The sequence below is a fragment of the Trachypithecus francoisi genome, unplaced genomic scaffold (genome assembly GCF_009764315.1).
Source record: "Trachypithecus francoisi isolate TF-2019V2 unplaced genomic scaffold, Tfra_2.0 Lachesis_group2, whole genome shotgun sequence".
NCBI classification, from domain to species: domain Eukaryota; kingdom Metazoa; phylum Chordata; class Mammalia; order Primates; family Cercopithecidae; genus Trachypithecus; species Trachypithecus francoisi.
Window position 1 is genome coordinate 157,059,061 of NW_022681465.1, and position 144,179 is coordinate 157,203,239.

A 144,179-nucleotide genomic window follows, 5' to 3' on the forward strand; every position below is an offset into this window, starting at 1 on the left:
CTTCTTCCTGACTTCCGGCGGAAGCCCCTGTGCTGCTCTTCCATCCCCACCCTGGGAAGTAGAGCCTGCTCCCAAGCTGAACAAGCGGGTTTATACCCCGCTTGCCCCACTGTACACCGCCAAGCAGGGCACACCAGCAGGACTGTCCAGAGGAAGCCATGGCGCAGCCCGGCTCCCGCTAAGGCTCTCCCACCGCACTGTCGCAGGAGGGCCCGGGACGGCCTGGCTCCTGCTCTCAGATACCCTCCGTGGGTCGGCCAGCCCAGGCCGTGGAGCGCATAAGTCATGAATTCCAGGCAAGCCACTGAAGCGCAGCTTCTCCCGGTAGTGTCAGCACCGCCAGCGGCCAACAGGTGGCAGGAGAGCTTTGGGGAGCGCGCACCTGAGGCCCGCGGCTGGGTCTCAGGCTGCAGCGGCAGAGGCCGAAGTCTCCCTCTCGCTGCGACCCACGGGGGAAGACAGAGCCGCCGGGGCCAGGAAGAGAAGGCGCAGAACGGCGTGCGGGAGCGAGCTAGCGGGGCCTCTGCTTTGCGCTGCGAGCCGCGAAGCCGTTCCTGGCCGCCGGCCCCGCAGCTGCCCCCTCGGGCCTCCCAGGCTGCGTGCGGACCCGCCGTGGGACCTGGCCGGGAGCGGACCTCGGCTCCACCCCCGGGACTGGCACCCCCAACCCCCGCAGACCCCAGGCCAGGGCCAGGCCATCTGGGTCGTCCTGGGTCCCGAGGCGGGGTTTTGAATTACTTCTAAAGAGCAAGCAGGCAGTGGCCAATGGAGGTGAGAGAGACAGCCCAGAGATACCGGGTCATGGCTGTCATCGGCACCCCTCCTTGGCTTCTTGCTACAAGCAGTGATAAAATTACGGTTTTTGTGAAAACCAGAATGGTAACAGAGGAATTTTTCCTTTTTATAAATAACTAACATTTCCTACCACCAAATTCCAAAGCTGCCAGAGGGAACCCCTTCCGCATCGCCACAGCACTTTGTTATGCATTGCTTCACACTACACAGACAGCGAAAGGAATCCATCAGGTTTAATTTGTTCTGCTCTGGTCAGAACTGAGGTCTCTAGAAGCCTCCCATATACTTTACCATTTTAAGTTTGAGAACCCTAAACTAATGATGTGAAACTAATGTAGTGTAACACCAAGTGCCCTCTCTGCCAGTAGGAAATAATTTCTGCAGCGCTTCTAAAAACCAAACCAAACCAAACAAATAAATCAAATGATTTTACAATGTGGAAAAGCCATGAGCAAGCCGGCTGGGCCGTGGCTCCGCTTGGGGGAAGCAGGCGGTTTGAGCGGCTCAGCGACTCAGCCGCGAGCAGCTTTCCTGGGCTGGGGTGTCTGCAGCTGGGAGCGGCATTCGAGCTCTGGCCCAGCAGGCCTCGGGAAAACAATCTGGCCCACAAATTCAACATGACAGTTTTAACAAATACGATTTCAACTTTTATATTTGGATTTAGGAAGGAGATGATGGCCTTACCCGGGAATCACTATTAAATAATAAGCTTATAACATATTTGCTGACGGCAATATAGACCCTGCTTCAAATTAACTTTAAAATGTGCTGCCGATACATACGGCTTATACTTAGAAAGAAAACAAAGCTGGTGACCGGGCAGATTTAGTCAAGAGGCAAACGTACAGAAATGTACACAGAGTTGATTAGAGTTTTTGCTACCTGAACAGCCAAAGGAGGCTTTAAAATTCAAGTTAGTTCTTTAAAGACTTATAATAATTTTCCCCCAACTGATTAGAATATGAGTCTTTAAACATTTAAGCAAGCTCAAGTTCTGACCATTTCAGCTTCTCAGAAGTGTAGACATTTTTTAATGCATTTACTTTATTGTGAAATTGCAATATTTGTTAATGAAAGAGAATTGGTTGCATCTGTCTATTTTACAGGTTTTTAATATGCACTAGTCATTTGACCAATGTAGAAAGCAAATAAATATTTTCCCCTCATGTCATTTTTTTAATTTCCCAGAAACAAGTGTTCCTTTATTATCTGTGACCTACTCAAATGAGAATTATTGTTAAAGAGTTGCAGGTTTCTATACCTGCTGGAGTGTTTAGAGCCCAAAGCACTGTATTTCTCTAGAACATTTTTGTTGAGCTTTAACACAGTCTTACCTGCATATCTTATATTACTTGGAGGTGGGTAACATATATCACTTTGGAAAAGATAAACAGGCTACTATAAAAGACAGGAAATAAATAACTCATAAGGTCGCCTTTGGTTGAAGCAAGCTTATTCTAGTACTAGAAAATATTCCTTTATTTTAAAAAAAATACAGACGAAGGAGTAAACCTGTAAGAATTAACTAAAGATTCAAATAACACAACTGTCTGTTGCCTTGTGTCCATATGGGGTTTCACACAAAATTGAGTTTGAGTTTATTGGAGAAATTAAGGTTATTTGAATCAACACTGAGTCGTAGGTCTACAAATCATGTATCACTCACTCGTTCGCTAGCAGAAAAGCGTCTATGAGACCCTTTTGTATGGGAAGGCTTGCGTTTCTGAGAGCAGAAGCACAAAAGAGAAGCCTTCGTTGTTGGTTTAAAATAATTACAACTAATACCTGACCGTGGCCGATTTTCCTGTCGTTCACCACTTTAACATCGGAAACATGTGATCGGCCCTCCAGATGCCCATTATTAATTGCATGCCCTTTGATGTCTGAACATCGATGGAATCTACAAAAGCTTTAACGTAAGAAAATATGCCTCCTGAAAAATTCCCAAGTCACTGACTGGTGATCAGCACATGTTCCTATTCGTTTGCTCACCTTCAGTGGCACTGTGAAAATAGCCCCAAACCCCAGACATTTTGCCACGAGTTTGGGCAAAAGAAATTTCAAGACTTGTTTACAGTTTCTACTTCAAGTGGAGGAAAAAAATGGCACATTTGCACATTCAAGAGGTATCTGTGTAATATAAGACAACATATTTCTAAAATGCTTAAGGTTCAGGAATTTGCATGAACATAATTATAAAGAAAGAAAGAGGGGAGAGATAAAACAAAGGTTAAACAGTTCTACTGGACAAGTGAATAAAGGCACCTCATTATAAATATCTCCCCTTCGCTATGTTTATTTTCTCCCAAGAGACAGCTTTATTTTTTAAAGGCTTATTATGAAGGAAATCGCTGACTATAGGTAAATTTCTTTTCTCAGGCGGAACTCAAAGATATTGTTATAACATGGTTTCTTGTGTGCAATTTCAAAACAAATAGACTTTTGTTTTTACAAACCATTTATTTGGGGGGATTTATTTGAAGAAAAATTTTCCTCTGCAAAGAAAAATTTATAAAAAGCTACATGTGCAGATTACTTGACCCACTGCCTATCATAACATCTTTACACATCTCAAGGATTTAATATAGTGAAAGGAAAAGAGTAAAGAGGGTTTGAAGGGTAGCCCAGCGCGGCTTGCATGGATGGCTGCTTTCCTATGCAGAGCTCAGAAATACATCCATCCCAGAAATATTTGTTTATCATGAAAAAATATTTGAGCCACTCATATTGAATTCTTTCACATTTTTGGGCAAAGTCTTTTTGCCATCTGGAATTAGGTATGTTAGTGAAGCTTATATTTTCAAATATTAGATTTTCTATCATTGTCTGAAATTCTCTCAAAGTATAGAATTGAACAGTCTTACCTTACCAAAAACAGAGGTAGAGTGCAGCAACTAAAAATAAGAATGTTTAAAGAAAAAAAAAAATCTCTTCCAAAGAGTGAAGCTGAAAACAGTATCACAGCGTACATCTTTCTAAGAGTTAAATAACCTCCGACAGAGCTACAATAAAACTGATCAACATTCACTATCTGAAATGATATGCAATTAAAAGTTAAGTAAATATTTAAAACAATCTTCCTTGCTCAAAAGAATTGGAAAATTAAACATTTACAGCCAGAAATCTTGGAATCTCGATTCTATTTTGCAAGGGTACAAAATAAATGTGGAGATGCAGTTTCCAATTGTTTAAAGATTCCCTTTGCAAACAGTATCATGGCTTCTATGTGTGTACAAGCCCCGCAAACATAATGATGCATTAGCTAAACATAAACCCTCTCTGAATTCCTAGTAAATCTAAATATGTACGAAATTAAAATTGAAACAAGGAACAAGTCTAGTGTTAGTCCTTTCAAAATACTAATTTAATAACTCTCCAAGAAATAGAGTGTTTTAGGAAAGGCAACCCAGATGTCAGCATATAAAATCAAGCTATAAAGTGCCCTTCAAGTATATTTCAATCATTTTTAAATATTTACATTTAATAAGGACAAGTTTTTATGGCAAGAAGAGGTCATTACACTTATCATTCATGGAAAAATGTGCTTTTAATGGCTTGTATATTGATTTGCAAAGGTGAAATAGTAACCTAAAATATGTAATTGTCTTTTTTTCCCTTCTGTTCAGCAATTTGTTGCTCTGGCAAAGCAAAATATGAAATGCTAGATGTGCCGCTCTTAGCGGCGGTGAGGCCGGTGTTGAAAATATTCACTTACACACATTGTTCCCTCTTTTCTCCATGTCTCCTATTATGCTAAACTGAAACCCCAACTATTTGTGCTTTGGGGGATAATTAGAAGAATCTTATCGGACTTTTATAGCCCTTCCAAATGAGACTATTTATTTGGCAAACATTAGCCAGCCGAAGGATTAGTATCACCTCGATATGGACCTTATTGAAGCTGCTACCCTCTTGTCTGCTCTGCACAAAAGCCTATCTTATCAGCAGAATAGGCTCGGTGCAGGCAAGTCATGGCTTCTGAAAATTCACCAGGGGTCAGCCTTCATTAGTCAGAAGTTCTGACCAGGAGCTGAGACAAATTCAGGTTTGGCCACTTTGAGGCCAGTAAACCCAATCAATTCAGGGTGGTGGGTTGCTGGGAAGATGGGGAGGGGCAGGAGCCCAGCAATCATCTGGGTGAGCCTTGGGAGAAATACCACCAACATCCAGCATGCAGAGTTCACCCCCCGGAGGGATCCAGGCCTCCAATTCCCAGGGACCTTCTTCCTTACAAGGAAATAGATACACTTCAGGGATCTCAGAGAGCAAAACGACATAGGCTTTCTCTACCTGTCCATGTCAGCCAGGAAAGCAAGTCAAAGGGAGCTGGTTACCTGTCCTAAAATGCCTTGCTCCAAGCCAATGCCCTCTTATTCTGATGCTTTGACAGAATCCCAGAGAGAGCGTCTTAATTTGATTAAAAGTGATTTTGAAAGTAATTTAAGATGAATTCATAAAATACTCTCACCTCTGGCAGGGAGGGCAAAGGACTTTGCATGTCTGGACTGGGAAGTCCTGACACATTCTGGAACTCTAAGAAGAACAGACTAGAGAAATAAACTGTTCAGGCAAGCTTTTCAAAATCAGCCAAGGTGGAATTCTTAGTCCAAGGCTTCTGACTTCATTTTGGGCAACTAGGCTGGAGGGGACAACCTTGGGGTGGGATGACAGGGGTTAGGTTTGCAAATGACCTAAGGTGAATAAATATTTGTAAAACACTTTGAGAGTTAACAAGCTACACAAGCACCCTGGCTACAGAAAAGGCCTCCATTCCGTCACTTAGGAAATGTTTCAGGGGATCTGATATTTGAAGCCTAAGTCAAAATGTGGCCTGAAGGACCAGACTCCTAAGGGCCAGAGACCAGACTCTGGGTGGCAGAAGGCTCCCTAAAGAACACTGTATTGTGAGTTTGCCTCGAGAAAGAAATTTTCAACTCCAAAATCTGCCATCACTGACTAGCCCTTCCTCTGTTGGTAAGCCTACCTGTGGGTTCTCTCTTGGAATGCCTGGTGACCACTCCCTTCTGGGCAAGCCACTGGACCCCTAGAATAAATGCTAGGGCAAGATGGCCATTCTGAAAGGCTGTCACCCCTCCTCCTGAGCCAGGGTTTGACAACGTCCAATCCTTAGAAGGGAGCGAGGACTGAAGCTGTTGGGTTGGCCTCCCTGCCTTTGTCTAAGACAGGCACTCTAACCACAAAAACAACTCTTGCAATTGGCACCGCTTCCATCACCATAGCAACTGGTGCTTCTAGAAAGGCTAAAGCATTGGTTTAAGATTCACAACCAAATTTAAATTTCCGCAGCTCACTTTGCTTCTCCCTCATCCCCTACCCATCCTCTGGGACTTTCAAGAGCCCAGGGCCTTAGGCAGCTGGCAGGCTGCATAGCAACACCAGCCCACAGCTGCTGGGCTCTGCCTGGGAGGAGTGGCTGTGCACCAATGACCAAATGCCGACTGACCACCCTGCTGAGACAGGTGAGCCCACAAAGCCTTCTGCTGGGTTTCTATAGCAACGGAATATTTGTTGGACCACTCATGGGGGAAGGGGAAGCAGGAAAGGTAGATTTTCATTCCTGTTATGGAAGCAGCTTGGGTCACTGAGCATTTAGGCCTCACTAGGCCAGAGAAGGCCAAGCTGGGCTCTGCCCACAGGGCAGCAGCCTTGAGATGCGAGTCACTGACACCAGCAGGCTGGTGAGGAGAAAGGCATTTGGGGTCCTTCTCCCCTACAACCACCACCCTCACTAGATGGTACTTAAACTAATATACTCTAAAGCCATGGATTCTGCCCCTCACACAACATGATATCCCATAGCCCCTCAAATACCTACTTTGCTTGAATGAAAAGGCACACTAGCCTCCAAACTGCCCCCCAAAAGGAATAAGGATGTATCCGGGACACTCAGGCCTAGCCTCTGGACTGTAGATGTAGGGGCTGGCAAGGACATAAAGCAGAGTTTAGTCTAAACCTTGGCCTCTTGCACACGTCTTTGGCTGTGTCAGTCTTCCCGGCTGGGTGAGATATCTGTTCCTGACTGTCTGGGTCAGTAACAATTTGCAATGAGGGCCTATTCCACAAACTAAGAGAGACTGGAGATGGGCTATTAGCTTCAGCTCCTTTCATGTGGAATTACTTCTACTGGCACTAATATGCCATCATTTGAAAGCCTTAACCCAAATGGACGGCCATCTGCCCCAAGCCAGGGCTGCCTGGACCAAGGCAGCGGGCTCCATGTGCTAGCTATTACAGGGTTGTTTGGTCCCGTCCCCAGTCGGCATTTGTTGCTGCACACTGAGAAACTGCTGTCAGGAAATGTTCTTTTCTAAATTACATAATTAGGGTATTGGGGAGTGTAGTGAAGGCAGATTAGGGGCATCACTTGTTCTTACTGCAAGCAATGATTCAAAGCACATAAGTAAACACTTAAACTATGTGAATGGTTTAATATTGATTAAACAATGATCTCCAAGACTAAACTCTAAGCATGGTAGGTAGAAGGCTCTGGAAGGAGAAAAAACAAAGAGTGGGCTTAATGGTGTGCATTGATTTACAGAGAAGTATGGACTTTGACCTGCCAGATCAAAATCAGGATTTGCAATGATTACCTAAAATACAGTCCTAGGGTCCCACCTCTGCAAGCTGATGGTGAGGCTGGGGGCTAAATGGTCAGGGTCAAGGATCAAGTTCTTCCCCCAGAAAGGCCAGCTTCTCACCCACACCCACTTCCAGAAAAGGAAACTCAGGCAAAGTGTGGGCTCAAATTGCATTTCATTTATTGTTTCTAACTACGGGCCACGGACTTCAACTTGATTAGAAAATTGTGCTGACGCTTCCTGTGAAGCATATCCTGAGACTTCCAGAGGAACTTCAGAAGGGAATTTTTTGCACGTACCCACTTCTTCCAAATGGCATTCCCCCTGCTTGGCAGAGCCTGTGGCCACACGTCTGCCCAGATGCCTGGGCAGGAGACTCTGCCAAGGAAGCACTGTTGACCAGCTTCTCAGGCTCCTGTTGGGGGAGGGAAGGTAGGCTCCCTCTAGGATGTGGCTGGAGGAAATAGAACTGGTCCCTACTCATTCCTAGGACCACCACCTGGCTAGGGATACGGTCCTTGCCAGGGGGAAGCCCAAAAGCCACCTCTGGCCTCCTGTGAATGCAAACTCGGCAGTCTCCGCTCACCTCCCTAACTCCTGGCTCGTGCTTTGCATTTTCTCTCTCCCCTCATCTGAACTCAAGGCAAGACACTGCCAGTTGAGCCGGGAGACAGCTGCCAATTAGTAATATCAATGATACAAATCATTGACAGTTTTGTAAAGCTTACCTTGTGCTAAGCATCGTAAGCTCATTCTTCATCATACTGAGTCATAGCCACTCTTTGTAGTAGGTATCAATATCCATCCCATTTTTTAGATGACTAAACTGAGGCTAAGGGCAATTACCCCAGATCACATGGCAACTTCATATGTTTTGTTTACTTTACAAGCACTCATATAGCTCTTATTTTGTGCCAGGACTATTCTAAATGGTTTTAAAGTATTAACTGGTTAAATCCTCAATGCAACCCTGAGTAATAAGTATTCTTTTTTTTTTTGAGACAGAGTCTTGCTCTGTCATCCAGACTGGAGTGCAATGGCACGATCTTGGCTCACTGCAACCTCCGCCTACTCGGTTCAAGCAATTTTCCCGCCTCAGCCTCCAGAGTAGCTGGGATTACAGCCACCCACCATCATGCCCAGCTAATTTTTGTATTTTTGTGGAGACGGGGTTTCACTATGTTGGCCAGTCTGGTCTCGAACTCCTGACCTCAGGTGATCCACCCGCCTCAGCCTCCCAAAGTGCTGGGATTACAGTTGTGAGCCACCGCACCCCGCCCCGCCTTATTTTAAAATGAGCAAACAGACTCAGAGAAGTTACTTGTCCTGGGTCGAACATCCAGTGAGTAACTAAGCCAAGATTCCGACATGCGCAGTCTGACTCCAAAGCCCAAGTTCCTAACCTCTCCATGACGCCAACAGCAATCTCTAACAAAAGAAGGAAGTGCCGCTGTGAGAGGGAACAGCCATGGCATGGTGCTGATGTGAAAAGCGCACAGGTCCACAGCCCAGAGGCCTGGGCCCCAGCGCCAGCTCTGCTGTATGGTGACTGGGAGGCCTCACCACCTGGAAGCTGAGGTGACTGGTGGGGACCAGGGACCCTCCAAGGTCTCAAAGTCAGCCTCTAGAAGATTCATGGCGGGGGTGGGGGGGGCAGGTAAGTCTGCTAAGAGCCCTAGAAGACTGGGGGTGTCCTGTCCTGCTCTGCCCCAGCCCTACTCCCACCCTTCCTCACCTTCCCCCTTGAGCTAGGCCTGGGGGGATTCTCTGCTGGGGAATTCATGTTCCTCCCCTTCCCCTGCATGAATGCTCAGGCTCCTAACTGGACACACAACCCATTCAAATGACGTTCCCATTTCTGCCAGCGCCCTGCAAAACCAGTGGGGGAAGAATACAGAAGGGCACACAAAATGAAAATCCTGCAACCATCTATTCCTTCTCATGTATATGTTTAAAATATGTCCAAAAAATAAAAATGTCCCCCAACTCACCCACATAAACACACTACCATAAACAGCTGAAGTGCTCTGTGTGGAAAATCCATCAGGGTAACTATGGACAAAGCCTTTCAGGCTCAGCCCCAGTCTAGCCTAGGGCCTCAGAGTCCCCAGCCTCCCTCTGCTCAGGGCTGGGCCAGCAGCTGGCTGTGAGGCCACGTGGAGGCTTCTTTGCTCTCCATGTTTCCTATGGCTCAGTGGCTCTGTCCACTGTCCCCTAGCCTTGAACAACTTCCAAACATCTGGGCTAGGCCATGCTCACTAAATTCTATTTGTAAACCTCCAAAATTGACACTTACAATTGCTTTCATGGTCATCTGCAGACATGCATAGAGTAGTGACACATGTGAGTCACCTGATGTGCAAGTGTCCAGCTGAGGTTAAACCTCTGCCTTCTTGTCTCAGCTCATACTGTAAACAAGTGTCCTTTTTTTTTTTTTTTTTTTTTTAAGATAGAGTTTGCTCTTGTTATCCAGGCTGGAGTGCAGTGGCATGATCTCAGCTCACTATAACTCCCCACCTCCCAGGTTCAAGGGATTCTCTTGCCTCAGCCTCCTGAGAAGCTGAGATTACAGGTGTTCACCACCAGAGCCAGCTAATTTTTACTATTTTTAGTAGAGATGGCATTTCACCATGTTTGGTCAGGCTGATCTCGAACTCCTGATCTCAAATGATCCTCCTGCCTCGGCCTCCCAAAGTGCTGGGATTACAGGCATGAGCTACCACCCCCAGCCAACAAGTATCCTCTCTGCTGTGTGTAGGGTTATGTGTTTTTGTTTTTGTTTTCCTTATATTATGGTGCTTTTTGTTGGTGGTTTTGCTGTTTAAAATAGCCCCCAAGAATACTTCTGTGAAGTGTTGCCAAGAGCAAGAAGGCCATGATGTACTTTAGAGAGAAAATACTTGTGTTAGATCAGGGGCATCCAATCTTTTGGCTTCCCTGGGCCACACTAGAAGAAGAATTGTCTCGAGCCACACATAAAGTGCACTAACACTAACGATAGCTAATGAGCTAAAAAAAATCATCAACAAATCTCATAATGTTTTTAAAAAGTTTATGAATTTGTGTTGGGCCACATTCAAACCCATCCTGGGCCTCATGCAGCCTGCGGGCCAAAGGTTGAACAAGCTGTGTTAGATGATAAGCTCCATTGCAGACATGAGTTACAATGCTACTGGCCATGAAGTCAATGTTTCAGAATCATCAACATAGATTAAATAAGGTGCTTTAAACAGCAACACACATAAAACAAGGTTATGTATTGATCAGTTGACAAGAATGTGACCAGAAGCTCACAGGAACCTAACTTTGTATTGTTCCTAGGAGCAGTGGTTTAGTATTTGCTAATTCGGTGTTGGCGGGGACTTTATAGAACATAACTAGTGTGAGTAATAAGAATCAACTGGAGTTTCGGTCCTTGGGAAGGTGGGGCTTAGACCCATCAGGAGATGCAGGAGACAAAGTGCCAATAGCTAATGATAGCTACTACTCGTGGAGCACTCTTTTCCTGGGCCAGGCCCCTGTTACCTCACAGAACACTGTCTTTTTCTTTAGTCCATTTATGTCTAGTGTTCCATTATTGGAACGTTGAGCATGTGGGAGTTATTTATATGCTACTGCTGAAGGTCACCACCAAGGTCTGATTGCAAAAACTCAAAAAATTGCAACCTCAGGCATAAATAGGTTAATAATCATGTCTAATGTAATAATAATGGCTGCTAACAACAAGCGAACACTCACTCTGAGCCAGGCACATACCAAACGCTTCATATTGATCACACAGTATCTCATCAAATCCTCCTGTACCTGTGAAACCTGGGGGGTTTTAGGCCTCATGCCTGCTGTTCACAGCAAGTGTTCAGCACACTCACTTGTCCCGGGTTTTGGGTTTCTCAGGGGGCAGGCTGTGCCTGGTTGGAAAAAGCCATTGCTTCAAGGATTTTTAGAACATTTTCCAGCTCTGGAGTGCACAGTAGAGGATGGAGGAACCAGAGACTCAGCCTGCTTGACAGTGGCTAAGAGAGTGGGCAGCCAGCTCATTCCCAGGATGTGCCCCAAGCCTAGTGCCACTGAGTCCCAGCCAACCGCAGGGCTGAGCTGCCCCTCTGCTGACCGCAGCAGGTGCCATACTGACATCCCTCCTTGTGACTTAGCCACCAGCAACTTGGTCTCACTCACCTTGGTGTGGAGGAAGGAGCCCAGTTCCCAGCCTCAGCTTCACCCCAGCTAAGCTGCGAAAGCCTGAGCATGGTAGCACTTGGCACATCAGTGGCCCTAGGCCATGGTCACCTTCCCCAGGTGACCCTGAGCAAGCATCTCACTTCTCCTACCTGTGTTTTTTCCTGCCTACAAAGTGGGAATAATTACACTCCTGCATCCAAGTTTTCACATCTGCTATCTCACAATTTTAGAAGAGAAACAGGCAGGGCCAGTTAAATAAAAAAAGAAAACACAGACAGTGATTATTATTATTGCTGATAACATTAGATGAATAAAGTAATATTCCCTGGACACTAAAGAGAAACAAAGTGGCAGCATTAATTATCTCATTTCTGACATTTTTCATTATAGCAGGATAGGTGGGGCTCCTCAAAAGCCAGCTGCTCAGAATATTCCTGCCACTGAACGTCCACGGGAAGAGGTGTATAAGGTATCTACTGACCACCAGGGGAACTAATCCCCTCTAGGATGCTGCCAGTCCTATCCACAGCCAGAAGGAGTGAGAAAGGCTCAGAAACAGCCCCCAACAGGTGAGGAGAGGGAGCAACAGCCCCTCTCAAAAGCAGGGCCCCAGAGAAGATATAAACAGGGCCGAGCGGCAGGATGGGTTGGGACAATTCCCTCCTCCTGCTGCGAGGTGGAAGCTGTGACCCTGCAGTCCCAACAGCCCCACCTGCTTCTTGGCTGCCCCTGCCGGAAACATGCAGGGCCCAAGCCTGGACAGCAGAAGCCCAGGTAAGCGGCCCCAGGTGCAGCAGTGGCCTTGGCCACAGGAAGTCCTGTCTCCTGCCTGCAGCTAATTGCCACCACTGCAGAGGAGCCGAGCTAATTATACAAAAGTATGTGGCTCCCACATTCCTGGGCCACCACACACTTGCACACATCTCACAGGAGACCAGCCCGACTCCGGCATCCACCTCAGTCCCCTGCTGGCTCCTCTGAGGCCCCAGAGATGTCCCTTCTCCTGCAGCCCCCTCTGTAAGCTCTTTAGGTAAGCCCAGCAGCAGTTCCCTCCACTCTCCCTTTGCCTGCCTCTGAGGCACTTAACCCTCAACTTTACCTAATGTAAATATTTAATCCTGTACATTTAGGATCTGCCTGTCACCTGCCTCCAGTCTGTTCTCTCATCATCCAAATCGTCTTCCTGCCAGACCCAGGGACAGACTCGGGTCTCCAAAGGGCTCTCTCTCCCCAAAGAGCTCCCCAACACAGCCCAGCACCTAGCTGACAGTAACCATGCATGGGAGGTGACAAATGTTCAAACCAGTTGTGCAACCTCAGTCAACGTGTGTGCTCTGAGCTTTAATTTTCGTATTTGTAAAATGAAGCTACCACCACCTGCCTCACAGAGTTTCTTGGGAATTGAAACCTCGCATGGTGCCTGACGTATAGTGGGTAGCCCATAAACGCTTACTGAATTCCCAGCAAGCATTCATGATGGTCTGGGGCCTTGCACATCTAAGACTGAACTCATCCACCCGTGTGCAAGTATCCTTCCCTCCCCGCACCCACTCTAATGAGAACTTGATGCTGGCCCATCGCTGCCTCTGTGATGCACTCAAGAGCCTGGTAGGCAGGACAGGGGAGGATGGAGCTGGAGAAGGGCTGAGTTGAGAGGCAGGGTCCACCCATATAATCAAGTGCTGGGCAGGTGGCATGAGAAGAGAAAAGGAAAAGCTGGATGTGGGGAGAGACCCTAAGGCCGTGGGTGGCCAACACCTGCACTGGCCAAGGCTCAAAAGTGCTGCTGGGGCACAGGACAGGGATGCCCAACCTTCAACCTTCTTTTAGAAGACAATAAAGTCTTCTAATTACTTCTGGCTGCCTGAGTGTGCAGAGACTGGGGCATGTGGGGCCCTGGGGCTAGGAGGATGACACACCCTTGTCTTTGTCCATGCTCTCAACACTCCTGTAAGGCAGATTTTTGTCTCCATTTAAACAGATGAGAAAACCGAGGTTCAGAAAGGCTAAATGACTTGCCTGAGGTTACACAGCCAGTCAGAGCCAGAGCCAGGCCTCCCTCCAGATCTGCTGTCTTCTGAGCCTGTGCTGCTAACCATGTCATGCTCGGAAAATGGCATCACTGTGTGGCATCATTGCTTTACTCTAGAACATGGGGATGAAGAGGTGCCCACTGAGTGACTCCTGCCACTTCTTGAGGAAATGCGGCCTCACCTCAGCAAATGGGGTCCTGAACCCCTACAGAGTGCCAGGGTGCCAGCCTCATGGGGACATACACAGGAAGGATGGGCCAGCTGGAGAAGCCCCTCATCCAGCAGTCCTATGCCAACAGAACCAGCACCAACACAAGGGAGGGTATGGGGTAGTGACAACCACCAGGACCAAGGGTGGTGCCCTGAGCCACTAGAGTTGCAGTCGGCCTAAGAGAGCTAGGAAAGCTAGGGAGGCTTCTCAGAGGTGGTGCTCTATGGCCACCTGGGAGGATGAGCAGGACTTAAATAAAAGAGACAGGGACCTGGGTAGAGGAAATAAGATAAGCACAGGTGTGGAGGCGTGGGAGCACCAGTGTCTCCTGGGGAGGAGAGCAGATGGTGGGACACGTGGATGTAGTGGGTGTGCAGGCTGAGATATGGGCCATGAGGCTGACTCCACACAGCCTGCATGCCTGGGTGAGAAGTTGGGACGTCCTTCCAGAGGTACAGGGGAGGAAGCTGGTGACAGTGAGAGAAGCAGGCTGGTCGCGGTGACAGAAGCAGCACCAGGCAGGGACCTACCTTCCTTCCCCAAGATGAAGTCTCCCCAGATAGCAAGGATGCCTTGGGTTCTCTCTCATCTGAGGCTCTCAGGCCCTACTGGAGGATGGAGGTGCAGAACATGGAGCTTCTGAACCAAGAGAAGTGGTCTTCCCAGCCTTCTGAGGGATGTATTTCAGAGGGAATCGAGATTGTGTGTTTCAGAGTAAAGAGAAGGGCGGTGAGGCTCCCCCAACCACCACCTCACCACCTCCCATGGACCCTGCCCTACCTGCCATGCCTGGCCTGTGGAGAGAAGCTCCATGATGCCACCAGCAGCACCCATGGGTGGGCCAACACTGCAACTTCCTCAGTGCTGCCCTGCCTGGTGCCCTGGGGGGCTCCCTCCTGGGCAGTCCACCTCCTGTGCACCCTCACAGGCCGGCCTTCCCTGGGAAGTGAACCAGGCCTGCTAGAGGCCACTCGTCAGCCTGCCATTGACATCCAGGCCTTTCCCTATGCTCTCCTCTCTGCCATGACCACATGCCTTTCCCCTGACACTCCCCATTCCCTGCTTCTTCAGGTCTCAAGCCGGATGTACCTTCCTCCTGGAAGCCTTCCCCAAGCTGCCCTCCTCCGCATGCCCACAGCCTCAGTGCAGTCATCAGTCACCACCCAGTCAGTCATCCCCAAGAGACTGTGACCACCTAAGGGCAGAGACTGGTGTGCCCTCTTCACCTAGGCTGTATCCCCAGCTCCTGCGCCAGGCTTTGGCCCATGGTTAGTGCTTGATAAGGACCACCCAAAAGAAGGATTCCCACAGCCCACACTTTCTCAGACACCATTCCCTAACCTCTGGACTGAAGGGCTCCATCCCATTGCCCAATTAGACTGTTCTCCCTCTGGGCACCAGCCCCACCATCCCCTGGGCTTGGCACTCGCTCGAGCCTCTAAGGAGAACCCAATTATGCCAGCCCATCCCTGCCTCCATGATGCACTCCAGAGCCTGGTAGGCAGGACAGAGGAAGCATGGAGCTGGAGAAGGGCTGGGTTGAGAGGCCGGAACTCACTCGAACCCCTAAATGGACTTCCCTGCCCTGGCATGCACCCTACCCAGACAGCGCTGGCTCCCTGTCCCTAAGGAAGAAGCCCAGCAGGGACTGAAGGTCCAGAGCTCTCCCACCTGCTGCCTGGCTCTTCTCACCACCAGCCCAAGGCCTTTCCTTTGCCTCCCAGGTCACTGGGCCCAGGGCAGGCAGCTGGCTCCATCACACCCTGTGATGCCTTCGGCTCAGCCAGGCCATGGCTCCCAGGCCCTCCTCAGGCAGATACACTTGGTCCTGTACCTCTCTGGGCCTCAGTCCCTCATGTGTAATATGGATTCAGCACCGCAGAGATCTTGCAGGGACCTGAGGGGCTTTTTGACACATTGGTCCTCTCCCCTGTTCCTTTAGAAACTTAAGGCAGGCCCAGGGAACATATGCAGAAGGGGAAAGGAATTGTTTTCCTTTGACTTAGCTCAGTACTAACTTTCTGGAAGGCAATTTAGCTAAAAGTATCAGAAGCTTTAAAAACACAGACACCCAGGCCGGTCATGGTGGCTCACGCCTGTAATCCTAGCACTTTGGGAGGCCAAGGTGGGGTGATCACAAGGTCAGGAGTTTAGAGACCAGCCTGGACAGTATGGTGAAACCCCGTCTCTACTAAAAATACCAAAAAATTAGCTGGGCATGGTAGTGCATGCCTGTAATCCCAGCTACTCGAGAGGCTGAGGCAGGAGAATCATTTGAACCCAGGAGGCAGAGATTGCAGTTAGCCAAGATTGCACCACTGCACTCCAGCCTGGGTGATAGAGTAAGACCCCAACTCAAAAAAAAAAAAAAGACACATAACCCCAAAATTCAACTTTCAAACTTTTCTCTTAGAGAAAAGTACACCAAAATGCTGGAACAAGGATGTTAGTCACAATGTAGTTGTGAAGGCTAACACCCAGAAATAACCTGTATATCCAAATATAGGAGTGTGGTTTTGAAAACTATAGTTTCATACCATGGACCATCATTCCTACCATGCAACCATCACAAATGATGGTGTCAGGGTAAAAGGCCACCATGATATATTATTAAGCAAAGAGAACAAGTTTAAAAAACTGGATTATACTATTTTGTAAGAAAAAACTAACACACGTATTCACAGGGGAAAAACCTTCAAAATGTTGACAGTGTTTATCTCTACTTTTTCCAGTTTTTCTAATATTAATATATAGTACTTGTGCAGAATAACACTTTTAAAACAATTGTCCATTGATAAAGCCACTGGTTAGATGTCAAGATGGGAAAACCCTAATGATAATCCCAGCCCCAACCTGCCCCACCTCGCAACATAGATACACAGGAGTTGGCACTGAGACATATACCTAGGTGTATGCGTACACTTCCACTCACCCACCCAGCCAAGCCAAGTCACCAGCCATCAGCCCAAGGCTTGTTTTAATCCTCAACTGAACCTATTACAACTAAGCAATATAATCCATTGCACTCCAGAACAGATTCCTAGTACCACCAGCCTATGTCCTCTACAGGCAGTACCCAGCAATTCCCTGAGGGAGGTAGTAGTAAGACAGCTGCCCTCTGGAGAGCAGCCACCGACCTCAAGCTCCCAGTGAGCACCAGAGCCACGCGATGGTAGGAACTAGCCATGGCTATAAACCAGCCAGCCAGCAACGTCATCGACCTATCAATTGTAGTGCTAATTCTCTTAGGAGCTGATGACTTCATCCATCACACTGAGGCCCCATAAGCACCCCTTTGGGTCCTCCTCATTCTCAGTGTATGGGGATGGAGCACAGGGTGGGTGTTGGCCCAGGCTGCTGGTCCAGCCAAGCTCATAAACAAGGCAGGAAAAGGACGGTGTGACATAATGCCAACTCCATGCCAGGCACAATGTTTGGCACCAGACACACTAACAGGCCTCAGAGCAGTTTGGCAAGGAAGATATGGGACTCCAGGGTCCTCATCTGTAAATTGGGCATGATTTTCCCAAGGTCACACAACTAAAAGGAGGCAGAGCTAAGATTTGAACTCTGATCCTCCTGCCTCTTCCATGAGCCCATACTTCCAACACACTTCCCTGGCCTCATGACGCACACCCCCAGGACCTTCAGGAAGTCCATGGCACTGGAATCAAAGCTGGGTGAAGCACATAAACACAGGGCCAGTTCCTCACCCCAACCCCTCCCTTGCTCATAACACAGAAGAGGCTGGAGCTGCCTCTCTGCCGTTGTATGCTGAAGAATATAGCATGAACCAGGAAGAAAATACCAAGAAAGCACTCACCTGGCCCGGAGGCTGCGGGTCACCTGGTTCCATCACAGCACAGAGGCCTTGTCCAAACTATCCAGAGGCAGCTTGGGGGCTGCTGTAGAGGCCTTGGCTGATGTTATTAGGGTGGACCCGAGTAGGTGGTGCTGGGGGAGACAGGAGAGAGAAAAGAGGGGCCCACTGTGCAGGTCTCCACTGCTGAAAGAACAAAGCAAAATATTTCATTCATGAGTTCATCCAGCCTAAACACGCACCTAATCCCTAGGAAATGACAGTGTGAAACCGCTCCCAGGAAGAAGAGACACAACGCTCAGCTCAAAGGAGGAAGGGCTGGGCAATCACTTATCACCTGGTGACCATCAGGGGCGGCAAGGAGCTGCCTGTGCTTAACAAATCCAGGCCAGTCAGAGAGGCCAGCTGCTTAAAGGACAAGGGCCCAGACTGTCAGCTCTTGGTCTGACCACCGTCCTCCCCCTGTGACTGGGCCCCAGGGCAGAGGGAAGGGGCCCTTTCTGCTTGGTTGCTGGGTGCAGCTTCACTGGAAAGCACAAAACGAACTGCGAATTTTCTCTGGGTACAAATGATATGCTCAGTTTGGGTGCTTTAGTTTCATAAAATTTGGCACCACTAGGAAGAGAAGTACACTAGAAAGAGAAGGGCAGAGCTGCAAAAATCCAAAGGATTCAGACATGGTTCCTGCTGAGATCAAGGGGAGAGGCCCCCTCCCCCAACCAGGAAAATGCCTGCCTGGTACCACCTTGATGCACAATTAGTTTCTCAAGGGGCTGCCTTGCTAGACCAGCCATTTTCCTTGAAAGTATCCATCCAAATAGGAGCCATGGAGATTTCTTTTCGCTTTTTTCTTTTTTTTTCTTTTGGTCTACTAGAAGTCCCTAAGGGCAATCATGTCTCCCAGAAGAGATTACAAATTTTGGATTGTGTAAACACTCTCTGCCCAGAAAGCAACTATGGAGATCTTCGTTGTTCCAGCCAACCTGCCTTCAAGGTAGAGAACCTGGTCAGCTCTGCCAGAAAAGGCTCCAGAACGAGCCCTTGAGGCTTGGAGTGCCCCAAGCCTGTTTCCTTGACCCCTCAGGCAGCCTTGCATGGGGAGGCAGGGATGCTGATCATTGTCTCTGCCGGGCTGGTGCTGAACACAGCTTTGCAGAGCCTCTGCCTCCCTCTTTTCCCCCTTCTCCATCGTCACCGGGCATCCAAAGACCCTTCCTGGAAGAGCCCAGGAGTATGCTTGAGCAGAAGCTGCATCCTCTCGCCCATTTGTATGCCCCCTCACAGCTGCTGCAGCTGCTGCTCTGCCCTTTCTCCTGGGCCAACAGCTTCCAATGGAAAGACAAGGATCCCAAAGAACTCTCAGGTGTCTACATGCAACTGAGCCCTAGTGTTCACTGCACCACCAGCTGCCAGGCTGGATGTCATGCATTTCACATGCTCTGTGCTAATAATCCTCACTCAGCAAGGTAAAGTCCCATTTTACAGATGTGTAAACTGAAATTCAGAAAGGTAAAACAACTGCTCTTCATAGGTAGTAAGTGGGAGTGCCAGGACACAGCCCAGGGCTCCAAAAGACACTTGAACAGAGAGACAAGACCCAGGCAAGCCCAGAAACTGCCTTCTCCAAGGACGTCCTACTTGGCAGCCATCTGTTCTGAGACTTCAGGAGAAGATCAGCGGCCCTTAGGAAAAAGATTTTCAGTGTCAGTGATGGTAGAGTGAAAGCTAAACATGGATCTGAACCACAAAAGATCCTGAATAACCAAAGCAATCCTGAGGTGGGGTCAGTGGGCAGAGAGCTGCAGGCATCACACTACCTGACTTTAAAATGTACAACAAAGCTATAGCCACCAAAACAGCATAATATTGGCATAAAAACACACAGACCAATGGAACACAATCAAGAGCCCAGAAATCCATGCATCTATAGCCCACTGATTTTTGGCAAAAGTGTGAAGAACACACAACGGGGAAAGGACAGTCTCTTCAATTAATGGTGCTGGGACAACTGGTCATCCACGTGCAGAATGAAATTAGGTCCTTATCTCATATACAAAAATCATCCCAAAATGGATTAAAGACTAAATATAAGACCCAAAACTATGAAACTACTGGAAGAAAACATTAGGAGAAATGCTTCATGATGTTGGACTGGGCAAGGATTTTTTTTTTCAATAAAACCTCAAGAGCACATACAACAAAAGCAAAAATAAACAAATGAGATTACATCAAACTAAAAAACTTCTACATAGCAAAAACAGACAACAGAGCAAAGAGACAGTCTACACAATGGAAGAAAATATTTGCAAACTATACATCTAACAAGGGTTAATAACCAGACTATATAAGGAACTCAACTCAATAAAGCAAAACAAATAACCCAATTTAAAAATGGGCAAAAGAGGCTGGGCGCGGTGGCTCAAGCCTGTAATCCCAGCACTTTGGGAGGCCGAGACGGGCGGATCACGAGGTCAGGAGATCGAGACCATCCTGGCTAACACGGTGAAACCCCGTCTCTACTAAAAAAAATACAAAAAGCTAGCCGGGCGAGGTGGCGGGCATCTGTAGTCCCAGCTACTCGGGAGGCTGAGGCAGGAGAATGGCGTAAACCCGAAAGGCGGAGCGTGCAGTGAGCTGAGATCCGGCCACTGCACTCCAGCCCGGGCCACAGAGTGAGACTCCGTCTCAAAAAAAAAAAAAAAAAAAAAAGGCAAAAGAAATGTGTTAATAGACATTTCTCAAAAGACATACAAAATAGCTAACAGGTATGTGACAAAACACTCAACATCATTAATCATCAGAGAATCAATAATTTGTCAAATCAAAGCAATGATGAGATATCACCTCACTCAAATTAGAATGGTTACTATCAAAAAGACAAAAGACAACAAGTGTCAGCAAAGAGATGGAGGAAAGGGAACCCTAACACACTGTTGGTCAAAATATAAATTAGTACAGTCACTATGGACAACAGTATGAAAGTTCCTCAAAAATAAAAAACAGAACTACCATATGACCCAGCAATCCCACTGCTGGGTACGTATCTGAAGGAAAAGAAATCAGTATGTCAAAGAGGTATCTGCACTCACCCATTGATTGCAGCACTATCCTCAGTAACCAATGTACAGAATCAACCTAAGTATCCAACAATAAATAAATGGGTATAGAAAATGTGGTATATACACACAGTGGAATATGAGCCAGATATTCAAAAGACTGAAATCCTATCATCTGTGACAACATAGATGAATCTGGAAGACTCAATGTTAAGTGAAATAAACCAGACACAGAAAGGCAAATACTACATGATCTCTCTCATATGCAGAATCTGAAAGAGTTGATCTCACAGAGAAGAGAGTAGAACAATGTTTACCACAATCTGGGGAGGGAAGCCGGAGAAAGGATGCAGAAAGGATGGTCAACGGGTACAAAGTTACAATTAGAAAGGAAGAAGTTCTGGCATCCTATTGCACAGTACAGTGACTATAGTCAACAACAAGGCATTATAGATCTCAAATAGATAGAAGAGAGGATTGTGTACATTTCCAACACAAAGAAATGATAAATGATTGAGGTGATAGATGTGCTAATTATCCTGATTTGATCATTATATAATGTATACATGTATCAAAACATCCCAATGTACCCCATAAATATGTAGAAAACATGTGTCATTGAAAGTAATTTTTTTTAAACCATGGATCTGAAAGTGGCCCACTCTACCACTGTATCCTTTCCCATCTGAGCAGCCCTGCCTCACCCACCTGTCACCCAGCCAGGGGCCCACCTGACTACGTTGCCACTTCCCTTCACCCCGTCAGAAGTCCTCAGAAACCCTCTCACTCAAATTCCAACTTACCCAGAAGAAAGTATGTCCTCATGGAAGCATTTCTGGCACCATGAAAGTGACATTCTGGGACTCTCCTCCAAAGCACACAAGCCCTATTATACCTTTCATCTGACCTCTGGAGCCCGGTTTAATTGGTAGGAAGAACTCTGAATTTGGAACCAGACCCTAGGTTCTAGTTCCAGTTCTGGTTGTAAGTTCAAGGACCTCGCTTTGTCTGAGGCTCAGCTTGCTCATCTATGAAGTGGAGATGACAATTCTGTTGGCACTACCAGTTCACGATGGTGAAAACACTTTGCCACAAAATGGAACAAGGCCACAGCTGGAAACAAACACTGTGCCCCCAGACACCCTCTCACCCGTCAAAGCAGGGTGGTGATGCTCCCCAGTTATCCCCAGGGCTCACCTCCTCTCAAAGTGACCCCCTCCAAGGAGAACTGCAGGTGCATGCACAGCAAACCCAACGGCACGGTCTCCCACGGATGCTCGTGGGTCCTCATGGTCACTTGTTAACCACATCCCTGCTCTGGGATTTGGAAGTCCCAAGATGGGCATTTAACTCATGGGGTTACAGTGAGGCAATGTGGTATCATGGTTGGGAGGAAGGCTTTAACCTAGACCTGTCTAATTCTAGGTTCCCAGCTCTGTTATTAGCTGTGTGACCTTGAGCAAGTTACTTCACCTCTCTGAGGTTCAGCAACCTTATATTTAAAATGGGGGTCATAGTACCCAGCTCATAGGGCTCTTGGGAGGATTAAAAACTTGTTAAGGTCTTAGCACAAAGTCTGGCCCGTGTATGTGTCCAATAAATAGCAAGCTCAACCACATAAAATTATGTAACAGCCTCAAACCTGAACAAGAGTCAGAGAGGGCTCTAGATGTGCACTGTCCAATAGAAATATAACGCAAGTCACATATGTGATTTTAAGTTTTATAGAAGCCACGTTTTAAAAAGCAAACAGAAACAGGTTAACTTTAATATGTAATCCAGTATCTCCAAATATTATTTCAATATGTAATAAACATTTTTAAATTATTTAGATACTTTACATTTTCCCATACCATGTCTTCCAACTCTGGTGTGTACTTTATCCTTACAGTATGTCTCAATGCAGATGCTAGATTTTCCTCAAATATTTGATGAGTATCTAGAACTCATAAAATTTCCGTTGTAAAAGTAAATTGACATACCCAAGTTGTTCCAAACATACTTAAAAGTTTCCCGATACCTTGAATCCTTGGGTCTGTCTTTTTATAGTTTTTCACTCCTTCCTGTTGACAGGCTGTAACTGTTTTTCAAATTAAATTTAAATTTTAAAAATTTCTCAGCACCATTAGTCATATTTTAAGTACTCAAAAGCCTCATGTGACTAGCAGTGACTGTCCTAGACAGGGCAGGGTGTAGACCGAGATGCTGAGGGGTTGCTTTGCAGCAGAAACATGCCCTTTCTATGGGACTGGGACAATCGCTCCTCCCATTCAACTCCACAGCATCTCCTGTTCCCCCAGCTCCATTCCAGAAGCGTCCCCTGGAAGAGCCACCTGTTGCACCATTTCCACAGCTGCTGTGACCAGGGGAAGGTCCCTCGGCACTGCACATGGATGTGCCTCTGTCCACAGTCTAAGACTGCTCACAAACAAGGCGTGGAACACGAAGGCAAAAATGATGAAGATGTTTTTCAATTTGCTAACTTTCTCTTTGAAGACACCAGCCAATGTTTGACTTGTTTCCCTGTGCATGCTGGAAGTATCTGGACATGAAGAAAGGATGAGAGAGTTCGAGTTGGGAGGGACAGCCTGCCAACAGGGAGGACAGAGGAAACTGTAAAAAGCAGACCCAAGGACTACAGAAGTATAGCCCCTGGGACCATTTAGTACAGGACAAACCGTACGCCTCACCCTCAGAGGGTAGCCCTGGATCACAGCCCGGAACAGGCATAGGGACCTGGACGTGCCACAAAAGCACATCACAATCTTTCTTGCCTTCTGAAATGGGGAATATGGAACACAATAAAACATTATGTAAAGGTTTCCATGCAGAACAGCAGAAGGAAGCTGGTGAGCTCTCCAGAGCCAGGACTGCCCAGTCCCCAGAAAGCCAACATATGACCGTTGTGACCCACAGACATGTGTCTACATGTGCATTTAAACCAAACAAACAAAAAAATTTAACCCCAAAAAATATAGAAATCACTTAGATTTGGTAGACAAAACTACTCTTACGTGCAGCCTCATCTCTGGGCACATTATTTATTTGTCTGTTTTTGTTTGTTTCGGGGTTTTGAGACAGGGTCTCACTCTGCCTCCCGAGCTGGAGTGCAGTGGCACAATCACAGCTCACTGCAGCCTCAAACCCCTGGGTTCAAGCGATCCTCCCACATTATCTGTTACTTGACTCCTGCCCCCTGCCCCCTCACCCCTAGGATATAAGCTCCATGAAGGAAGGGATTTTTCTTTCACTCCCTGCTGTATCCCCAGTGCCTAGCAACAGCGCCTGGAACTCAGCAGTTTGGATGGCTGGATGTACTCTAAGCTGCCCCCTAAATTCAACACCCTTTTATCATTCAACAGATATATGTTTTCCCATAGATCACCTGCCCCAAATTTTGTACAGATTGAATTTTTCATACAGAGAAAGTTCTAGATGCCCAGCTATTGCCCACTTACCTGCATCAGGTTCCAAACTGCCCCCAGACAATGTGGCAACTTTCTCCAAGCTGCAAGAAGAAAGGGCCAACACACCCTGAGCCCTGGGTGTAGAGTTCAGTGGCAGGATCCTTCCTCCCCCATACCTGGACCGTCAGCCTGCTCCCACTGGAAGAGCCAAGCAGCCCCAGCTTTCCCCTGGGTGCCCCCTGTCACAACGAGCTGTGAAGACCTCAAAGGCACAGAACAGCCTCTTCTATCTTAGGGTAGCCACACCAAGGTTTGCCAGTTCCACCTGATCTGCATGTGGTGGGTGCAGAAAATAGAGCTGCATTTTTCAGCAGCATTTATACCTGTGTTTAATTTCTGCTTACTAAGACAGGGAAAATGTTCTACCTAAAGGCCAGCTGACTGCTGGACACACATTTCCGGATTAACAGCTCTGTTAGAGATGCTTCCAACAAGCAAATGACCCCTCTGTGATGTCTATAATTATATCCATATAACATATAAATCTCAATACACTTTTAATAAGCAGTTAATACTCTGATATAAAATATTTACATCTCAACCAAATTCATCCTGCATGGAGTAGCCCTGGTTTACTGAGTTATTAAAACCACTGCCATCAATCAGTCATCCTAGCTAAACAGAGAACTGAGAAGCTAAAGAAAGCTTCCTTTTCACTTTCAGCCTAGGCTGAAGCCTGGAGTTTCAATATCACCAAATGTCTCTGCCCATTGTTCTTCACTAAGTAGCAGGACCTCTGTCACTGCAAAGCCGTCCATCCTAGCATCCAAGCTAGAAACCCAAGAACCCCATGGAGCCTCCACCCTCTCCAGCATCAGACTGAGACATTATGAGGACCTATGGTGGGTCATAGGCAAGCTGCCAGGGTGGGAAGATGAGGCACATACCCTGCAGAACTCACAACACAGACAGCCAGTCATCACCTAAGTCCAGCTCAAATGTCAAATCCTCTGGGAAACCTTCTTGAGCAGGGCTCCATCTTTCGGGGCAGCCAGACCACTGCAGCCAGTCATTCTCAATGCCCCTCACACCCCACATGCAACTGAGCAACAATTCCTATGGCTCTCTTTCCAAAATTCATCCAGCACTCACATCCTCCTCACACCCTCCACTGCTGCCGCCCTAGGCTGAGCCACCCCCATCTCTGACCTGGCTCATCGTAACAGCCTCCTCCCCAGTCCCCACCTGTCTTGGTGCAATAGAACAGCCAGAGCCATACTTTAAAAACCTAAGTCAGAGGCCAGGTGCAGTGGCTCATGCCTGTAATCCTAGCACTCTGGAGGCCAAGGTGGGTGGATAACGAGGTCAAGAGATCGAGACCATCCTGGCCAACGTGGTAAAACCCCATTTCTACTAAAAATACAAAAAGAATTAGCTGGGCGTGGTGGTACATGCCTGTAGTCCCAGCTACTCAGGAGGCTGAGGCAGGTGAATCACTTGAACCCGGAAGGCGGAGGTTGCAGTGAGCCAAGATCAGGTCACTGCACTCCAGCCTGGTGACAGAGCAAGACTGTCTAAAAAAATTTTTAAGGCCAGGCGTGGTGGCTCAAGCCTGTAATCCCAGCACTTTGGGAGGCCGAGGTGGGTGGATCACGAGGTCAGGAGATCGAGACCATCCTGGCCAACGTGGTAAAACCCCATTTCTACTAAAAATACAAAAAGAATTAGCTGGGCGTGGTGGTACATGCCTGTAGTCCCAGCTACTCAGGAGGCTGAGGCAGGTGAATCACTTGAACCCGGAAGGCGGAGGTTGCAGTGAGCCAAGATCAGGTCACTGCACTCCAGCCTGGTGACAGAGCAAGACTGTCTAAAAAAATTTTTAAGGCCAGGCGTGGTGGCTCAAGCCTGTAATCCCAGCACTTTGGGAGGCCGAGGTGGGTGGATCACGAGGTCAGGAGATCGAGACCATCCTGGCTAACATGGTGAAACCCCGTCTCTACTAAAAATAGAAAAAACTAGCCGGGTGTGGTAGCGGGCGCCTGTAGTCCCAGCTACTCAGAGGCTGAGGCGGGAGAATGGCGTGAACCCGGGAGGCGGAGCTTGCAGTGAGCCAAGATCGCGCCACTGCACTCCAGCCTGGACGACACAGCGAGACTCTGTCTCAAAAAAAAAAAAAAAAAAAAAAATTTTAAAGCCTAAGTCAGACCTCAAAATCCTGCAACAGCTCCTCATTTCCCTCAAAGTCCAAGTTCCTAAGGTGGGTTAGCAGACTCTGCATCAAAGGTTCTTCACTATCTTTGAGCCATGGACACCCCAGCAGTCTGGGGAAGCCTATGGACCTTGTCTCAGATAAATGTTTTAGATGCATAAAGATTACATAGCATTAAAATGAAACCAGTTACACTGAAATAGTGGTTTTTTGTGATATTGCTATGCACATGCATTAAATAGTAAGATTTCACGGGTACTGTAATTTCAAAGTAGTGATAAGCAAAAATATTTCAAGATATCTGAAATAGTTAGCAAATCATATATTGCATAGGTTTTCTTCTAGAAAAATTTTGCAGTGTATCCACCTGACAAAGGGCTAATATCCAGAATCTACAAGGAACTTAAATTTACATTAAAAAAACAAATAATCCCATTAAAAAGTGGGCGAAGGATATGAACCAACACTTCTCAAAAGAAGACATTTATGCAGCCAACAAACATATGAAAAAAAACTCATCACTGGTCATTAGAGAAATGTAAATCAAAACCACAATGGGATACCATCTCACACCAGTTAAAATGGGGATTATTAAAAAGTCAGGAAACAACAGATGCTGAAGAGGATGTGGAGAAATAGGAATGCTTTTACACTGTTGGTGGGAGTATAAATTAGTTCAACCATTGTGGAAGACAGTGTGGCAATTCCTCAAGGATCTAGAGCCAGAAATACCATTTGATCCAGCACAATCCCATTACTTGGGTATATACCCAAAGGATTATAAATCATGCTACTATAAAGACACATGCAGAGTATGTTTACTGCAGCACTATTTACAATAGCAAAGACTTGGAACCAACCCAAATGCCCATCAATGATAGACTGGATAAAGAAAATGTGGCACATATACACCATGGAATACTATGCAGCCATAAAAAAGGGATGAGTTCATGTCCTTTGCAGAGACATGGATGAAGCTGGAAACCATAATTCTCAGCAAACTAACACAGGAACAGAAAACCAAACACCACATGTTCTCACTCATAAGTGGGAGCTGAACGATGAGAACACATGGACACAGGGAGGGGAACATCACACACCGGGGCCTGTCGGGGGGTGGTGGGCTAGGGGAAGGATAGCATTAGGAGATATACCTAATGTAGATGATGGGTTGATGGGTGCAGCAAAACCCCATGGCATGTGTATACCTATGTAAGAAACCTGCATACTCTGCACATGTATCCCAGAACTTAAAGTATAATTTTTTAAAAAAAGAAGAAAAAAACAAAAGAACAGAACAGAACAGAACACAACAGAAAAGAAAAGAAAAGAAAAGAAAAAAGGTTTTCCATTTGGGGTGGTGACAAGTTCATGGAACTAGATAATGGTGATGGTGGTGTAACATTGTGAACGTACTTAGAGCCACTGAATTGTGCACTTTAAAATAGTTACAATGGTAATCTTATGTTATGTGTATTCTACCATAATAAACAAAACCAAAATTTAAAAAAAAACAAAACTATACTTTCTGTTGTTGACAAAGTCACAAGTGTCTCTATACTTCCGTGGGAGTTTTTTGTGTTTTGCTTTCTGTTAGGGTTTTTTTTTTTTCTTTTTGCCTACATTCACAATCAAAAGGTGTACTAAATGTCACTTAAAGTCCAATGAAAATTAAAAATAAAGATGTGATTTTTTTCCATCCAAGTGGGAATTTGAATCCCATTCAGAGATCCCCTGAACACTGTCCACAAACCCCCTGGGAGTTCTGTGATCTGCACCCCTCACCTCTCTGCCCTGTCTGTGCCTGTCCTCCGTGAGGCGTCACTCTGAGCATACCGGCCTCCCCTGCTGTTCCTGAAACACACTGGACACATTCTTGCTTTATGGTTTCTCTTGCCCTTCTCATGATCCAGAAAGACCTTGCTCCTGCCCCTGTCTACACAAATAACATCTACCTCTAAGTCTTTGCTCAAATCTCACCTTCTCATGTGACAGGACATACCCTGTATACCCCCAGCATTTCCTAAACCTCTAGGCCTACTGTTTTCTGTAGCCTTTCTTACATTCTAGCATACTACATCATCCACTTATTTATTATAGTTGTGTATGCTCATTCTCTCTTCTCCTTTTCCTCCTTCTCCTCCTCTCTTCCCTCCCCAACTCCAGTCTCTCCATCTCTCCCTTCAACCCTTCTTTCTCCTAGAATATAAGTTCCCTGAGGATAGGGATGGTTGTCTATATGTTTGGTGATATAGCATTAGCTCCTAGAATAGGGCCTGGCAGATAACAGAAACTCAAATATTGGCTGAATAAGAAATTAACAAACGAATGAACAGCCCGCCTCCTCAGTGGTCTCACCCTGACACTAGTCTGCACCCTCACTTGACATCTGATCACATGCTCCTTTCCTCAGATGTGCCAGGGACTCCATCACCTCTGGAATGGCCTTAGTGGGACCCTTGGGGCCTCCACACTTGCTGGTCCTTGTCCACCTCTCCAGCCCCATCTCAGCCTCTCATCCTGAGTGTCCCATCTCTCTGTATCTACCCCTCTTTTACCATTTTTCAGTCTTCCACTTGTCTCTGTCTCTCTTTCTAAACTGAAGTCCACAAGACTCTATCTGGTGTAGTTCACTTTTGGGTCTCAGGCATCCAGCTGCAGGCCTGGTGCCCAGCTAGCACCAGGAACTGTTTGATGGATGAATGAATGACTGGAGCAACTAGTGGCTGAAGCAGGAGCAGAACCCTGTCTGGGTGCCACTCAGGCGGCAGGCTCACTGACACTGAGCACATGCCCTGGGTGGGGCGTGTCACTCTGGCTCCCGACTGAGTGTCTCACCTGGGACCCACAGGAGCTGGTTCTCAGTGTGAAGAGATAATCCAGCTAATAACAGGATTAGTTCAGGCACATCCCCTAAACCATAGGCTTGAAACCTCTACCTGGGCAAATGTTTGGCTGGCCTCTGCCAGGATCCCTATGCTCACCAACCACAGGTCCTTCCCCATCATGCATGGCTCCTCAGCTCTGACAAGCCACCCATGGGGCACAGGCAGGGGCTCAGAAATGAGCAGCCTGGAGGCTCTGATGTCCCTAGTGCCACAAGTCCCCACTGCACTGCACTGCCAGCTCCACCCCTATGACACCACCTACTCTTCCCTGTGCCAAGAAAGGTGATTATGTGGGCACCGTGGAAAAGAAGACCCCAAGAGGGCAAACACCAATGACTCTGAACTGACAAGTGACATGTGGTAGCACCTGGGAAAGCAGGCTCTAGGACTGGGCCACAGCTCATGTAGAGCAAAGGTGTTGCCATGTGTCTCAGTACTAGCATCCAGAGCCTGTGTCTAGCCTGGGCGCTTCTGCCACCCTTCACATCCTCATCTCCTGCCAGCTCCCTAACTGGAACAGACCACAGCTCCAGGGGGACGGCTGCGGGAGGGTTACACAGAAGGCTTACAGGGGTCGTGTTAGCCAGTGGTCGAACAGCAGAGGGAGTGGAAATGTTCAAGGCTGAGGCTGAGCTCAGGGAGAAGTGGCCACATGGCCAGGACTGCCCAACTCCAAACCCCTCTCTCATTATGGCCCTAATTCTGTCACATGCTAAGTTAAGACCCTGGACAATGTAACCTATAAGAGCTGTGCTGTCTCACATGGTAGCATCTAGTCACCTTAGCCATTTAAATTTAAATGCACACTAACTGAAATTAAGTAAGATCGATCATTTAGTTCCTCAGTCACACCACTCCCACTGCAAGGGCTCAACAGCCACATATGTGCTGGTGGCTACCATATTATACAGCACAGAATAGAACAGTTCACTCATCACAGATGAAGTTAAATAATTTAACTGTTGTGAAAAAAGCTCAGCATGGTGCCCAACACATAGTAGATGTTCAATATCCTCCACCCTTACCATAAGCTCCAGACACTCCAGGGACTCCTCACTGCCCTTGCCATGCTACCACCTTGAGGCACTCTTGGCTAGCAGCTGCTCAGTCCCCACAGCATGCCTGCCTTGGGTTTGGGAAATAAATTAGTATCCTCTGTGCTCTCCACTGCTACTTAATGACTATGCCATCATCACCCCATTTTACAGATAGAGAAATGGCAGCCCACAGAGGGTAAGAAATGTACCCACGGTCAGGAGACTGGATGCTTACAAAATTATTGAAAGGGCTAGAAAATGGGCTCTAGGTGGGCCCCTAGGAATGACTTCCAGAATCCCACTGAGCTGACTTGCCAATCTGGAAGTCAGGTGTTGTAGACAGAATAACAGCTCCCCAAAGATGTCCATGTCCTAACTCCCAGAACATGTGAACATTCATTTTTGTGACAAAGGGAATTTAGGATAGCAGATGATATTACAGTGGTAAAGTGGCTACCTTCGAGTTAAGGAAATTATCCTGGATTATGTGGGTGTATCCAGTGACTACAGTATCCCAGTGTAGACACGAGGGTTCTGAAATGTGGAAGATGAAGATGAGTCAGTGTCAGAGTGATGTAATGAAAGAAAGATACAACCAGTGGCTTTGAAGACAGAAGGGTCTTCTCTAGACCCTCCAGAAAGACATGCAGCCCTACCAACATCTTTATTTTAGCTCAGTGGAACCCATTTTGGGCTCCTGACCTTCAAAACTATAGGATAATACATTTTTGTTGTGGTAATTTATTATAGCAGCCACAGGAAATAAATAGTTTTTGGCACCAGAAGTGGGGCTACTCTAACAAATACCTAAAAGTGTGAAAGTGACTTCGAAACAGAAGTTGCGCAGTCTAGAAGAATTTTAAGGAGCGTGATAGAAAAGCCTAGGTTTCCTTGAAGAGACTATTAGAAAGACGGATGTTAACAACTTTACTAAGACTCAGAAGGAATGAGAAACATGGTAAAGAAAACCAAAATCACTTTAGAAAATACTTCAGTTGTTGTGAATGAACTATTTGTAGAAATATGGATGTTAAAGGTGCCGCTGGTAAGGGCTTAGAAGAAAATGAGAAAATGTTATTCAAAACTAGAAGAAAGAAGATCCTTGCTATACAGTGGCAGAAAGTCAGTGGAATTGTGCCCTGCAGTTATGTAAAAAGCAGAACTTGCAAGTGATGAACTTGTGTATTTAGTTGAGTAGCAGTTCAAGAAAAGTGTTAAAGGTGTGGCCAGGTTTATTTTTACTCCTTATAGTAAAATGCAAAAGAGAAGAGATAAACTGGGCAAGTGTGGTGGCTCATGCCTATAATCACAGCACTTTGGAAGGCCAAGGCAGGTGGATCACGAGGTCAGGAGTTCGAGACCAGCCTGGCCAACATAGTGAAATCCTGTCTCTTCTAAAAATACAAAAATTAGCCAGGCATAGTGGCACACGCCTGTAGTTCCAGCTACTCAGACGGCTGAGGCAGGAGAATAGCTTGAACCCAGGAGGTGGGGGTTGCAAATGAGCCGAGGAGCCAAGATTGTGCCACTGCACTCCAGCCTAGACGACAGAGCAGACTCCGTCTCAAAAAAAGAGAGAGAGAGAAAAAAGGTAAACTGAAGAAAGAATTGTTTCTGGTTGCTGTTTTTTGGTGTGTGTGTCTGTGTGTGTGTGTGTGTGTGTGTGTGTGTGTGTGTGTGTTTAAGGAACCATGACTTGATTTAGGGAAAGTCTCAGCCTACCTAGACTGTAAAAACACTAAAATTAAGAGTTACCTTCAAGAAAGTGTGACAAGAGGCAAAAATAAGAGTGTGGCTTGACAACCCATTGCTAGGAAATCAGAAAGATCAAAAGATTAGTCACACGAAAGGCTCTTAGAAAACAGCATGACTTATCTATCCTCTTGAACATCTCAGCAGAAGCCAAAATAGAGATGAGATTTTCTAGAAAAGACTGGTGGAGGAGGAGGAGACCTACAAGATTCTTTTTTTTTTTTTTTGAAATGGAGTCTGCTCATCGCCCAGGCTGGAGTGCAGTGGTGCGATCTCTGCTCACTGCAAGCTCCGCCTCCCAGGTTCACGCCATTCTCCTGTCTCAGCCTCCTGAGTAGCTGGGACTACAGGTGCCTGCCACCGCGCCCGGCTAATTTTTTTTTTCGTATTTTTAGCAGAGACGGGGTTTCACCGTGTTAGCCAAGATGGTCTCTATCTCCTCACCCTGTGATCCGCCCGCCTCGGCCTCCCAAAGTGCTGGGATTACAGGCGTGAGCCACCGCGCCCAGCCCAAGATTCTTAAGAATGTTATGCCAGCAGAAACACTGCAGTTTTTACTGAAGAGGGCTGAGAGGAGATGAAAAAGATTGTAGGACCTCTGAAAATCTCCAGGCAATAAACAGGCTGATAAAACTCCTCAGCTGCAAACACAGGCTACCTTTAATGAAAAAGGAAGGCTGACTCAGAAGGTGGAGTCTTGAACCCAGATGGTGAGCCATGATTTAGAACCCTCATTCTAAAATGAGGGGGACAAAAGTCAAAGCCTCAATTCCACCCATGTAAAATGAGCCCATAAAGGGGTTCACTCTCAGAGTGAGGGTGAACTACAAATAAACTAGCCCTCTTGTGAACCTGTAGCTCCTGTTCAAATAACCGGAGAGTTAAATGAATCTCATGTTTAAAATAACAGACAGCATTCCACAGCCCAGAGGAAGCAAATAAAATCCTCTCTGAAAGAATTATTTCTAAAATAATTTAGCATTAATGACCAGCACATAGTCAAAAACAACCAGGCACACAAGGAAATAAGACATCAAGAATCAGAAAACTGAAACAGATTTACAACACTTCAGATAACAGAATTTTCTCAGAGTCTATTAAAAAAATTATGTTTATGATGTATTAAAAAAAACAAAAAACAAGGTGGAAAATAGCTACAGGGACAACTGCTCTAAGAACCAAGAGATGAACAGGAGTTAACTAGATGGAAGGAAAAAGAGAGGGATGCGGGAAGAAAGGCATTCCCAGCGAAGAAGCCAACAGGCTCCATGTTCTATCCCCCCATGAGGCCTCTGTATGTCAGATATTAAGAAAGAGGCCAGCATGGAAGGAATGTGGAAAACAAGGGGACAGGGAAATAGTGTGACATTGAAGAACTGAGATGAGCAGAGGCTGGATTCTGATAAGCATTTTGGCCTCTGTCTTGAAAATAATCACTGAATGTTACCATTGAAGGAGCCTTGAAAGATTTCAAATAGGAGTTGGGCTAGACAAACTTGGAGTTTTGGAGAATTCTGGTCTTCTGTTCAGCTCTGAAAGGACCTTCTCCCCTTTTTCTCTGGAAACTCACACAATCCCAAGATCCATACTGAGCCAACACTATTGCCCCATCAAGCAGGTAGTAACACTGAGACCCTGAGAGAGGCAATGACCTGTTTTAAGGGCCCTGTTGAGTAACCTAAGTCTGTTGGGCTCGTTTCATCTGGGGATATAGCACAGAAAAAAAAGTAGGTAGAGAAGTCACTGTTGGCAGAGTCAACTAGAGGGTCGCATCACCTGAGGCCTGCTTAGACTAAATATCCACGAGTCTCCCAGCACCATGGTCTTGAGTAGTCTGAGTTCCCCAGTAACATGAATCACACAACCTCAGCAGACAAGGTAGTGCATGTGTGTGTGTGTGCACACATGCATGTATACATGGAGAAGGAGGGGCAGGGTCTGAGAAGAAGGGCCAAGGTTTTCATCTCCAATGCTGAACTGAGCCCAGATGTTCAGTATGGGTAAGGTTTCTAGGGAACATTTGCAACCCCTATAAATTGGGCCCCATTTTGTGGGAGGACAAACACACTTGCCTCCTCAGCAGCTCATGAAGCTCCTCCCTCCTCATGCCAGTTAGGAGGCACCGTAGACACATCACCCACCCAGGGCCCAGCCACTCCCACTCACACACCACTCATTCCTCCCAGGCCTTTGTTTCTGCACGTCCAGGAGCTGCCAGCCTTCTCCTTACTCCACAGCAGGCTCCCAGAGGATCCTGGACAAGTCTTGACCCCATCAGGAGCCAATACCCACTCCCATTCCCTGCTCTGAGCCTGCCAGGGGATCCTTACAGGGGAAGCAGGCAGACCACCATTGGCCCAGGCTCCCCAGGCAGTGGTGGGGCCTTTGAGGGGAAAGTTCATTTCATCAATCAGCTCATTGTTGGCCTGCCAAGTGCAGGCTCGTCCTCCCCCAGTGTCTCACTGGGCGCTGTTGACACAGATGTCAACTGTCAAGGGTGCCCTCCACCCTCCGCCTTCCTCCTGGGGCATTCTGCAGGTCCAGCACAAGGGCCTCTGTCGCAATGCTCCCCACTGGCCCCTTGCAACCAAGATTGCCACACCTTTGGAATTGCCAAAACTTGACTGGATACTTCATCATGTGGATTGGCCATGAAGGCTGCAGCTGACTCGGCCAGGTATGGCAGATACTTGACTGTTTGCCAGATGACAAATCCCAACTGAGTGAAACCTGCAAACTTCACAGTATCTGTGGTGCAAGCTTCCTCCCGCCCGCCCAATAGAAGTGGCAGGTGGTAGCTTTCTGGGGCCCATTTCCAGCATGGGAAGGAGGAGTTCACATCCCCACAATCTGTGCATATATGGGCCCAGCCAGCAGGCTAAATCCACGGCAATGGCTGAGCTATCCTTGTTCCCTCCAGACCCATCCCACGCCTGCCTCCAGGAAGGGCTGGGGAGCAGTGAGCACATGGGAATCTGTGCAGTGGGCCCCAAGGGGCCCTGTCCCCATTCCTGTCCTTCACTAGTCCCAGGGAACTCAGGATAGAGGGCAGCTACATTGTGGCAGCCCTCAGGTGGAAAAGACCACACAATTGCAGGCATCATGAGGAACCACCAAAATCACTTCATGCTGGGCCCCAAGGAAAGCTGTTAGAACCCAAGGAAAAAGACATGATGCGCAGGACACCTCACTCCCTAGGTCACCATGATTCTGAGTTATTTGTCATGTTTGTGGATTCCAAGTATGTCCACATGCCATGGCAGAGAGGTACTTGGGCTCCCATCTTCATGGAGAAAACGTACTTACAAAGAGAGAGAGAGGAGAAAGACACAGAGAGAGATTACAGCACAAGGTAGGAAGTATGCCCAGTGAATGGGTCAATGGAAATCACAAGGAAGGAAAATCACTGTGTGCTGGAGTAGACAAGGAAAGCAGGCTTCCCAGTGGGGCTGGATTTGTTCCAACATAGCCAGGTGCAATCTAGGAAGTGTGATGGCTTAAACTAGAAAATGGGGCGAGCATACCACTGTGTGAGGACACTGAGCCTGGAACCACAGACTGGCTGAGGCTTTCTGGTTCAACCCACCACCGCCACTGTTGTTCAGCTAGGAAGACCAAGGCTTGCAGGTAAAGGGACTTCCCCAAGACCACTCAGTCAAGTGGGAACTGGTGCCCCAGCCACCACCAGAGATTGCTATACATGGCAGAAGATGATGCCCTGGGCCCTTTCTCAGGACATGCTGTTATCCACATGGCTTATGATCCCTTCCCAATCATCAGGCAAGATTTAGTACCTGGAGCCCAATCCTACAGAGCTGTAGCAAGAGATTGAGGAGAAAAGACAGGGGTTAGGAGCCAGACAGCACCCTGGTCTAGCTCACGCCAGGACAGGCTGACAGGATAGGGCTTTAGGTCTTCCCATTTTGAAACCTCTATGAAATAACTATTTTGAAATCTTGCTCAATTTTGAAATTTCTTCAAGATAAAACCAAATCTGGTTGTGATGAGTTGATACCTTGATCACTGGCCTGGTATGTGGTAAACTGTCTCCCCTGTCCTCATGACCTTGGGGGCTGGCTCTATGAGCCCTACACTGTAGCCTGTCAGCAGGAAAAGATCTGGCACAGTGTGGGTCTCTGCCCTGGGAAAATGCTACCAGTGGGAGGCAGCTGCCTGGCATAGCAGAGGAGACACACCTGGACTCCCTCCTCAATACTTGAGCTCCAGGTCCTGTATCTATCATGGGGCTGTGGCACATAATAGTATCCAATGGTCACGTGTTGCCCTTGTGGTCCCGATACCAGTTCTAAAAATCATCCAGTCACCTACAGTTTACCTGCCAAATGCAGTCAGTCCATGGTTTCCTCCTTCCAAAAAGCTCCACCAGTTGAACCAAGGCATTGCTTGGGAAGAACTCTGAGCTGCACAGACCACAGCCTTGGCCCATGACCCAGTACAATCTTAAAAGAGGCCCAGGGCCCAAAGAAGCTAATTGGCTTGCTTTTCCACTGAAGTGAACAGGTACCCTGGACGCTCCCACAGCCAACCACATAGAGACCATGTGGGAAGCTCTTGGTTTGATGGAAGCCACGGAGTTTTCTATCTAGAAGGTCCTTCAGAAGGCACATCTCCTCACCCCCGCCTCATCATACCTTGAACATGGGGCCGCTACAGTGAAGAATATCCCAGAAGGGCAGCCTATTTTCTAAGTCAATATTTCCTCCCTGGGACAGAACAACCAAAGAGGCCAAGATGAGGATCTACACGGGTGAGGTGGGCAAGAGCATCCAGGACTGGTACAGATGACTTGGACATAGCAGTAGTAGGTCCACCATAAGATGCCTCAGTTGGCAGGACTTTATCTTTCTTTTCCACCATGATAGAAATTCAGTCCTTTTCCACTGCAGCAGAACATACAATTCTGCTGGTTATGCAACTCAGGTCATGATTCAAGTTCTATGTGCATTGGGCAGTTTAGTCATGTTTGAGAAATACCTCCAAACACTGTTCACTCACTGAATAGACTTCTTCTGAGCACTAAGCCACAGGCTAGGAACCAGAGCAGCGCCCAGTCCAGCAGGAGCAGATGAGGGCCTTTCCGCTGGGAAGCGAGCAAATGGAACACACTCACTCTTGAGCTGTGCCCACCTTTCACGACTCCCTCCGAGGCCAATCAGGCATATCTGCCAATCACCAAGACCGCAGAGCACAGTCAAGAGATCACGAGTTCTGACCTGGAATCAGCCACACAAACAGCTTCAACCCTCTAGGCCTCGACTATCCCATCTGTATCATGGGGATAAAAGAAGCAGCCCTGGGTAGCACCAAGAGCTAATAGGAGGCGGCTTAAACAACAAAGGTGATGCCCCTCATCATCACTGTTGGATCACTCCTGCAGAGGAAGGGAGAGGGAGCCAGGGACCAGGGTACCCTCCTTAGGAAGGGCTCTCAAATCTGTCCTCACATCCTGTCAGTGCACACCTACTCTAAACAAGTCTCCTGGCTAGGCCACCTCCCCCTTTTCTCACCAGAGCTGTGCCACAACCTAGACTAGAGCTAGTCACCCTTCCCGCCCCAGGCAGAGGCAGGAGAATGACACAACTCAACACCCTGTTTAATCCTGCTCAACTTCAATGCTAGGACGGTGTTGGGGAAGGAGACAGGTCCTCACTGTGACTCACCTGCAAACAAGGTCACTACCCACAAGACCAGGACTGGTCTGCCTGGAGGTAACCCCAAGAGTGTGAAGGAAGGTCCTCTCTCCACCTGAAAATCTCTCTCCCAATATCTGCATGGCTTCAGTTCATACCAATAGATTGAATTTCTTTGGATGCTAGAGAGTTTTGGAGGCTTGAGAGTTCCCTGTTAATAATTGCTAACATTTTTGGCAAGTGAGCAAGTCATTGTACCAAACACGAATTTAAACCACATAACAAACATACAAACAAGGCAGGTATTCTTATTATGCCCATTTCACAGATAAGCGAAAGGAAACAGGTTCAGAAACATGCCCAAGATCACACAGCTAGTGAGTGGCAGACCCAGGAATTGAACACAAGCTGTCCGAATGTAAAGCCCATGATCTTAATCTTCACACCTTAACCCACCGGGGACTTGGGTTTAGGAAGGTCATTTACAAGCCATTTTCCAAAAAGCCCTAGAGTTGCATGGTGGCACCACAGGAGCCACCAAAGGCAGCAGAAGGAGCAGAGGGCGAGGCTCCAGTCCCCTCCCCCATTTTAACCAAAGCAGCTTTCTTAAGCAGAATCTTAATTTTTAAAAAGAAACAATTCCTAATTAGTTTCTAATTTCAATCTAATTGTAAAAATAGATCTCACCAATTGCTTGAACCCAGGAGGCGGAATTTGCAGTGAGCCAAGATGATGCCACTACTACACTCCAGCCTGGCGACCGAGCGAGACCCCACCTCAAAAAAATAAAATAAAATAAAATAAAAAGATCTCACCAGCAAAAACAGTTCTGAAATTTTCTTCTTTAGGAAAACCCCAGCTCATACTTTACAGAATTTCATTCCCAAGGGATCTTCTGATTTGGGGGATGAGACACAAGGGAGGTTTTCAGGAAAAACTTAGAAGTCTTCAGAATGTAGCTGAGAGTCATCAAGCTCAGGGCCTTGGAAACCAAGGGTCTCCTCCTTTCTTCCCTAATCATCTTGGGTCCAGAAAAGAAAATGTGATCACAAGGTTCAGAAATGTGGCTGGCACCAGTAAACAGAGTAGGGAACCCAACTCCTTCCAGCAACACACATACACACACACTCTCTTTCAGCCTGTCCTTAGCATGCACTCAGATGGAGTGATCTCTGAGCCCTGATCAGCCACAGCCACTTAGGGGGCATCCCAGGACATCCGTGTGGGAGCCATGAGCCCAGGATCCTCAACTGAAAGTGAGTCTACGATGGACAGAGGGATCATGGCTGTGATGGGGCCCTAATATCGTCCCCCTTTGCATGGAGACAGGGATGACCTTAGAGGATAGGCCAGGACTGAGAACAGTTTTTGGGGAAAGGAGTCAAGACACCCTCTGGCTTCCCAGCCCACTGCCAGGGCACAGAAAATCCTGGGGCATCATGGACAAAATCCTGGGAAACTCCACACGGCTCGTAACTGGGCTTCATCTCCTCATTCCCTCTCCTGGCCCTCCTTCTCCCCTGAAAGCTGCCACAAACCTTTCAGCCTGGACCTCTGAGGAACAGCCATGTTCCTTCCTGCTTTCCCACTTTAAACCCCCCACCCCGGGAAAGAGGCATCAAAACCTGGGGAAAGCAGGGGACAGTGTGGCTAAATGAGAACCACACAGGAGAAAGACACAGGAGTGGATGCTTGATGGCCACAATACCCCCCAGTCACAGCAGGCTGCTCCAAAATACCTTCACTTCCACGTGGCTCAATCATTTCTCAGAAAGCCGAGGGCTCCCTCCCCAACCAAGGACCCCCATTGATAGGCATGGCTCTGGCCCCAAGGGGCATTTGCACAGCCATGGCAAGGCTGCTGTATTGCACAAGATCCAAGTGAAGTTCGATTTGGAATCAAAAAATGCTAAGTTGGAAGAGCCACACCCCCTGGAACATGAGCCCTCCCACCCCAACCTACAATTCCAATTTCCCCAAGAGATAACCTGGATCTCATCTGATGGTGACATTGCAGGGGTCAGCTCAGAGAGACTGAGGGTCTTCTGTAAGATACAACAGGTCCCTGCATTGCTCCTGTCCCAGAATGAAGAGGCAGCAGCCAGGAAGAGGCACAGGCCTTCCTGTACACAGAGAGACAGCCTTGCTCCCATCTCCCCCACACACATGCAGCACCCCCAAAGCAGCCCTATGTTCCCCTCGAAGGACATCCAGGTAAGATGCTCAGGTCCGAGAGGGGTGAGCACATCAGTCTGTCCATTCAACCCATTTGCTCAGCTTAATCTGCCCTCCCCATTTAACAAGGGTTCAAAAGAGGTTTCACCAGCTCCCACTGCCCAATCGGGCGGGCGCCTTTCTCAAACCCCACACTGGCAATTACTTCCAATTACACGATGTGACAAGGCTTTGGGGCCTGGGCTCTTAACTCAGGCCCTGCATTATGCAATGTTTTTAATCCTCTTACTTAAGGTGGAAAACCGATATGGTGCTCTGAGTTCACGTGAATGACTAGAAAAAAAATTCTAAGAAATAAAAACATCGCCATTAATATCACCTTACAGGCTCCCTGAAAGGATTAAAAGGATGCATACTTTGAATTTTCAAATACCCCTGCTGAACTCTTTTGGAGACTTTTTGATGCAAACGTTCCTCAGAGGGAGACGGACCAAGTGGGGATTCCCTGGTGAAGAGAGTAGTCCCTCCATGGCTGTGGGGTGAGGTCCATTAGCAGGAACCCTGGATCCCACCAGCCTGTGCCCACGGCCAGAGCCAGGGCTGCGTGGGCCTCGCGCTACCCCAGAGCAGCCGGGGTACACAGACTGGAGCTCCCCTATCCACGCAAAGCTGCCCAGAGCCAAAGCCTACACGTCCCTTGTCCCTAAGGCAGGTCCCACCTCACTTGGCTGGGAAAGATCCCTGCCACCCTGCCCCCAGAATGCCCAACCCTCTGGACATTCCCACAGACCCCACAGGCCACTGAGATAACCCACTCAACAAGGATGGAGGAGATTTCTTGAGTAGCTCAGGCCCTGACAAGGTGGGAAGGCCCCTCCATTCCCATTAGCAGGTCCTTAGCACACAATGGGCTCCCTGATTTCTTCACCATGAGCTCTGCTATCAGTCCTTGCCAGGCTGCCATGCCACAATGAAGTCATGCATTGGCCAACCAGCAATAGGTGGGCAGGGCAGGTGGACAAGCACCCAGGACCTGCCCTTCAATGCCCAAACCCAGCCCAGGGCCTGGCCTTTGAATGGAAGGGAACAGCCCAAGACCAGCAGGTACAATTACAGTGGCTGGGCCCATTAAACCCTGGGAAGAAAGAGCTGCCTGGTAATTACCCCTAATCCCCTTCGAGTCTTTGTCTGCTAGCAGCACTGCTGTAAGCCTAATGGTGTGAGATAAGTGGCCAGACTCCCCAGCCTTCCCCAGAGCTGCCTCAGGCAGGGCTAAGGTGGGGGCACCCATCAGCACAAGCCCACCAGGATGCCATTCCTAAAAGGCTCCTGTGACAGGACCCTCCACGAAGAGGCAGTTCCCACAGGACAACGAGGTCCCCGGGGCTATAAGATGGCGCCAGAGTAGGAGGAGGGTCCCAGACCCTGGAGGGGCCAAGTGTTTGAGCAAACAAGACTCATGTCACCTGGACCCCACAGCCATTTCCAAAACCATATTCTGATCATGCTGGGACCTAAATCCTGTACTCCAGGAGCCATACACAGGATGAGGCTTGTGGTACAGGGCAATTCACCAGAATAGTGTGCGGCCCTCAGAGCTTTGAAGAGTGAATGACCTGCCTGCCGCAAGTCATTCAGAGGCTTCCACAGGTGGGAGCTGGCCCTTCTGCTCTTCATAACAACCCAGAATAGAGGGGGTACTTATGGACACATAACATGCCCTTTATCCTCTGGCCCCCATGGCCCCATTCAACACTTGCATTCTGAGGTGCAGGGGTCCCAAACTCAGAAGCTCCTGGGCTCAGCTGTGACACAAAGAAGTGAAGTCAACCCAGGGTGCATCTCAACACTGGCACAGGAAAACATGGCTCTACATGTACTGGCTCGTTTCCCTGAAACACAGTTCTCCCAGCCTCTCCCTTCTTCTCTAATAGAGATTTTGGTCCATGCCCATTTAAAGAAGGTTGCTCTTGGTGACTACCAAATCTTATTTCTCTAGAGAAGTCAGAAATCTAAATTTCTAGCCAATTATCTCCTAGTTTTTTTTTTTAAACAGATTCCAATAATTTTAAACACTGGATGAACCAATCAAATGTGTCTGCAGGACCCTAGTTTACAAGCTCTGCTGTCCTGGATTTGCCCGTTTTGGGGTCCCTCTACCCCTACCTCAAACCAAGCTCCTTGAGAAGAAAAACCACATCATGTTCATCCTTATAATCCCACCACCTAGTCTAGGGCCTGGCACACATTGGATACTCATTAAATGTTAGGTAACTGGTTGAATAGTGAGGAAACTAAGGGCAGAACAGTTAACTCATCTGTGCAAGGTGACCCAGCTGGTGAGCACAAAGCAGACATGGGCAGCCAAGCCCAGGCCCCTGGCCCAGTGCACCTGCCACAGCACCTTGTTGCTTCCCTCAGCCCTAGTCATTCACATTCCTGCAAATAGCCCTTCTTTCAGTCCACAGTTCTTATCCACAGTAGTTTAAATTTTGATGTTCCAAATGATGTTTTACACAGCACCCCTCAACCCACCCCACCCACTGACAGCTTGGCTGCAGACCCCTTGCAAGCATGACAACTGGGGGTACATGCATAGTCTATGCGTTGGGCAAAAAGGTTTTCAGACCTCAGCAACCCTATGATGCAGGAAGAATGACCCCTCATGAGGGAGAGTACCTCCCTGAACCTAGGAGGCCCCTCTTGTCCAGTATTCTGAATTCTGTAAGAAGAAATGTAAATGAGGCCTTGGGACAACAGAATCCTGAGAAGTTCACTGGGGCTGGACATTCCACTACACATGGTTACCAGGCCCAAGAAGCCAAAGCACTAGGGCTAAACTTCCAGTTCAACACAGCAGTTCATCTCCTGCCTATATTCGTTATCTATTGGTGCATAATAATATCCTCACAAACATGGCAGCTTAAAACAATACACATTCATTGTCTCAGTTTCTAAGGGTCAGGAGTCTGCTCTTTCTGGGTCCTCTGCTTCCGAATCTCATCTGAAAGCTACAAAAAATATGTCAATGAGGCTGCAATCTCATCTCAAGGCAGAATATGGGGAAGGATTGAGATTGGCACCCCCAATCTCATGTGGGGTTGCCATAATTCAGTTCCCAATAGCCCATGGAACTGAAAGTTTCCTGCTGGTTTTCAGCTAAAGGCCACCCTCAGCTCCTCGCTGGGTGGTAGGTGGAGACTGCCCTCAGGTCCTTGCCATGTGGGCCTCCCACATTGCTGTTTGCTTCATCAAAGCCAGCAAGGGAGGGAGTCTCTGAGCAAGGCTGATGTTATGATCTGATGTAACATATCATGGAAGTGACAGGATGTTCTACTGGTTAGAAAGAAGTCACAGGTTGTGACCACACTCAAGGCTGGGGGAATTACACAAGGGCATAAGTACCAGCAGGAGGAGATACTGGGACCATCTCAGAGTGTCCACCACACTGCTGATATGGTTTGGCTGTGTCCCCACCCAAATCTCACCTTCAATTATAACTCCCATAATCCCCACGTGTTGTGCGAGGGACCCAGTGGGAGGCAATCAAATCATGGTGGCAGGTCTTTCCCATACTGTTCTCGTGATAGTGAATAAGTCTCATGAGATCTGATGGCTTTATAAAGGGCAGTTCCCCTGTACATGCTCTTGCCTGCCGCCATGTAAGACGTGCCGTTGCTCCTCCTTCGTGTTCCACCATGATTGTGAGGCCTCCCCAGCCATGTGGAACTGTGAGTCCATTAAACCTCTTTCCTTTATAATCTACCCAGTATCACATATGTCTTTATTAGCAGCACGAGAGTAGACTAATACAACTGCTAACACAAAGTAAAGGGATTTTTTTGTTGCATAAGTCCTAGAGGATCAAGAGAAAGGAAAAGAAAACAAGAGCAGATAAGCGATATCAACACTATTGTGGAAGCCAGCAGGTAAATGAATGAGTGATACTGACTTAGATTCCAGCCTGCTATACCTCCAGTGGGTCAGCCTTCAACAAGCAAGCGGCTGTGTGTGAAGAATCTCACAAAAACAAGAGAACTGGAGACAATAGGTGCTTGGAAGGCAGAGGTGCGGCTGGAACAGAAAACAGACTGGCTTACAGTCTTTAGAGTAATCGTTAGATCCCCCAGGTGCCTTCCCTTAGGCCTGACAACCAAGTAACAATTTATTCTTCAAACTTGCAGGAGAGATCCCTCTGGATCCAGGGGGAAAAAAAAAAAACACTGAAGACTATGGTGAGATGCTATAACCGGGGATTCTATGAAAATGAACATACTCAACAACAAAATCCCCCAAGTTCCTTTTCTCTTTGGTTCTAAAAGTTATATGCGTCAGGCAGAAGACTGGATGATCCCTCTTCAGAAACTAACCAGTCCCTGAAAAACTCCTAAAGATGCCATTATTATATATATATATATATATATATTTTTTTTTTTTTTTTTTTTTTTTTTGAGATGGAGTCTTGCTCTGTTGCCCAGGCTGGAGTGCAGGGGCACGATCTCGGCTCACTGCAACCTCCGCCTCCTGGGTTCACGCCATTCTCCTGCCTCAGCCTCCCCAGTAGCTGGGACTACAGGCGCCCACCACCACGCCCGGCTAATTTTTTGTATTTTTAGTGGAGATGGGGTTTCACCGTGTTAGCCAGGATGGTCTTGATCTCCTGACCTTGTGATCTGCCCGCCTCGGCCTCCCAAAGTGCTGGGATTACAGGCGTGAGCCACCGCGCCCGGCCAAGATGCCATTATTTGAGTGTTCCTCATCAAAAGAGGTGGCTTCCTATCCAACACCGTTATGTAGAAGCCCGTTAGCCAGCAGGTCCTACCCATGCCCAGAGAGCTTCCAACTAGCATTTTGGTGCCTTGTCTCAAACACAAACCAAGAATCGTTAGACATTGAGAAGAGTCTCCAACACAAAAGATAAGACTAAAATCAAGAGGAAATAAAAAGAACCCAGAGGAAAGATACAATATAGGGAGCAAAGGAAAACTTCAGAAAAAACTACAATATCTTCAGAGAAATAAGAAAACATAAAGCATATATGAGAATTGAAAGTCATGCAGAACAAACAAAAAGCTCTAAGAATTTAAAATTATCAAAGCAGGAGAAAAAAAAAAAAAAACCAAGAGAAGATTGTAAGATAAAGTCAAAGACTTAGTCTAGAACAACAGTTCTCAAAATGTGGTCCTCAGACCCCAAAGGGCCCTGAAGCCCTTTCAGGAGGTCTGCAAAGTCAAAATTATGTTCATAATAATACTAAGCCATTATTTGCCTTTTTCACTGCATTGATATTTGCACTGATGGCACAAGAGAAATTATGGGTAGAGTTGCTGTAGCCTTAACAGAAATCAAGGCAGTGGCAGCAACTGCACTCATAGTCACTACATTCTTCACTACCACACACTCACAGTAAAAACAAATCAGTCCCACTAAATTATGTACTTGTTGAAGCAGCAAAAGTTATTAATTCTATTAGATCTCAAACTTTACACATATTTTTTACTATTTTATGTAACAAAATAGAGGACATAGAAAGCACTCCCATAGCACACCATGTAGGATCAATAGCTATCTCAAAGCAAAGCACTTTAGCGACAGATCAAGTTGCGAGATAAACTAGCCACTTTTATCACAGAGTACTATTTTGACCGAGAAAACAACTGACAGTCAAGTGACAGTTATTCAGACTTGGGTATTTGGCATATATTTTTCTAGAAAATGAACAGCATACACCTGTCAATTTCAAGGAATGTAATATTTGTTACTTAATGTAACTGTAATATTTGTTACTAATGATAAAATTTGAGCTTTCATGCAAAATTAAAGCTCTGAAAAACTTATCTGCCACAATGAGCTTGAGAACTTTCAAATATGTGCTTTTCAGCTGAGATCAGGGGCAATATTTACAAGTCTGATTGTTTGATATTGTATCAAGAAATGTGTCAACATTTGAAAGATCTGTATAACTCAGTGAGCCAGTATTTTCCAAATGACCAATGAATGTTACAAACACAGCCAGTTAAAATTCTATACGACAACTAACCTTTAAGAATGTACTATTGTTGAGTTCTGGTGTGGTATCAAAGGATATCTACAATTAACTTAAAAGCTTATTAAAATACTCTTTCCCTCTTACAACTACACATCTGAACAAAACCAGACTTTCTTCAGATACTTCAGATCAAAACAACATATCACAATAGATTGAAAACAGAAACAGCTGAAAAGACAGCTGTCCTCTATTAAGCTACACATTAGGAAGAATTGCAAAAATATAAAACTATTTTTTCACTAAATGTTTCTTTGGGGATGTATATCTACCTTTTTTTTTTTTTTTTTTTTTTTTTAAGAGTCTTGTGCTATTGCAAAGTCTGGAGCACAGTGGCACAATCTTGGCTCACTGCCACCTTCGCCTCCCAGGTTCGAGTGATTCTCATGCCTCAACTTCTCAAGTAGCTGGGATTACAGGCATGTGCCACCAGGCCCAGCTAGTTTTTTGCGTATTTTTAGTAGAGATGGGGTTTCACCATGTTGGCCAGGCTGGTCTTGAACTCCTGGCCTCAAGTGATCCTACTGCTTCAGCCTCCCAAAGTGCTGGGATTACAGGCATGAACCACTGCACCCAGCTTATATCTAAATTATCATAAAATTATATATTTATCTTAACATATAATTGGTTTATTATTTTACATTAATATTCTAAGATGTTCTCAGTATTAATCTCTACTATAGTAAATATCAATGGATAGAATCCACAGAAGTTCTTCGGGATTCTCAATGATTTTTAAGAGTGTAAAAATGTCCTGAGACAAAAGAAGACCTGAACCAAAAGATATAAGAACTGCTGGTATCAAAATGACAAAAAGATGGAAAAGAGAAAAGGTTAGTGAAACAATCAATTCAGGAGGTTTAACATTAAAAAAGAACAACTCCAGAAAAAGAGAAAACAGAGTGCATGAAGAGGGCAAATTTTATCAAATAAATAAGACAAACCCCTGGAACCGAAGTCTGGAGATTTAAAAGGAGCTGCACCAAGTGCCCAAAACAATGAATTTAAAAATTCATCTTGAATGATGAAAATGCTATATTTCAATACCCTGGTTATAAAGGAACTCTCAGAGTTTCTGGGTGGGGGTGGTGTAGAAATTATCATGTTCCAAACATATGAAAAAAAGCTCATTATCACTGGTCATTAGAGAAATGCAAATCAAAACCACAATGAGATGCCATCTCATGTCAGTTAGAATGGTGATTGTTAAAACGTTAGAAAACAACAGATGCTGGTGAGGCTGTGGAAAAAAATAGGAACGCTTTACACTGTCGGTGGGAGTGTAAATTAGTTCAAGTTTCATGGAAGACAGTGTGGTGATACCTCAAGGATCTAGAACCAGAAATGCCGTGTGACCCAGCAATCCCATTACTGTGCATATACCCAAAGGAGTATAAATAATTCTCCTATAAAGACACATGCACACGTATGTTTATTACAGCAGTATTCACAATAGCAAAAACTTGGAACCAACCCAAATGCCCATCAGTGATAGAATGGATAAAGAAAATGTGGCACATATACACCATGTGTATATTGAATACTATGCAGCCATAAAAAAAGATGAGTTCACGTTCTTTACTGGGATGAAGCTGGAAGCCATCATTATCAGCAAGCTAACAGAACAGAAAACCAAATACCACACGTTCTCACTCATAAGTGGGAGTTGAACAACGAGAACACACAGACACAATGAGAACACACACAGGGGCCTGTCGGTGGGGTGGGGGGCAAGGGGTGGGAGAGCATTAGGACAAATACCTAATGCATGTGGGGCTTAAAACCTAGACAACAGGTTGATAGGTGCAGCAAATCACCATGGCACATGTATGCCGAGCCTGCTACATAACAAACCTGCACATTCTGCACATGTATCCCAGAACCTAAAGTAAAAATTAAAAAAAGAAATTATTACATTCCAAAGACTGGGACACAGAGCAGCACGCAAATTCTCAACAGTCATGCAGGAGGCTGGAAGACCAGTTTCTAAGGGAAAGTAATTTCAACACAGAACTTTACATTCAGCCAAACTATTAATCAAGTATAAAAGTAAAACAGGCTGGGCATGGTGCCTCGTGTTGGAATCCCAGCGCTTTGGGAGGCCAAAGCAGGAGGATAACTTAAGGCCAGGAGTTTGAGATCAGCCTGGGCAACCTAGCCAGACCCCATCTCAATGGAAAAAACTTTAATTATCTGGGTGTGGTGTCGTACGCCTATAGTCCCAGCTACTTAGGAAGCTGAGGCAGGAGGATGGCTTGAGCTCAGGAGGTCAAGGCTGCCGAGAGCTAAGATCACACTAATACACTCCAGCCTGGATGACAGAGCAAGGTCCCATCTCATTAAAAAAGAAAAAAAAAAAAGTAAAATAGATTTTTTTTTTTTGTTGTTATTGAGACGGAGTCTCGCTCTGTCACCCAGGCTGGAGTGCAGTGGTGCTATCTCGGCTCACTGCAAGCTCCGCCTCCCAGGTTCCCGCCATTCTCCTGCCTCCGCCTCCCAAGTAGCTGGGACTACAGGCGCCTGCCACCACGCCCGGCTTTTTTTTTTTTTTTTTTGTATTTTTAGTAGAGACGGGGTTTCACTGTGTTAACCAGGATGGTCTCTATCTCCTGACCTCGTGATCGGCCCATCTGGGCCTCCCAAAGTGCTGGGATTACAGGCGTGAACCACCGTGCCCAGCCATAAAACAGATTTTCAAACATGCAAGATCTCAAAGATTTTGCCTTCCATGGACCCTTTCTTTGGAAGACACTGGAGGACGCACGTCTTAAAAGTGAGGGAGTAAATGGAGAGAGAGAAAGGCGCAGATTTCAGGAAATGGGCAATTCAGCAGGTTTCCCCGGATGATGGCGAAAGGAGGACTCAGATGAGTAGCTGGGCCCAGAGAACAACTCCCACCCAGGGAAAAAGGAGCCACCTGATGTGTTTGAACATATTCAGAAAACATCTCCAGTTCAGCCAGAATGGGAGGATAAATACGTAACAGAAAACTAAGCAAATGACAAAATCAGGTACTATGTACCTAATTCCAAGGAAAACAAAACATCTTTGAGGAAAAAGAAAATGTGATTCCAGTACACTACACAGCTCCACCGTGGGTACTTGCACAGTGAGGGCTGGAGGCAGCTGTGCTTTGGGGAAGGGGGAGTGTGTGGGTATCTATTTGGTCAGAAGAGAACTGGTATGAAAAACTTACTCCCTGTCCTCCATAATGGAAAGTCCCTCGAAAATAACTAAAATGTAAAAATCAAGAAAAAGGTGAGATAAGCAATCTTTTTTAGAAATATGGTAAACATCAAAAACACTAAAAGGATTAAAAAAAACTTAATTTAAAAAAAGGATTAAACAGTTACCTATAGAAAGCAGAAACCAGGCAGGGAGGGGCAGGGGCCCAGCGGGGCGGCTGCTTTTCATGAGAAGCTTGTTGCTGCTGGGCTATGAATATGTACTCCTTTGACAAAAATCAAAAACTACTAAGGCAGCAGAGGAGCCTAACTTTCCTCCTCACAGTCTTAGCCTAATAAACATTCAGTGGGTTTTTACTTACTTCTACCCACTAACCACAGGGCCAGCCAGGACTGAGTAGAAAGTATGGCATGATTGGGAGTGCAGGAGTTCAAGTCTCTCATCTAAAGACACCGCCTCCTGCGGCTGATACCTGCAGCCACCCAACAAGCCCTGTCGTCATCCTCACCCTTAACTGAACTCCAAATACAGGGCTGGCTCATAGCAAGTACCCGGTAAACATGACATCACCCCAAGACCTAGGCACTATTGTTTATCTTTTTCCAGGCGAGGCTGATACTCAGAGAGGTCAAGAAATGTGGCCTGCCGTCTAGGCTTACTGAGTTTGCAGGTTTCAACCTAGGTACTCAGTGTATCTCTCAGAACCACGTTAAACTTCAGAGCTGGTCCCTGCCCCTCCCTGAGGCTTCCACACCCTCACCTCCAAACCTCAGGGCCACCTGCTCGCCTGACACCCTCAGCATCCCAGGCGCCCTCAGCAATTCACGCTCGTGTGGGAGAAATTGAGGGCATGTCCCACTGGAGCTTCCCCATCGTGAGAGGAAAGGGGCAGGACAGACATCATCACACCTCATGTGACAGAGGAGGAAACTGGGGCCAGAGAGAAGGAGCCTGCCTGAATCATGTAACAGGAACCCAGGCGGCCTGACTCACCTTCTGGCACCCCTTCAGTGATCCTCCAAGTAGGCTCCTCCTTGTCCCCATCTAAGCTCTGGGCTTGGCCTATTTTCAAGGAAGAACCACCCACAAGTCCCCAAAGTCCAGCTCTGTGTTTACTCTTCAGTGAAAATGGTGGCAAATGTATGCAAAACAGATACTGTGACGTATGGTGTGTTGTCAAGAGCAGAGGTCAGAGGGCAGTAGGACTTGTTTGCAGGGGGCAGGACTGAGGTCCAGTAGCCGAGACATTCAGGGTGGGGAGTCTGCTGGTACCCACAAGTTTTAAGGGAAACATCTTACTTCCCAGAGGGGTACAGAGCTGTTCCTGGAGACCAAGGTGGAGCCAGGGATCGGCAGGTGGGGAGGGCACAGATGACAGCCAGCATCCCCATGCCAAGTACTGTGTCATGTCTCCGTCCCATACCCCCACAGCAGCCAGCCCAGCTGAGCACAAGGAAGTACCCCACCCCCACCCTTGTTAGAGTCACTGGTGCTGGAACCATTCCGCCTGAGCGTCTTTCCCGATGCTGAAGACACGTCATACCCAGGGCTGGGCCCAGAGTGGATGCTGGCGGATGCCTGCTGAATGAATCTGCAAATCCACAAAGCCAGGCACTGCTTCGTGTGGCAGCAAGCCGGCTCTGCCCATATTATAGGAGGCTCCAGCTTCCTTCTCAAAACAAGGAAGTGGTTCCGGGGATATCGCGAATCCACTTTCATCCTCTCAAAGGCATGAATTACAAGTTCTCAGACCCAGCAAAGTTGTGTAAAGGATTCCCACCAAAGCCCATGCACTTCCCTCTGTCGATCAGTTGTCCTCAAAGTGCGGTCCCTGGACCACAGAGTCAAAATGCAAATTTTCAGGACCCACCGCAGACCTAATGAAGCAGAAACTCCAAGGGTGGGTGGGGACCAGTGATCTGCTTTAACAGGCCCTGCAGATGGTTCTACGACATGCTAGTTTGAAAACCACTGCTCTGAATAAAATCCCCCAAAATAATACCCCTTGTGCGAAACAGGGTTCTTGCTTCAAACAAGTGAAAAACAGCCGATATCCCAGATCACTCATCATTAGCATCAAATCAAATTCCTCCAAAATCAGTTGTTCAGCATCTGTTCTGCATGTATCTGTGTAAACCTACACAGAAATGTGAGTGCATATAAGATACAACAAAGGGAGGGAAAATAAATGAGTTCACAACTTGTTACAATTAGGCATGTATGTTTATGTTTGTGTGTTTTCCTATCTATTCACTGAGATCTCAAACTTCCTGAGCATAGGACTCAGCTTTCCTTGGAACATCAGCCCAGTCCTAGGGACTTTGCAGAGAGGGTAGCTCAGTCCACTGTAGGGGACCCAGCAGAGTTCCAATCCAGACCTTGCCCCGAGGGGCTTACACCAACTCTTGTCTGAAACTCCTCCAGAGGATGTACGACTCTTCCCTCCTCAACATTTCTTGCTACACTCCTTTACCCTTTTCCCACTCAATGAGTCACATCACATACCCTGTTATTGTGAAATCCCAGAGCGTATTTCTCCTGTTCCACTTTCCATCCACAGCCTCTGATTGGGCCTCTGCACCTGGCTCCTCCCACCTCTCTTCCCTGACCAGCCTCTCCCCGTAAGCTTCAAGAAGCTCGTGGTTCAGGGTGCTTCACTGTCCTAGGGTCCAGCATTGTATATCCTTGTTCCCATTTCACACTCTAATCCATTACAAGCCCATGGGAATTGGAGGAGGAGTCGGCCCCCCGCCTGTGTTTTCCAAGTGGGTCCCCTCAGGAGCATGCCACAGGCAATCCCGGCTGGAGACCTGCGCCTGCACCATGGACCCCTCTGAAAGCCTCATGAAAGCATTCCAGGATGTAATAAACCCGTCAGGCCCTGGCTAATTTATATCGAAGCAGATGATTTCCCATTTTTTAGAATGTAAATGTTTAGATTGCAGCATTCCCCTGCCTCGGCATCCGGGGTCCTGGCACGTAAGTGATGAAATCGGCCACTTTTCCAGAGGGATCCTTAGATGGAAGAGCCACCCATGGGAAAGATCCAGCTCTCAACAGGCACATGTACAAACCCCACACCAAAATCAGTACACCAGCATTTGCTTAATGTCAAGAAGTCTCATCTGGCTTTCGCAGAGGATGGGAGGAGAAATGGAGCTTTCAAAGGCAGGGCTTCAGAGCAGAGACAGCAACTCAGATTAGCTAGGTATTCCAAGATCTCTTTCCTTTTATGCTTCTTTCCAAAAAGTTCCTCATTTACTCTGGCCTCAGATACATGTTATTAGATCTCTGTGTTGTATAAACAGGCAAGAGGAGTAGATTAGTGGAAATAAATATAACACAACCCAAGAAAACAGTCCAGCTTGGCCAGTCGAGCCCTGCGCATCCCGCTGTTCACTCTGTCCTGGGCTGTGTGCACTGACCCATGAGACCCTGCCACCCAACACCCTGGGTGGTCCATCCATGAGGCAGCCTCCACCAAGGGAGCTGCTAGCCCAGGGAACCACAAGTGTCTTCTTGGGTTCCAGGCACAGGAAAACCAGTTTCCCAAGACCAAGGGAACTCAGAAATGGCCCCTGTAATGAACCACTAGCATCCAAGGACTCCAACTACTTCAACCAAAATACATCCATTGTCCTGGCACCATTTTCTATAGACAAGTGCCAATTTGCGTACAATGTGAGTCCTACAAGCCACTCAGCCTTTTAGCTTCTTCACTGGCCAAGTGAAGCTATCCTCTCCATCTCCTGACAATGATGTAAGAAGTCCAGATATGCTGCAAGGAAGGCTTGAGGGTCCTAGAAGGAACTCTAGGCTCGGATGGCTGCTTCACCCATCAAGAAGGCAACAGAATGCAGTACTTGGACTTGGAAGTGAGTCACACTGCTGAGTTCCAGTCCACTGCCCCTAGGCTATATGTCTTTGGGCAAGTCACCTCACCTCTCTGAGCCTGACTTTCTTTATCAATAAGATAGAGATAATATAGTATCAGTCTCTTAGGTTGTTATCAATAATTAACATGTATTGAGTATTTACTATCCTAATCCAGGTTAGATCACCTGACAGCAGACTTCCTGCCTGGCCAAATGATCCACTTTCTCGAGCTCTGGATGGTGCCAGATGGTGCCAGGCAGCATTTGAGCAATATTTTCCAACATGAGACCTGCAGTATACAGCTGGGCTGGGAGGAGGGCAGACACGAACCAGACCTGCTCCTTCATTTAAGCAACAAGCTGTGATTCACCGAGAGGGCCAGGACTCAGCCCGTGGCTCTCAGCTCCAGGCCTCTGCCGCCCTTATCAGGACTAGTAGTGGCAGAAGGTTGGTAAAACAATCACTATGATCTACACAACCAAGGTGCCCCACCTGTCCTCAGGACCTATGACAAAAACAGGAGTCAAGGCAAGTTTGGGCTGCCCATTTACAGACATAGCACCTGAGCTTCTCTGAATCACCTGAGGGCAAGGTTTTCAGGCAAATGCTCAAAAGCCCCTCAAGTTCCACCTCAGCTTTGCCCCAGGTCTGAGCTCACTGGCAGCCTCAAGGAGCTGAAAGGCTCACATCCACCTCTGCAGGATGCCAAATCCAATGCCCCTCCAGCCCTGAGGCTGACGAGGAAAACAGGGCAGCCTGGGGGTCCTACAGATTCACCCTGAGCGGAGGCAGGAGGACTTGGTGGCAAGTCTCCTAGCTTGAGTCTCTGCAAACCAAGCCTTGTCCAGCTTCCCGCTCAGGCTCATTCCCTCCTACTTCTGAGTCAAGGGGGAAATGCTGTGAGAATTAGCAAGGATCCGTTCTGGAGCCCCAGCCCATCATTTGCAAACAGGCAGGGGCTTTCTCCCTTCCTTCCAGTATGACTGCCCCAAACAGCTCCCGGCCAACCCTGGCCAGGCAGGAAAAGCCCTGCCTACTCCATCATTGGGCAGCCTGGCTAGAGATTTTATTCCATTAATTTTCATCCTGATAATTGGAAGCAGCTCTCCTCCCTGCTTCTGTAGGGTTTAATGAGCTACATAACGTCACATTTCCCACTGAGGCTGCTTAAACCTGCATTTCACTCCAGGGACACTGCCACCCCATCCTGCCCTATCCCAAGCTACCCCAGGCCCTGACGGTAGCCGGCTCTTCTTCCTCCCTGGGGTCAAGCCTCCTCAGAGCAGGGCCAGGAGCTCCAGCCTCCACAGGGGCCTCCGACAAACCCCTTGGTAGAAAGCAGAATCGAATCCTCTTTGGACCCACGTCTACATTATGGGTAATAAAGGCCTTTATGTGCCTATAAAGCAAAATTCCTGCAAAGCCTTTCCATCTCAACATGCCACGTGCAATAAAATGACTGCTGCTCGCACACGGCCCTTACACGTGCCAGGGTCTACCCACATGCACTGCGACCAGGTGATGCCTGCACCCACCTATGTATGCATGGGGTGCCAATCCCAGACCCTGGGGCCTACCAGCTAACTAACATGAGCCCATCACTTCATCTCACTGAGCCCTATTTTCCTGCTCTGGAACATGGGATAACGGAAGCACTTAATCCACCAGACTGTTGCAAAAGTCCAAATTGCATTTTATTAATTCATTCCATTATTGAACAAACACCTGGTGAGTTCCTACCCTGTGCCATGCATGTCCTGGGCACAGGAAATACCACACTGATTGTCAAGATCCATGCCACCACAGTGCTTCCATCCTAGAGGGAGGAAACACACACGAAACATGGAATGAATGAATGAACTTATATCTGAGATAATGAAGAGTGCTATGAAGACAATGAAACCAGGGCCAAAGTAATGTGGGGGGGGGAGAGGGGGGAAGGGGGATGGGGGGCTACTTCAGACTGAGGATTAGGGTCACATGAGTTTATGCATGGCTAGAACAGATATCTACTATAACAGTATACTATTATGGTGTAGATGAGGTGCTATCCTGCATCACAGCACAACTAGGCTTACTGAATTGGGAGGTGCCTGCAAGACCCAAAAACTCGGGACGCCTCGTGGGAGCTGATGGCATGCCTAGGGCTTCGCTGCTGCCACTTCATTATCTGGAATGATTTCTGGGGGATTTATCCCAGAGATATATTATACTCCTCCCACCCCTACCACTGCCACCAAGTCCTCCTGCCTCCGCTCAGGGCGAGTCTGTAGGACCCCCAGGCACTCCCCTGGTGATCCGTAAGGGCCAGGCCCATGTCTGTCCTGCTCAATGACCAAAACACAACAGGTGCTCTGCACAGGTGAAGGAGCTAAGCTTGACTCAGGTGGTGCTGCAAGTGTGACACAGCTCAGTCCCCAAAACAGACCCACCCCAGATGCAGGGACAGAGAAAGGAAGCCACATTTTGTCCAGAACAACTGTAATACCCAGATAGGGCAAGAGTCATGTCACATCATATGCTGGTTGCAGTGCCAAGTCCTTCTGGCTCCCCTTTCAATAATCCAGGTTACTTCTGGCCCATCTTTCTTGTTGAGTCAAGCGCCACCCCCCTCCCACCCATTTCCCACTCTGCCAAGACCGTGTCATCCACCTCAATAGCCAGCTCTGACGGCCCTCCAGCTCACCACACCCCAGCAATAGGCAGTGGGCCAGACCCACTAACCCCATGCAGCAGCTGACGCAACAGAGGTAGAGCAAGGTCACCAAGGAGCCACACCAGCATGCAGCATGTCCCAAGGGAGATGCCTTGGCCCATCTGAATCTCATCTCCTGCAGCATCAGGTAGGTCCATCTGGCCCAGAGTGGACAGACTGGCCCTCCACTGCATGTTTGGCCATGGGCTGAGCAGCACGACAGGCATGGGGCAAAGCAGCTCTGCTCCTGCTGTCAGTGGGGGGAAGATGGCGATTGTGCCTTCATTTGGCAGACATCCTAGATCAACATCACAGGGTCCCTCTGCCAGGGGAAGTAATGCACAGCAAGAGTTACCTGTGAGCAGACCAGGTAACTCTGGTTAGAGAGAGTGTAAAAGGTACACAAGTGGAAAGAAAGGGGCATATTTAGGAGGTAGGGGTGTCTAGGCTGGTGAGAGGAGGTTAAAGGTGGGATTGGCACCCCATGCGTACAGGTCAGGTGGGTGCAGGTATCACCTGGTCGCAGTGTGTGTGGGTAGACCCTGGCACATGTAAAGGCTGTGTGTGAGCAGCAGTCATTCTATTGCACATGGCATGTTGAGATGGAAAGGCTTTGCAGGAATTTGTGGGCCACCAACAATGCTGGCCCCAGCCTGACAATGCTGACAAGGGCTGAGCTGGATGTGGCATGTCAGGATGCAGCCACCCAACAGTTAACGCAGAGTGAGCCAGACAGGGGACAACAGCACAACAGCACAGGAGGACAGGAGAAGCCTGTCCTGAAGCCACACACAGAACTGAATCCCAAGAGTCAAGAGCAGCAGTCTTCACAGAGCCTGGGGCGTGGGATGTGTGGTGGCACTGAGCCACAGGGATGCTATCCTGTGCCAGCCGCTGCTGTGTTGGGACGTTCTTCCTCTCCTGCCCTAGTGACCACTCAGAAACCCAGAACCAGGGGCGGGACTACAGCTGGTCATCCATTTGCCAGGGGGACCCCCCAGCTCAGTGGGGAGAATAGGGTGGCCACTTCCCTCAGGAAACCCCACCAGGGCACAGGAGAGTGGATCTACTAAAGGGCACAGGGCCAGGGCATGGCATGGCACGGCCCTGCCCAGGTTGCCCAACCTGCTGCAGAGGACACAGAACAAGCACTGTCACAGCCTCTGTGGGTTGGGCACCCTTCCTTTCCAATCTCCAGTGCTCTGGGCAGTTTGACAAAACTGCCTCACCCCAATTTTCAATGAGGTGAGGCCTCATGTGTCAGGGCACAGGCACCCATCAGGGTTGGACCCTCAGACCACACCCCTGTCATCTGGCAAACACCTGAAGCCCCTTGACAGCCACCTCAGGTCACAGCTGCTCTAGACCCCAGTCTGCAGGGTCCAGAGAAAACTCTAACAACTAACTGGAAAAACCTACACCTCCCCTTTGTTTCTGGAATAGAAGGGCTGGGGTCAGGCCACCCCTACTAACACACTCCCAGAGATAGGAGGTGGCCCCAAGATGGTCATGCCCATGGATGGACACTCTGATGGGCAGAGGTTCCTCCTCCCCATGAACTGGCATCGGTCTGCATAGAGCTTCAGCGAGGCAGCCTGCCTCCTGCCCCTGAGGCCACAAAATCTGCAGCTTCCTCTTCCAGCCGAGAGCCCTTCAGCTCCCTGAAGATTCTGTGTCCCTTATCGCTCCATAATCATTGACAGGGTAGGGGCCACGTGCCGGGCAGTGAGTGAGGAGACACAGGGAAGACAGATAAGGGCCCTGCCCCAACCGTCCGGCAGGGAGGACATGAGCCAGGAGGTAACGCAGGTTGGCGAGATAAGCACGCCCACATACAGTGACCAACACCTGTGGGAGCAGAGAAGGGAGCCACCGACTCCCAGGGGTCAAAGGTGGCTTCACAGAGGCAGCCACACTGGGGGTGGACCTGAGTAAAAGGAACAAGTCACCACGTGGCAAAAGGAAGAGCAAGTATGCAGCCAGGCCCAGGGCTGGTGGGGGAGACTGAGAACCAAGATCAGAGGGAAGGCAGGAACAGGCCTGGGAGCCCCTGTCCCTCCTCTCACTCACCACACCTCTGCACCACTGAGTCACTGCTCCAGGCCCCTAACCCTTCTCCAAGGCTCCTGATCAGCCAGAGATCCTCCAGGGGTGGAGTTTACTAGCTGTGGTGGTGCCCGGCATTCATTCATTCACTTGCTCCCTCATTCATTCACTCACACACACACATATTCAATCTCTCTCACCCGCCAGAACTGTCACAGGGCACTGCTTCACAGCCTGGGAGGCTTGTCCAGCCTGTCATGCCTCCTCTGTCAGCTCTCTGGTCCCTTGTGACAGCTAAATTGAGATGGGGTGGAGGGAATAGTCCAAGTCACCACCCTAGTCACAGCAGCTTTTCTGGTCCTTGCACTTACAGAGCTAGCTGGTGGCAGAGAAGAAAGCAGGGGCACTGCAGCTCCTGCCTGTGAGCAGCACGTGGTCTTCTCCCATGTTCTGAATTGGCACCACCCCCTCCCTGCCAGAGCTCATTCACTCAACAAGTATTTATTAAGTTCCTACTCCATTGTCAGCACTGAACAAGTATGTTTTAAAGTTTCCACCCTTAGGTCACTGCAGTAAAATCTCTCTGCATCCTCACACCTTCCAATCTAAGTAATCATCAAATGCCTACGGGCCTCCCGTCACTGGGCAGCGCTGCTGGACACACCACCTGTGCAGCTTTGAACCTGGTGACTGGGGTCCTGGCTGTCACAGAACTGAGTGTCTAAAGGGGAGACAGACAGTAAACAAGTGCACACACCAGTGCTACGAAGGCAAAATAGGGGAACTTGACCGTGTGACATGGGAGTGGGAGCGCTTTATACTGGGTGGTCAGGACCAGGCTCTCTAAGAGGTGATGTTGAGCTGAGACCTGAATGGAAGTGACACATGTCTGTTCCTGCTCTGTTGGCCCACACCAATCACATGGCCACACTCAACATCAAGGTGACAGGGAAATAGAATCCTACCATGTGGCCAGGAGGAAACCGAGACATTTGGTAGGCAGAACATTTGTTGGTTGAATGGACTCTTGGGGTCAATGAGGAAGCAGGCCTATGATCTGAAAGAACACCCTCGTCATGACAGGTGCTGACGCCTCTGATGGAAGCCAAGACTCGGTTTGGAAATGGGAGTGTAAGTGGAACCGCACACCAAGCGTAGCTCCCCATTCTTTCCCACTGTGAGCATGGCCTTTGACCAGGTCTTTTGCTGTGATTCATACCCAGTCACGAATGCCCTACCTTGGAAGTTCTACACATATCAGATTCGTGTCCTCCAGCCTCTCCCCCCTGCCTGGATTGGCCTCCAAACACACCATCTCAATTCTTTCATGAGGCACAAGGTGCCACAAAGCAGCAGCCTGAGATTAGAAAGGTGTCCCATTTCCCCATCCTTCCTCAAAGGCGCTGGACTAGATCTCTTTGCTCTTCTCTCCCTCTGGGGCCATGAGGAAAGGACCTCAAATTCTGATGCAACCATGGCTCCTCTGGGCGAGGCCAAGAAACTTCCAAAACCATAAAGATGTCCAAACATTGGCCCAGCTTCCTCCAAACAGACATAAAATGCCTCGCTCACATCCGGGCCCACCACACCCCTCCTCCGGGCTCCAGGCACCATCTGGCACCTCTATCCTCATAGCTGCATGGGCGGCAGAAAGTGGGGCCCAGAGAAGAGGGGCTCAGCCACTCCCAACCCCAGCTCCCCCATGACTCCAGGGGTGGGAGGCCTTTGATGCCTATCTTCACCCTTTGGCTGAGCAGTGACAGCCTGCACGCTAGATTTGGTGCCAAGCCACCCCAAATCCAGTTATTTTTAGTCTGTTTGTTTATCCCATTTCAAGCTAACTCTGTGTCACCACTTGTTATCATAACAGAGAGCACCTGGACGTGTCTCGGAAAAGCAACAAATAAGCTTTGGAGAGTGCCGGGGATTGCCGGGAACACCAACTGTGCTTCTAGCCTGGTGCCCAGTTGTGACAAGGCAGATTCCTTTCTTCCCTCCACATGAAGGGCCTAATCCAGATAAGCCAGGCAACAATGGCTGCCTGGCTTCCCAAGCCCTTCCTTCCCGCTCATCACCCCGTGCCTAGTGGCAGGATTCACGCTTGGTGACATCAGCCCCATGGGCCTGAGTGCAAGTCCTGGCCAAACACCAGGTCCCAAGAATATCTTAACACTCAAGGCACTAGCTTAGGCCAAGAACAATCTTCCCTTCCACATGCCAGCCTCAGGCCGGCCTGTCCACCAATAGCCAGAGCAGCTGGGGACTGGGTCAACGTCTGGAGGGGCAAGTAAGTCGGTGACATGGTTGCCCATTTGGATAAGCCAGGAGGGCACAAGAATCATCATCTGACCATGTCCTGCCAACCCTGTCCACGGAGAGGTCACAGAAAGTTACAGCACAGCAGGCCTTCTGCTAATGTGGCTGGGTGCTGGAGGTCACACAGCAACCCCAGAGGGGCTGGGCAGAGCGGATGGCTCTGGGGGCTGATCCAGAGTCTTATCCTCACTCTGATTTGTCCTTTCTCAGCATGACTTCTACCATCACCATCACAAAGCTTCTATTAGCTAAGCACTCCCCACACCCAGACTGCAGGCTAGGCTCTGTACACATAGTACCTTCAGCGATGCTCATGGTAATCAGCAGCATCATCATATTAGACAGACTAAACAACTTTCCATGGCCACCATGTGGAAGCAGCATCCAAACCACTCTGCCTGCAAAGCCACCATCTCTGTCCTTCTCTACCTGGTTCTCACCTGTGATTGAAGAGAGGGAAGGATGACAGAGTGCCCACTGGGAATGGCTTTCCACCCAGTTCTCACCAGGATTCATGGCCCAGGTCAGCTCTAGGCCAGCATCCCCTGAGCACCTGCTGTCTACTGGCCTGTGTGAGCTGCTTTACAGAAGGACACACCAATGGGAAGCAGCAGCCCTTCCTTCAGGAGGGCCCAGCCTGGGACAAAACTGTGCCTGGCACTCGGACAGAGAGGCCTGGGAGGCATCAGGTGGAGTGGGCCCCTCCTTCCTACCCCCACTGTCCTCCCCGACCCAGGCCCTCCTCCCCTCAGACTCTCTCACTGCCTTTGAAATGGATTCCTCGTTTCTAGTTCCTCCTTACCCAGCACCAGTGATTCTCTCTGATCTGTCACTCTCCTGCTCAGAACCTTCAACGCTCTCATCATCCCCTTGTCCATTCACTCACCATTGACCGAGTGCACACACGTGCTGGGCATATGCCAAGAGCTGTGGCCACAACAGCAGGCAGGACCTACAAAGCTGATGTGTGAGGTAGGGAGGCAACCCTTGCTCCAGAGTGAAGTTGGATCTCCAGCATCCAAAAGCACCAGTGCTCAGGCAGACCCGCAACTTTGAGTCTCACTGCTGCCACCCAGCACACACGCTGACCATCACCGCTGCAACCACCACCACCTGTACTAGTTCCAGGAACCGCGGACACTGACCCCAGAGCAATCCCTGGGGAGAGAGCACATCCGTGACTGGGGAATGGCTCCATCACAGTCTGTGACCTCAGTCTCCAGCAGTGGAGAGGAAACTGAGAGAGGAGAAAGATCCCAGTCTAGGTGAGTGGCTTGAACAAAGGTCACAGAGGCCAGAAGGCACAGAGTCTGTCTGGGGGAGGGTGAGTGGGTAGATATGGAGGGAGACTGGATTTGGAGACCAGAGCAGGAGGCAGGGGCCCCTCACAGAAGTGACCGTGACTGGGCTTTGTTCTCCTGCTAGGCAGGAGGAGCAACACCCAGAACTGCTATGAAGGGGCAAGGAACTAGCCAAGGCAGCTGTAGTGGTTAAGAAGGATGAGCTAGGGAGAGACTGCAGCCAGGGAGGTCAGAGAGGAGCCTCAGGTGATGTGCTAATGGGCTGCCCTTGCATTGGGGCACGGGGAACAGAGGCACGGAGGCAGAGCATAGAGAACAGACGGCTCTTAATGAGATTGCTCACTAGGCCAGGGACAGGGAGAGCAGGTCCACACATCGGGCTGACACCAAAGAGGCATACCACCCCATAGGCACCGCAGCACAGAACGCTGCGGGCTGCGAGGATGCCCAGGCCTGGAGCCCAGCAGCTCAGAAAAGAGCTGTGCTCCACAAGCAGCTGCCCTAGCCGAAGTCCTGAGGGTGAGAACGCTCTGAGAGACAATGCAGCATTTATTCCCCTGGCCGCAGGTGGGACTCTCCTCCAGGCACGGCAGGGAGATGGCTGCCTCACTTTCTTTCCTTGGTCTGGGGGCTACTCTGTTTCTCTGTCACCATGGACAAGTGGAATCACAGCCATGTCCTCCCCAGCACTCCAGGCAGCAGCTTCTCACCTGGCCCTTGGCCTCCTTGGCCCCTTCTTGCTGCTCAGCACATGTCGCTGAGTGCACATGTACTGGTGAGAGCCCTCTGGAGAGTGCCGACCCACCTTGCAGGCCAGTCACACAGCACTCCCTCTGAACCCGCCTCGGGAACGGCACATGTGTTCACCACACAAGCTGTACCCAGCCACACACAACCAAATCAATGCAAAACAAAACCACAACGAGATACCATTTATCGTCTATCAGATTGGCAAAGATCCACAAGTCTGATAGCACTTTGTGTAGGTGAAGATATGGGGAAACAAGCCACTCATACCTCGTTGGTGAGGAAAGAAATTGCCTCCATCTCCTGGCAAGGCAATAGGATAGAATCAAACCAATTTAAATGTGCATATACACTTTGACCAGCATTTCCACCTCTAGGAGTCTCTCCCGGGTGCATGTGGTGCGGAGACATTTGCTGCAGCAGCATTATTTATTATAGCAAAAGACGGAAAGCAGCCAAAAAGCCCATCAATAGGGCACTGATCAAAAACTCATATGGAGGCCAAGGAGGGAGGACCATGAGGTCAGGAGATTGAGACCGTCCTAGCTAATACGATAAAACCCCATCTCTACTAAAAATACAAAAAAATTAGCCAGGTGTGGTGGCAGGCACCTGTAGTCCCAGCTACTTGGGAAGCTGAGGCAGGAGAATCACTTGAACCTGGGAGGTGGAGGTTACAGTGAGCCGAGACTGGGCCACTACACTCCAGCCTGGGGCACAGAGACTCCATCTCAAAAAAAAAAAAAAAACTTGTACGGTCCATCTACAATGGAATAATATACAGCTGTTAACAGGAACATGGTGGCTCTGTATAAGATTATACAAAATGAGGGCCAAGATATACCAAATGCTGAAAGGAAACAGCAGGACAGCTCAGCATGTGGAGGGCACGGATATTCACATAAAAGCAAAACTTTGGGTACATGGAATATACGCTTAAGCACTGACCCCTACGTGCTTGAATGAGCACACCTCTGGGAGGGCACAGCCGATGCACTGGTGACACAGTGGTTGCCTCTGGGGAGGGACACTGGTGGCTGGAAACAGGTGGAGGGGTACACACATCACCACATACCCTTTTGTAATATATACTCTGTGACAGTTTCACCATGTGTCTGTTTTACTTTAAGGAAATCAACACACAGGTCTGCTTATGGGACAGTGCTTCTCCTGCCTACATCAATTTAGGTTAGATTATTCCCACCCCTACCCCAAGATCCCTGACAACTTACCCATTGTGCTATTTTCCCTGAATCCTCAGTTCCCAACACTGTGCTTAGCAATGAGGTACTTGGAAAGGGGATGAGTGGGGAGGGGCCAGCACTTCCTGTCCAAGGGTCTCCACTTCTCCCTGGCGTGCTGGAAGAGGCCAGAGCTCAACTGTCCCACCCAGGATCTATGGGACTAGGTGTGGGGCAGTGGGCCAGGCCATCAGCCCCCAACTATGTGGCTCTGCAATGAGCACAAATCCCAGCCCTGGAAGCGCACGCCTGAATCGAATCCCGAACTCCGTGTCCGAAAAGACACTCCCGGCAGGCACGGCGCCTGCGCAATGCCTGCAGTCAGCTGCCTGTGGTCCCGGGAATGGCCTCTGTTGACTAATTTCTGTACATAATTCCACCCAGGATGAGTCAACAGTCAGGGCAGGCAGGACTCCTCACAGGCTGGCCCCAAAAGCCTTTGAGAACGATGAAAAGCAGAGCACAAGGTGCCTGAGCCACTGAGATAGAGGATGGGCACCCCCTCGTTGGATCAGGCAAGCTCCCTCTGCAGGGGCTTTTGAGAGACTCCCCAGGCCCCACCAAGGCGTCAACCATGCAGGATGGGGACAGGGGTACCACAGCCTCTCATTCTATCCAGGGCCTCTGCTCCATCTACTGGGTTGGGTCAGCACCACCCCACCTGATTCTTATTAACCACCCTCTAGAGGCAGCCATCAATTACACAATGCTGCCATTTATCAAGCCCCTTGTCCCCACACAAGTCACCGTGACCTGGCCAGGGGCCCAGGGGCTGACCCTTCCCATCCCTGCTAGGCACCTGCCTGAACAGGCAGGCTTTTCCAGTCTCTCAGATCCCACCCCATCACTGACTGGGTCACCTGGGGCCACTCATGTCATTTCTTGTGCCCTTGCCTATAAAATGGGCCCATGACACATCTCCCTCGGGGTTGCTGTAAGGATCAAATGGGATGACCCCAGCACACTCCATACAAGATAAGGGCTCAGGAACTGGCAGCCGCCATCAGAATTGTCATCGTAAGAGGCCACAGGAAACCCATTCCATTCCATCCCCCAGGCCCTTCCCTGCAGGCAGCACTCGGTTCTGGGCAGGGAAGGGTGAGAGAAGGTTCAAGGTAAGGAGAACCACTCCCGCGTGGGCTTGGCACCCTGCAAAGACCAGTAGCAGCACCACCTCCCCCACCTTTGTTTGCTCTCTCATCTCCTCTCTCCTGTGCAGGCCTTCCCATCCCCAGTCCCTGCTCCTGCAGCCACTGCAAATCTTTGTCAGCAAACAGCACATTAATTGCTTCTTGGCCACATTTCAAATGATATCACAGAAGCAGGCTGCTCATTTTGAGCGAATGGAAAGGAAGAAAGAGGGACACCCGGCAACTCACACAAGAGCCAGGGATGATGGGTAGCTCTAGTTACTAATTAATTGACTGCTCAGATAGAATCAATCTGAAACCCCAACAGGTCGGGCTGGTGAGCCCTGGGCTCCCCGCCAGCCCCCTTCATCAGAGGGAAGCCGAGCTCTGGTCCTGACCACCTTCAGGAGGGGAGCCTTGGAGTCCCGCCGCCCACTGCCCAGAAAGGCTAACAGAGGCTCCACCTCAGTGACCACGTCCTGACCACTCACAGAACCACTCACTCACTCACTCACTCAGCCAGCACACCTGAGCTCCCAGGCTACCACTAGACTAAACTCCAGAAGGGTGGGGATGCGAATGCAGGGCTCACTGCTGCACCCCATTCCTAACACAGCACCCAGCATGAAACAAACACAAGGAGTACCAAGTATGGTGTTAGATTCTAAGGGTATAGTACTGAACGCAAGCCCTGGCCTCATGGCACTCACATTCTAGCGTGGGAACTGCTGCTAACCAAATAGCCAGACAATGACAGCAATTTTGCAACCATAATAGATACCATGAAAGGGAGGCTGCCAAAATAAAGAGAGTGGTGACAGTGGAACTTGTCCCCATGTGGTGGCCAGGAGGAGCCACGAAGCGGGAGAGAAGCTTACCACCACCCCAGTGTGCTCATCACATCCCAGCTCCCTGAATTCCAACACCCCTGTACCCCATCACCACAGAAGACCACCAGCATCTCACCCACCTAAGGTGGGGCAGGGGGCAGCCCAGGGAATATGGGAATGAGATTGGCTGGAAAAGGTCTCCTAGAGCAATTGTGCCTCCTCCCGAGTACTGCCTGCTGCAGTGGGGGCCACAGGCACTAACAGACACATACAGCCCTGCAATGCCCAGGCCTTGTGGGACCCCAAACTGCCATGCACTTTTCTTCATCTTCTAAGAACGCCCAAGTCACCATGCCCAACTGAGATCTCTCAGCCTCTCAATGCCTGAATGTTAAGATGTGGACACCCAGCCCCATCCACCTGGCACTCCTGGACATGGTGTGCTTCTGAAAGAGTGTATCTGGAGAGGGTGGGACACAGACCTGAATTTGAGCCTCAGCTCTGTTCCTTCCTAGCTGTAAAACCTGGAATAAACTATTTAGCCATCTCTTTTCTGTAAAACAGGGGTAGAACTGTGAGCTGAGGGGCAGCAACCGTGTCATGAATACAAAAATGGCAAAGGCTCATACAAACCCAAGGCTGGCCCTCAGTGATTTTCCTCCCCTTGGCTGCCTTTTCTAATTATTTTTGAGGTAGGGTATGGGAAACCATTCTGGGCCCCAATTTCTGCTTTTCTCTATGGTCTTTCAGCCTATGCCATCTTTTACTACTCAGGTATATGTAACCAGCTGCCAATCTGCCTTCTTCTCCTGAACCAAGAAGCATGCACCATAGATCCAGGGTCCTTTTCCACCCAGACCTGCCAGACAGTTAAAAAGTGGCAAATTATTTTGAAATGTTATTGTCTACACCAATATTAATCCCTAATGGCTCCACAATTTCTATAAACAAAGGCTCGAAGGTGGCCATCTGCTTAGAAGTAGGGCTAGGAACTTGTCTGGAGGCTGCATTTGCATAGAGAACACACTGTTTTGCATGGATTGTGTTTCTTTGGGATCTCTTTGGTATAATATCAGTAACCACCACTTCCACTAATTGTATCAAGCACTGTGCCAAGAGCTTTACATACATAGTCTCATTTAATCTTCTTCACAACCAAAGAGGTATTATTGTCTCCATTTTACAGATAAGTAAACAGATTTGGAGAGGCTAAGTCACTTGCCTAAGATCTTGCAGTTGGCTCAGGCCAGAGCCAAGACTTGAACCTAGGTCTGTCAAATGCCAACTCCACTGTTGCTATGAAATAAACTGCTACTCTGCTGGTCACACTCCCTAGCTGTCCCACGCGACACTCTCCTTCCACTCGAGGACACCCACCCCACCCCGCCCGACCACCCAAGCTGCCTGTCTGCAGCTGGAGGGCTTCAAACTTCAAACTCCCCACAAATGGATTTCTGAGCATGATTTTTTTTTTCCTGGCAGGAGTCTGAAAAGGCCTGTTCCTCTCAGTTACTGCTGTCTAGGGCTTTTGAAAACATTAGGGAGGCTTAGACCAACTCAGGAAGCCAGTATATGCCCGCAAAGGTCTGAGCCCCTTGCTCAGGTACCTCCCCCAGATGGAAGTAGTACAGGGGGCTGCTCCAAATTCCACCCGAAGGAGTGTGCTCCCTTCCTCGACACACCTGACAGATTCTCTTCCACAGATGCCGGCCCAGCCCGAGGCTGCACCTCACAATAAGCCCCCACCTGCAAAGAATGTCTGTAAATCCTGGGGCTCTGCGCAGGGCAGCCAGATCGCAGGGAACGGCAGCAAATCCCAGGATAAAAGCAGAAGCCATCCTGTTGACAATTCATTCGTGTTTCTCCCCCAAATCCATCCACAACAGAACTGTTAAGCTCATGTTTCCTCTCCTGTTGCAAACAATTGTAAAAATGATTGGTATCTGCCCTCAGTGTAGAGCCTGTCTGCTTCTTCCCCAGGCTAAATCTTTCTCGAAGGGCTGCATGTGTGAAAAACACGCATTCCCAAGATGTGCAGATAATGGTTGCTCTTAGAGACCCTAATCACTCAGCTCAGAGAAGAGAAATGCAAAGGCTGGTCAAAATAACCGATGACTTTCTAGAAACCAGAGGTCTGCTGCAGATGCTGAGCTGGGCACCTGAGGGCGGGAAGGCTCAGGGTCACCCTGGAGATGGAGTGGTCCCATAGGGTTTCATTCTGCTACTGGAGCTCCCATGATGAGTCCTCTATCCTCCTGTATTTATCTCCTGTCTTTGTCTATGGCCCTAAAACCTCTTCTCAAAGTAGAAATGGTATCAGGGAGTGGGGGAAGGTATAAGGAAGAGAGCTCAGGCAGTGGCAAGGACACCTGGTTCTGATCCTGGCTTTAACACCAACTGGCTATGCCTTCACCTCTCTGGGCCTTGGTTTTCTCATCTGGACATCTGGAACAAATGACCTCAAAATTGACAACCCATGAATGTCACATGCAGATTCAGAGCTGTTGAAGTCAGACAGCACTGCAGAGCCCAGTGCCAATAGCCAGTCCCAGTCAAGCCAGGAAGCTGGCATCTGTGGGGCAATATGGCTGCAGCTAGATACATACTACGAGACGACACATATGGGTCTGTGGGAGCTCAGGCAGACAAGCCAAGAGGAAAACATCCTTTCAGCCTGAAGGAACCTAGAATTGATGCACTGATGCACAGATTTTCTAAAATATATATTGTTATCTATGATGAATATACTTATAGTCCTCCCCATATCCATCTTCCCTTCTTCTAGCAAAAGCTCTAATTTTGTTGGAGAATCCATCGCTCCACATCTCAATCCACTTGGAGCACAAGTCCCACATCTAGGCCAATCAGTACATGGCATTCCCCTGGCCAAGTAATTAGTTCAGAGGCAGGCACATGACCATGCCAATCCAATCAGAGTGAGCCACAGTCCTCTGCTAGGAATGCTAGGATAGAGATTCTCAACCGATCCCACTGGATCAAGTAAGATAGGATGTAGGGATAGAGCTGTGGCAGCCATCTTTTAACCACATGGGGACTGAGAACAGAACCTACTTAAGGGAACCAAGGAATGGGGAGAATTAAACACTGCCATGGAGAGAGTTTGGGTGCTGGATCAAGCCACACCTGATCTATCTATGGACTATTCAGATAGAGCTACTAAGGAAACATCACAATCAATTCCTCAACATTCCCAATCCTCTATTTGAAAGAATCTTTTGCTGATTGAAAGATAGGATAAGACCTAACAAGCACATCCAGCCAATTCTCTGGGTTGGAAATGGATTCATCCAATCATCTACTGATTTGACAAATATTTACTGAGTAATTATCAGCTTTATGCCGTTAATGGTGATCAAGGCACAGACTCTGCCCCAAGAGCTCTCTGATTGTGGGGCCACCACAAATCACATGTTGGTGGTTTTACTTCAGTGTGATGATGACTGTAATAGAGCGAGTATAAGCGAGCTGTGGAGACACTGCCTCTAAGCCACGAGGAGGGGGATCAGGGAAGCCTTCTCAGGAGGCTTCCTAAAGGCAACCACGATGCCCTTTTAGATTCAGCACTGGCAAACCTCAGCAGTCATCAAAGCAACACTGTGTCACAGACTTGGCAGGAATTTCCATCCCTACGCAATAAAGAAAGCAACAGAGACCTAAGGTTCAGGCTCGCATAGCAAAATGAGGCTAAGCAGAGAGGAAGGGGAACACAAATCTCCTTGCCACCCTGTGACAGCACAACCCCTTTCTGACTTGATGGCTGCATGGGACCCCAAAGTTGGCATCAAAAGGACCGACACACAGGATGTCTGGGGTGCAGGGGAGACACTGCAGGGAGTCAGAGACAGGCACACACCTGCTGGGCCAGGGACAGGGCTCTGTGTGCCCACAGCCACAGCAGCAGCCCTTCTGGACAGACCAGGCCAAGCTCCTGGGTAGAGTATCATCACTTGGGTCATACTGGGAAAGGGAAAGTTTTCCAGAGTCACAAATGCTTCTCACACAAACCTCAGCAGAGCCCTGAGCAGTTGGACACACCTCGCATTGTCTATAAGAACGGCAAAGGGCCCGTGGCCGCTGACCGGGGTGGAGGAGTCAGTGCCTCGTCTCAATGCACCATCCTCACTCTACAGGCCACGAGGTCAAGGAGAGGCATGCCATGAAATCCTCTCTTACCTTTTTGTACCCAGATATGATGAAAAGCAAGAGAAAATAAATCTCTTAGAAGAGATTAAGAGCATGGACTTCAGAGGCCAGAAGTCTTGAGTTTAACTCCATTTACTAAGTTGTGTAACATGTTTCTTTAAATAATCACAACAAGTAGTAATAACAGTCACTCAGGGTTTCTGAAACTCAATTTCCTTATATGTAAAATGGAGATAACACCTACCTCCTGGGACTTATAGGCAATACATGCAAAGCACAGAGGCATGCACAGTAAGCGGCATGAATATCTTTTATTTTTTGAGACAGAGTTTTGCTCTTGTTGCCCAGGCTGGAGTGCAATGGTGTGATCTCGGCTCACTGCAACCTCTGTCTCCCAGGTTCAAGCAATTCTTCTGCCTCAGCCTCCCAAGTAGCTGGGATTACAGGCATGCGCCCACCATACCCAGCTAATTTTGTACTTTTAGTAGAGACAGGGTTTCACCGTGTTGATCAGGCTGGTCTCGAACTCCCGACCTCAGGTGATCCGCCCACCTCGGCCTCACAAAGTGTTGGGATTACAGGTGTGAGCCACTGTGCCCGGCCACAAGAATATCTTTTGATTATTATTATTCCCATGTAGAAATGGCCACTCTTCGCCTATCCCCACACATAGCTATAGAATAAAACTGAGGACACACCAACTGAAGACAACAGAGAAAGAGCCTGGGGTCTAAAATGAAGAAGCTCTTCCACAAAAGCAAAATACAAGCGCAAAAAATATCTGAAAAGCAGCCATGGCCTCAACAAACCTCCAGAGGCCATGACTAGAAAACCACAGCCTCACTCCCCACTCTAACCCTCTGCACGCAGCCAAATGAAGACCTCTCCCATCAAGAGGCATGAGGCCAGAGCTCAGAACCCTCACTTTCTTCGCCTGCGAGGGGGCTCCAGGCCGCTTAAAAGAGCCCCCCTAATCCCCTCAGGACATTAGAGCCCCATGCCCACTGGTCCTAGGACACGGTAGTGCTGCTGCCCCTGCAAGCATCCCCAACAACCCTGCACCCCCGCCCCCCCAACTCCATCAGGGTAGGGTAAGACCTGGTAGGTTTTCCCGCATGAGGCTTCCAGAAGCCTCACCTTTCTCCTTTCAGTTGTCTTCTTGAAAAGCAAGTCTGGCTAGCCATGGTGCCAGCCTCACAGAGGATTCTGCCTGTGGGTGTCAGCCCAGTTCCCACTGGGAACAAAGAGCTCAGCTGTGGGGCCCAGGGGATGGTGGCAAGGGCACCCTTCAGGCCCTGCAGACATTAATCTCAATTCACAAATCACATCACTAGGCCCTGGGAGGGCACGCTGGAGCCTTTGTGGCCCACTTGGGCTAAGCAGGGTAACTCAGACTCAAATACCCACCTTGCCTCTCTCTTCTCACACGTTCCTCAGAACAGGGGTTGCAGGCTCCAGGCAGCCTGAAGTCCCAACACCATCTTTCTCCTGGCCCCACCTCAGGTGTCGCTCCCTAAAGCAACCTGAGCTCCCTGGGCAGATCCCCCATCTGCCTTGTACCTTCTTGGAAGGCACCGATTCCCTTGCAAGGGTGGGCCCCTCAGCTCCAAACAGGGCCTGTTTAGCACCAAGGATGACTACACATGGTCCCATCCCTCAGGAGCTCATAGGGTGGTTGTAGCAGTACCAACAATGCCAATAACATCACAATAGCTACCACTGAGCGCCTCCTATGTGCCAGTTACTATCCCAGCTGGACCTCAGTTAACCTCGCAACTCCATAAGTTAAGCATTACATTCCCCATTATACAGAAAACTGAGGAGTCAGCTAAGATAACTTCCCCAAGGATACATAGACAGCAAGTGGCAGGGATCATACTGGGGTCATATGCGCACCCAGGATTGTCTATGCAGAAAGAACATTGACTGTGAGCTTGGCCACTTGCACTATGCTTTTTTTCCTTTTTGAGACAGAGTCTCACCCTGTCACCGAGGCTGGAGTGCAGTGGCGCAATCTCAGCTCGCTGCAACTGCCACCTTCTGGATTCACATGATTCTCTTGCCTCAGCCTCCTGAGTAGCTGGGATAACAGGTGTCCACCACCACACCTGACTAATTTTTGTATTTTTAGTAGAGATGGGTTTTCACCATGTTGGCCAGGCTGGTCTTGAACTCCTGGCCTCAAGTGATCCGGCTGCCTCACCCTCCCAAACTGTTGGCATTACAGGCATGAACCACCACACCCAGCCTGCACTATGATTTGTTCAATGTTTTTCTTTAAATACTTTTAATGAGAGTAATAACAACAGCTAACACCAACCAAGTCCTGATTATATGCCAAGCACTTTGTAAATGCCTCACATGCATTAACTCAATTCTCACAAGAGCCCTAGGAGGTAGGAGCTATTATTATCCCCAAGTTAGACAAGAGGAGGAAGTAAGCCCAAGGCCTCACAATCCATAAGTGGCAGAGCCAGGATTTGAAGCAGGCAGTCTGGCCCCTCCCTGCTCTTGCCAGCATCCTCTGCTGCCACTACAGACCTGGGGTCTCATCCTTGGTTCCAATACCTGAGAAAACATGGTCTCACGTGTTGGTTAACATTTTCTAATAGGCATCAAGCATAACCATAACTATTAACTTCAAAACAAGTTCCCCACAGGACCTCCCAGAGTCATCGGGGGTACTATTGGTCGTACACAAACCACACTCCAGAAAACCCTGCCTTGGTGAGGAGAGGGCCAGGTGACAGAGGGTGGTCCTGAAAAGCCTGGAGCCATCACAGGTCCTATCATCACTCTGGTCCTGGGTGGACCAGTCCAGAAGGAGAAAAGAGCCAGGAGGCAGAGACAACAGGCACTTGGCCCAGCAGCTCAGAGAGAAAGCGAGAAATCAAGGTGCTAATGCAACACAGCCCAGTATGCTCTGCCCTTTGCTGGGGCCTTAAAGGGGATTGGCAGTACAGAGGCTGAGTCCAGGAAAGAGACAAACGAGACAGAGGGAACACAGGGCACAGGGCTACCCCTCAGACCTGCCCTAACACCTCCCCGAGAGGAGGTCCCGCCACCACATGCCCTGCCCTCTGGCTGTTTCCATGGCATCAGGAAATGATTCTATGGATAAGCCAAGAATTGTTTTTATTTCTCTTGAAGGACACCTAAAATGAGCTGCCTCTGCCTGCCCTCTGTCCGGGTGATTTTTCAAGCCCTGAAGGCCAGTCGCCACACCACCCAAGCTGACCTTTCCACCTCCACAGTTGAGACACGGGTGTCACATCACACACAAGGGCACCCACTACATCTGTCATCAGCACCAACTGGCAACCAACAGAAACAAATAACGGGAGCTTTGGCCAGGTACTCCTTTTTCCTTCTCCTCCACTGCTTCCCGGCTCAGAAATCACACAGGGGGCCCCTCAAGTCATTCCCTGAGTACCAGAGGGCTACCAGACATGTGACACGTCCCTGTGCCATTCCTAGAGAAGACCAAAACCCTGTTAAAAGGGAGAACATAATTAAGTTGTAAGAAAAAAAGGCAAATGATGTTACCTATAGAGCTCTACATTTATCACATTTCCAGACATACAGATGTCCCTGTGTGTTACTTTATTCTTCAGATTCAACAACTGCCTTCTCCCAGCAAGTCTCATTTCCCAAGCTCTCCAGGCGGCAGTTCTCACCAGGACTCCATCTCCTTGCCCCACTACAACTCTCCCAACAGCCACAGACCCTAAATTGAACGTTCCCCAATGAGGAGGAATCAATCTGCTTTGACCAAATGTCCCCAAACCACACCCTTCCTACAGATCTGGAGGTTTTCTGGGTGATGCCTCAAATTAGAAATGCTCAAAACTGGTGTCTCATTCCATCACCACCACGTCTTCCACCATCACACACCCCTGTAGCCTCTCTCCTCCTTCCTGTCCCAGGCCGGGTCCATCTACTCCTCACTGGGCTAATACACCACACACTGGGGTCACAATCCCGGCATGGCCAACTGCTTCTCAGACACAAGTCAGTCAGATTGTCTGCCAGCATTTAAAATAGGAATAAATAATGGTCACAGCAGAGGTGCAAAATCAGAACCCGACTCATTTGAAAGCTTACTGAAGGAGAGCAGAATTAGCAGAATTGGCTTGGGAGAAGGGTTCAACGGCACCTACTTTCTGGAGAGTGGCCCCTGCAAAAGACAGGAGGAGGGCACAGAGTGGCCTCAGTCACTTAACTCTTGCCCTAGCTCTGCCTCCCACCTTAGGATGAGGCTCTTAGCCTTGGCTGGGAGGAGCGGGTGCTACACTTTCCTTAGACAGCAGGCAGCAGCGGTGCGGCCCACAGCTCTGTATCCCAGACTCTGCCTGAGATGAAAGCCTGCTCAGCCCCGGGTTTGGAGAGTGGCAGGTCACATCCCAACCTGCTCCACTCTCTCGGCCCCAAACACTATCATGCTCATCCCTGGGCACAGAAGGAAAACGTCCAGTTCAGAGTCTTCAGCATAATACCAAGTTCCCAGGGAAAAGGCTGCAAAAGGAATAGGTTTAGTACTGGGGTCTTCTTTACACTAATACAGTGGCTAAAGGCCCATACCTCTCGAGCTGGACTGCCTGGGGTCAGAACCCAGCTCCACTGGCCTGTGACCCTGAACAAGATGTTACCCCCGACATTGGTAAAATGTGTCTAATACTATTGACCTCATAGTTTTTTTGTGAGGGTTAAGTGAGTTAATACCACAAAGCACCTGGAACCCTTTCTGGCATATTTCTAAGCACTGTGTTAGCTTTATAGTTTTTTCGTTTTTCAGCTTAATTATTATTACCACTAGCCCCCAGAGTAGAGGGCCCTACGACAAATGGCCTCTGCATTTTCAAAGTAAAATCCTAACTTCTGTCCTCCTCATGAGACATCTTGGAAACCACAGCTGACCTAACTTCACCTCTTTCTCTGCCGGCCTCTGCCCCTGCCCCCACCCCAGCATATCACACAGCTCTGGGCACACAGCTGGTGCCTAGTCAGTGTTTCCTGAATTGAACCAATCAGATTCCAGGTCCCTCCCGCCCCATGAACTTCCTCTCAGTGAGTGTTGCTTTATCTCTGTCCCCTGGAAAAGGAGACATCAAAGCTTATGTGGTTCCTTTATCTCTGGAAGCCCTTAAAAATACTAAACAGAGCCAATGAGGAAATGAAAGTTTGGGAAACAAGATGGTGATCATGAACAGAGCCATGGGGACAAACCCAAAGTGTCCTCTTTCCACTTGGAGAAGTCACAAGGCCCAACTCCTTACAAGAAAGACACGTTTAGGAACTGAAATTGAAGTCCCAGGAGTCAGCCTGCAGCATCACAGAGACCCCCTCTCCACCTACCATAGGCTCATCACCCAACAAATCATGCCAGGGAAATGGGGCTGTGGGCGGTGCAAGTAACACTCCCAGAACCACTCCCCCAGTGGGAGACACACAGGCTGGAAGATGCCAGAAAGAACTGCGAGTGCCCACATGTCCACACCCTGAAGTAGTAACAGAAACAGAGCCTGCCGGTGTCAAGGCCCCACATTTGTACAGACAGGCACCTGAGTGTTTACATAAGGCCTGCAGGCCCTCCCTGCATAAGGCAAGATGCCACCAGCAGTGGAGGTTTCCATTGCATAGGAATTCCTAGGGCTAGACCACAGGGGCTCACATCTCTCTTTTCCAAGGGGGGATCCCTCAGGGAGTCAGACAGACTTTGGGTTGGGTGAGCCTCTTATAAAGCAGCTGGAAGGCAACTGCCCTGAACGAGGGACCTCTTTCCCCTTCCCATGTGCCTTTATAGGGGCTTCTGCCACTAATGAGCATTTGAGTAGAAGAAAATATGAAAAAAGAGAGAGAAAGGAACCACATTGAACTTCCCAGAGCCACAGACTAGTTTCTAGACCAGCCAGAACCCAGCACATCAGGGACGTGAAATCAAGAACTTGGGCTCAGAGAGGCATCCTTGATAATAAGAACTTAACCTTAACCCTTGCTGAGCCCTCAGACCACGTGATAACTCCTAAGAAGTGCCAGTTAAATACGTTCAACTGAGAAATTGCAACTAGTAGAACCAAGTCTTTGCCATTTTATTCAAAAATGTTTACTTCATGTTTCCCTATTAAATATAAGCAATTTCCCCTTGTTTATATTTGCGCCACATTCACACAATGTGTTCCCCATCAGCATTTGAATTATGGGTACAGGCCCTGAAATGTTAGTTTTGTGCTAAGATAAATATTGGAATAATATTCCCTCTGCTTTTTTGAAGTAGTCAACATTACAGTTTGTGAGTGAAGAGCAGAGGCCCCGTTTGCTTTGTTAAATAACAAAAGGATAACCAAGCAATCCCCTTGGGGAAGACAGATCAAAATGGCCCCCCAGAACACTTTCACTGCCTTTGTCATTGCTTTATCTGCTAACAATAGACTAGTCCCAGATTCTCTGATGGCACTGGGCAAACACCTTGAGCTTCCAAGCCCAGTCCTGTGAGGATGATGGTGTCCACTGTGTGCCCAGCACCTGCCACCACAAGCCCTGACACCATCACCAGCACACCACATGGAAGCCCCAGCACCATCACCAAACCCAGCATGGATTTCCTGGCAATATTGCTTGGAGTTCCAGAAAGAAAAAGGAAGAGAGAAAGAAAAAGGAAAAGAGAGAGGGTGAGCTTACATAAGGCCCTGGGGATGAATTCCTATTTGGGGCACACTGGCTGGAAAAGTGCTGGTCCTCCCTTCACAGTCCCATACCTCTCACAGATGACTCACCTGAAGGTTTGCCTCCATGGGCTGAGGAGAACAAGAACCACTGGGAAACAGCTCAGAAACACAACATTCTCAGCTCTGCCACACAAGATCCATACAATGGCCACATCTGGGGAAAGCCCCAGAGCTCAAATCTAGGCCACCCCCAGTCAGAAGCCCCAGTTCTGGTGATCCTGATCATGCTGGCCATTTTGAGAAGCTCAAAATGTTTTTGGGGTTGAGGCCAGCAGCTTCCCATCACAGGTGAGTGTGCCCTGGGCTGATGATCCTGACACCCTGGCAGCAATCTGTGGGGGCCCTCTCCCCTGCATTAATTATCTCTCTGGTGTCACAAACCAACCCTGGGGGAAAACAGGGGAGGTACCAGAATCCCCATTTTACAGATGTGAAAACTGAGCCTCAGAGAAGCTTACCTAAGATCAGTTGGCTGATGGCAGAGGTCTCCCAGTCCCCTCCAGAGTCTGTCTACGAATAGCAGCCCTGGAGCCTTCCCCTCTGTGTTCTGAGAAGGCCGAAAATCTGGATCCAAGGCCTGTCATAAGCCATCTTACAGCCTCTCAGAAGCTCAACTGTAAATTAAGGGGGCTGCCCTAATGATCACTATGACTGTTACTGCTATCAAAAGTATTAGCACTTGGTGGCCACTTCCAGCTCCAGCTTTCACTCTTGCCCTGAGTGTCCTTTTACAATCCAGACAGCCATGCCCAGCTGAGAGCTATGGATCACAGCTAGGCAGCACCTGCTGTCTGGCCCCCTCCTCACAGCCCCTCAAGGTCCCCAGCCACATGGCTGCAACCCCTAAAACTCAATCAACAGGACATTGCAGTGCATGAGGTTGGTGGCTTCTCTCTGCCCTGCCAAATATACTCACTTCCCCACAGGAAATATGTGACGCAGTTGGATCTGACTTGGAGAGCATTAGGTTATGATAATTTGAGCTGTGTTCAATTATTGCTATTAAATGCATGAGCAGACACTGTAGCTGGTGGGCTGGATTCTCAAGAAAAATAAGTGGGTTTATATTTCAAGCTGGAAGACATCTCTAACCAAAGGATCCAAATGAATGAAGTAACTTTAGACCTTTTCCTCTTCGGCCATGCTTTGCTCTGAAGAGAAATGTGCCTTTCAAACCAGAATTCCAGGCCTATTCTGGTGATCTGCTCGGCTTCAATCCAGCTAATTAAATTAAGCCACAGCCACCACACTCCTAGCCGGGCAAGAGGGGGCCCATAAATTACGCTGCCCTGAGCTCCCCAACAAATTGCCTCTCCCCAAAGAGGGTTTCGCCATTTGAGAAAATGCATCCATAGGCAGTGCGTGGCGGTGAGGCCCTGATAATTGGTCTTCCCACTCCCCCGCCAGTGGAGAAATAATGAGCGGCCCAAGCTTGAGGGAGCCCAGCCAACAGGGCGAGCAAGGTGTTGGGCTCCAGAACTCAGGCCAGCTGGTTGGCCAGACTTATTCCAGCTAGCCCAAAGCACCACAGGGCAGCGGCAAGGGCAGAGGCAGGTGCAGGGCTGGACTGGGATGGAAGGACAGGAACTTCCTCCTGGGGGTGGCCTCCCTGCTCTATTTTAGACACACTTCTTGTAGCCTATGACCCATACCAGCAGGTGGTGACCCAGACAGTTGGCAGACAGCAGATCCTATAGATATCTCCTCCAACCCCAACCAACTCCTCAGACTGCACACATCCAGGGGTGCCACATGCAAAGTGTACCTAGAGTTATGCAATAGGAGGGCCCTGATACTCTGAGTCCCAGAGTGGCAGCTCCAACTCTGCCCATCAACTCTCACAAATTGCTACGGAGTTGGGAGCCGAGGTGGGCGGATCACCAGGTCAGGAAATCAAGACCATCCTGGCTAACACAGTGAAACCCCATCTCTACTAAAAATACAAAAAATTAGCTGGGCGTGGTGGCGGGCACCTGTAGTCCCAGCTACTCAGGAGGCTGAGGCAGGAGAATGGCGTGAACCCGGGAGGTGGAGCTTGCAGTGAGCTGAGATCCGGCCACTGCACTCCAGCCTGGGCAACAGAGCGAGACTCCGTCTCAAAAAAAAAAAAAAAAAAATTGCTACGGAGTAAGTAAAGCAGGCAGCACTTCCTGGAGGATGAGGAGGAACAGAAATGACCCTTGGGAGTCCTGCACAGTAACCTAGAGGGACCTGACCCTCCAAGGCACCCTCACTCAGCTCTTTGCAGTCCTTCCCAAAACACCAAGGGGAACAAAGCAGAGGGAGTTGTTGCAGCTAATGTCTCTGCCTCTCTGTCTTTCCAGCAGAAGTTACTCTTTTCCTGCCAGAGCAAAGGAAAAACTCTCCATCATTTTAGCAATGGGAGTGGCCCCTATTATGTGTGGGGAAATCCCCTGGGTGTTTAGGGAAGAAGATCAGCAAGAACCGTGCAGCAGGGAAAGTAAAAATGCAGGCAGGCCTGGGATGGGAAGTTTGCAGAGCGCTAATCCCCCCGCACCAAGGGACTGATTTTAACAAGGCAGGCTGTTTGCGAGGGGATTCGGGCTGACTCACATGTGCTGTTGTGGCAGGCTCTTCTGCTTTGTTCTGCATTCAGAAATTTCTCATTTTAGGCTTTCTTATCCAAAAATGACTGTGCTGTGAAAACCAGCTCCATATTGGACAACTCCTCAATTTAAGGAACATTTTTTAAACGTCACTTCTCTGTAGCACACTGCCACTCAAACAGGCAGGGTGGAGAGGGTAATTTCAGTCTAACTCCCCAACCACATCTGTCTCTGCTCCCTGATGAGCTGGGGCAAGGACCCTGGGGAGGAGGCTGAGCTCCTCAGCTAAGGAGCACACCAGGTAATTGCACTCTGCAGTTACAAAACCCTGAAGGCCACAGGGGAGCTGAGTAGGTCCCTGCCCACACTGTTTCTCAGACTGCTCTCCCAGGATTTGGACGATAGCTATAATAGCGAACATTACTGAGCACCATGCACCAGGCACTGTGCCAGGCCCTTTACATGCACCGTTTCATTTAATCCTCACAGCAACTCAGTGAGGTGGGCACCATTATCCCCTCTTACAGACAAAGAAACTGAGGCTTAGAGATGCGAAGGGAGTTGGCCAAGGGCCCAGAGCTGACGACAGAGAGAGATGGGTTTCCAATGCAGCGTGGGCTCCCAAGCTCCTCCCCTTCTTGGGCCGAGCAGGCATCTGCTCTGCCCTGTGCTCAGGTTTTGGAAGGCAGAGTGCAGGATGCCGGACTGGGAAGAACTGGTGAACATAGACAAAGAAACCTAAGGCTGCTGGGTCTCCCTGCTTTCCTGGTAAGTCAATCCCAGCACATTGCCAGGAGGGTGGATTCCCACGTGTACCTTAGACAAAACTGCCACAGTGTGTCAGCAGAACCAAGACCCAAGTCAGGGGGCACTGTGAGACCTTGCACACAGCCTGAGGGGTGGCGTCTGATGAAATGCCGGAAGAAACTGGGACATTAGAAAGCCCTCCCCCTGAACCACCCAACAGGTCTACCAGAGTGCTGGAGGCAGCCGGGGCAGGCTGGGCCACTTTCTGAGTCACAGAGGGGTGTGAGTGATGCCAGGAAGCCGAGCTGAAAATTGACCTTCTCCCTGAGGTCACTGCCAACACAGCGCTCGTCACATGGCAAGCATTCACCAATGGCTTAACCCGCTGCAAAGGGGAAGAGGGCAACTCGATGGGCATGTGATATGAGACTAGCATTGGAAAATCCACCAGGCCCTCTCTCCTAGCAAGAAGGACCAGCAGACAACATCCCCAGCAAAGCCAACACCACATGACAGAGGCCAAACCCAAGTGCGGGCACCCATTCCGACTGTTCTCAGTAGCTGGCACGCCAAGATGAGGCAGCCACACCTTCCCCCGCCAGCATCACTTCTCAGCTCCCCTAGATAAACACATGCTGATTGGCACTTGCTTTGAAATCTGAATCTCCGAGATGGAAACCCAGGTTGTAAGCGATCAGACTTTGTTAATTTTGCCAGGCATCACGCACAGGACTGAGTGCGGCTCTCAGGGTGTGGCCACCATCCGCCAAACCAGCCACATCTGCTTGCATTTCATCACCAACATGGTAAAGCTTGACTTTCAGCTGACCTTGAAATTCACAAATTCCAGCAGGGGAGGGGGTGGAAATAGGGGGAATAGGAGCCAAGTGAAAGCCGCTAAAAGGAAGCAGAAATAAAACAAGCTGGTGCTGCCCTGTGTCCCCCCAAATTAAAACCAAATGAACATATCAAAGGACACTTTCCCCAGCTATTTCAGCTCTAACACTCCTCAGCTTTAATCAAGTCGCTGGGAGAGAAAGCCTCAAGTGGCTGTAATTTCCTACCTGCCTTCACCTGCATAGCTCAGGACTGAATCTGGGAGTTATTTGGGGCTGGTTTTCCCTAAATGCACAAGCCCTTCCGAGATGCTGTCTCCCCAAGCCAAGCCTGGTTCCCTAGGCTCTGACAGGGCATCTGCTGGCCCAGGCTTTCTCAGCCCTAAGCAAAGCAGCAGGATGAGGAAGAGGTTTGCAGTTGCCTCTAGGGTGTCTGGAAGGACCTCGATGTAGGCCCTGGCTCAAAGACTAGGTCGTTCAGACAAAGAGGACGCAGTCGCCACTGGCAAGGGCAGGACATCAGACCCCAGGGGTGCTAATAGCTGTGGATATACCTTTGTCTTCTACCTCCTGGTGCTTGCAGAAAGTAGAGGCAGGGAGAGCACGTGGGGAAAAAAGGCTGCCTCACAATCCAACCCCTACGTCTCTCTCGCTCCTTTCTTGTGGGACCACAGGCCAGCCCCATCTCTCTCAGAGTCCCAGATGCCCCCTCAGCAGAATAAGACTGAAAAATATCATAAATGATGCAGCTTTTCCCAATACGGTTGCACATATGTTAGCAAACATACTCACAGCTTTTCACTTCACAAAGACTCATTTCAACTTCACAAGAGCCCCAAGGGGCAGAAACTGTTGAGCCTGCTCAGAGAAGGGAGGTGGGCAGCACCCCAAGGCCACACAGCTGACAGCTGAGATGAGACTTCGGTCTGTCTGGATCCTCAGTCTATGCCCGTTCCATGCTGCTTCTGCGGACCTCTCCAGCACTGGCGTTCTCATGTCTATTTGAAGACGTCCCTGAGGTTTGCTCCTGGGGAATCTCCTCCAGAGAAATTACACTGTCTGTATTCTAGAGCGAGCCACAGAGGCCCAGGTGACAGAGCAGAAGCTAGAACAAGCAACATGCATTGTGAAAGGGGAAGGGGAATGTGCTCCCCAGCTCCATCTACAGAAAGAAGGACCACCTGCACTTACTGAGCTCTCACTGCATACCAGGTGCTTTCCATCCTTCATCTTATTCAATCCCCCCAAGCCTCTGAGATAGGAACTATGGTAACTCTCACTTTACAGATTTGTTCTTTACTCAATAAATGTTGGCAGTTGCTTACCTGTCAGTCACCAGATGAGAAAACTGGGGTTCAGAGAGAAGCAGTGACCTACTTACCCCAGGCCCACTTCAAGTTGTGGTATAACCCCAAACACACTGATGGCATCTGGGTGTGGGGCCCCACCAGTACTCCATCTTTCCTTCCGGGGCTGGCCTTCCCTCACCCTGGAAGCTGCCTTTCTGATGGTGCATTCCAGGGAGTATGCACTGTCCATGGAAGGAACTCTAGGTAGATGCACATGGCCTTGCCAGCCTCAACTGGACTCCAAGGCCGCTGGCCTGCCCATCGACTGCCTCTGGGCTGGCGGTGGGACAGCTACTCTGCCATGGGGTGCAGATGGACCGTGTCAGGTTGGCCTTATGGCTGGCCAGCTGATGCAGAGCCCCTGCCTGGCCTCCTGTAGGCAGCCCCAGCACAGCAGCCCTATGGGGCCAGGCCAGAACAGCCTTAGAGCAGCAAGGCCAGCCTCAGAGGATGAGGGCCCCTTACTCCTCCCTGGCAGGCCTTCCTTCTCCAGCCTATCCTCTCCCTGCCAGGCACCCTGAACTGTGGGTTACATGGGAGCATCTTGGACCTTCTTCACAGAGGACTTGACACCCACAACAGCCAAATGATGAAGACTCTCAAGGTTGGCAAGACCTTCAGGCTGACAGAGTCCTCACCCCTAAGCCCAAACCTGTCACCCCCAACATGTAGCCCTGCCAGAAGGAGAAATACGCCTGTTTGAGGTCAGACTGCCTGAGCTTAAATCCTGCTCTGATCTTAGCCTTTCTGAGGATTGGTGTTCTCATCTGTAAAATGGGGATGTTGACAGGGGAGGTGGGGTTGGGCTGGCTAAGCCATCAGCCTCGGGGAGAGGAGCTGGGGGAGAACAGGCTGCAACAGGTGAGCAAGAAAATCAGGACACCTGTGACAGAAATGGAGGCTAGGCATGTGCAGTGCTGGACCTGCCACCAGTGTTGGTAGGTGGCTAAAAGAGGCCCCAAGCGGGTGAGACCACCATGAGGGAAGAGGAAGGAGTAAGGCAGCCTAGCAACAAGCACTCATTGAGCATCTGCCAAAAACAAGGTGCAGTAAGAGGACTGGAGAGAAATCAAACATTCAAAAGCAACAGCCAGCGCTGTGGTGCTCCTGGCTCAGTGGCGCCTCCCTGGCAAAGACAGATGCTCAGCCTGCCCCACAGAGCCTGGAACCCCACTCTGAGGCTCATTTTAAAGAGTCCGAAGCATTGTCTGACTCCCAGTCAAGGAAGACCCTGAGCTAAGCTAGTCTCCCACATGGCTCTGCCCTCCTTGGCCCAGCCCTGGTCCCCCAGCTGCAGCATGAGCCTCAGCAGGTGTCTCCAAGCTCTGAGGTTACCTCTGCCCAGCTCCAGGACAAACCCCTGCCACACTCATGGAACATTTCTGGGCACTCACTGCCTGCCTGGGGACCTCAGTCTTGAGGCAGCATCAAGAGTGGAGTGGAGGTGAGGACATGGTGGGGGGCAGGGATCCTGTGGGTCATGAGAGCTCTTAGAGACCCAAAAGGCCCCACTGCATACCCAACCAAGACCACCTTCCTACAGTCAGGAGACCCCGCAGATCCCTCAAGGTGGCCAGAAAGGCCTTGATCTTCTGCAGGAAATGAAACAGTCCTGTCCTGGGTTCAAGTTCTGAGCCTGGCACTTAACCGGCTTCCAGTAGGCCCCTGGGTTGCAGCTTCCTTTTCTGAAATTAGTGGGGTCGGGCTGCACAGGGTTTCTGTGAGGAGCAGAGATGAAGTGATCATCTAGGGGGTATGTCAGACCCTTCTCTCCGTGCCTGAGTCCTCTCGCTGCCTAGCCATGCTGGAGGCAGAAGGTCACTGGCCCCAGAGCTAGGGCAGTGCTCTTTTGTAAGGTGAACAAGAATCAAACCAAAATCTGTCAAGTGGGAAGATTCCTGGCAGGAAGGAGGCCCTTGCATCCCCCTATGATGGGGGCCAGGAGGAACATCTTTCCCAGGTGCCACCAGGACAGAATTCCCTCTTTGATTAAACTCTCTCTAGGGGAGGAGGAAAAAACCCGTCTCCCCTCAGCCCCCAGCAAACAAGGTTGTGCCAGCCAGGACATACTTCCACAGACCGTAAACCATGGCCCAACCTGCTGCAGAGCAGGGCACGCTGCAGTGCGGGGCGAGGCGACCTCGGCAGCTGGATGGCTTCTTGACAGTTATTGGCAGGGCCTTGCTACTGAGGACGAGCGGGGGAAGGGAAAAGGAAGAAAGCCAATTTTGTTTCGATTGCTGCTGACAGCTGTCCATAGGAAAGCGGAGACGCGTGCCCACGTAATCTAAACTCAAGCAGCCCAGGTCTCCCCTCAACCCAGAAATGAGCTTGTTAGAAGAGCCTGGATCCCGGCCGTTTCCCTTGACAGCTTCCTTCCCCTAATACAGGCAGCAAATTGGCAACCTGTCCTCGGGCATTTGCATCCCGTGTCCCTGGAGGGAGATATCTCTATTATTCTGTTTTGGATAAAGGAGGCTGTTTGAGATGACAGGTAGCAAAGGCCTCTTTAATAAACCACGCAAGCAGCCAGAGAGCTAGGCTGCGGAGAGGGACTTGACAAATAGGTAGATTTGCAACCCGGGAGCATTAGCAGGGCCAGTCGGAGCCATGAGCAAGGGAATGTTGGGGCTGAGATAAATCACCCCCTTGTTATTCTGGTTTAACCCTCTCACTGCTGGAGCCTCTGTCCACTCCCATCTCCATGAGGCAGCCTCAGGAAATGGACTCACACATTGCTTTCTGGCCCCAGACGTGCAAGCTGCAACTTGATTCTCTGAGCTCATCTCCTAGCCATGGTGTGGCAAGACTTCCATGGCAGTCTGCAGATCTTTAACAAATGGCCCCTGCCTTTTCCTCATCTCTATCCCAGTCTCTACTACTGCTAAATCTGTTTTTTCAATAATCCCAATTTTAAGACAAATAAACATTTACTGAGCACTAATCATGTTCCTCTTGTCTTGCCTTAAGTCACAGAAGCTCATTCCCCTCTCTTGTTTCATTTCCCTTGATGCAACTATTTACTCCATTGTACAAACAGCTTCTCATTCAATTTTCTCTTTCTGGGCCCCATCTTCTCCCCCTTTCCTTAATCCAAAGGAGCTGGGCCTAGGATTTGGGTTCCCTCCAGTGGCGTGCTGGTAAATGTTTAACAGCCAGCTTTCTGAGAAAATAAACACCTGATTTGCAGTGTTTGCCAATTTCTGTGGTGTAAATACTCCCACTGTGGCTGGTTTCAAGCTTCCAATGAGATGTCACTGAACTCAGAGATGGGAAGAAATATGCATAATCTACATGTGAGAGCTGGCTCCAATACCCAACTGATTCTGTTTCTCCTTAGTCCCATCTCCTTAGTCCCATCTCCTTCTCCTCAGCCCACAGAAAAACAGCCAACCCTGGAATTCAGTGAACACACACACACACAGAGAAACCTCTTCTGCCGACCCCAGCCATATCCTCCCAAATGACTCCGCCCAAATGAACAACAAGCCCTTCACCAGTACCACATGGAGAGCTCCTCGCCTCTGACATCCCAGATTCAATTCACTGCTCTATCACTTAAGAACATCGCTGTGACTTTGGGTACATTCCATAACCTCTCTGTGCCTTAGTTTCGACACCTCTAATGGAAATCTTCGCTCATGAGGGAATGTGAGAGTTAAACGAGGCCATGCATGCATGGCACAGTGCCTGGCACACCTGCAGCATGAGCCTCAGCAGGTGTCTCCAAGCTCTGAGGTTACCTCTGCCCAGCTCCAGGACAAACCCCTGCCACACTCATGGAACATTTCTGGGCACTCACTGTAGGTGCTCAAGAATGTTGGCAATCCTCCTCGCCTACCTGAAGATGGTATCTCTGATCTGAACACAGCAGGATGCTCCCATTTCCTTACCCAAGGGGTTTGCCACAACCCTGCCAAGGGTTGCCCAAGCAGGACCACGGGTGTCTTTGCTTCTCAAGGGCAAATAGATGCAGTTGTGCTTGGGCCCAGGGTTGAATCACGAATTCCTGCTCACCTTCACTTCCTACAATACCCACTCTCCCAATGTGGCTCTGTGCAACTGCTCACCATGGCTGTCCATTGCAATCACCTGGGAATCTTGACAAACTACTCGTGCCTGAGCTTCCTATCCCCGCCCCATTCTGATTGAATAGGTCTGGGGTGCTGTCTGAGCATTGGGAGTCTTTTTATCTCTCCAGCTGATTCTCATGTGCAGTCAGTCAATGCTGAGAACCTGGTGAAGATTGATGTGCAGGACTACTCAAAGTAGCAGCTTGACACGGCTGGGAGAGGTTGGCTTTTGCTCCCAGCAGGCTCTGGCCTGAGGCCACCTTTGGATGCCTTCTTCCTAGTGCCATAACTTCAGGCCAGTGGGCCCCTGTGGCATGGACCCACAGATGCTATGTTGCAGACGAGATTCCAACAACCAATGGAGCCCAGGAATGGAGGTCTGTAAAGACTCCCTGATCAGGAATTCTGGGGCTTCATGCAACCATCCGTGTGTGTCTAACTCAAATGCCTTGTCCCTTTCCTGCTCCAAGAACCAAGGCTGGGCTGTAGTGGTGTGAAAGTGCTGTGGGGAATTATGCCTACCCATCCTACCTGACTCTATACTATGGCCTCACTTAAGGGCAGCAAATACAAATACAGGAGACTGGGGCTCATTTTCCAAACTCAACCAAGAACAAGTCTTCCAGAGTCCTCCCGGGCACTGTCTGGGCAGTTGGCCAAAACTCAAAGTGTCCCCTGTGAAAAAGGGAGTAGCATTGTTGGTGTCCTAACATGTTTTCTACAGATTGCTATAGTTCTGTAGATGGTCGTCAGGGATACAGGATTCAAATATATTTGAAGGAAGCTAGATAAGAGAAAGTTAAATCAGTTTCTTTACTGCAGGACTTCTCACAGTCTTTGATATAATAATGTGCATGAGGACTCTCCAAGACAGTAGATAAGATACAGTATTTTCCAAACATATTAGACCATGGAACCCTTTTCCCACATAGTATCTCCCAGGACCAGTGACCCACAAAACATCTGTGAAAGGCTCAAGAATAGCTAAGGTGGGCCGTGCGTGGTGGCTCACACCTGCAATCCCAGCACTTTGGGAGGCCGAGGCGGGCAGATCATGAGGTTGGGAGATTGAGAAGATCCTAGCTAACACAGTGAAACTCCATCTCTACTAAAAATACAAAAAAATTAGCCAGGCGTGGTGGCATGCGCCGGTAGTCCCAGCTACTCGGGAGGCTGAGGCAGGAAAATCGCTTGAACCCAGAAGGTGGAGGTTGCAGTGAGCCGAGATTGCACCACTGCACTCTAGCCTGGGTGACAGTGAGACACGGTCTCCAAAAAACAAAACAAAATAAAATAAAATAGCTAAGGTGGCTAACACAGGCATCGCCATGGCATCAGGCAGAAGATGAGCCTGCCTGTCCTCCTCCCCACCAAAGGACAGTCACCAAGAGGAGAAGCTGCTCTGGAAGCACAAGGGGAAGACTCTAAGCCAAGGGCCCACTCCAGATCCCACAAACAGACTTTCACAGGCTTGCGCAAAGTGTGGATTATGCAAATATGTATTTAGGGACTTTTTAAACACAGATTATTCACCCAATTAACTCTAATGGCCCCTCGGAGCTGAGAGAAACTATTGTGTAAACATGTGGGGCTGAATGTGGCCTCAGCCCCAAGATTTTCTCAAAAGACGGGGTTTATGAGTCCCCCATAAGGGTTCCCTCTGGGCCCCAACTTGGCAGATAAGTTCATTGCCCGGAAGGGAATTCTTGCCTAAAATTTGAAGAGGGTAAGAACAAAAGAAGAATCCAGTCCCCTGTAAGTGAGCAGGGAGCTCTCTGGGTACAGATTTTATATATATTTTCATTTGTCATAAAACATACATTATAAGACACAGAACATCTGGTAGCCTCTGGTAGTCTAGCTCTTTCCCAATAATGGGAGAAATTGTAGACTTCTCTCCTGCGGCCACTTACACTCACATATTCCAAACGTTTCCTGCTGGATACAACACAGCCGGTAGGGAGGCCGACCCATGTCTGCCTCGGTGAGGTGGTGAGAGCCCCACACACAGGCGGCTCTGCCTGAGACCAAGGAGGCCAGCACACCAGCCCCAGCATGGAGCCCTGGAGGAAAGCGGGCCTCCTCCAGATGGGCCAGAGGCCAGCCCCCCAACACGACCCCGAGGTCAAGTCTGACCCACAGTCAAGTCTGCAGACCGACAGGGAACCCAGGGTTAGTCTTCCAACTTCAACCAAGAATACATCTTCCAGACTCCTCCTGGGTACTCAAGGGGAGGATGAGAGTCTGAGGGCCCACCCCTCACAGATCTGCAGGGAAAGAGTGGAGGGCTCATCTTCCCACAGCCCCCAATCCGCTCTCCACCCACCCACCCATCCAGTCACACCAGCTGGAAACCTGGGAGTCATGGTTTTCCTCCCTCTCCCTCACTACCATGTCCCACCCCTCACCACGCCTTGGCCTCCTGAACTCCTGAAGTTCTCTCCACGGCCCCCATCCCAACCTGCCAAGTCCCTCCCTGGGACAAGTGCCCCTCCTCACTGGTCTTCCAGCTTCCTCTCTGGCCCTTGTCCATCCATTGTCTACTTTTTCAAATGCACATGTGATCTTGTCCTGCTTTGGCACCGAATGCCCCCTGGCCCTCTCAGGTCGACTTTGCCATGGCTCATGCTGACTGGGTGCCACTCACCCTGCTGCTGCCTCTGCATGAAGTGCTCTTCCCTCCCACTTTCTCCAAATTACCTCCCACAGATCCTCCAGAGCTCAGCTCAAACGTCACTTCCTCCAGGGAGCCTTCCCTGATTCCTGACAAGCTGAGATCTCTCCACCCACTAGGGCTCTCACAGCACCGTGTGCCTCCACAACTCCTTGCTAGCAGACACCCAAACAAAAATTATTCCCAGTGTCCAGTACCTGGCACACTGTTGTTGTTCAATAAACATTTGTGGGGTGAAAGGGCTCCACCGAGAAAAATAAGCAAAGGAATAAGGCATCTCTGTGCCTAGCACTAAGAATGGTGGTAGAAGCTAAGAAAGGAGAAGAAAGTACAGGCACACCCTGGGCAGGTGACATCCACAGTCTCCCTCGGTTTAGCCCTGCGAGGTTGATGCTGTTAAGTGCATTGTAAACAAGTGGTCAAGTCAGGATTTGAACCGACATCTAGCTGACTCCAAAGCCCATGCTCTTTCTCCTACAGGAGTCTACTCAGGAGTATAACAGGATAACTGGGGCATAGTCCCATGATGACAGGTGAAGAAGACAGGGTGGGTCCAAGCAGAGGACTCAGCATCAGCAAAAGCATAGCAGTGTGAGAAAGGCAATGAGTTTGGAAAATGCAAGAGGTTCAGCAAGGCCAGAAGAAGTTCTACAGAACAGAGAGCCCAGAGCAGCCTGGGGTGCCTGGGGAAGGAGGTCACAGCATGCTAGCCTTAGGAACCTGGGTATTATCCTGGATGGCAGAAACCACAACGTTAGACCTCTCCTCCATGCCAGAGACAGTCACCACCTGCTCCAGCCTTGTAAGAAGGTAAGCCCCATTAGAGCTTTTCAGCAGATCAGATCACATCACCAGCCTCGGCACAGAGTGAACAAGCAAGCAATGAACAGCAAGCACAACATGCTTCTGTCTCAAAAACAGACCCTGGGTCAGCATCAGCAATGAGCATCCCTCTAGGATCCAGGTTAAGTATCCCCTACACCTGGTACAATCTTCTGAGGGCTCACAGGACTGGAAAAGAGGAAGATGTGAGCCCAAAGAGAGTCCTTGAGAATAAAATATATGCCACTGCCTAGCTCAAAACCCTCACTGCTCCTTCTCCAGGTGGGCTTCCAGGTGAAGGGAGCAGCCAAGTTCTCCTAACCTTGCTCTGCCTGGGAGAGCCACTCCCACACCCCTTTCCCTCTTCACTGCCTGTGCACCCTTTTCCCACTGCACGGGAGAATAAGAACCTGCACTGCCAGGTTTTTAACACCAGCTCCGTGTTACCCTGTTAATCCCTAGTCCTCAGTGATCTCCTCTCTCCCATCACCACTGCGACTCTCTCTTCATCCCTTTGAAAGGGGGCCGGCTTGTGCAGGCAGGAACCTAAAGCCCACTTGGGCCTGAAAGCATTTCAGTTCATGTTTATGTGTTGGCTAACTCCAAATCCACCGGGCCACCAACATTTCCTGAGGGCCTACTATGCAACACACACTGCTGAGAACACAGAAATATGGGAAATCTGAGTTCACCGCCTCATTGGATCAACAAATTCCATCTCATGGAACATTATTACAATATAAGGTGTAAGGGAAAGTTCAGGAGAATGGCGTTCAAAGGCAGCCTTTACTTAAGGACCACATGAACAACACATAAGAAAGAGATCAGCATTCAGAAGAGGAAAGGAACCCGACCTTTGGATGAGGCCAGGTAGAGAAGACTTCGAAAAAGAGCCAGAGGAAGATTTGAGCTGAGCCTTCAAGATCAGCCAGAATTTCCATCTGTGGAAAAAAGGGAGATATCAGTGCTGCTGGGCAGAAGGACCAAGGCAAAAGCACCGAAGCATGGCCTACAGTGCAAAGAGGCTAATGATGGAAAGCTGCACCCACAGACCCAGCCAAGTGATTCTACGATTTGGCCCAGAGAGTAGGTTGGGGTCCCAAAGACCAACAGCTCTATGCACATGTATAGAGGTGTGCACGTACACGCATGCACGTGCACATGCGCGTGCACGCGCGTGCGCACACACACACACAGCATCACTGGCCAAGGTGATTATGCAAATAATGGGACACTGGGCTGCTTCTCTCATGGGAACCAGCCTGCGGGCAGTGCAGTACTTGGGGCACTGAAAGTGCAGTCAGGAGGTGCCAATATCGACAGTGATCCTTATCATGCTCTTGGAAAACACCCATGGTGTCAACCACGAAGACCATAGAACAGGAAAGGCCCAGAGAAGGAGCTAGAGTATACCACCCTCCAAACACCTTCCCACAGCAGTTTAGCAAGGCCTATCCTCAGGGCCACCCCAGAGTTCCAGGAGATTAGGCTTTGGCTTTACCTAACACCTCCGTACCACTGCCCCTGGCAGCCAAGAGCTGTCCCGGCTGCAGTGCTTACTCAATAGCCTTCATTCCAAGGTATGGATCTTAGAGTGCGCCCAAGCTCATTATAGCATGTAGGAAATGACATTGCTGTCCACATGGCAGGGGACTTTGGGAAAGTTCTCTCCCATCTTGGGGCATCAGCTTCTTCAACTAAATGTGGCAGCACTGGACTTTGCGATCTTTAAGGACCAGTGTATTCTACAACTCTAAGACCCAAAGGAATCACTTAATTCCCATCTGCTCAGCAGTGGGGCAAGAGCTCACCTGGGCACCTGCCTGACCTGCTTATTTCTATAAGGGAGACCGCCAGTCAGCCGTGTCTGCAGTGGAATCTTGTGTAACAGCTCTGAGACTAAGCACACATAATCCCATCACCATGCCAAGAGGTCAGCTCTGCGCTGACCCTGTTTTGGGGATGTGAGGTCAGTGGGCTAAGAGTCACAGACCTGGCTCTCCTCTAACCATACCTGTGGTTTGGGGCAAGCCTCTGCTCCTCATGGGCTCAGAGTTCAATGATCTGAAGTGAGGGCCAATTACCTTCCAGCTAGTATTCCCTTTTTTTCTTTTTCTTTCTTTCTTTGTTTTTTTTTTTTTTTTTTTTTTTTTTGTAGAGATGAAGTCTCACTATGTTGCCCAGGCTGGTCTTGAACTCCTGGCCTCAGTCTCCCAAAGTGCTGGGAGGGATTACAGGCATGAGCTGCCATGCCTGGCCCCAACTGGTATTTTTTAAGCCCCCTCTCCCACATGCCCTGGAAGGTGGGGAAGAGGGGGAGTGGGAAGGGCCCGGCTCAGGGCCTGGCAACAGACATGAACAAGTAATTCATAAAACAAGAAACATCAATGGTTACCAACCATCAAATAAACGGAAACAGACACTAGATGTCATTTTCTACTACCATACTGGCAAAGAATAGGAAGATTAACAAAACCCAGATTGGTCAGAAACAGGCATTCTCTGTAGTCAGTGCACTGTGTAGGAGCCAAGTTGGTACCATGTAGCAGAATGATAAACATGTAACTCTCAGCCCCTGCAAAGAGATACTGTGACAAAGATATTCACTGAAGTTTGTTTATAATAAAGAAAAATTGGAAACAACAACCTAAACAGACATGAAGGGAAAGCTAGCCGAGTAAATTATGATATTCACGAAACACTGTAACTCTGCAAACGGGCCATTCTACTTCTGAGGCTGAGATGATGGAGATGGTCACTGTTCCCATTCTACACATCTACGATAGCACCTCCTTATCAGCAGTGTTACTTTCTGCGGTTTCCATTATCCACAGTCAGCCATAATCTGGAAACGTTACATAGGAAAATTCCAAAAATAAACGATTCATGATTGTAATCCCAGCACTTTGGGAGTCTGAGGCAGGCAGATCACTTGAGGCCAGGTGTTTGAGACCAGCCTGGGAAACATGGCGAAACCCCATCTCTACTAAAAATACAAAAATTAGCCAGGCATGGTGGCACACGCCTGGAAACCCAGCTACTCAGGAGGCTGAGGCACGAGAATCCCTTGAACCCAGGCGGTGGAGGTGGCAGTGAGCCGAGATCACAGTGCCACTGCGCTCCAGCCTTGGCAACAGAGTGAGACCCGGTCTCAAAAAAAAGAAAACAATAATTCGTAAGTTTTAAATTGCACACTACTCTGAGTAGCATGATAAAACCTCGAGACATCTTGCTCCTTCCCACCCAGGAAATGAACTGTTCCTTGGTCCAGCAAATCCACGCTGCAGATGCTACCTGCCTGCTAGTCACTTAGGAGCCATGTGGGTTATCAGATCAACTGCTGTGGCAGTGCGGTGCTTGTGTTCATGCAACCTCTGTTTTACTTCACAAGGTCTCCAACACACAAGAGTAGCGACGCTGCATATTGTCATAATTGTTCTATTTTATTACGAGTTATTGGTGTTAATCTCTTACTGTGCCTCATTTATAAATTGAACTATCATAGGTATGCATAGATAGGAAAAAACACAATGTATATAGGGTTTGGTCCCATCCACAGTTTCAGGCATCCGCTGGGGGTCTTGGAACAGGTTATCCTTGGAGAAGGGGAAAGATACTGTGTATCTGAACATTTTACAGTGGGTGTGTACTATCTTCCTAATCAGAAAAAGATGTTCAAGGTATAAAATACCCATAAAAATATGATCTTAATGAAGATGGACAATCTACCACATAGGTTGTGTGGGGAAAAAAATTACAAACAGCGTAATACACTATATACAGGTGCATGTTCATGGGATTTTCAGCAAAATGTCAGCATTTCTGGTAGTGGAATTTCCATTTTGTTTAACTTCCTTATATTTTTTTCCTTCCTTTGTACTTTTACGTATAGTCTGAGAAATTTTAAGTAAGCAGATATCATTTTTAAAAAATAATATTAACTCTCACTTTACTTCCCTAACCCAGGAAAAATCCATAGCAAGGAATAGTTTCCCTTTGGTTGTGTCTTTTTAGTTTACCATTATAAATTCAGAGTTAGTAAGTGTCTGGTACAGAGTAGGTCCAAAAAGCAGTGGAGGTTTTTTTATTAGCAAGAACATGGAAAGTCATTTTGTATTATTATTATCTTATTTCCACAGCTTTGGGAGTACACGTGGTGTTTGGTTATCTAGTGAATTATGTAGTGGTGAAGTCTGAGATTTTGGTGCATTTGCCACCCAGGTAGTGTACACTGTGCTCAACATGTAGTTTTCTATCCCTCACTCCCCGAACCTTCCCCACTTCTGAGGCTTCAGTGTCCACTATACCACTCTGTATGCCTTTGTGGACCCATAGATTAGCTCCTACTTATAAGTAAGAACATATGGTATTTGATTTTTCATTCTGAGTTACTTCATTTACAATAATGGCCTCCAGTTCCATCCAAGTTGCTGCAAAAGACATTATTTTGTTCTTTTTCATGGCTGAGTAGTATTCCATGGTGTATATATATCAGATGTTCTTTATCCACTCATTGGTTGATGGGTACTTAGGTTAATTCCATATATTTGCAATTGTGAATTGTGCTGCAATACACATACATACACAGGTGTTTTTTCAATATAATGACTTATTTTCCTTTGGGTAGATACCTAGTAGTAGGATTCCTGGATTGAACGGTAGATCTACTTTTAGTTCTCTGAGAAATCTCCATACTGTTTTCCACAGAGGCTGCACTAATTTACATTGCCACTGGCAGTGCGTAAGCGTTCCCTTTTCACCACGTCCACACTAGCATCCATTGCTTTTTGACTTTTTAATAATAGCCATTCTGGCTGGGGTAAGGTGGTATCTCATTGCGGCTTTAATTTGCATTTCCCTGATGGTTAGTGATGTGGAGCATATTTTCACGTTTTTTGGCCATTTGTATATCTTCTTTTGAGAAAAGTCTATTCATACCATTTGCCCATGTTTTAATGGGAGTATTTGTTTTGTTCTTGCTGATTTAAAAAACAGTGGTTTTTGAATGGCTAAAAAATAAAAGTCAACTCTGGTTCTCACATATCTGGGAAGTTCCCCACCCACATCAGTAGTTCTGCCAGCTGGTACGAGAAACACCTGAGCTGCCCATAGGTGCCTGGACACCTGACTCTAAATCACCCCAGGCTTCTCCTAATAGATTCCTCTGATCCTTCCTGGACCCCATCACCACCTTACACTGATTTTGCATTCTGAACTTGGCTCCCAAAAGGAGCTCCCGCTCACCAGATGCTCTGAACACATAAAAGGCAACCTGGTTGGCAGGCCCCAAAGGGGAGATGGGTGGGGCAAGGGAACCACCATCACCATCATTATCCCAGATGCCTGTCACTGAGCACCCGCTCTGTGTCAAGCACAGTACTCTTCATGCACAATTTGTTAGTCAGTATCCCTGTTTAACGGATGAGGATACTTGGGCTTTAAGAAATCAGGTCACCTGCCCAAGGTCACACAACTGGAAATTGGGATTCATATCCAGACTCCATGACTCCAAACCCTGTGCTCTCAACCACTACTGTCAAAGGATGGGGCAGACAGCTGAGAGGCCCACAGCCCCATCAGCAAACGCCACGAGAGCAGCAGCAAGATGGAATCCTGGGTAGAAGGGGCCCGGGGGAGCAAGTCTAAGCACAACTCTTGGAAAACAATGGAAAGGCTCAACATTGCCCACACTGTGAGAGGTGGCGGACAGAGTGGCCTCCACTGAGCCCTGGGGATCCAATCCAGAAAAGAGGCTGCACATGCCAGAGGGGATGACCTCCACACTCTAGGATGGAGGCAGGGGGGCTTGGGAATCCCACCCTGGTTGCCTGTCCTCTCCAGAGTGAGGAGGCAAGGGTGGGTACTGTGACTGTGCCCCAACATCTCAGTCAGGAAGACCCCCCTACCCCCAGGTGAACAGGTAAGCACTGAGGGCTCAGCAACTGGGTGAAGACACAGTGACTTAGGAGCCAAGCCAACCCCCAGGCAGGCCTCAGTCCACAAGCCACACTCTGGCCAAGACACACACAGGATGCACCTGCTGCACTGGCCATGCCTGACATCTTCAGGTCACCTGAATCCAGGCTTCGGCTTGGGACCCACCACTGACAAAGGACAGGGGTCACCTGGCCTGTGGCACTAAAGGACTACAGTGGAGGTCAGGGAGAAAGCAAGAAGGAACCCAGGACATAGAAGAATCTGGCAAGGGAGTTTAGGAGGTCAGATTCACTAGCCAGGGATTCTCAGGCCTTCTCTAAGCAGGCCTAAGCAACAGAAATCTGTGTTCAAACAAAAGTTACAATGAAAGCCCAGGAGGCGGTCACACAGGGAAGAAGGCTCAGGGGCCAATGACCTGTTGTGTGCCAGCTCTGAGTTTGTTCATCCCTGAGAAGAGAAAGAGGGGAAGAGCCCTGCCCTCTGGAAGTAGTATAAAACAAGGACTCCCGAGAGGGGCAGGGAGGGGCCAGCACTCACTTTGGCTGCAGTCAGAGTGGTTTCCTGGGCCAGGGAGATGGAGACAGTTTCAGGAAGGTCTGAAGGTCCAATCTGGGGAACAAGCACGTTCAATTTAGGCATGTGGGGAAGAAATGACCATAGGACAAGTCTGAGATGTCCCTGCCAAGAAGCAGCTGAGCCTACCCTGGTCAGAGCAGAGGCAGTGACAAGACAGAGCAAGGGAGAGGCAGCAGACCTGGGGAACGGCCAGGGGCTTGAAGGGATCATTGTTTACCAATTCTGCTTTAACTGAGGAGTTCCAGGACTGGACCACAGTGTGTCACTCAGCCCCACACTCCTGTGGCAACCTGTGCACATGCCAGGCCTGTCCCCAGCTAAGCAGCAAACAGTTACCCCAGCACTCCATGGGGCTGGGCTCTCAGCAAACATGAGGGAGGGGATGTCAACAGTCACAGGTCTGGTGTTTGGGGCCATCCCCAGGCAGTGACATGGGGCAAACAGAGGACAACCCCCCACAGCAGGTCTCAACACCTCATCTCCCAGGAGAGCAGGGCCCCTTCCAAACCTGCCAGGGATCCAGAGCACACACCAGCCCCAGGCAGAGGAGGGTGAGGCTACAGGGAAGACACTCACTTAACCCTGGAGGCAGGTGCTGGAAAGCTCCAAAGAGCTTTACAAAGGCTGGCCTGACTTTGGCCAGGTAAAGGCAGGGCATGTGTGAGAGGAAGAGAAGAGGTTTGGCAGGGAGACCACATGGGTGGGTGAGCAGCAGGAGGCCAGACCCAGGCAGGGGCCATGCTTAAACAATCAAGAAATACTTCAGAAGCAGAAGGAGTGGCAGCATCCTCTGCCTGGGCTGGAAACCCAGGCCTTTCTTTTTCTTCCCCATGCCCTTAGCCTAATTGGCCCCAAAAGGGAGCTTTCCATGGGAGGGGCAGCAGACCTGGGGAAGAATGTGTGGACAAAGACTGCAGCGTGAGCCTGGCCCTGGGGAGCATCCACTACTGGGCAGGACACACCTTGTCCTGCTGGGTCACATGTCCTCAGACATCTTGTCCCCTGGACTGTGTCTCCCTCAATGTCCTATCCCTGAGCTGAATGCCATGCCCATGAGAGTGCACAGTAGGCACTCAGCCTGAACTGACTGAGTGAAGAAAGGATGCCCAGCAGGCAGCTGTCAGTCTGTCTCTGGAGCTCAGGAGAGAGCTCTTGTCCAGCAAGAGCGCAGGGAATGATCAGCAAAGAGCAACAGTGGCCTGGGCTGAGTGCTGGCTGCCTGTTGGGCACTGTTCTAGGAGCCTCATGTCGAAACTCAGTCAGTGCTCATAACCACCTTAAAGGTTTACGGGTGAGGAAACTGAGTCACAGAGAGGTTAAACAACTTGCTTAAGGTCACACAGCTAGGGCACGAGAGAGCCAGAAATGGACTCAGGCAGATTGGCCCTTCTTAATTGCTATACAAGAAGTTGCAGCCAACAACAAACATGTGAAAAAATGTTCAGCATCACTAATGATCAGGGAAATGCAAATCAAAACAACAATGCGATACCATCTGACTCCTGCAAGAATAGCCATAATCAAAAAACCAAAATAGAACAGATGTTGGTGGGGATGTGGGGAAAACACTTTTACACTGTTGGTAGGAATGTAAACTAATACAACCACTACGGGCAACAGTGTGGAGATTCCTTAAAGAACGAAAAGTAGATCTATCATTTGATCCAGTAATCCCACTCCTGGGTATCTACCCAGAGGAAAAGTCATTGTACAAAAAAGATACTCACACACACGTTTATAGCAGCAAAATTCGCCACTGCAAAAATATGGAAGCAGCCCAAATGCCCAGCAATCAACAAGTGGATACAGAAAATGTTATATACACACACACACACACACACACACACACACACACCATGGAATACTACTCAGCCTTAAAAAGGAACAAAATAATGGCATTTGCAGCAACCTGGATGGAATTGGAGATCATTATTCTAAGTGAAGTAACTGGGGAATGGGAAACCAAACATCACATGTTCTCATTCTTAAGTGGAAGCTAAGCCATGAGGATGCAAAGGCATAAGAATGATACAATGGACTTTAGGGACTCGGGGGAAAGGGTGGGAGTGGGGTGAAGGAGAAAATACTACACATTGGAGGCCCGGCGCGGTGGCTCACACCTGTAATTCTAGCACGTTGGGAGGCCAAGGCGGATCACCTGAGGTTGGGAGTTTGAGACCAGCCTAACCAACATGGACAAACTCAGTCTCTACTGAAAATACAAAATTAGCCAAGTGTGGTGGCGCATGCCTGTAATCCCAGCTACTCGGGAAGCTGAGGCAGGAAAATCACTTGAACCCGGGAGGCGGAGGTTGCCCTGGGCAACAAGAGCGAAACTCCATCTCAAAAACAAAACAAAACAAAACAAAAAACACTACACACTGGTACAGTGCACACTGCTCGCGTGATGGGTGCACCAAAATATCAGAAATCACCACTGAAGAACTTATTCATGTAAACAAACACCACCTGTTCCACAAAAACCTATTGAAATAAAATAAATAAATAAATTTAAACTAATCAAGATTTTCTAAAAAAGAAAAGAACTGCAGCCAAGAGTAGATGGAAGCATGAGAAGAGAGAGAAAAGAAAAGGACCAAGGACAGAGCCCAGGGCAAGGAGCAGCCTGAGGAGGTGAGGCCCCAGGGAGGAGAAGAGAGGGGCAGAAGGAAGTCACCGGCGTCCCTTTCACAGTGAGCACTCAGTAGGTGCTTGAATAAATCAGTGAGCCAATGAGTACATGAAGGCTAGTGAATGGGAGTGATGTAGACACCACGAAGCAGACCGGGGTGAGGAAGGAGAGGGTGTATGGTCAACTGTGCCCACTGCAGAGAGGCAGGGGGTCCTCAATTTGGAATTGATTAGCAGCTGCCAGCTCTGGCCTATCCCAGCCCACAGGGCCTGCTGCTCAGCCTGGGGCCAGCCAGGTAAGAGAAGGCCTCAATCCACTCGACACAGCTGCAAAACTATCACTCTCTCCATCCACTGGGACCCTTCCTCTAGGCCACGTTCTTTCAAGTGGGGAAAGGATTCGCTACCCAAGTAGTTCACAGCTATTTCTTTTTTTTTTTTTTTTTGAGACGGAGTCTCGCTCTGTCGCCCAGGCTGGAGTGCAGTGGCCAGATCTCAGCTCACTGCAAGCTCCGCCTCCCGGGTTTAAGCCATTCTCCTGCCTCAGCCTCCCGAGTAGCTGGGGCTACAGGCGCCCGCCACCTCGCCCGGCTAGTTTTTTGTATTTTTTAGTAGAGACGGGGTTTCACCGTGTTAGCCAGGAGGGTCTCGATCTCCTGACCTCGTGATCCGCCCGTCTCGGCCTCCCAAAGTGCTGGGATTACAGGCTTGAGCCACCGCGCCCGGCCGTTCACAGCTATTTCTAAAGCTCACACTGCTAGATGTTACCCATTTATAAACAGAAATTCCTCTATAATCAAACTGGACACGCAAACGTGGCAACTCCATATTGCCTTTGATTTTGTTTTAAATAAGAAGAGCTCAGAATTGCGTCCTTGACTGTATCCAAGTTACTCCTTTTCCCCATATATGGCTGGATCCACTGTTTGCCAGGACAAGCCGTGTTTTCCTTATTAAGCAATATACAAAGTTAGCAAACAGAGACTGCTTACTGCCCCACATCCCAATCCCAGCTGTCACCGCAGGAGCAAGGGCCTGAGCAGGCTGCAGAGCATCAGAGGCCCCTGTGACAGTAGGCACAGACCAGAACTCTGGGCTGTGGGTCAGGGAGCCTGTCCCAGTCTGGCCATCACTGACCCAGGTGCAACCTGGACACCCACAACAGTAGTGCCTGCTGGGTGCCAGACTCCAAGAAAAGTCATGTGAAATCCTCATAACAACCCTAAGGTGTGGGCATTATTCTCCCCATCTTACATATGAGCAGAATGAGGCACAGAGAGGCCACATGGTCTGTTTATGGTCATCCAGCTGGGATGGCAGAGGTGGAGAGGGTCCCGTTCTGTCTGACTGCATGGCCCATCTTCACGTTTCCATGGGCCATCTCCTGTTTGCACTCTGGTTTACCTGTTTATTAACTGAGATGGTTGGAAAAAATATTGCTCAAGCCCCCTCCAACTCTCCTGTCAGCACTTATTCTGTTATGGGGTATCAGACGTTCCACTGGGCGCTTTGATCAAGGTCTGGAATGGGTAACACAGATCCTGCGCACTCCAAAGCAGATTCCAAAGGCAGCAGCTTGGGACCTATCTGGAACTCAGAATAGAGGCTTGCTCCTTCCTGCTCACAGGGTTTTCCCAACCCTTCAAGGCCTCCTCCTCCAGGAAGCCTGCACAGGTTTCACCATGACCCTGCACAGCCTGCACCATGACCATGTCCATGGCTGCTGTCTGGGCCTCACAAGACTATCTTTGATGCCCAGGCCTCTGGTATTTGACAGCGGGAACATACAAAGTGGCAGGAAATGTCTATCCTCCCAAGGGCAAGGATCCACTGTGACTGAAGCAGACAGAACCCATTCCCCACTTGGCATCTTTGGAAAATGCACGACTGGGCTGACTTCTCTATGGGTCCCACTACTCCTCAGAACCACCTAGGGTGGGTAGCTGGGTAAACCTGTGGGACTCCAGCCCAGGCTTCTAGGTGTGAATCTTGGGGGTGGGCCCTGAACCTGCAGACTTAACTAGCACAGGATTTTACAATGGCATCAATGAAACCCACTGCCCTAGGACAATACATGCTGGTGTCTTCCCCTGTCCCTCCCACCTCACATCTTTGTTCCCACCTCCTACCTCTTCCTCTATATACATGAATCCAAACATGTAGCCTGTGGGAGCCCCACAAAATGCCACATGCCTATGATTTTCCTTTATAATTGCACTTTTTAGTGCTTTTCACATTAATCTGACAATAATAAACATAATAAACAACCAGCATTTCAAGCTGCTTTTCATACCCCCAGGAACTAGAGGATTTTAAGCCACATGGGGGTGAAAAATGCACTGTTTCTGACTCACATCTTCTTGGGACCTGCCTTCCATCCATTGCCTTTTAATGTATGTTTTGCAGAAGTTAATATCAATAGATATTAGCTAAACGAATACATGAATGAATAAATAACCTTTAAGCAAGCCAGTCTCAAGCAGTTGATTTATTTCACATTGGTAGAATTTTAAAAGATTAGCAAATGTTCCAAGAAATGACTGTTACCCTTGGATGGCAGAAGTGTTTTAATCCGTGATGATAGTTTGTCTTGTATTATAACCTGACATACCTTTTCCAACCAGGCGTTGACTGGGTGCTGCAGTTTTCTGAAGACACCTCACTGCCCACTGCAACCAGATACCCCTGACCCGCTATAATTCAGAGTCGTTTCTTGGAGCTTAACCCCACATAGCCCATCACCACCCAGGTACTTCAGACACCCTGTCTTCTTTTTTGTTTTGAATTAGAGCAAAATGTTTATCATTTTAATTAGTAGTATGTATTTTTGTAAGAATGTCAAACGATACCAAAGTAAATGAAGTAAACTATGACAGCTCCAACCCCAGCCTGAGCACTGTGGGCAGACAGGGAGGCCTCCTCCTTTCTTCTCAGGAGACCCTATGGCCTTCAACACTGCTGGCTCATTTGAAGTCACTGAGTACTTAACAGTTAGCACAGTTCAGTTCCACCTGCAACTACCAAGAACCCAGTCATCACCAGGTGCTTGGTGACCCTCCAAACCACTGTCCTCAACACCAGGACATCTCTGCCTGACTCCCCACAGCCACCTCTCCCCAATCCAAACCATCTCACTTATGGGACCCGATCATCTTTCTTCAACTTTGTTTAACATTGACATCAAATATAGCAACACACCTGTTGGCCATTTGTGTGTCCTCTTTTGAGAGATGTCTGTTCTGGTATTTTGCCAGTTTTTAATTGGATTATTTGGTTCTTTGAGTTCCTTGTATATTCTGGATATTAATCCTTTGTCAAATGAATAGGGTAATAGTCTCTTCTCATGCTGCTAAAAGAGACATACTCAAGACTGGGTAATTTATAAAGGAAAGAAGTTTAATTCACTCACAGTTCAGCATGGCTGGGGGGGCTTCAGGAAACTTACAATCATGGCAGAAGGGGAAGCAAACACATCCTTCTTCACATGGCAGCATCAAGGAGAAGTGCCGAGCAAAAGGGGAAAAGCCGCTTACAAAAACATCAGATCTCGTGAGAACTCACTGACTATCAGGAGAACAGCATGAAGGTAACCATCCCCATGATTCAATTACCTCCCACTGGGTCCCTCTCAATACATGTGGAGATTATGGGAACTACAATTCAAGATGATATTTGGGTGGGGACATAGCCAAACCATATCAAATGGATTGCAAATATTTTCTCCCATTCTTCTGATTGTCCCTTTACTCTGTTGATTGCTTTCTTTGTGGTGCAGAAGCTTTTTAGTTTTATATAATCCTATTTGTGTATTTTCATTTTTATTGACTGTGCTTTTCAGGTCTTCTACATATGGCCAACAGGTATATGAAAAACTACTCAACATCACTAGCCATCAGGGAAATGCAAATCAAAACCACAATGAGATACCAACTCACCCCAGTTAGAATGGCTATTATCAAAAAGACAAAAGATAACAAGTGTTGGTAAGGATGTGGAGAAGGGGGAATTCTTTTACATTGTTGGTGGAAATATAAATTAGTACAGCCATTATGGACAACAGTATGGCAGTTCCTCAAAAAACTAAAAATAGAACTACTGTATGCTCCAACAATCCCTCTTCTGGGAATATATCCAAAGGAAGAAAGATCGGTGTATTAAAGAGATACTTGCATCTCCATGTTTATTGCAGCATATTCACAATAACCAAGATATGGAATCAACCTAAGTGTCCATCAGTGGACACAGAGAAAATGTGATATATATCCACAATGGAATACTTTTCAGTCATAAAAGAGAATGAAATCCTGTCACTCAAAGCGACATGGATAAGCTTGGAGAACATGTTAAGTGAAATAAGCCAGGCATAGGAAAGACAAATACCACATGTTCGCATTCATGTGAGAAGCTAAAAACGTTGATTTCCTAAAAGTGGAGAGTAGAATAGTCATTATTAGAGGCTGGGAGGTGGGGGAGCAGGAGATAGACAGAGGTTGATTAACAGATACAAAATTACAGCTAGATAGGAGCAATAAGTTCCCATGTTCTAAGCACCATAGGGTGGCTATAATTAATAACAATTATTGCAAATTTTCCAATAGCTAGAAGAGCAGACTTTGTTCCCAATGCAAAGAAATGATACATGTTTGAGGTGATGAATATGCTAACTGCCCTGATTTGACTGTTACTTATTGTATGTGTATATCAAAATATCATAATGTACCCCATAAATATGTACAATTGTGTCAATTAAAAATAATAATGAAAGCAAAAAACTTGTTAAACATAGCAACACACCTCACTTCTCAATACTGATAAGAGTTCTCCATCCCCAGAAGGAGTTCTTCCATCCCTCCAACACTCAGCCCCTACCTGCTTTTTCAGACAGTCTCCAATTTCACTTCTGCATATCATCTGAACATCCCCTGGTCCCTTCTACAAGTCCCCACTTTCCTGTCTTCTTAAAATTGCTCAAGACTATCCCCCTGGAAGTCTTTTCCACCCAACTTTGCAGGACCAAATCACTTCCTCATGAAATCACTTTCTCACTTCCTCCATGAAGCCTTGCCTGATGCTACCAGCTGGAAGCAATGATTGATTGCTAAGCAAACCTCACCCTGGAGCAAGGCTCCTGAGACAGCTGTGCTCTCTCACCTGGCCTGCACTATGCTCCTGGCCAATTCAGGTGCTGTGGTTGGTGCCCCAGCATAAGGCTCTGGACCAAGATGACTGATCCCTCTACAACTCCCCTTGCAGGCTGGATCCTCACTGTCAAAGTGGACTCTCCTGGCCAGGCACTGCTGAGGGTTAAGGGAAAAATGCATCTAAAATCTTAGCCCAAAGCCCTATCCAAGGGACTCAACAGAATACGGCTTAACATGGCCAATTTTTGTTCCTCTGAACAGCAAATGGATGCATTGAGCCTCCCTCTCTGCCAAAAGCTAAAGCCAAGTCCACAAGTCCACATTGTCCACAGATTGGCAGGAGCAGGGGCTGAAAAGGGGGAGAGTTAAGCTGCCCCACACCCTGTAAGGTCCTAAAACACCACCCACACCTAAATAGCTTACATTGGGTTTGGCGTGCACTGAATTTCAGCTTGTACCCCAAAGTTCTAGTCCCCCGGGGGATACTGGTCTAATGAGGCAGCCCTCAGGCTAATGGTCAGAACACCATCCCTAAGAGAAGTGAGTCTGTCAAACAATCCAGTCACAGGGCAGAGCCTAGGGGCTGGGACAACCCTCCTCCCCTCGGCCAGTGCCCAGGATCCACCAGCATCCGTGAGGAGCCTAACCCCATGCAGCAAAATTCACCTTTCTGGGGCAAGTCCCTCCTTGCTCCTGCTTGCTCTTCCCTACTCTACGTCCAGCCCCTTCAACCTAACTTCAGCTGGAGCTATGCCAGAGCATCCACTACACACTACACACACGTGCACACACCCCACAGGTAGACACAGGTGAGCCGTGGCAGTCTCCTGGGCAGGACCACCCTTTGGCCAGGTGGGGCTGGTCCAGGTGACTCAAGAGCAACAGCTTAGGGGGAAGAGCCAGAGGTAGGCAAGCAGACATGGGTGGCTCCCATGCTGGTGACTCCCACTGCTCTGCCCAGACCTCCCTACCGAGGCCCATCCAAAGGCCCACTCCTCACCTCCTGCTGGATGAACCTCAAACATGTCTCATCCAAATGGAACTCACTTCTCTCCCTTCCAGACCAGCTCCTCCACCAGCACCCCCAACTCTGGAGTGGCTCTGCCCTCACGCAAGCCCCTCCTCCTCCCTCTCCTTTAGCATCCATCCCATTGGCAAGTCCTGCCCCTCCTACCCTGCTTCTCTTCATGCCTCTGCCACTGCTCTCACCAGGATTCCCACAAGAACGACTGAACCAGTCCCCCCTTTTAGACCCTTCTTTCACACGGTGGCCAGGGTGATCTTCAAATGCAAATCTGACCCAGTGTGCCTAAAGCCAAAGCCCCCTCCAGGTACAGTCTCCTGGGCGGCTCACAGGGGCTGCAGTTCCAGCCCCTCTCGCCTGCCCCCGCCCCCGCCAGCTCTCACACCTCCTCCTTTCACTCTCTTCTCCAGCCATGCTGACCTTACCTGCACCCCCTCATCACGAGGCCCCTGCACATGCTCTTCCCCTGCCACAGTCTTCCCAGCCCCTTGGCCTGGCCCGTAGTCTCCGTGCTTCAGGTCTGCTTTCATGCAGGGTGCCTCCCTGGCCACACTGCTCCATGCCCAGCCCCACATGCCGTCCTGCTTGTCCCTCCATCCCCCTCACTGCACCACCCAGTACCAGAGAGACCATCCCATCCTCAGAGAACTTTCCACTGGACTGTGAGCTGCCTGAGGGCAGGCATTGGACTCTGCCCTGCTCCTCGCTGCTACCCCATGCCTGGCTGACAGCAGGAAACTGTGTGGGGGCTGAACAAGTGAAGGAGCCACTGATAAGGCAGGAAGCGGAAGTGGGCAAGCAGTGTGAGGGCCGAGGCCCATCCACTGTGTGCAGGGGCTGCCCCTCAATGGTCCCGGGCATTCCCTCCTGCGGGCTGGTCACTGGAGGAAGATATCCCCTCTGGGGATGCACCATGGGGCTGGTGCAGCAAAGGGAGGTGAACTATGAGACAGGAGATTCTCTCCGCCGGGCCCCAGCCCAGAGTCAGGAGCACACAGCACAGACAGGTCCAGTCTCCCCTCAGCTGCTCACAGGCCCGTCCAACCCACCAGGAAAATCTTCCGTACAGAGGACACTCCTAGGAGAGGAGGAGGCTGTGCTCACACCACATGGCCTTGCCTCTGGGAGTCAATGCCTTGTGTCTGACCCAAACCCAAACCAACCAATCTGGCCTGCCCCAGAGCTTCCTGCTCTGGATTTCTGGGCTTCTCCTGCTCCTACAGGTTCCACCCAAATTCCTTAGGTCCGAATATTCCTTGAGTCTATCAGGGCACAAGTCAAGAAAGTAGGGCTGAGAGGTAAAGCACAAGTCACAGACTCAATGCCCCTTCCCCACAGACCAGACCCCAGCCCCTACCTAGAGCCCCCACACCTGAGTGGTCCTCCCATGACTCAGGGATGCCCTTCCCCAGCCAGAGACCTGGGGTGGGCTGGAGGGTAACATCAGCCCAACTGTCAAGGGCAAAGTGCCAGCTCCACTTGCCACGGTATTATTAAAAGTCAACTGTCTCCCAGGGTGGTGGTTACATGGTGTTTGCTTTATAATAATTTGTTAAACTGAACATTTTCTGTATGTGTTATATTTCACAATTTTGAAAAAAAAAAAAAAAACAAAATTTTAAAGGCAACTGTCTTCATGGAATGTAAACCCTTGTGAATGCCAAAACTCAGGCCAGTGCCAGAACCACCAACTAGGCACTGATGGAGCCATGTGTGGAGCTGCCTAAGAGGGCCACACTGCCCTCAGGGCCTGTCACTGCAGGCCAGTGCTAACAGGGGAGAAGGCTGTGCTGACTCCCAATTAAGCGACTTTGTCCCAGGAAATCAGAGAAATCTGGGAGGGTGGCACACACTGCTCTCAGACTACCCCACCCCCACTCCATGCCTCTCCCCAGTATCCACGCAGCCTCTGGACCCCAGAGGCCCATGACACCCAGGCAGCAAAGTCAGGGATGAAGCAGGGACTGAGGCCTCCCTTCTGGAAGAGAAAAAGCTGCACAGAAAGCCCACAGTTCACAGGGGTGTCACACTGGCCACAGACACACAGAAAAAGGCTCAGCCCCACTATTCAAAGAAAGGCAAGTCAAAGCACAATCAGATACGCTTTCACCCAACTAACTGGCAACAACTAAAAGAGAAGTAAAGACAGGAGCAGGAAAGGAGGAAAGCCCTCTCATATGCTGAGGAGTGGAGCACATGCTGGCCCGCCTCTCTCGAGGGCAATCTGGCACTACCCTAGCCATGCGTGCCCATCCAGCAATCCCACTTCAAGAAAATGCCAAAGGAGATAAAAGGACGGGTTTGCAAAGATATGGGTACACTCACATGCAGAGTAGCAAAAAGTCAAAAGGATCACAAGTGTTCATTAATAAGAGACTAGGCATGTAACTTATGGTATGATAGAACATTCTGCTGCTTATTCAGAAGAAAGTAGTAACTCCTTAAGTATGATTGAAAGATGTCCAATATTTGGTGTTGGGGGAGAAGACTGGTTACAGAACAGTGTAGTATAATGTGATCTCATGTATATCTGCAAAGTGTATGTGTTTATATATGTGAGTATTCATTTCAGCATACACATGCATATAATTCACAAAGGCAAAACTATCTGGAAGGATAAATACTTAAGAGTAGCTATGGAGAGGGCATATTATGAGGGAAATTCACTTGCTCTGGATGGTTTTGATTTTTATAATGACCATGTACTATCAAAGAAGTGATAAAGACATCCCATTAAAATAAAGCACTATGTACCCCCAAAAGGCCTAAATCCACAAGGATAGGAAGAACATAAGAGAAAACCATAGCAACAAAATGTTGGAAACTGGAAAGCAGATGGATGAGGGGAATTGACTTAACAGACCTAAGTAAACTAAATCCTAAGTCAGCAGTGAAGAAAGCCAAAAAGCCACCTGACATTTGCCATAGAATTATACAAAGCCTTAGGAATTAGAGGCACCAGAGACTTGTGGAAGGAGGGGTTGAGAGCAGGAGGGCCAGCTGAAAGCCCTTATCATCAGCCTTTAGAGGTACAGTTGCCCTCTCCAACTCCCTGCAGCCAGGTGATTGTCCCCCTCCCTGCTGATAGAAGACTAGAGGATTTTCTGGGAAGAGTTAAACAGAAGGACTCTAGTTTGGGGGACACCAAGCACAGATGAGAGGTAAAGTACCATACTGAAAACAGAGAAATTGAGTGAAAGTTTACATTCTGAATGTCAAGGCCCCCTTGACTTTTTCCCCCATCAGATTCCCATAAGGCTGGCAGCCAAGGTGAATGTCCTTAAATCTGCAGAATGGGAGGGGGCTTCTCCGAGTCCTCCAGCCAGCCCTAGAAAAGAGTCAGAAGTTCCCCAAAAAATATTGCTGTTCTGTGAACAACACACACACAGTGTTCCAGTTTCTTAGTGAATGTGAATGAACAGGCAAGAAATACAAGACATTAGAAGAAATTATCTAATATGAAAGACAGAGAACAAAGAAAACAGAATAACAAAGCTATTTGGAGGAAAGATTCAATGCAAGGAGAGAAAACTTTAAAGAATAATAGTGAATGCAATGAGAAGTGATCTTGCTTCCATGAAACCATAAAGGATGCTACAAGGCAACAACATCATGCAGAGAACCAAAAAGAGTTCTTGGAAATTAAAAATATGATAGCAGAAATGAAAAACTCAGTAGGAGGGATAAAAGATAGTGTTGAAAGACTCTCCCAGAAAGAACAGTAAAAGGAAAATTAGAGGACTATGCTAAGAAGTCCAACACCCAATCAGATATATCAATTATTGCCACAAAAATTCTTAATAACAACAATATCACAGTGTCTTAAAACAACAAACATTTATTGCTCATGTATCCAGATATCTGCTAATCTTGGTTGCTCCACCTGTCTCTCATACCTTCCTGGAATCAGTGGGCTAACCTGGGCATGTTCTTCTCATGGCAATGGGGGCAGGCAAGAGCAAGAAAGCTCAGTCACTTTCAGTGGCTTTCAGTCCTCTACTTGTATTGATTACCAACACCCCCTTAGCCCAGAGGAAGACATATGGCTGAGCCCAGAGTCAGAGTAGGAGAGGCCACAAAGTTACATGGCAATGCGCATGTAGACAAGGAACAGGCTGTTTTTGCAATCTACCACATAAGAGTTCAAAAAGGGAGGCAGAAAATAGAAAGGATAGAAAGATAGATAGATAGATACATAATTCTAGTAGATTTCCTAAAACTAAAGGACATGAGTTTCCCAACTGAATAGCCCACTGAGTGCCTAGCAATGAAACAAAATAGAATTATACCAAAATCATACCAAATGTCAGTTTCAGAACATTGGGAACTGATATGATTTGGCTCTGTATCCTCACACAAATCACCTCTCAAATTGTAATCCCCACATATCAAGGGAGGGACCTGATGGGAGGTGATTGGATCATGGGAGTGGTTTCTCCCATGCTGATCTCATAATAGTGAGTTCTGATGGTTTTATAAGTGTTTGGCAGATCCTCCATCATGAGCTCTCCTCTCTTCTACCACCTAGTGAGGAAGGTACTTGCTTCACCTTCGCCTTCTGCCATGATTGTAAGTTTCCTGAGGCCTTCCCAGCCATGTGGAACTGTAAGTCAATTAAACCTCCTTTCTTTATAAATTACTCAGTCTCTGGCAGTTCTTTATAGTAGGGTGAAAATGGACTAATACAGGTCCAAAAAAAAGGTCTTAAAAGCCTCTAGAGAGAAAATAATAACAGGTTTCACACAAAAGATCAGGAATCAAAATAGCATCAGAATTTTCAACAGCCACATCAAAAGCTAGTAGGTAATGGAGAAAACCTTCAAAATTCTTAAGGAAAATTACTTCCAAATTGGAATTCTATACCCAGCCAAACTATCGAATTAAGTGTGATGGGAAAGTAAAGAGTTTATAATATGTAAGTGCCTTTAAAAACATTACCTGCAATGCACCCTTTCTTGGGAATCCACAGGGAGTATGCTCTGACAAATGAGGGAGTAAACCAAGCAGAAAAGCATGGGATTCAAGAGACAGGAAATCCTACTTGGAAGATAAATAAAACTAATTACCAGGATAATGGTGAAGGAAAATCTCAGGAATACATATGCACACCCGGCATAGAGGTCAACCAGCCCAGACCAGAGCAAGTCTGAATGTTCCAGATGAGATTTTTCTCAGAAACATTAACCTAGTATATACCTAATGCATCTAAATACATTGACAGGAGATTTATATAGCTGGAGGACACTGTGCAAACAAAATAATGACAAATACACAGAAAACTAAGCACATAACAATAATTATTAATTATGGAGGAACAAAACATTGTGTAGCCAAAAGAAAATGCTCATAGTCTCATATGACATAGCCCAAATAACTGATTTATCAAAACACAGAACTCTTTTGGGAGTATAGGGGAGTATCATGAGGGCATGGGATGGAGCATGTGGGTGAGAAGTATAAAAGAAAGCTGGAGGCTAATCTCCCACAGTGAGAAGTCAATAGGTAATGCTCAAAACTAAACCTTTTTTTTTTTTTTTTTTTTTTGTATTTTTAGTAGAGATGGGATTTCACCATGTTGGTCAGGCTGGTCTCAAACTCTTGACCTCAGGTGATCCACCCACCTCGGTCTCCCAAAGTGCTGAGATTGCAGGCATGAGCCACCACGCCCAGCCTCAAAACTGAACAATTTAAAAGTAACAATACAAACATGTTTTATAGAGTTATAAAAGTAAATACTCTTAAAAATCAGCTAAAAGGACTGAAATTGCCTTTCTCTGGGAAGTAGAAAATGGAGGTAGATGAGTTGTGTAAAAGTGTATGGCACCTCCCCCATCTCTCTCTTCCTCCTGCTCTGACCATGGAAGATGAGCCTGCTTCCCCTTCCCCTTCTGCCATGATTTTAAGTTTCCTGAGCCCTCCTCAGAAGCTGAGCAAATGGCCAGCACCATGCTTCCTGTCAGCCTGCATAACCATGAGCCAATGTGGCCTCTTTTCTTTATAAGTTACCCAGTCTCAGATATTTCTTTATAACAGTGTGAGAACAGACTAATACATTGTTCTCCAAATATTTATTGAGCACTTAACTATATTAGGCACTATATTATTTGGACTTTATACAGTATCAGCAGAAAAAAAAAAGATTTAGAAATTTAAGAAAATAAACACTGTAATAGCTAATTCCAACATGTTTTCATTTTTAAAAATAAAATGTCATGCAGAGGACATATGAGGAGGTATGGCCCCATCAACCTCAGGCTAGGGAGGGACCATTCCAGAAAGCTGAAAGCCTGTGAGTAGGTCCTCTGCCTGCTTCCTGAGCTGGGAGCCTTGGTCACACTTGCTGGTAGGCACCTCTGGCCCTGTAGGATCTGCCCCATGGGAAATAGGACTCTCCTTGGTAGGATGTGTTTGCACCCCAGAGGCTCATTTTGGGATCCTTGGCTGGGAACTGCAGAGGGACCTAGCTAGCCTGGGCCTAGTGAGGCTGGGGTGATAGAGACCATTGCTGTTAAGTGGGGATGTTCTCTGGTGCCCCAAAGGCGTCCCTGCAGCCTGCACCAGGCGTGAAGCACTCTTTCAATTTTGACTAACAGATCTTCTCTGGGGGTGGGTTTCCAGACTCCTAACAGGTGTGAGCTGAGGGTCCACCTGTCTTCAGCAGCATAAAACGGTAGAAGGAGAACAGGCCCTGAAATCAACTGGCTCTGAGCTCTGCCACCAGCTGGCTCTGTGACTCTGGAAAAGTTCCTCAACCTGTGCAAGCTGGGGTAATGTGGCCCTCATTCCAGGCCTGCTGGGAGGATTCTTGGAGAGATATACTAGCGTAGTGCCTGGAGCGTGGTAAGGACTCCATAAGTCCTCATCCACTTTTCAGAAAGAAGTCGAAGGCTTGCCTTCTGGCAGGGCAGCTCCATCTCCACCCTCCTTCAAACACAGCCAGAGCTAACTACATCTTATGACCTCAGGCACCAGAGGACTGAGAAGTCAGGAGGGTGTGGGGGTGAGAGGAGGAGCCACCAAGTTGAAAGGATGATAACACTGAATAAAAAGACAAAGCCAGGAGGTCCCTTACCAGAAAGTCAGCAGGTTCTTACTGGAATCATGTTCTAGAAGCAAAGGCAAACCACAGGCACGTATCAGAAGTGGGGACACTTCCTTGGGTCACACAAGGCAATCTCCCAGGGGAGACGAGGCTAGTCAGGAGGCCTGGGACCAAGCTTGCTGCAAGGTGTTTGCTAGGAAGCACTAGCTCAGCTGCAGGGAGAAGAAATGCAAATTAATACCCAAAAACCAAATTCCTTCTTTCTTACCTAATAAATAGACATTTTAAAATTTATAATCCATGATGGTAGTGAAAGATGTGGGGAAAGAGACATTCTTAGACTCTGCTGGTAAGGGGGTAGACACAGCCTTTCTGCAAAATAATTTGCTGACACATGAGACTATAAAACGTGCACACTGATTTAGCAACAGCTATAAAAACTGTAAATGGACATAACTCTCCAACTCAACAACTCTGCTCCTAGCATTTCTCCAGTTCTGCTGTGCAACGACACCAAGACATAAGGATGTTCACTGAAGCATTTGAAAAAAAATGCTTTGTGGCTGGGCACGGTGGCGCACGCCTGTAATCCCAGCACTTTGGGAGGCCAAGGTGAGCAGATCACCTGAGGTCAGGAGTTCGAGACCAGCCTGACCAACACGGCGAGACCCCAACACTACTAAAAATACACAAATTAGCCAGGCATGGTGGCATGCACCTGTAGTCCCAGCTACTCGGGAGGCTGAGGCAAGAGAATCCTTTAAACCCCGGGAGGCAGAGGTTGCAGTGAGCCGAGATCGCACCACTGCACAGAGTGAGACTCCATCTCAAAAAAAAAAAATGCTTTGTAATTTTTTTAAAAAACAGTCCATTGATAAAAGACTAGTATAGCTATATCATGAAGCTGCCATGCTAATGTGGGAAGTTGCCCAGGATACCTTATTATATAGAAAAATCACTGTTCATACTGTTATGAAAGTTATGAATCAATTTATCCTTAAAAGGCACACACATATACACATGCGTGCACACACACACAACTTCTGGAAGGATACCTAAGAAATTAGCAGTGGTTATTTTAGAGAGTAGAGGATGGAGGAGTCTTCAAGTTCTCACTATATTCCCTTCTGTACTGTTGAAACTTTTTACCATGAATTTAGTAACTTTAAAAATGCATGATTTAGTCCACCAAATCCACCTGCCGGAATTTATCCCATGGAAAACACGCCTCACACCCAAGCAATATTTGTTAAAGAATAAATGTGAGCAGATTTGGCCATGAGGTTGTTCACTGCCAGTGTTGAGGAAAACAGAAGTTACAAGCAGCCTAGGTTCCAACCAATGAGAAGATGGTCTGCAGCCCTAGAGATGATGCTGTTTAGGACTATTCAGTGACAGTCACCGGCATTCACAATAAAATAAGGAAAAATTGGAGTTATAAAAATGTTACATAATTTGTCGGGCACGGTGCCTCACACCTGTAATCCCAGCACTTTGGGAGGCCTGGGCGGGTGGATCACCTGAGGTCAGGAGTTCAAGACCAGCCTGGCCAACATGGTGAAACTCCGTCTCTGCAAAAAACACAAAAATTAGCTGGGAACGATGGCATGTGCCTGTAATCACAGCTACTCGGGAAGCTGAGGCAGAAGAATTGCTTGAACCTGGGAGGCAGAGGCTACAGTGAGCCAAGATCGCGCCACTGCCTGGGTAACAGAGCGAGACTCCATCTAAAAAAAAACAAGTTACGTAATTAGCATGATCCCACTTTGTTTTACATACAAAGGTGGTGAGATCATTAGAATATTTTTTCTTCATATTTTCTGCCTTTCCACAATAACCAATACTACTTTATAATAAGTAAAAACTTTTTTCTTATAAATAAATGATAAATCTAGAACAAAATCTTGGACAAGAGGCTGCCTCTGTAGCTAACAGTTTTCTTAATCTCAGTAGTGATCGAAAGACTCAGTGGTGCAATGCGATCAGGTTTGAATCAGTACCAGTTTGTCCCACAGCACCAGGGGAGTAAGGGACTGGTGTGGTCTCAAACTGCAGGCTGTGGATGTGGTCTCAAACTGCAGGCTCCACATTTCAGAAGGTCCTATGTACCAGCCCTGTGCACCTCCAGGAGGCCAGTAGCACAGAGGGCTAGAGCAGGCTGGGACCGTGGCAGCAAGGAATGGGACTGAAATGCATTGTTTCAGTGTTCCAGGTCCGTCCCACTCTGGCCTGCTGGGGAACGGTGCAAGGGCCAACCGCTGTCTGACTCTGTTATCTTTATGAATGACAACAACCCCTGCCCTGCCTACCTTGCAGTAGGGCTGATGGAAGGAGCAAATGAGATGCCTACTACGTGCCAGGGACTGGCAAAGTGCTATGTGGATGTGAGGTTACTCCATGTCCATTCCATACCCCAGAGCCAGGACAGACACCGGAGGTGACCCCAGGAATGTGGTAAGGTGCATTTCCAGCAATGCGCCGCCCCCACTCCTGCCCCTTCCCCCCACCACCTTTCAGAGCGCCCAGTCACACACACCTGCCGCTCCCTCCCTGACGCATCTTTCAAGGAAGTCAGAGTCCCAAAGAAAAGCAAACCCCTTGGGCAGCTGCTGGAAGCAACAGTAGCCCTACTGTCCCAGTTATGAGAATCCCTTTGCAAAGAAAGTTTTTATAAAGAGAAAGGCAAAGAGAAAAGGGAGGTTATGACAACAGAAGCACAGAGCAAACCATTTCAAGTCCTGACATAGGCAAACTGGTTCTGAAAGTCACCTGTTTCTGAACAGGAACGCAAAGCCCTGTCCTGTCATGCCACACAGCTGTGTCTCTGTGCATTGCCAACTGACTTATATAAGCTCTTCAAAAAACCCATTCGTTTGAGTTCTCTGTTTGTGCAAATACTGTCAGGGGCGCATCCGAGCACCCTGGCCATCCATCATCACCAGTGCATTTCCCAGGCTGGCAGTGACTCACCCCAGCCCGAACCCACTGTGCATTCTGCAGGCAGCTTCTGTCACCATGAGGCCTTGCAGCCTGTTAATGCCTCTTTCCCATTTATCGGGCCCACAATAGGCATATTAGTGATGCTGAAACCCTGAGCACTCCCAGGGAGAAGAAAAGAGCCGGGTGACTGAGAGGATGTGTGTGTGTTTATTTTCACCATTCAGCCCAGCCACAGCCTGGGTGTTCAGAAACAATTCCTCTGCTCTGGCAGCACATCTGCCCTGGAGAGGAGAGAGTCATGGGTCTATAGGCCCCTCACAGGGAGCACTCACACCAGCCCAGAGTGAGAATTACAAAGAAGGAAAAAGCTTGGGGACCTTGATCTCTGCTCCCAGGTCTCATGGGGCAGTGAGACCCTAAGAACCCAGGGTCAGCAGCCGGTCAGTGTGAGGGTAGATGAGGCTCACTCAAAGCCTCTCAGAGACTCCCATGTCCACGCCTAGGGTCAGCCACACCCACACCCACAGAAGACCAGGCCTGTCCCAATCAATGCCAAGCCACTTATTTAACCCCCAAGTAGGAATTCTTCTCTAGAAGTCCATTTGAAAGAGGAAATACAGACATACTGGCTTGCAGCCTCAGAGCACAAGGTCCATGAACCAAGAATGGTTCAAATGCACACACACACAGTCCCATTCTGTATTCAAGAGACCCGGCTGCCTTGCATCCAGTGCTCTGGCTTAACACATCAGTGGAAAACACACGAACCCCATTTGCATCCCTGAAAATGAGCAACACGCACTTAAGTTACATATTTGACATGATCTCAGATGAGCAAACAGTACAACATGCCCTGTTATGGTACTCTTAAAATGTATGCTTCAGTGAGCCTAGATGGCGTCACTGCACTCCAGCATGGGCACCAGAGCAAGACTCTGTCTCTCAAAAAAAAAAAAAAAAAATGCTTTAAATTATCAGAAGATATTGATCTTTGCTATTTGTGTACATAAACAAATACAGACACATTTAGACATACACGACTAAGGCAGAAATCCCAGCTAATGTTCACATTAGGCCACTGATGCCAATACTACCCAAAGAGCCTGGGAAGTGTTGAAGAACAACCCACAACATGATCCTCACTAAATCAGCACCCTGAAAATTCAGCAGGATCGCTTCCGCAACCTCCCAGGCAACAGAACTGGGAGGTCTACCCAGGGAGCACAGGTCCTTTTGCTTTCTCCAAAGAGGGTTTTCCAGGAGAGCCTGGGCCCTAGCCACAAATCCAGGATGAGTTTCTCATTCCAACAGGAAAGATTTCAAGCAAACCCAGTTATTATTGAGGTTTTTTCCTATTTATCCACTGTCTCTCTGAGCCAGATACTGTTTCAGGAGCTGGGGAAGCAGCAATGAACAGAGTAGATGCATCCTCACCTCAAGGAGCTGACTGTCTACTAAGTCATTTTACTTTTGCTGATTTGTTTCTTAATCAAGGTAGCAATATCCTTTTCACTTCACACTTGTGTTCAGTCTCATTTTTCTCAAATATTTAAACCTTGGCTTCAATTGAGATATCTATGAAAAGAGCCACAGGATCCTGCGGTTGGGTCCACGCTGAGTAAAGAGACCTGTGAATTATAATGCTGGGTCCCATTTTCTGTCTCTGAGTTCCTCCAGACAGGTCAGACATCAAAGGTCAGCATACCTGAATTCCCTCCCATCCAGCTGTGAGAAACCTTCGAGCATCAGACCACCTGCCAGGAATCCAGAGAGACCTTCAAACATCCAGCAAGTCTTGAGATGTTTCTAAGGATGCCCTGCAGAAAGTCAAACATTAGAAGTGTTTCTTGGAAAAACACATCACCAGATAAAGATAACTGATTTTGAGGGATCTAATCGTGGGTTCCAGATTATTCCCCAAAAGGGAAATAAGGAGGAAGGACCATGCTTTCCGGGGCATGAATCTCCAGCAAGGCTGTGATCTGGCAGAGCCCAGGGGAGACACCAAATGAGGGGCAGCTCTGCACAGCTCGAGGACGCAGCTCAGCCAGCTCGACGTGGCCAGGGACAGGCCACACAGCCCTGTCACCAGTGACAAAAGAAGAGAGCCGAGTGGACAGCTTCCCCTCTCTGGCTGTGGCCGTAAGTCTTCCTGCTGAGCCCCTCACCCGGCCTGACTTCTGAGAGAACACCCCGCTCATCTGAGAAAGGCCAGCATTGCTCCCCCAGCAAATCGGGGGAGAGGGAGCTTTCCCAGGCTTTTAATCATTCTCTGATTCAGTGCCCAAAAACCCAGGGACAGGAAGCCCAGTAGAGTTTGCTCAGAACTGAGATAATATATTTTCTAACCAGAAAACACATCTCAGCTAGTTACCACCTCATTCATCTTTCCAGAGTGGTTATAATTACAGTATTCATTTCATAATTGCTGCCTATTTGCAAATACAAAATCCCTGAATCTTAAAATAAATTACAGTTCTCTTTTCTATTTAGCAGCCATTGTGCTGCCAGTTTACAAAGAGGAGGCGATACCTCCAATGATTATTTTAATAACAAGCCTAAGGTGAACAAGACTTGAGTTTTCAGAAGACGATGTGACTTATTAGCACCAAAGAGAATTACTGAAAATAATTTTATTGAATGGCTCAGTTACGGATTTCTCAATTCTAGGCTCAAGGGCCAATGACAGCAACCTTTGATCTGCCCTTTTTCTGGCTTGCTGCTGACCTTGGCACAAATGATGAAGTGGTCCAAGCTCACTGTGGTCAGTGTGCCTCTCCCTGCCACCCGGGGCATCTGGTATGACTGACTTAACCCAGTGATTCTAATTCCTTAACGCCTATCTATAAAGGGCTCTGGAGGAAAGTGTGTGTAGTACGGGGTGTTATTTTGTGTCTAGGGGCTGTGGGGAAACACATGGTGAGCTGGGTCTTGGATGTTGGTACTAAGGCAGGCAGAGGACAGAGATGCAGCTGAGGCCAGGGCAGCGGGACCCAGCCAGGCAGAAAGGCAGCAGCAAGTAACAGGTTTAAACCTTACTTTCGACGTGCCTTTTGCCTGTGAGTGAGGCCAGCAGCTGACACAGCTGTCAGAGCCCAAACGAGAATGTTCAGAACGACTCCATGCTGCTATGCAGAGAGGAGGGACTGACAGAGTCACTCCCAGCCCGCAAGATGTTTGAACCAGGTGTGCCCAACAAAAGGCCATACCACCGCGCTACCACCTACAGAGCCCATGTTTGCTGACAACGGGAGGGGCCTCCCAGCCGACGAGGAGCTCACTCCAGGCTGCAGGGAAAACAAAGCCTCACCTTCTGAGACAGGCACCTCCTTTCCTGTAGGGGGCTGCATGGCAGTCTCCAGCCCCCGATCCCTACACGTGTTCCCAGACAGCACTGCTCTCAGACCAAGGTGAACTCAGGGCCCCATCTGAGGGGCAGAGTCACCTCCAGGAGGCCAGAGACAGGATCATGGGTTTATCCCACGGTGGTCCTCCCTCTGCCTCACACCCCCAGACTGCTGTCCCCGCCTGCCAAGGCCACCTCTGACAGCCATCAACCCAAACACCTCTTTGCAGGGGTTCCTGGTGTGAGATTTAGGGATGTCACTGCCAGGAAATCAAAAACTCCTGGATGTCATTCACAGGGAATGAGCACTTTCTATACCCCAGGCTCCAAGCCAAAAGCCAGTGACACATAGAAGGACAAACTGGTCCAAGTCCCTGCCTTCAAAGAGCTTGTGGTCTAATGTGGTCTGGAGACCCCCGCTGTTCCTACCAGTCACATGCCCTTAGCCAAGCCCCTCACCCTTTAGCCTTTAGGGAGACAAAAAGACAAAATGACTAGATACAGGTCCCATACTCCGGAGCACCCTGGAGATGCAGTCTGGCCTAGCATTAAGAGCAGCCCCGACAGACTGTCCGAGTTCGACACTTTATGCCTGTGTCCTGCATGGCAGATGGCAATAAGAAGAGTAGCTGCCTCGCGGGGCGGATATGAGAAGTAAATAAGTAAACATCTGCCAAATGCTGTGCACAGTGCCTGGCACAGGCTGAGTGCTTATTGTCATCATTATCATTGTTGTCACTCATTATTATCATATGACATGCTGGGGACATGACAGTAAGGACAAGACAGTCCTTGTCTCTGAGGGAGGTGGAACTGCCTGTTTGCCTATTTTGCACAGTGTGATCATTGCTTCCTTGAGACCCCCCACCCCCCTGCAAACCCCAGGCTTGTGGGGATCAGAGAAAGGCCCCGGAGGAGAGACATCCTGTTGCAAGCAGTTGAAGGCCAAGTAGGTATTAGGCAGGCTGGGCAGAAGGAACCACATGGGCAAAGGTACAGAGGCCAGAGGGACAGGGTAGGCTGGCAAGAATGTGTGAGGTGCGGTGCTCTTGCTGGGCTACTGTGAGGATGAAGAGGGTCTGCCCATCAAAGGCCACTGAGAACTTAGCCACTCTGCAAGAGCAGGGATTGTCCACTATTTGTTTTTCATTCAACTCCAAAATAAGTATGTGGAATAAGCATTTTACTGAGGCCCTACAGCAGCCCTGGACTGGGTCCTGTGGGGCAGATGGCCACAAAAAGACCTTGTGCCTGGCTCAGTGAGGCCAGGGTTCCCACGCACACCACAGATCCCAGACAGAGCCTGCCTGCTTCAGCAGAGGTGCTCACCCATGCAGGACCCAGAACTCACGCGGCTGTCTGCTGGGGCCTGCCCTGTGTCTATGGCAGCTCTTCTCTGAGACACACACAGCAGCCCACTGTGTGACTGACAGGTCATAGGGCCTCCCCACAACACCACCCATGCCTGTCACCTGGCATGGGGACAGCTCACTGGCCATTTCATAGGCAGGGATACCTTCTGCACGTTGTAGGGTCCAACTGCTCCTTGTTGGATTGAGGTTGGGGGCTCATGGTTGTAAAGCAGAGTTAGTATCCACTCTCACGGCTTTCTCGGAGTCCTGCTGCACCTGATATTGCTGGAGGCAGGCAGCCAGGGGATGGGGAAGGAAAGCTGGGCCTGGTGGTCAGGTGGATTGCAGAGTAGAGAGAACTCTGCTTGGGCTTCCCTCACTGGAGCCACAACACCCATCCTGGCCAACGTGGCTAGAGTCTGCCCCTGCACACTCCCTCTGTGGCTCTGGGAAACCAAGGTCCGCAAGTGAGGATGCTGGTCAGCCCTTCCTGGTGGAGACTGGAGAAGGTCTGGCAACAGACAGCCCCCTTCCCAATCAGGGACCATCACCTCCTCGCTGTGTGATATGAGACACGTCACCCTCTCCACGCCTGTTTCCTCACCTACAAATAGGTTTCCTAATAGTCCCTACCTCAAGACGTAGACTGATGATTAAAATAACACACATCAAGGGCCCAGGAGAGCCTTGCACAGTCTGGCTCTCAGTAATGTTAGCGATCATTTACCCCACCACTTTTCTGGAGAGGAAACGCCAATGGCAAAGCTGTTGTTGGCACTTGTACGCAGCATTTCCTAGCTTCCTCCACTCCAGGCACACTCAGGAGCCAAACAACCCTGAATACCTCCTGTTTCCTGGGGACAACTCTGAGAAAAAGAAAAAAATATATTCCAAATGTGGTGGATACTGTTTCTGAAGAAACGAGCCACGCAAACCATCCCCTCAAATCTATTCTAAATCTAAGGCAAGTAAAACGGCAGGCGACGTGTAGTACAATGCACGTGGGGACAAACACACTCACTAGGAACCAAAGTCAAGGCCCCCCAGAGCTGCTCTTGCTGTATGGTATGCTCACAGCACTGGGGCCCCGTGCATGTGACGAACGTGGCGGGCACACCCACGCCCCTCTGTAGAGCTGGGGATCCACACTTCATTACTGTAATGCACTACAACCGGGGACTGGACGTAATGGGCTGTTCGTCCGTGACATGCTATTGATGGCGAGTCTCATGCGCAACCTCTGTATCTGCCTCTGGGGAACAACAGAGTACCCTCCACAGTCCAAAGACCAGGAGCAGAGGCAGGACCACAAAGCCCCAGAGAGACTCGGCAGGTGTGTTTGACGGCAAGAGCTTCCCAGAACTTCTGGGAAGCACACCGCAACCCACAGAGAGAGTCCACCTTCCAGAATGCACTTCCTCACACCTACCGTAGAGCATTGGTGGGAGCCCTGTTCCCCATTCTGCCTTTTTTTCTTCTCCACAGGTTGCTGCAGCCCATCTCAGAAGCCAGCCCAACTTGACAGTGCTTGGGAGGATTCAGACATCTCCCCCAGTGATGACCCGGTCACAACAGAGCTATCGTTGAGGCCACCTCCAGCAGGTGGGCAATGTCCCCTTGTAGCACAGCCAGCACAGAGCCTGAGAGGAGGCACAACTCAGCACTACCAGCCAGGGCCCACAGAACCACCACAGAGCCCCACACCTTGTAATTAGTCCATGGGCCCGGGCTGGGGACAATGGCCTAGAAAAGCCAGCAAATGAGATACGTGCATTAAAACCAGGTCTCTGTGCCAAGCATGCGACTTAATTACATATCCCGCGTACTCTCTTCCTTCATGAACTCTTACCCCAACCAGTGACGACACAAAGGAGGGATTAAAGACTGCCTGCCGGGGCCAGGGAGGCTAAGTCTGCATCTTCAAAGCAGAGAGGCTCTGCAAACAACATACAGAGCCAAGAGGCCCTCTGCAGCCCCCGCAAGAGACAAAGGAGGTGGCCAGGTATTCAGCAGCCATGACCTGTGTGAAATTCTGACTCTCCGTCCATAACACCTTGCAACAACAGTGGCCTTCTAGCAAAGCGAAGAAGCCCAGCCAGCTCCGGCGACGCTCTTGTCCCACGCAGGCCTTCTCTGCATGGCGGGCATGGCCCCAGAAGGTGGCTACCACAGCTCACACTGTTGTTCTCTCCACAACCAGGGCCAGATCATCTAGGCAGAGTAAGCCACTGGCTTTGGCCTGGAAATCTCCACTCTGCAGGGCCACAGCCTCACTCCAGCATCCTCTAGGATGAGGGTGCAAAGCCTTGTCCTAGCAACAGCAATGGGGAACTGGACTGTTGGAGAAGAAAATGTGGTCACTCTCTCCGCTGGACAGGGGGTTAAGCCACAGGAAAGCTCCCTCTATAAAGCTGAGGTCCCAGTGCCCAGCATGGCCATTTCCCCTGACAGCCTGAGCAGAGTACACAACACAGTGAGGCTGGCTCTCACCCTAAGCTCATCCCCTGAACCCCCAGCCCCCTCGGGAGGACCATGGCTCTCCCAAACCACATCTGGAAAAACCTGTGGTCAGCTCCTAAAGAAGTTAAGCAGCAAGCCTCAGAGAGACCCGGCTACCTCTCCTGGGGCCCTCTGCCTAGGTGTGCTGGCTCCAGGCAGAGGAGTTGGGCAAAGGCTGTTGTTACTACCGACTGGGTGTTCCATTTGGACAATTTCATCCCAATGCTCTATAATGCCCCTTAATCTCAGCCCAAGTGTCTAGAGGAAAGACAGAGATCCCAGCCTTCAAGGATCTGGCCTGGTTTGCTGACAGCAATAGAAGCACAGTTTTGTTGTTGTTGTTGTCATTGTTTGTTTGTTTTTGTGTTTTTTTTTTTTTTTTTTTTGAGATGAAGCCTCACACTTGTCCCCCCGGCTGGAGAGCAATGGCACGATCTCAGCTCACTGTAACATCCGCCTCCCGGGTTCAAGTCATTCTCCTGCCTCAGTCTCCTGAGTAGCTGCGATGACAGGCACCTGCCATCACGCCTGGCTAATGTTTGTATTTTTAGTAGAGACAGGGTTTCACCATGTTGGTCAGGCTGGTCTCGAACTCCTGACCTCAGGTGATTTGCCCGCCTCGGCCTCCCAAAGTGGTGGGATTACCGGTGTGAGCCACCATGCCTGGCCAGAAGCACAGTTTTTTATACCAAGGTGGATGGCTCCAAAGGAATGTGCTGGCAGAAGCGAAAGAGCTCAGAGGTCCAGAAGAGCCAAACAAGGGCCTGCCAAGGAGAAGGCTCTTCCAGCCTGGCCCCCGCCCTGCCATGAAGAAGCAGACAAGGCCAGGAGGACAGGAAGATATAGAGTAAGTCAGACGTCCTGCCATTCCCTGCCCTGCAGCCCCTAAAACACGCTGGGCCTGCACACCTGCCAGCCTCAAGGACGGACAGCAGCAGAGCCTGGACTGCAAATTTGAGCAAGAGGCTTCTGGGCTAATGGCAGGGCCCCTGGAGAAAGAAGGGAGAACCTCCACATTGAGGGGGCTTAGACCCCTCAGCCCCTAAGCCCTAATGGAGGCCCTCACCCATGCCGCCTTTAATGTGCCCGCCAAATCCGGCAGCCTTGAGGCCCTCTCTGCATTCCCAGGCCTGCTGAGGTCCCAGAACTGCACCTGTACTGTCTGTCATGGTGGTTGGGTCCTGGTGGGCACCCCCATCAGATCCCCCAAGCTGAGGTGGGCACACCAAGCCCAAGAGGCAGAGACTTACCAGGGTCACACAGCTTGTGCTTCTCACTGCCCCAAACACCAGCATCCACACTGCTGGCCATGATGGCAGGGAGGGGAACTCTTTGGGCTGGCAACCTGTTGCCTGTGGTCCAGGACACTTGGAGAGCCAAGGCAGCCCCAGAACCAAAACAAATGCACTCCATCCACTGGAGACTGTGGCAAACCATTATTCCTGCCACTGTGATGTTAGTGACCAAATAAACTCCTCGGCATCTCTGTTTCCTCATCTGTGACATGGTCCCTCTGCCACCCCCACCTCTAAGGGAGGAAAAGGCAATGCAGTAGAGCACCCTGATCAAAACACACATTTTGACTTTCACTCTGGGGTTCCTTTTTATTAACAGCAGGCTAAATCTGTGACTAAATTTAAGTACCAACATTTAGGAATGATTTACTATCTCCATAGATTTACAGCAGATTTAAAGAGATTTCTGTAACAACATCCCTTTCACGGTTAGCTTTCCAAGGCACTTTCTTCAGGAAAGCAAAGCAAAGAAGAGACTGAGCACTGAAGAAGGAGGGTTGGGAAGGCCTGGTCATGCTGGGGAGGAGGGGTCAGGGAGGCCTGGCCACGCCAGGGAGGAGGGGTTGGGGAGGTCTGGCCATGCTGGGCAGGACAGAGCACTGGGATCAGCCCTGACGCTGCACTGCCAGCACACAGCAGCCTCCACACCACCTGGAGGTGGGCAGGGTGGCCCAGTGGTGAGACCATCCTGGCTTCCTCCATTCCCACCACCTCCCTGCTAGGCCTCCCTGGCAGCAGCAGGCCCACCTCTAAGATGGGAGTCACACTGGCACCCCTCCTGGGGTTGGTTTATGGAAAGCACAGAGCCTAGCGCGTGCCCAGGCCGGTGGATGCTGGCTTTCACATCAGCCTTCCCACACCAGCACCCCTACTGCTCCGCGGAATGGCCTGTGCTGAGGCTGTCGGTCTGCATAGGGTGGCCATAGGCAGGATGGCATTCTGCAGCCATCCCCCACCTTGCCCATGAGGGATGAGGATGCTGCCTCCACATTTTGCCACTCCATTCCCAGTCCTCCCCAGTCCCCAGTTGGCTTTCCTCGAGAGTCAGGATGAGCAGAAGCAGGAAAGGCACAGAAAGCAGGGGTGAGACCAGTCATGTGTGAGAGTCTCTTAGAATCATCCAGCTCCAAATGGTAGCAGTTTAGGGGTCTGGGGGATACCAACAGGATGGGCCAAAGCCTATGGGAGAAGGACCCAGAGTCCCAAGGCAGGCGGATCATCCTAGGTTGGAGCAGCTTCATAACAATCAAGTGAGATGGGATTTCACAAAGGAGGAATCAGGCACAGAAAGAGTAAGGCATCTGCCCAAGGTCACACAGCTAAGTGGTAGAGGTGGGACTGGAACCCGGGCAGTCTGACCCCGGAGCCCTTGCTCCAAATCACTGCTCGTCTTTCAACCCCACCCTTCCTTCCCACCTCCTTGGCCACACCTCAGACTGCCCAGCAAGGGCCAGGAGGTGCCAGGAGAGCAGCTCCAGCCTCTCCCCTTCCTCCCTGCTGCTGGTTTGCAGACCTCCACAGCCCAACCTAAGACCCAGGCCCAATGGCAGCCCACTCCCACACACTGCCACCTGGGAGAGCTGGCAGGCTCAGCCTAGGAGGAGCGGCTCGTTCACGGGCTGATAAAGGGGTTAATTAAATACCCAGCCCATGCCCCCTGCCATGACTAGGACACCCTGCTACCTCATTGCCCTGCTGCCAGCCAACAGGCTCAGAGGAATGCCACACAGAATTCGGCAGCGGGCAGAGCAGGGCGAAATCCCTCTTTATAGAGTTATTTTTGCTGTGGAATTTTCACTGGCCTGTAAAATATTTTTATATTTATTACACGTTTAACGGGAGCTCCTAGAACCAACAGGGTGTAAATAATGAAAATTAGGGCAGTAAAGGCCCCAATAAACCTCGCACCAGCCCTTTGATGCTCCCTGTGAGCTCCAGTTTCTCCTTCCTCCCCAGACCCCAACCCTTTGCCCCGGAGCAAGCCCAGAAGGCCAGCGGACCTTCAGGAAGCCCATCTTTGGCTCATAGAAAATAGACTCACTCTGTTGGCAGCTGAGGCTGCGCTCCTGGCAGACCCCACTGAATGTGCTGACCGAGGAAAGGCCTACTGTGTGCTCAGCCAATGCCAGTGCTCATGGGAGTTGGGCCAGGAGTCTCCAGTGAGGGCCTCCACCTCCCCCATATTCTCAGGTCCCAACACCAGTCCCAAGAGCACAGACATGCATGGGATGGTCACATTCCTATGCCCTCAGGGCCTCACTGGAGAACAAGAAGTCCTAGGAGAAAGTGCTCCATCCATAAATACCAACCTCCACACCTCTGCAGCACTCTGGCTCAGTGTGTCTGCATCCTATTGCTGCATCCTATAGGCACAGAAGGCTCCCATCTGCACCCTGCTCCCCATGTCCCCTCATACGATCCACAGGAAAAATCCAGGAGGAATCAGGCCCTTAGATCCTGTCCCAGGCAGGAACACAGAGACACAGGAAGGGTAGAGACCTACCCAGAGGACAGGTGCCAGTCAGTGGCAGAGCCAGGGCTAGCCTCAGAGCTAGAGACTCTTCAGTAAGGGTAAGAGATCTCGCCTGAGTCCCTCCTCAGGTAGGAATCATCTCTCCACATGTCAACAGCAGCTACCCTACCACTGCCTGCCAAAATTCCCGATGACCAGGGGTCAGTCCCCAACAACCCAACCCTCTCCATTCTGGGTCATCCAACAGTCAGCAGCCGAGCCCAAACCTTCCTCCCCAAAGCTGAGCCCAGCTGCTCCCACCTCTTCACACGTGTCCTTCCCATACCTGAACCCAGGTAAGCAACCCCTCCCAGACCATCCCCAGCTCTGGGAGCACACTCCCCCAACCTGCGCCCCACCCCAACATGACAAGGTGCCCAATCCTCACAGCACCAGGCTGCCTGTGCCTCTCATAATGGGGACCCAGCCCCAGGAGAGCACCCAGTCCCCTAGACCAACCAAGACATTGAATGTCTGTTTGTATCTGGAGGTGGTCTTCACTGGTGTTTTTTAAGCACTCATAGCATGTGACCAGTTGACCCCAACTTTGTAGCCAAAATCCTGGCTATTGAGTCTGGTCTGTCCTACTAGACTCCAGGGAAATGATTCCTGACTCAATGCAAGACTCTGCACCTGTGCTGAGCAAAGTGCCCTCACGGGCAGTGGGCACCCTGCAACCCTCTCCTGGGCACCCATGCAGTCAGGGCTGCCCTTCCCTTCAGAGCAGAAGCCTCTGCACATCTGCAAGACTACAAGAGGGGCCTGTCCTTCCCAGATGCTCAGGAGCAATGCCAGCCACACTCCATACGAATCACATCCCATGTCTACCCCACCAACAGAGGTTGAGCACAACCCCAGGAGCGCACAATCCCTGTGGGGCTGCAGACAAATGTGGGGGTGAAGGGTGCGAACTCCAGCGGCTCCTCAGACACGAGTCAGGCTGCAGCAGCTCCTCTCTGGGGACAGATCAAGCAGCAGCTCCTGCCTGCAGCTGCTGCACCACCAGGAGATTCTTGTCTCTCAGCCCCCGATAATTATAGTCCCTGGTGCTCAGTTAACACCCGTGTCATTGCAGGGTGTTGGAACAAGCAGAGTCTGAGTGAAGAAAATTAAACAACAGCATTTGACAAGTGGCCCATCCCCTGTGGCACCGCCCTGAGCCAGGCAAAGGGGACAGTCTAGGGCTTGCTGGCCCACCCGGGAGGAGCCAGCCCCAAAAGGCAGGAGGCAGGAGGCTCTTGGTAAATAGGGGCCACACCCACTTGGAGACCCAGGAGTGGAGAGAAGGGGGGCTACAGGGCCCTGGAAAGGGGGCTATGGAAGACAGTCCTCTCACAGGGAGGCTGCACAGGCCCCATGGCTTCTGCACTCAAGAGGGGCCACCTTGGCCGGGCGCGGTGGCTCAAGCCTGTAATCCCAGCACTTTGGGAGGCCAAGACAGGCGGATCACGAGGTCAGGAGATCGAGACCATCCTGGCTAACACGGTGAAACCCCGTCTCTACTAAAAAAAATACAAAAAAACTAGCCGGGCGAGGTGGCGGGCGCCTGTAGTCCCAGCTACTCCGGAGGCTGAGGCAGGAGAATAGCGTGAACCCGGGAGGCGGAGCTTGCAGTGAGCTGAGATCTGGCCACTGCACTCCAGCCCGGGCTAGAGCGAGACTCCGTCTCGGAAAAAAAAAAAAAAAAAAAGAGGGGCCACCTCTCAAGGACCTCTGCACATCTGCTCCCTGAGTCTCACTCACCGAGAGAGCAGACAGAGTCAGATTCAGGGGCACAGTAAGGTGCCCTCTAGGAGCTGCCTGGGGCTCTTCATGGCTGAGCAGGTGGGGAAAACTCAGCCTCACTGGATAGAAAGTAGCACCTGTGCAACTACTACTCCAGTCCCTCCCGGACCTCTTGAGGAAGCAGGCTAGGAAGAGATGGGGTCGGTCACGAGGGCTGTGCTGGGGCATTTCCCAAGCCTTTGCTGTGTCAGCCCAATAGCATTCCCATCTGGTCCCCAGCCTGGGAACTGCAGCACAAGACGTGGTGCTGAGCCCCCAGGTGTAGGAGTCACCCAGGAGACTCCCACTGAGCCACCAAGTCCCCAGAGGGCTTTGACATCAAGCAATCAACCTCCATTCCCTGCTCACTGAAAGCTCCTGGGTTCCGTGGTCAATGAACAAACAGTAATGAGTGTCAGCTGCATTGGAGCAACTTGTAGCAGACTGAGGATGTGCAGAACCACACACACCCCCGGCCCTTGACCCCGCCTACCAGACCTGGTGCTAGTGTCGGCCAGCTACACAGTCCTGCTCCTCATGGTCTTTCTCCACCGGATCAAGCTCAGGCCTCACACGAAGGACCAGTGACACTGATGCCCAAGCCACGCCACTGGCAGCGCCAACCATTTGCACCCACTCTAACAGTTGCTGTAACCTCCCATTTTCATAACTGAGAAAACCGAGGGGCTCAGAGAGGCGAAGTGCCTTGTCTGAAGGAGCAGAGACAGGATCTCAGTCCAAATCCAACTATCCAAATCCCAGAGGACATCTGAGGACAGTCCAGGCTCTTTCTAAAGGACAGCTCAAGGGCACCTCCCCAGGCAACCCTCCCCAAGCCCCGCGTTCCCAGCACAAGCGCCGGCTCCCGGCTTGCCCTCCCTGTGTCCCAAGCTGCAGCTAGGAGGAGGGGGTGTGGCTCCCCCCAAATTCCAGCCAAAGAGAGGCGCAGAGCAGACTTCAGCTTCCCGCCACCCGCCATGAGACAGAACACATGTTTTTTGTGTTCCCTCCCTCCTCGAGCTCCCAAACATGCTGGAGATATTATTATTATTTATTATTTGCTGAGTGCTGACAGCGTGCTGAGCATCAGGCCCAGGAGCCCAGGCCCTGCCAACAGGGCTTGCAGTCAGACACCCAGCACGACACCGCCCCGGCCACCCAGATACACACGCAGCTGCCGGGGCTGGCTGCCGGGGTCCCCAGCTCAGAGAGCCTCCTCTCCTGTCCTCAGACTCCACAGCCATGCCCCTCGGCCTCTCTCCATCCCAGGAGAAAGATGTCTTTAGTCCCAGGCAGCCAGATGCTCAAAGGCAGGGCCTCCGTCGAACCCCAGAAGGGGTTCCGGAGATTCATTTGGAGCTGGGCTGGAAGATGCAGGAAAAGCCCTGCCCCCAGGGCCTACTCACCCCAGCCCATGCTCACACCTGCCGGGTCACTGCAGCAGATCCCATGAAAAACCAAGACGGCCATATCACCAGTCCGTCCTCTCCTGAACACCCAGCTCACTCTCGCCTTCCTCCTCTGGAGAGAGGACCAGAGGCCAGAGTCAGCCCCGGCATGGAGATTCCCTGCTCTGTCCTGGGAGGCAGGGCCAGGACTAGGGTGAGCAAGTGAAACTCAAAAGCTAGGGGAGCCAAAAAACTCAGGAATCAAGATAAACAATATTTCCACACAGTATTTGTAAAAATCAAAATTAATGCAAAAATCCATGATGAATAAAACACCAAAATGTTAAATAAAGACAGGATCAGTCGTACTGGTATTTCCTTCACCTCAGGCTCCAGGGTGGCTTCCATGGCACTGCTGGGAAGGCCACTCAGTCCAGGGCACTCCCCCAGCCCACCCTCTGCATTGGAGGAGTCTCTGCAACCCCATAGCAGTGTCATGGGTCAACACCCCAGACCTCCTGACTGAGGGCTCCTAGGGAAGGTCAGCACCCACCCCTGAGGGTCTTTCCTGGAGAAGAAGGTACACAGAAGTCAGTGGGAGCCTGCCAGCATCTGGGGTGGCACAGGGAGGAAACGTACCCTGGGGTACATGTGCTTCTCAGTTGCTCAGCTCCAGCTCCTCACTCAGAAATAGGTCCTGGCCAGGTGTGGTGGCTCACGCCTGTAATCCCAACACTTCAGGAAGCTGAGGTGGGTGGATCACTTGAGGTCAGGAGTTCGAGACCAACCTGGCCAACATAGTGAAACCCCCGTCTCTACTAAAAATACAAAAAACTAGCTGGGTGTGGTGGCAGGTGTCTATAATCCCAGCTACTCAGGAGGCTGAGGTAGGAGAATCACTTGAACCCCGGAGGCAGAGGTTGCAGTGAGCCGAGATCATGCCACTGTACTCCAGCCTGGGTGACAGAGCAAGACTCTGTGGGAAGGGAAGGGAAGGGAGGGGAGGGGAGGGGAGGGGAGGGGAAGGGAGGGGAAGGGAGGGGAAGGGAAGGGAAGGGAAGGGAAGGGAAGGGAAGGGAAGGGAAGGGAAGGAAGGGAAGGGAAGGGGAGAGGAAGGGAGGGGAAGGGAGGGGAGAAGGAAAGGAAAGGAGAGGAAAGGAGAGGAAAGGAGAGGAAAGGAAAGGAAAGGAAAGGAAAGGAAAAAGAAAAGAAGGAAAAGGTCCCCTGCCTGGGTCCCCAGAATCCATGGTCTCCCATGGGGATACTCAGTGTGCCCCACATCATCGCAGCTCCCTCCCCCACCAGGACTGCAGCCCCGAGCTGAGGCATGCTGCTGAGAAAGGCTGAGAAGGAGCCCCGCCCAGGGGCTGGGGCAGGTCAAGGAGGGGCAGGCTTCACAGTCAAGGCGTCCCCACCAGAAGTGACCCACGAAGAAGGGTCCTCCACACCCAGTTCTAGCTAGGGGGCGTGGTTTCTGTAGGTTTGAGTCCTGGGGGACTGCCTACCTTCGAAGCCAAGGAAGAGTCACATGCTTCTTTGCCCCTGGCTGCCAAGATTCCTGGGCAGAAGGCTTCCCACCTACTCCAAGCAAATATGTCCATGACCCACTCCCCAGAACCTGCAATGATGTACCTTACATGGCAAAAGGGGTCTTTGCAGACGTGATTAAGTTTGGGGGTCTTGAAATGGGGAAATGATGATGCATTACCTGGGAGGGCCCAATGTAATCACATGGGTCCCTAAAAGTGGAGAGTATTCCCCAGCTCTGGTCAGAGGGAGAAGCAACGATGGAAGGGGGTGTCCAAGAAATGCAGTGTGGCTGGCTTTGAAGATGAGAGAGGAGGTCACAAGCCAGGGAATGCAAGCAGCCTCTAGAAGCTAGAAAGGTCAAGAAAACAGATTCTTCTCTAGAGTCTCCAGATGGAACACAGCCTGACCGAGGCCTTGATCTTAACCCAGGGAGATCATGTCCAGCTTTTGACTTACAGAATTATAAGATAATAAATGCATGTTGACTTAAAGTCCCTTAGTGTGCGGTAATGTGCTTCAGCGGCAATAGAAAACTAACACTGCCCCAGAGACTTCAGCCATCCTGCCCTCCCCTTCCCCAGGCTTCTTCATGGAAGGGCCTGCCCTTGGACGTTGCTTAAGGAGCTCAGCTCTGTGACTGACACAGCCTGCTTTCTAAGGATGGGCCAAGAGTCCATGCTGAGACCAGCACAAGCCCACAGGTAGCCCTGGCCCCCACCTCTTCCACAGGGACCCCTGGGCAGGCCCACTCTCCATAGCACAGCCTACTCCCATCAGCCACTCAGCCTCCCACTCTGGCCCCAGGCTGGTCCAGACCCACTCATCCATCTGTTTGGATGACACAGCCTTCCTTTACTGCCACAGCCCCTCTCAGACCACTCTGTTGGGTGCATCATCCTGCAACAACAATGTCAGTTTCTCACTGCCCTGCTGCTGCTGTTCTGAAAGATGCAAGGCTTTTTTGCTAGCCCCCCAATGCCATGATGTCCAAACTGTACTCCCAGAACCTTGGGGCCACTGGGGACTTGGGGAGGTGGTTTGAAGGGCAAGTGAATGGGGGTCAGGAACACACAGCTAGCTGTTCTGCTGTGTACAGACAAACGTGCACTTCACCAAAGGGGTCTCCAGATAAGTGAAACCTGTGAATACCCTGGCATGAAGGGAGAAGTCACGAACCAGTGGCAAAACTCAGCAGAGAGTGCCGTCCCCATGCAGTATCGACAGTTTTGTGTCTATTGGTGTGATTGCTGGATTGATGTCTGTCTCCCTCTATAGGCTGTGAGCTCCCACAGGGTGGGACCATGTCAGTTTTGTCCCCACCTTGAAACCCCAGAATTAAACATGATGACTGGCACCTTAGAATGAATACATGAATGAATGAATGAGTAAATGAATTAGTGAATACCATACACACACACACACACAGACTACAATGCAAATCACTTCCCCAGCCTCTCAGCACACTGTCTCCAGGACACAGCCCATCTGAGAGCTGCACTTTCTGGGGCCCCTTCAACACGCTCTATTGGAAGTGCTGTGGGAAAATGTGGAGTAGAAAGGCTTTTCACACATCTCCACTCTACTCAGACCCAGCCCAGCTTAGGGCTGGACCTATCCAAGGTGCTAGCAACACCAACCGGACCTCAGTCATCAAGGCCACTGATGGGCCCATCAGGGGCTCCCTGGGGTCCGCAAGTCCCTCCTTAGTTTCCTCTGCACTCACTGCTGCCTGCATCCTCATACAACCCCCAGGTTCAGCCAAGAGTAGGGGATCTGAGTGTACTTGCACAAGTGTGGGCGTAAGTGTTTGCAACAGAAAGGTCAAGTATCCCCCAGGAACCAACACTCACCAGCAGCAACCTGGGCAGTGGGTCCCCATGAGCTGGGAGAGGCTGGTCCTTCTGAGAATGCTAGGAAGGCTGCTGTCGGGGAGGACGAGAAGAGCCCCCGGGTGTCGGCGGGGAGGCCACGTGTAGCTTGTCTAAGCGTCTGAGGCCCACCCTGAGCCTCGCATACTTCCATTCAGTAGACATCAAACACCTACTATGCACAGGCACTCTCGCCCCCACACCTAGCAGATGCCCATGCACAAAGGCACCAGCTCACTGCAGCAGCTGCTCCCCAAAAAAATTCCCTGGGCCAGGAAGCCGCCTCCCGCACCCTAACAACCAGACAACTCAAGCCTTCATGTGTGTGTCCATCTTCGTACACCAGCAAGACGCGGTGAGGGCCTCAGAGATACCATCAGGGAGACAATCAGGTCTGTGTAGTGCAGTGATTCCCAGCCTGAGACATCCCTCCCGAGGCTACTGCTGAATTATCAGCCCCACCATCTTCAATTACAAGACTTGTCACTCATCTCCAACCATCAGAAGGAAGTGAGTGAGGAGATTAATGTCTTTTTAAAAACTGCTTTCATCCCTTAAAAGGATTCCTGCGCACATGCCATTTACATTTCTAAGAGGAGAGGCAGAAGAGGCACTCAGAGACTCAGCTGCTCCCCTGGCCCCCTCAGCCATCTTTGATCATCTGTGTCTCTCCCAAGGCCCTCCCAGAGCTGTGAGGCCAGGCCGGGAAACCTTTCCGCTGGAGCCTGGGTGGGCCGGACATCCACGCCTGCTTCCCTGGGCTCCCCTCAAGAGAAAGAGGACAACTGAGCCACAAGTCCAGCAATCCCACAGCAGCGCCCAGGCATTTCTCTCAGGGAGTCTGTCATGGGTTGAACTGTGTCCCCAAAAAGACATGTTGAAGTCTGAACCTCAGAATGTGAACTTATTTGAAAATAGGGTCATTGTAGATATAATTTGTTAAGATGAGGTCATCCCGGGGTAAGGTGAGCCCTTCATCCAATATGACTGGTGTCCTTATGAGGAAAGGGAAATTTGGACACAGACACAAGGAGGATGCCACATGAGGGAGGCACGGACTGGCATGATGCGTCCACAAGCCAAGGAAAGCCAAGAGTTGCTGGCCATCGCCAGAAGCCAGGAGAGAGGGATGGAACAATGTCCCCACAGAGCCCCCAGAAAAGAGCCAGCCCTGATTTTGGACTTCTAGCCTCCAGGAAGTGAGATAATACATTTCTGTTGTTTTAAGCACCCAGTTTTTAGTACTTTGTTATGGTAGCCCCAGCAAACAAATACTGAGCTCACGGTCATCCTCATCTCCTTCATCTTAAGGCATCTCTACTCTGGCCCCAGTAGGGAAGCAGACACTGAAAACTAAGCACAGATAAGGACCATGATGTGTCTCAGAAACAGACAGGCCCCTCTCCTCCTGAAGTGCTCTCAACTACTCAGTCAGCTCATTCAAGAGTCACTGCCCCCAGCTTCGACCTCCTCCATAGCATTAAAGATGTTCTCCAGACACTGCACAACAGAGCCTGGACAGACAGAAGGTGGGAGAAGACATGGGGTCCTTAGAAATGCCCCAGGCCACCCCAGAGCTTGGGATAAATGCAGGCAGGGGTGGGCACCACCTGGGATCTGTGCCAGACCTGCAATGTAGGATTAAAATTATGTGAAAGCCATGCCAGCTGACGAGATCATGCTCCACTGAGGCAGGGACCACTATACCCCCAGTGCCTGGGCAGTAAGTGCATCATAACTGCAAGTAAAATAAATGCACATTGTGGAGAGGCAAAGGAGAGGGGACTCCCATCCCGTGCATGGCAGGCAGTGGGGGTAAGAGAAGGAGATGTAAAAATATGCCTGAGTGTGTCATTAGGATAGAATCAGGAAAGCCCTTACCCCCTGAGGGCATCTCCGACCACCCCCACACCATGTACCTGTGCAAGGTTGCCAACAACCATCAGCACCAGGACCCACCAGGTTACGGGGGTGCCCTTCTCTTCCCAGGGGCCAAATATCACTGCTGTGCCTGGTAGGAAAGAAGGAGTATTGTGCAAGTTTGAGAGCCTGGCTGCAGAGGTTCAAATCCCAGCTCATCTGCTTACTGGCTGCATGAGCCTGAACAAGTGACTTAACTTGCCTGTGCCTCAGTTTCCTCATCTGTAACATGAGGGGGTAGCCACACCAATCTCTTGGGTCGAGGAGGACTAGATGCCTTAATGCATGGAAAGCACCTGGTGCAGTGTCGGGCACATGGTACGTGCTTGGTAAGTGTAAACTGACACTATTTGCTATCATTATCCCATGTCCTTACAACTCCAGGGAATAGATCCTTTCACTTGCTTTGTCGGCATTCACTAATGACTCTTCTCCGTATGACAACACCCAACAGCTATTTAGAGAAAATTATGCCTTGTGCCAGGAGCACAGAGGAAAGTCACTAAGGCCCAGTGGGAAAAGCAGACAAAACACTCCAAGAACATGAGATATAAAACATCATCATCAGTGGAGATGGGATGACCTAGGAGGTCATGCTGATGAGGGCATGTCAGACCAAAAGAAATTTGGGTCTTGAGAGTTGAATAGGAGTTTATCTGGTGAGTCTTGCCCAGTCCCATAGTAGCTATTCCATCAATAAACAGTGACTAAACTGAAGTAGAGTCACAAAAGAAAATTTCAGCCTAAGAGAAACGAGAATGTATGGTGTGTCCAAGAATAGAGAAGGGAAAGGCTAAGGTTTAGCTAGAGCAGGGAGTATGTGAGCAAAAAAGCAGGAAAATAGGTTGAGGTCAAGTGACGCAAAGATCTTGAACACCACACTCAGGGGTCTTGGCTTCATTCACACCCTCTGCAGAGCCAAGACGGGGGTGAAGGTGAGGGTGACAAATAAGGGCTGGGTTTAGAAAGGTGGCTTGACTTGCAAAGCAAGTGACACAAAGCTGAAGGCAGGAGACCAGGGAGGAGGCCAGAGCATTCCAGTCCTCCCTCACCAACCGAGCCCTGCTCTCCGTTTGCCCTTGAACCATCTTCCTGGTAGAGATGTCCTCAAGCTCACACTCCTGAAGACCTCACACTCCAGCTATTCTGGCAAAGGACACAGTGCCCACAGCTGCCTATTATCAGAAGATGCCTCAGCCAAGGCCTTTCAGGGAAACGTTCATGTCTCCATGCAAGTCCCCAGCTGACAAATGGAATTTGGCTCAGAGACAAGTTAAAGCCATAAATTGGGAACCCTGGTAGCAGAGTGGCTTCTGGAATTCCAGCAAAATGATACTCAGCACTTAAAGCATGCAGGTCTTTCCTCTCCCTCACTCCCCAAAGGCACCCCCTTCCAGTCTGCTCAACCCAAGGATCCCGGCTAGTGGATTTCTTTCCAAATGCAGGCTGTGAGGTTCTGTGTCATGGACACTGAAGAATCCCCCCACACGGCTCTGTGACTTACCCAGCCGGGTCCCAAGCTGTGCTCTGACCTCACCAGCCTGGCAGAGAGGTTGCCGATGCTGCCAACACCACCCTGATTGTCTGCCTGGCAGCTGGGGCCACACTTAGGCAGCTGCCCCAGCACGCACTAAAATTAGGTGGCCCATTAGACCCAGGACATGGTGATCACAGGCATGTTGCCAGCACTGGCTCAAAGGATCATTCCTCCCAGTCCAGGACTCAAGCCAGGGCAGAACAAGAGTAGCCCAGCATCTCCTCTTAGGCCCAGGGAAACTGAGGTCTGAGGAAGAGCAGGGACCACCAAAGAAGTGTAAACTTTGATTTTTGTTTATTTATTCAATAATATTTTCTGAGGCTGAAAAGTAATATATACCTCTAGCAGAAACTGAAAATATATTCCATGAAGAGGTCAGGGAATTGAACAATCAGAATCCCACCATCTGAGCTAACTCACTTACATTCTGCTGTGTTTCCCTCCTTTGTAGATTGTTTTACACAACAGAAAACTTTAGAGACAATTTATAAAAATATTTCTTTCCCCTACTTAGTATCATTTTGGCAAATCATAAAACATTCTTTATACACATTGAGTCAGTTTACAGTATTCCATTTTATTGAGATGCCATAATTAATGTAATAAAAATGTCCTACTGTTGAACATTTAACTTGTTCCCTTTTTTGCTATTATAAATAACACTGCAGTGAACATCCAGGTGCATGAATCTTCGTCTCCATCTATGATGATTTCCTCAGGATAGATTCTAGCCAGTGGAATGAATGGGTCACCAAGAGAAGCATATTGTAAGGCCCTGATACAGGTTGCCTGCTGCTCTCCAAAAAGCCAAACCACAGGCTAGCTTTTGATAGCAACCTCACATACCTCTGCCTGCACTGGGTGTGGCTCCTTACAGCCACAGTTTGCTCGTTCGTGGGATAATTTCTCTCCCAAGGAATCCAGTGTCTATAAAGCCTGCCTGTCTAACACTGCAACCACATGAATCTCTTCAGTGCAAGTCTGCCCCATGGTTCCTTTCCCTAAACTAGCCACAGCATCCAAGAGATACAGGTAGGAATCACGTCCCAGGCCCCAGGGACTCAGAGGTGCTGCTACTCCAGTGTATGTGGCGCTTAAATTAGGGGTCAATGTGAAACCCATGATTACATCCTTTGAATAGCCCCACGGACCTCTCCTACCTCTCCACCTTTCCCCCAGTTCACCCTGCTGTACACACACCCAGGAAATGATCCCCTTGAGGGGTGCTATCCCTCCCCAGCAAGGTTAACTGATGATCCAAATTATGACACCAGACCTAAGCCAGCAACCCATAAAGCAACTTGGCCAAGAATCGAATTGCCTTTGCATGTCCCAGCAGAGAAACTAAACTCCAGGCTCAGTGTAAATAAGCTGTCTCTGGTCCGACGTCAGCCCCTCTTGCCGGCAAGTTATGGATGGCACTGCGTATCACCCATCATAAATACAGCCCCTTGGCTAAACAAAGTTGACAGCTTTGTGCCAATAACCTTTGAACCACTCAAGCCCAGTGTCAATTGTATTTGTCTTCAAGCTGAGGTTTACTCTAGACTGTTTGCTAAATCAGGGCTCATCTGCAGAGATAATTCAAATATATTACAGGCAGCAGGCAGACACAAGGGCCTCCCCCACCTGGCCTCACAAGGGCCGCCACCACAGCAGCCTGCACATCCCCTAACCACTCAGCAAGTTATTCTGGGAAAGAACAAGAAACAAGCGGCAAAAAGAGACATGGAGGACAGGATCATCACCTTGGGTCTGCCGCCAGCTCTCTGTGCAACCCCAGCAAAGTCACCAGACCACGTGAAGCCTCTGTTTGCTCCTGAATGAAGGGAGAACCTATTCTCCTAAATCACAGAGAACTTATTTTTGGAGGCCTATTCACAAGTGAAATCAGCCTGCATGAAGGAATCAGCTCCGGAAGTGCAGAAATGCAGAATGAATTCCCACCTTGTGCAGGAGATGGATGTGCCCAGAGCAAAACCAAGTCCTGCTGGGTTGAAGAGCAGCCAATGTAAAAACAATCTTACCTGACTTGGGTGGGGCATGGAGAGAGGTTCTAGATAGATATGGTATAATACATAGATACCTTTAACAAAAAGCGCTATAAAAAAAATGCTGGGGGAAGCCACTCTGTGGTCAAGGCAGGTGCAGTTACCATGGTCACCGAGGCTGAGCTAATTTGTACAATTTGCATTTCCCTAGTGCCTGCTGCATGCCAAGCACTGGGCGCTGCCAGAGAGACAGGGACTCAGGCAAGGCTTATGCTCCCATAGCCAGGGCCCCCACTGCACACCCACTCTGATCACCCCACCCACCCATCTTCAAAATCTGGGGCCCTCTCGCCCAGGACTCTGAGTTCCCAGTGCTTCCCACCATTTGGGGAGCTTTGCCAAACCCAGCCACGAGCCTCTCACCTGTTAGGACCCCAAACAACCCTCAGGAAGTGGGACCAAGACCCAGGGAAGTACCCTATTCTGCTTCGTCTCATGACCATGAAGCTGTGGGCTTGACAGTTCAGGAGGTTAGGGCAGGAGGACTAGGGAGTCGAGAGCTGTGTTTAGATTACGTCCCATGAGCCGCTCTTGAAAATGAATGAGAAGAAACTCCACAAGAAAAACTGTCAAGAATGCAAGGGCCAAAGAGTGAACACAGCTGTCAACAGAGGCTCCAGCCAAGCTGGCCCCAGGCACCCAGCACCTATGAGCATCAGTTCCTCTTATCTGTAAAATGGGAATCACATGTTTTGCCCTAGGAGTCACTGCAAAGATCAGACAAAATGGGAACCATCAAAGCCTTCTGCATCCTGAAACACGCAGGAGGGATTATTGCTGTTATGGTTATAAGGTTGTGCTTCTTGCACCCAGTCAGGAGGCAAGAGATTCGAGTTCTGCCTCTGGTTCCAGAATTCTGCCTCTGCCTCTGCTTCAGGAAAGTGTCCACCACCACCCCTAGGCATCAGCAGAATAACGAGAGACTTGCACAAGGCAATCTCTAAAGTCTGTTCAGCTCTCATGCCATAGGATTGATTCTGTGATGTGGGTTAACTACAGAGGCCATCCCATTGCAAGATGCCCCCTCCTCAGAGGTCAGCCCACCCCTCAATCCCCAACAATATCATGGGAGGAAGCTGGCAAGACCAGGGCCACTGTCACTCACCTTTGGGAGCCTCACCTCTGTCTGGGATGCTGGACCCCTCCAGGTTCCACATCTCATCTCAGCTGGCACCTGGAAGATGGGAGAAAAAGGTCACCATGCTCCATGCCTGGACCATCTCTTTACCATCCATGTACCTGGAAGCAAGAAGACAGCAAGGCGGCAGCGCCTGTGCTGAGAAGGAAGGCAGAAGACATTTATAAATGACCCTCTTAGCTGTTTACGAGACACCTTCTGAGAGAAAGCAGAGGAGGAGAAATAAACTTGAAGTAGGGAGACCTGGCGGGCGTTGCGATGCGCTTTGATAAGCCAGCTGTGCCAGCATTTCTTCTCCATTTTTATGACCACCTTTACGGCCCTGTGTTTGGGACTCTTTATCAGGGGCCGGAAGGAGAGCATGAGCAAGATCCAAGGCAAAGAGGCTTCCCCAGCAACTCCACAAGCAGATACAACCTCATCTGGAGATCAAGATAACCCCTGTTTTACTCCCAGTCCAGGCGGCCATCCCCCAGACACCCATATCTGAGGTGGACAAGAAATTCCGGAGCATGGCAATAAATCTGCAGATCCAAGCCCTCCTGGAAGCCCTGACTGAGCCAAAGCCACATGGAACAAAACTAGGGCTGGGGCTGGGACTGAGGTTCTCCTGAGACCACTTAGCAGCCTCATCAGGACACTCTGGAGCCCTTGTCCTAAAGCCCACTGAAGTTGGCAAGAGCATTTCAGGGCTCCCCCGCCAAGCAGGGTTTGGGGTCACACCCAGGTTGGAGCTGGGACTCTGACATCTCCACTCCCCTGAACTTGCCAGGATTGTGAAAAGGCTGAAAGCACCAGGGCAGGAAGCTCTTGCATCAGCCAACCTAGGTCTGAATCCCAATTCCTCCCCGTGCTGCCTGAGGCAGTAACTCCCTCTGGGCCTTAGGTTTTCTCATCTGTAAAATGGCCCATGCAGCAGTACCTAACCTTGCACGATGGGGCACACAGAAGGAACTCAGCAAACAGGAGCATTACATTGGATGACTTGATGAAGTAGCCAAGAGGCCAGTACTCACTACCTGTTTTCACAAACTGGCTGTGCCCTGGAAGCCTGAAACCTTCATACCAGCCTCATCTGAATGATGGTGGCTCTAACCCCTGCCCTACATATGTGGCAAACCATGCTGGGCTCCTAACATGTCATTGTGCTTGGGGGAAAGGAAAGTGCTTCAGAGATGGAGAAAGGCATAGTTCTGGAACTCCCAAAAAGCCTGTGACCAAAAAACAAGCCTACAAAGACAGGACATGCTAAATACAAAACTCCAGGAGCATGGCAAGGGAACAGGAGAGTAGATATAATTATGGTCAGGGAGGGAGGCCGGAGAAGGCTTCTCAGAAGAGAGGTATCTGGGCAAGGCCTGAACGGGTGAATAGGAGTTTGCCAAAAGGAAGAGAAGGAAGAGGAGAAAGCCTCCTGCAGTCAGTTAGGCTGGTACTGGGTCCTTGGTGAGTCCCATGGAAAGGCGGCAGAGATGGCTGGGAAAGGGCAGCAGAGGGTGCACAGAAATGGTGGACCGGCGTCCAATTATCAAGAACCTTGAATGCAGGCTGGGCAAGCTCAGTCTCATGTTGAAGGTGTTGATCTGGAGTCTGGGGCTGGTAAAGGTGTGGGACAAGGCAGCCACATCAACGTAGATCTAGATCGCTTTGGGGAAACTCCTTTTGGATCACAGCAGAGAGGAGCGTTCCAGGGTGGCTGGCGAAGAGGCCAGAGAGCCGGCGGAAATGTTCACCTAAGGTATCAGCTGTGTGGAATCCAGGGTGCTCGCCTTGGGGTAAATCACAGCCGCCCCAGGAGGCTGGATCATTGCACTCACCGCCTGCGCGCGCCTGCACCAGCGCTGCTGGCAACCTCGAGGCTGGGGACAGACGCCCGAGTGCGGCCCTGGCGGCTCCACGGGTCTCCGGTGGCACAGCGGGCTCCGCGACGCGCGGCTCTGGACCTGGGCGCGAAAACCTGCTGCTGGGCCACCCGGCTCCTCGTGCGGAAGAGTGAGGCCGCGCGGACACCCCGAGTGTACCTCTGAGCGCCGCGCCTCTGCGTCGACTCGCTGTCCCCAGGTGGTCAGAACCCTTGCAGTCAAAACCCACACGCCTCCCCCTCGCCAGCACAGTTCGGGCCCTCTGTGCCCACGTTCTGTGAGATGTGCTCGCGGCCCGCGATCGGCCTGTTGGTCCCAGCAGCCATGCAGGGATGGGCTCCAGCGAGGCTCTGGGCGCTCTCCCTCCGCCTCGCCACTCTTGATCTCCCCCTTCCATTGCCCTAGCCCTTCACCCTCCTGCCTTTCCCAGGTCCAGAGACAGCTCCTGGTGTGCCATGAGGGCATACCCGCCGCCCCCCAAGCAGAACCTCAAACTGCCTATTTATTTACATTTTTAAACGTTTTATTTTGAAATAATATAAATTCACGGGAGTTGCCTCATATTTTCTTATCTGAAGTAATATAGATTCACCCAGTTTTCCGAGCGGCTATACCTTATTAGCACAATAGCCAAACAGGCAATTCATTGGCATAAAGTGTGCATATAGTTCCATGTCATTTTATCACATCCGTAAACGCATGAGATCACCACCGAAATCCAGACACTGAATCAACCCACCAACACCAAGATCTCCCCACTGCTCTCTCACCGCCCCCCTCCCCACCAGCCCCAGCTCCCGGCCCAATCTGTTTTCCACATTGAAATGTTGGTCGTTTTGAGGGTGTTACATAAATGAAGTCAGACAGTAAGTGTCCTTTTGAGATTGGCTTTTTTTCACTCAACATAATGCCCTTGAGACTCAGCCAAAAGGAATCAACTGTTTGTTCCATTTTATTTCTGGGTAGTGTTCCATGGTATGGATGCACCAGTTTGTTTAACCATTCACCTATTGTAGGACATTTTAGTTGTTTCCAGCTTTTGGCCATCACAAATAAAACTGCTGTAAAAACTCAGGTACCTGTCAGGAAGCTGAGCATCTGCCCCATTTTTAAACTATTCACATTTCTTCAAAATGTCTTTTTTTTAAGTGGTTTGTGTTTATGATTTAATTATGTTTACATGTTTAGACCCACTTCCTCCCAAAAGGCTTTAAGCTGGCCTTTTCTTGAGTACGTACAGTAAAACAAATTTAAAAATCAAATCAAAATGGGGAACGGAGAATGAACTCAAGAGATCCAGCCTCAGACACAGGCTGGTGAAAGGGTCCACACCTAAATGAAGGTGGCTGGGGAAGTGGGGACCACTCTTCACCCATCGCAGGCCCACCAGAGAGTGGAAGGCCAAACAGAAGTGTGAGCAGGAAGCAGGGAACCCAGACGTATGGACCCAGAACCCAGCAACAAGCTCCACAAAGGCCCCAGCCTGCATTCCTCTGTCCTCCAGGAGGGAGGGCCAGTCACCAGCCTTTCCATAAAGCAGTTCCCACACACACTGGCAGCCCCTCTTCCCCCTCCTTGTAGGCTAGGGTGTGGGTGGCTAAAGAGGGTTTCTCCATTGCCATGCTAGAGGCCCAGATGGACCCTTGGCCCGGTGGGAACCCCACAAGGCTGCTGGAAAGAAAGAAAGAAAGTACCTGAGCTGGGGTGAGTCCTTCCCATCATAGGCACTGAGGCCCCAAGCTCACCTCTAAAGCAAGGTACACAGCCGGGGAAGCCTGACAAATGGTGACAGTTCCACAGTAATTCTGGGTGGGCCTGTGACAGAGCCCAGGATGGGGAAAGCACCTGGACTTTCTCTACCAAGTCTCCTGGCCAGCACTCCTCTTCCTGAGGGCCCATGGAGTGGGCGCCTTGAAGAATAGTGGACACAGGGCATAGAGAGCCAGTGGGAAGCATGGAGACACAGACTGAGGCATGGAGAGCTCAGGCCACATCCCCGGTGGGGGGTCCAGGGTACAGAGCCTGGGGATCTGGACCGCCTCCACTTAGAAAAAAAGGAGGCCCAGCCTTGCTAAGTAGGCTAGATCATCAGTGAACTCAGGAATTTGGCCTTCTCACCCCCTGCCAGGAAACCTCCTTCCCAGCTCAAAGGAGAAAGTCAGGGGCCCTTGGTAGTCCTCCACTGGTCTCTCATCCAGACCAGCTCAGCCACCTCTTACCCCCTTCCCACCTTCCTAGAGCAGAGCCTTGCTCAGGCCATTTCCCAGCTCAGACATCCTTGCCTGAGATGGTCCCCAGGGGGTGGGAAAGGCACCTCATCACACCCCTATGATCACTCTGGGCTCTGCCACCCTGAACTCAACTGAACTTGCAGGTCCCCAAACAGCCCATCTTCCCCAGCTCCATGTGCTTGCCTATCTGTGCATTCTCCTAAACACCCTCTCACCCGCTCTGAAGGAAGTCTTGCCAGGGTCTCGAGCCCCAGTGCAAAAGGTACCTCCTCTAGGCAGCCTTCTCTGATGCAGTACCTCACCTGATGCTCATAGTAACAGGGGATGAGAAGGTGGGGGATTGGAGCTGGCTGGCCAAGCCATATTACAGCAAAGAAACTGAGGCCCAAATAGGCAAAGTGTCTGGTCTTGCCACCCTTTGCCTCCTGCCCTGCCCTCTTCCTTTGAAGAAGTAGGTGGCCATATTTGTCTGGAATATGGGCAGAGAACTAGGTCCCCTTGAGCCCCCCCAGTTCTGGGGGTGGAGTATTGGGACCCCTCCCAGCCTGAGTATATCCAGGTGTCACAAGCTCCCAGGTCCTAGGACTAGACCAGCTCTGCCTCTTAGGAAACTTTACCACTGTTGACTTTAGCCAAACTTCCTGGCTAAAGGAAGAGGGACCTTGGGATGTACAGGTCACACTGACCTCCCAGCCTGTCAGGCACCTCAGGTGACCCAGCACCCAGGGACTCCCAGGAAGATACAGCTCGTGGAGCAAGAAGGTTGCCACCAACATGGTCCAAGCTCTGGCCAGCTGGCCCAAAGCACGTGGGAGAGGATGATGGCAGCTTTGGCAGAGGACACAAGCCTGGAGACAAGGTCCCATGGAGCCTTCAGGCCCAGGCCACTCCCTTTTCCTTGCTATTTATGGCCCCTTGGAGGCTGCTTTCCCCTTTGTTCTGCCAAACAAGCTCACTCCTGACTTCCAAGCCAGCCAGGGACTTGGCAAACATTTGTCAAGACTCGTCCCCTCACTTTGTGTTTGTCTACGCGGCAAAGATCTGGGCTCTGTGCACAGACAAGTTTCCCCTCCAAGGCTCAGGGGGAGCCCCCATCCTCAGTGGCCCCAAGGCCCCACTGCAGGTATACCAAGGTAGGAGTCTCTCTATCCACCAAAAGTTCAGCGTCCCTTCACCCTGCCTGAAATGCCACCATTGTTCCTCAGTACCATGCATTCCCCCTGGGGCAAGAATAGCATCCAGGCTGTGTCACTCAGACAGTCACACCTAAGTACAGGCACTTGAGAAGTTTTGGAGAAGGGGGTGGGGGAGCCTGTGAAGACTTAAGGCTTGAGGTAGAGGGCTGAGGGTGAGCTAGAATCCAACAGGAGGCAAGGGAAGGGGAGACACGTGCACCCCCAGCTCCAGCCTCC